This window comes from Mustela nivalis (genome assembly GCF_964662115.1).
Source record: "Mustela nivalis genome assembly, chromosome: 5".
NCBI lineage: Eukaryota > Metazoa > Chordata > Mammalia > Carnivora > Mustelidae > Mustela > Mustela nivalis.
Window position 1 is genome coordinate 120,317,372 of NC_139024.1, and position 134,336 is coordinate 120,451,707.

The window sequence follows — 134,336 nt, forward strand, 5'->3', positions numbered from 1 at the left end:
AGATCTGGAGTGAGTCCAAAAATGTGCATTTCTGAGGAGGCGGTGCGAAGCTGATACTGATGTTCCAGGGACCACACTCTGAAAACCACAGCTCTAACATGCCTCCTCTTAGGACAGGACTGAAAACTCACCAAAGAGCACTACTGTGGCCTAGTGGTAACATCCTCCTCATTGCAGCACACCTGAAACTTTCCTACACCTGCTCCTAAAGTTATTGTTTTTGCCCACGTCTTTGTCTTCTACTGAATTATATGTGTGCTAGAAACTAGACCTCACGGCTACTTCCATTAAAACCTGCCTTCAGGGGCGCCTGGGTGGCTCAGTGGGTTGGAGCCTCTGCCTTCGGCTTGGGTCGTGGTCCCGGACTCCTGGGATCAAGCCCCAAGTCGGGCTCTCTGCTCAGTGGGGAGCCTGCTTCCTCCTCTCTCTCTGCTTGCCTCTCTGCCTACTTGTGGTCTCTGTCTGTCAAATAAATAAATAAATAAATAAATAGACAAAAACCTGCCTTCACTCCACTGCTCACAGGACCCAAATTACTACCTGTTACCAAAGAGGGTTCATCCCACTGCCCCCAGCCCCTCGCAGGCCTTGGTCTTCTAAGACCTGGTAGATATGTCACACCAGGACACTTCTGCAGGACAAATCCCACCTGACAACCAAACACTGACTTCTCAGCTCCTGTGCTACTCAAATTTGGCTGAGTCACCATCTGTCTCACCTGGGGGATGACAATTACTAGTCTCCCTGTGACATCCTCCCTCCAGTCAATGTCTGTGAACCTTTAAACCTGGAACCAAAACCAAACCATGTGCCTCCTCTACCAAAGCCCTTCAATGATTCTGCAGTTGCCCAAGTGATCCTGAGCCCATTAAGAAAGACCCTCCCTGCTCTCTGATCCCCAACTCCTGCTTCTCTCCCCCTCATTCACTCTGCTCAGGCCAACACTCACCTCCTCTGCTCCTTGAACACCGAGGCACACTGCCAGCTTTGTCTGGCTGCTCCTCACTGTGGAGAACCTCTTCCCATGGGATCCAGACAGGCTCTTCCCACCTCTTCCATGTATTTGTTCCCATCTCACTACATACAGTGACCACCTTATGGAGCACTGCTGCCTGCCCACTTGCCATCCTGCAGCCCTGACTGGCCCTCCTGCTCTACGTCCTTGTCCCATGCTCTCTCCACTAACAGACAGAGACTGTACGCGGTTCTGGTACAGGACAGGTACTCACTGTCCCTGCCAGAATGTAAGCTCTGTAAAGAAAGAGACTGTCTGCTTTGTACACAGAGTAGCACCTAACATGTACTCAGTGCTCTATAAATATTTGTGAAATAGAAGTACCAGTAAATCCAGGAAAGAAAAAATAAAGACAATTATTTTCACACTTTTCATAGTGAAATTCACATTTTTTACTTTAGAGACTTAAACTCATTAGAGAACTGTCATGCTCCCATGCCCTTATTTTGCAGTTCTGGGATTCTTCTTATGTGTTTAATTTCAAATAGCAATTGGGGGATCTCCAGAATCTGGGTAGAGCCAGGGACTCCACCAATAGCCATCTGTCCTAATGGAGACAGCAGCAGAGCTCTGGGGGCTCTCACCCACCCCAGGGAGACACAGGGAGGGGGAAGGGACACACTCACCTGCAGAGCCCCCAGCAGGCAGCTGCAAGAGGAGAAGCAGGGAGGGGAGATGGGCAAGCAAGGAGTCCCTGCAGCAATCCTCCATTTCCTCAGAGCTGGGGGGACACAGGGCAGGAGGCAGGTGACACATCCAGAGAAGAAGCAAGGCCAGCCCACAGTTCTGGGCCTCAGAGCAGACAGCATGGCTCAGGGCTGGCAACAGTCCCCAGCAGGAGCACAGCCTTTTCTACTGCTCAGTATGCTGATGGGTGGGGGCCCCACAAACCTGATGCCAAGAAAGCCCTCCTAACCCTTTGGAAACTTCCCAACCTGCTCTGCCCACAGGACCAGACCCTTCCCACCTCAGCACAGAGGCCTCCTCCACATCTGCATGAGTCACAGGACACCACAGATGTCTGGGAACAAAAGGCGTAGACTCAGGGCCCTCCCCATGAAGGACACACCAGCTCCTGTGTGCTGTTCTTCTGCTGCCCCCTTATTATGACCAGAGAATGACTGAGAAGCACGAGAGTCAGACTGCATCCTCCTCAAGGACACTGTGGCTCCCACCACAGGCACGTTGTTCTGGGGTCCTTTGATAGGTGAGTTCACCCTGATTTCAGCTCTTGTCTCCTGCAGCCCTTTTCTGCTCAGGACCAAGGACGTGGACTTGCTCATAGCTGAAGCCAGACAATTCCCCATGAATGGTTAACCCTCATCTTCTCTATCTTTGAGGAGTTTCTGACTCAGGATAAAGGATCCCAGCAGAGCAGTGGGACGCACAGGATAAAATGAGACCTGGTCAGAAAGAAGGGCTCAAACCACTGACCTTGAGGGGGGATGGGGGCAGCCAGTGGTCCTGGGAAGGACAGATTCTGGGGCTGACTGCTAAGGTCTCCTCCACACTCAGCCACCTGCTGTGGGAATCACCTGAGGCAAGTTTCTTGACCTGCTCTGCCCCAAGTCCTATCTGCAATGTGGAGAGAGTAATAAGATCTCATCCCACGGTATAAGAAGTATCCTATGAATTTATGTATGGAGAGTCAGTGCACATTAGAACAGTGCCTCTTCCTAGGAATGCTACAGAAATGTCATTAAGTAAATGAGTAAAGTGGAGTCCCCACTGTAGTTGTCCTGGGTCATCTCAGAGCCTCATTATTATTCACTCCAGCTCCCCAGCCCCACCATGATCTTGTCTACCTCTTCCCAAGCATCTGCTCCCCACTTACCTCTTCTTGTCCAGCAAGTGTCTTCAGAACCCACACACCTGCTTGAAAACCTGGGGCTTCTGGAGCGTCTCTAACTCAGTACTGTGAGACCTCAGCCAGCCCCAAATCTGCTCTCAGAGATTGCACATGCAGTTCACTGCTCAAGCCCCAAAGCCTGCTCCTGCTCCAGGTGCCACAGGCTCCTCTTGTCTGAGAGGCAGCTGGTTCCAGGAGAGTGGAGAAGCACAGCCTGGCACAGGTTGCAGAGGTCTCAGCTGAAATAGGGACCTGGGGCACTCAGCACTCCCAGATAGAAGAATCCTGCGCTGACTCCTTCCACCATTTGAAAGTGAAAGCTTACAAAATGCAACCCTAGCAGACTCTGCCCTGCCCTCTGGACGGTGCACCCTAGTTACCAGGAAGGAAACAGCATGATCATAGCCACAGAAACAGGGCAGGTACAGATACACGGACCCACTTTGCAGGGGGACACAGAGACGGAGACTCCGTAATCCTTTGTTGAACAACTGCCACTCTCCATGTTGGCTAGCTTCTATACCAGAAGTAAGGAGTGTGTGTAGCACAGCCAAGATTAAGAAAGCCCTATGCTTGGGGCTACTTGTACTTTCTGTTCACTACCAAAACTATTCTGTTCATTGGTAAATCCTGTCAGCTGGTGAATGCTATGTGGCGGGAGCCTTTGAAAAGCCCCCAGTGTAGCTGCTTTGCTTTTTATCACCAGGAGGTAATCCAGGTGCTCCCCACAGCGTACCAACAGAGGGGTTAAACCTGAGCATCACAGAATCTTCCAGGACCAGCTATAGGACCCTGGCCCTGCCCCAGCTGATTGGACAGCACCCTGTGGCTTCTTAATACTGTACTATCACACAAGGCTGAGTACACCACTTTTTTTTTTTAAAGGTTTTATTTATTTATTTGACAGACAGATCACAAGTAGGCAGAGAGGCAGGCAGAGGGGCGGGGGTGGGGGCTGGGGGAGCAGGCTCCCTGCTGAGCAGAGATCCCGATTGGGGTTCGATCCCAGGACTCTGGGATCATGACCTGAGCAGAAGGCAGAGGCTTTAACCCACTGGGCCACCCAGGTGCCCCACTGTGTACATCATTCAGCCCCTCCCCGCCAGGCCACAGTGTGCAGCAGGAAAGGCAGATTCCGTGGTCTCTGAAGGAACACTGTGGAGCACTAGGGCTTCCTTTCCAGCCCCTCCCTTCCTGCAGTTCCCCATCTCAGTGAAGGATACCTGGGTTCACCCAGTTATGTCTGCCAGAAACTGGAGGGTCATTCCACCACATACTTCACTTTCCCACACACTTCCACTTTCTGCTGTCAGTGCACCAGAAAGTTCAAGACTTTTCTCTAATCCATATCCATGGCTACCTTCTAGCTCCACACCCATCTCACTTCCCCCCTCACCCAGACACGGTGTCCCTGCTTCCCCATGGACTTCTCCGCCCACCTCCAGCCCCACCCTCTCAAGTTCATTTTCCATCCAAGGTTGTAACCTCTCAAAACATCTTGTATCAGCTCTGCTTCACCCCTTCCAGGGATCCTCCTGCTAAACCTCTTGTCTGTGGCTCCCGGGCCCAGCTTCCTCTCTGACCTCATTCCACTACTCCCAGTGCTCCCTCCTGGCCTGGCATCATTCCTCCAGTTCACGGAGCTTTCCCAGCCTCAGGCCTTCTCACAAGCCCCTGGATGTTCCTGTTCTCTCTCATCCCCCAAACTGGTCACCATTCCAGTCTCACCTAAAGTGACCTCCCTCAGAGGGGCCTTCGTCAACCTGCTCATCCCCATCTGAGCCCCACACCCGTGCTTGTTGGGGTTTAGTGGTGCCCTGTCCTACCCCACAGCCCTGACATGTGATCTTCTGTGGAATGTCCGTGGCATCCACAAAGGGAGGCACTGTGTGCCCTGGTCATGTGTCCAGCACACAGCAAACACTCAGGAAACTTTGCCTGAACTCATGTGCAGAGAAGTCACCTCAGCAGCACGTTGGCTTCTCTGTCCAATTTGGAAAACACTTCAGTCCACTGAGAAACAGGAAGACTCTTAACTCTGGTCTGAACAAATCAGCCCCTGCATAGATACAACAACTCCACGTCTTCTCTGCTCTTTATTTCTTCCTACCTCAAACATATATGCATCCCTGAAACATCACTGGAATAGAACCATCAGACTCAACCGCCTTGTTTGCTCCCTCAAGCCCCTTGAGTGTTCATGTGCTAAGTGACTGGTGTTAAGACACCAGTTTGAGCTAGAGCCTCCCTGGCCCCACTTCTGACAGGTTGTTGTCATTATTGTCTTCATTCTATGGGTGAGGAAACCATTCTCTCAGAGTCCAATCACAATCACACACCCAGCAAAACCTCTGCCAGTCTGCGTTCACTTTCAATTTTTCTGAGTGATCCACTAAATTTTTTTCATGAAGAAATGACTGATGGACCCACAGCTGCATGGGAGTGATTGCTTTATTTCCGAATGTGTGCTCTAAAATCTTAAAAACTCTGGGCAGCAGCGCCTGGGTGGCTCAATTGTTAAGCTTCCAACTCAGCTCAGGTCATGATCTCAGGATCCTTGGAACAAGATCAGTGTTGTACTCCCCACTGGGCGCTGAGTCTGCTTGTCCTTCTCCCTCCCAGTCTACACATTCCAGACTGCCCCGCTCCCCTCCCAAATAAATAAATAAATTTTTTTAAAAAGATTTAATTTTATTATTTATTTGACACAGAGTTCACAAGTAGGCAGAGAGGCAGGCAGAGAGAGAGGGGGAAGCAGGCTCCCTGCTGAGCAGAGAGCCCGATGCGGGACTCAATCCCAGGACCTTGGGACCATGACCTGAGCCAAAGGCAGAAGCTTTAACCCACTGAGCCACCTAGGTACCCCAAATAAATAAACTTTTTAAATGAAATAAAAGATAAAACTCTGGGCAAACCCCAGACATCTAGATATACCTGAACACATCCCCTGCAGTCATCCCCAAAGGTCCATTTCCACTTACACATGGGAATATTGGGGAAATCCATCTTTATTCAAAAATTATGAATGAAAAAGGACCAATATCAGTCTCCAAGTCCTCCCCCCACTGCCACCACCAATCCCTGCCCATGAGGGAGACTCCTCAAGGCCTGAGAATATTAGAGGAATTTTGTGAAAAGTCAGAGGGGAAAAAATCAAATTTATTGAGTACCTAAGTGCCAGAACCTGGCCTACACAATTTGTATTTATGACATTTCATTCTCACACATGGAACAGAGATGAAGGCAGACATGAACCCTGCCATCTAGTAAACTTTCATCCAGGAACTTCCCAGAGAAGGTAGGGCTAGAGCTGCAAGGACAATGCCCTGCACAACTCTACACACCCCAGCCCTCAAGCCCAGCCCAGCCCCCAGCTCCACACAACTCAGCATGAAAGAGGAGCAGAAAGGGGATCTTGGACTCAGCAATGGTCCAGTGTGATATGGCCAGAAAGGTTATTTGCCCTGAATACAGCCCTAGGATCCCATGTTGGAAGGGAAGGGGAAGGAATGACCAAACACAAGGAATATTTTCCTGAAGGACAGAGGAAGGACACCTGGAAACACTGCAGGAGGGACACTAAACAGCAAACTTCACTGCCTCCCCCAGCTCATCAGGTTCATGGTCCAGCTGTTTATCTATAAATACTATTAATTGGCCATGAATGATTTTTCTTGCTATGGTATAGCTGGGGTGCCTGGGTGGCTCAGTGGGTTAAAGCCTCTGCCTTTGGCTCAGGTCATGGTCCCAGGATCCTGGGATCAAGCCCTGCCTCAGGCTCTCTGCTCAACGGGGAGCCTGCTTCCCTTCCTCTCTCTCTCTCTGCCTGCCTCTCTGCCTACTTGTGATCTCTATCAAGTAAAATTAAAAATTAAAAATTTAAAAATTTAAATTACCCTGATGCTAATTGGGTTAATATTATACTTTCTACTTTAACGACCATGTATTACCTCTTACCTTTGGTTGCTTCAAGGGCTTTTGAAACAGTTTCAGATAAATACTGAAGCCATAAGACAATGGCTAATGTAAAAAGAATTGTAATTTTAGGGACTCCTGGGTGACTCAGTTTAAGCGTCCTACTCTTGATTTCGGCTCAGGTCATGATCTCGGGGTCCTGGGACTCTCCATGTTCAGTGTGGAGTCTGCTTGAGACTCTCTCTCCCTCTCTTTCTGCCTCTCCCCTACTCTTGTGTACATGTGCACACTCTCTCTCTCAAATAAATAAATAAATCTTTTAAAAAAAGAACTATAGGGGCACCTGGGTGGCTCAGTGGGTTAAGCCTCTCCCTTCCGCTCAGGTCATAATCTCAGGTTCCTGAGATCAAGTCCCACATCAGGGTCTCTGCTCAACAGGGAGCCTGCTTCCCCACTCCCCCACTCTCGGCCTACTTGTGATCTCTGTGTGTGTGTGTGTCAAATAAATAAATAAAATCTTTTAAAATACATATAAATATAAATAAATAAATAAAATTTTAAAAAGAATTGTAATTTTAAAATGTGATATTTGGTGGAAAGGATTAAACCCCATTTTTAGAAACCTACAATCTGATGAATCTTAATTTATTTTGACATTGTAAGATGAAGGTCCATTGGATTATCCTCTACAGCACAGAAAAGCTTTTTTTTTTTATTTTTATCATTTTTTTAAAATTTTTTATTAACATATAATGTATTATTAGCCCCAGGGGTACAGGTCTGTGGATCACCAGGTTACATACTTCACAGCACTCACCATAGCACATACCCTCCCCAATGTCCATAATCCCACCACTCTCTCCCTACCCCCCACCCCCCAGCAACCTTCAGTTTGTTTTGTGAGATTAAGAGTCTCTTATGGTTTGTCTCCCTCCGGATCCCATCTTGTTTCATTTCTTCCTTCCCTACTCCCCAAACCCCCCATGTTGCCTCTCCACTTCCTCATATTAGGGAGATCATATGATAGTTGTCTTTCTCTGACTTATTTCACTCAGCATAATACCCTCTAGTTCAATCCACGTCATTGCAAATGGCAAGATTTCATTTCTTTTGATGGTTGCATAGTATTCCATTATATATAATATATATAATATATATATTATATATATCACTTCTTCTTTATCCATTCATCTGTTGATGGACATCTAGGTTCTTTCCATAGTTTGGCTATTGTGGACACTGCTGCTATAAACATTTGGGTGCACGTGTCCCTTCAGATAACTATATTTGTATCTTTAGGGTAAATACCCAGTAGTGTGATTGCTGGGTCATAGGGTAGCTCTATTTTCAACTTTTTGAAGAACCTCCATGGTGTTTTCCAGAGTGGTTGTACCAGCCTGCATTCCCACCAACAGTGTAGGAGGGTTCCCCTTTCTCTGCAGTCTTGCCAGCACCTGTCATTTCCTGACTTGTTAATTTTAGCCATTCTGACTGGTGTGAGGTGGTATCTCATTGTGGTTTTGATTTGTATTTCCCTGATACCGAGTGATATGGAGCACTTTTTCATGTCTGTTGACCATATGGATGTCTTCTTTGCAGAAATGTCTGTTCACATCCTCTGCCCACTTCTTGATTGGATTATTGGTTCTTTGGGTGTTGAGTTTGAGAAGTTCTTTATAGATTTTATAGATTTTGGATACCAGCCCTTTACCTGATATGTCATTTGCAAATATCTTCTCCCATTGTGTCAGTTGTATTTTGGTTTTCTTGATGGTTTCCTTTGCTGTACAAAAGCTTTTGATCTTGATGAAATCGCAATAGTTCATTTTTGCCCTTGCTTCCCTTGCCTTTGGTGATGTTTCTAGGAAGAAGTTGATGAGGCTGAGGTCGAAGAGGTTGTTGCCTTTGTTCTCCTCAAGGATTTTGATGGATTCCTTTCTCACATTGAGGTCTTTCATCCATTTGGATTCTATTTTTGTGTGTGGTGTAAGGAAATGGCCCAGTTTCATTTTTCTGCATGTGGCTGTCCAATCTTCCCAGCACCATTTGTTGAACACACTGTCTTTTTTCCATTGGACATTCTTTTCTGCTTTGTCGAACATTAATTGACCATAGAGTTGAGGATCTGTTTCTGGGCTCTCTATTCTGTTCCATTGATCTATGTGTCTGTGTCTGTGCCAGTACCATACCGTCTTGATGATCACAGCTTTGTAATAGAGCTTGAAGTCTGGAATGGTGATGCCACCAACTTTGGCTTTCTTTTTCAACATTCCTCTGGCTATTCCTCTGGCTATTTCTGTTTCCATATAAATTTTAGGATTATTTGTTCCATTTCTTTGAAAAAATGGATGGTATTTTGATAGAGATTGCATTAAACGTGTAGATTGCTTTAGGTAGCATAGACATTTTCACAATATTTTTCTTCCAATCCAGAAGAACGGAACATTTTTCCATTTCTTTGTGTCTTCCTCAATTTCTTTCATGAGTACTTTATAGTTTTTTGAGTACAGATTCTTGGCCTCTTTGGTTAGGTTTATTCCTAGGTATCTTATGGTTTTGGGTGCAACTGTAAATGGGATTGACTCCTTCATTTCTCTTTCTTCTGTCTTGTTGTTGGTGTAAAGAAATGCAACTGATTTCTGTGCATTGATTTTATATCCTGACACTTTACTGAATTCCTGTTCAAGTTCTAGCAGATTTAGAGTGGAGTCTCTTGGGTTTTCCACATATAGTATCATATCATCTGTGAAGAGTGATAGTATGACTTCTTCTTTGCCAATTTGGATGCCTTTAATTTCTTTTTGTTGTCTAACTGTACAGCACAGAAAAGCTTTAAGGGGTATTTTCTGTTTGTTTGGTATCTGGAAAAAAGTGAAAAATAACAGGAAACACACAAACACAGGTACATACACACATGTACACACACATGAGGTGATAGTTTCTGTGTGGACTTGAAAATCTGTCCTTCTAAGTTAAAAATAGAGTTACCCTATGACTCAAGAATTGCACTACTAGGTATTTATGTAAACAATACAAACATAGTGATTCAAAGGGGCACCTGCACCCCCAATATTTATAGGAGCAATGTCCACAATAGCCAAACTAAGGAAAGAGTCCCAATGGCCGACAACAGATGAATGGATAAAGTAGATGTGGTACATAGAGAGAGAGTGGACTATTTCTCAGCCATCAAAAAGAATGAAATCTTCCCATTTACAAGGATGTGAATGGAACTAGAAGACATTATGCTAAGTGATATAAGTCAGTCAGAGTAAGACAAACTACATATGATTTCACTCATATGTGGAATTTAAGCAAGAAAACTGATGAACATAGGGAAAGAGATGGAAAAATAAAATAAGATAAAATCAGAGAGGGAGACAAACCATAAAAGATTCTTAACTCTAGGAAACAAACTGAGGGTTGCTGGAGGGGAGGTGGGAGGGGAATGGGGTAACTGGGCAATGGGCATTAAGTAAGACATATAATATAATGAGCACTGGGTGTTATAAACAACTGATGAATCCCTAAATTCTACCCCTGAAACTAAAATACACTAAAGTTAATTAAATTGATCTTAAATAAAATAAAATAAAATTTTGCCTTTCTCCTCTAACCAGCACGACCCTGGCTAATGGGCTGAGCTCTCCCCTGACAGTCAGCTAAGGACAGGCCAAGGGCTCAGTGGAAATGATCACTATCCTCTGAGCCTGCACATTTGCCCCTCTGGAGAGCACAGCCCCTCCCAGTGGAGACTGTCATCCTATAACTGAAATATCCAACCAACGGTGCCTCAGAAAATTCCTAAGACCTTACACACTCTCAGGAATGGGGCCTGGCCAGGACCACCCAGAGGTCAGCTGCAAAGCCCACCAGGCCAGGGGCACCTGCCCCAGCACCCTCTGAGTGGGCAAGCCAATCTGCTTCCAAAGTCTGAGATTTCAGCAATATGACGAAGCATCACTCCCACCCACGTTCTCTGAGCTCTAGGAAAGCAAAGAGTGACAGCAGGGAGAAAAACATTTTACAGGAATTTTAATAAATTTTGGGCACCTGGTGGCTCTGTTGTTTAAGCATCTGCCTTGAGGCAGAGGTCATGATCTTGGGGTCCTGGGATCAAGTCCTGCATCAGGCTCTCCACTCAGCGGGGAGTCTGCTTCTCTCTCTTCTTCTCACTCTCACGCTCTCTCTCAAATAAATGAATAAAAAAGTCTTTTAAAAAAACAAAATTTTAATAAATTTTCTTACACTCACCAATTAGCAAAAGATAGATAAGAAATTAAAAGGAAAGGAAGCTGAGAGGAAGATGGTATAAGAATGGAAAGAGCAGGGGGAAAAAGAAAGAATAGAAAGAACAGGAAGGAAGAAGGGAGGGAGGCAGGGAGAGGAGAAAAGGAAGGAGCAGCTTCTCTTTGCATTCAGTCCTGATATATCTGGGGACAAGACACAGGTCTGTCCAGAGTGTCTCAAGCAGGTTTCCCAGTCCCTGAGATGTAGTGAATGATTTGCAGAGAGCAAGTGCATGTACTGCGCACATGGGTGACCCATGGAGTGACCTGGAAGAATTTACTCCCTCTTCCAATCCCATGTTGGTCAGGCCCATCCAAGGTGAAGGCTGAAGCAGGTAGTCCAGGCGCGGTGAGGGATGGGGGAGTTGTGAATGCCAAGTTATGGGGAAGGGCCTGGAGAACTGGCAGTTTGGCCTCAGACCTTGAAAGAATCAGAGAGGCCTGGGGGAGAAAAGGCAGGGAAAGCCCTGACCAACCAGGAGAGGCTAATTCTAACAGTCCCCAAGATGCCTGACACCCTGTTCCTCCGTGTCAGAAAACATGTCACCATAAGACATAAGCTGAAGCCCTGGGTCAGGCCCCTGCTCTCTGCTGACCCTCATGTAATATTCAGGCCCACCATTTATCAAGGGCCACTTTATTCTGAACATGAGGAATTTTATTTCAATAAATGTACTCTAGGGGCGCCTGGGCGGCTCAGTGGGTTAAAGCCTCTGCCTTCGGCTCAGGTCATGATCCCAGGGTCCTGGGATGGAGCTCCACATCAGGCTCTCTGCTCAGCAGGGAGCCTACTTCTTCCTCTCTCTTTGCCTGTTTCTCTGCCTACTTGTGATCGCCATCTGTCAAATAAATAAATAATTTTAAATAACTAAATAAATGTACTCTAATCCTCGGAGAAGAACCTTTGTTCATTTTAAAGCTGAGAGACAAGCTGAACAAGAGGGTCACGTGGTTCTGTGACCAAACCCTGGAGGAGCCAGGTCCACCGCAAAGCTCATCTGAGCTCTAAACAGAGAGCAGCAGGCTGGGGCCCAGAAATCAGAGAGGGAAGCAGCAGGACCTAACTGGGAGGCCACCAGACAGGCAGCTGGGAGGGAACCGTCACCCTGAGGCCCTTAGCTCTTTCAAGTTCCATCAGGTTCTGCTGCCCCCTAGTGACCAGAACGCACAACACTGAAGGAGGACTTCCCTCGGGGAGGATAGAGAGATAAAGGGAATGTACTATACAAACAAGGAATCTTAGAAATGTGGATGGAGCACAGGAAACCAGACACAAAAGACCACCCTCTACAGGATACCTGAAAGATGAAGTTAGAGAACAGGCACAGATCTGTGGTGGGAGAAGTAGATGAGTTTCCCTGACACTGGGGGGGCAGTTAGTACAGGAAGACACTAGAGAGTGTCCTGGGGGGTGCGGCCTAATTCATATACTTACTCACTTCCTGAAGTTAGTTTACTCATTTTATTTATTAGCCCTATTTTATTTCTTTATTTTAATTAAATATTATTCATTTTTTAAGAACACAGGAAAGTGCTAGGACAATGTCAGCATCTCTGTGCCACCAAATCCCCAGACATTGGTCTGTCCCACAATGTTCCCCATTGTCACTGTTCCCCTGAAGCCTAATAGGGTGAGGATGCCCCTTCACAGACACCCCTATAAACACACACACACACACACACACACACAACTGCACCTTGTCTTTGCAAAAGGCCCACGCACAGCAGCAGACCTTGGCTCTGCCATTACCCCCAAACCGAAAGCTTTCTTCTCCACCTTCCCCCTCCCTTTTCACCCCTTACTGTGCCCCTAGTGAAAGGTTATAGGACACGATGCCCACACTCACTTGTTCAGTGGGCATTTATTGATAGCCAGCTGCATACATCTGGGGAAGAAAAAGAAAGTCTCTTGCCCCAGACAGTCTCACAACCTGGCCACTGACAGAACACATGGTGAAGTGGAGAAAACCCTCAGCAATATGAGCAAGAAGCAGAGACTGAGATACACTGAAGGCAAGATAAACCTAAGGGAGGCCCTGGGCAGAGATGCGAGAGAAATGCCCTGGGTTTCCAGCCTTGACTCCTCCGGGGGAAACTCCAGATTCCCTGCACAAAGCTGGAAATGGCTGATCCAAATCTGACATCTCTGAGAAGATAGCTTCCTTGCTGAGGAGACACTGACACAGAGTTGGAAACAGAGGTTTAAGGTAGAGGGAGAAGTTGAAGGTGGAATCCCAAGAGCGTGGGTGATGGAAAAGACGCTGAACACTCTGCCCTTCGGTTTCTGGTGAGAAAGCACAGTTGTGAGTGAGGTGAGAGTGTCCTCCACCACATGCAAACTCAGTCCTTATCAGCCCAACTGAGGGCCAGAGTTAGAAGAAGAGAGGTGGACAGGCCCAGAAGAACACAGAATTCCATCGAGAGCTCCGACCAGGGCAGTGAGGGAGCAAGGGAAAATACCCGACCTGCTCTCCTTCCACCAAAGCCTCCCTCTAGTGCCTCCCACAGGCCATACTCAGTGAGAAGCTGCCAGCAAGTCCCCTGTGTCCTCCTTCCCCGTGATCAATCCACAGTGGTCAGTCTCCCCAGTTACAGAGCAGGCAGGGGAAAGTGAGAACGGACGAGAAGAGGGGACAGACAGAAAGCAAAGCAACAAAGGACAAAGGAACCCTGGGGGAGAGGTTAACATGAGAACCCCCACACTGATCCATCTCTACCACAAGCCCTTTCCCAGGTGACCCAGTGATTGCTTCTGCCAGATGGCAACCCTCCCCCAACAAAGATAAGGACACAGTGACCAACCAGTGACAAGTTCAGTGAGTGGGGAATCCAGGTGCACGTAGAGGTGGGAGAGCTAGGGAGGCCTGCTAGGGGGCTCTGGAGTGGAAAAAACACAGCTTTTGATGTCTCCAGACCAAAATTCATAGCCCAGACCGCCCTGTGGGGCCAGCAGAGCCCCTGCCACCACTTCTGCTCCATCCCCTACTGCTGGCTTAGCTTCCTGGGAACAGGTGACCTCCTCAGCTGGGAAGGTGGGGGCCTCCCAGCAGGTGTTAAAGCAGACCTCAGGTCTGGGCTGTATGTAAGTTAACCCCCAGGAGACTTCCCCACACACAACCTCCATCCACTCCTGCCACCACCACCACAGAGACCAGGAAGAATCGCCCTCTTTGTTCTTTACTTTACACTCAAGAGGTAGAGATTTTTAGAGAATTTTGCATAGGAAATGCAAATGGGAACACATGCAGTAGGGACACAGAGAAGAAGGGTTTTCAGTGTACATGGCTCTCAGAAAACCAGTCACAGCTGACCTAGGTGCAAAGCATGGTCCCAGCTAAGGACCACCTCCTCTCCCTAAATCTCTCACCCCAGTGAGCTCTGGGGCTCTTCCTCATGACCCTACTTCACTCTGCAAGTATGTCTCCACCCCCTCAGGACTTTCCTGTCCCATCTGCCTGCTCTGGGAAGCCCAGTGCCTCAGCTCCTGATCCCAGCTCACCTTCCTGCATGTTGCTCTCCTGCTCCCACCCACACTGTCCTCATGACCATCCCCCGTCCCTGCCCTCACTGCCGCCCACACAGGCTAGCTTCTGTGGGCAACAACCATCCTCAATTTCCTTCCACTATGACTCTGAACCTTTTTCTGCCAGTCTATTGTGCTCAGTCCCTCCTCAAACTACTCATTGCTGCCTGGGGTCAGACAGGAGACAGAAAGGAGCACCCAAAATGTCTAGTTCGTGCAATAGGCTTCACCTGTCCACTAACCCTGCTCACCATTTCCCACTCTATCCCTCTACCTGTGAAGTGACACCTTCTCCTTAACTAAAATGGATGAATGGAGTGGCTCCCAGTGATTGTGACAGGCTGCCCCTTCCCAAGGCTGCCTGCCCTCCCTGGCCCTGGGATTTCCCATTTGCTTCCTCCATTTCAGGGCAAGGGTCCTTTCCTGTCCTGGGACTGCACCCAACAGATAACACAGTTCCTCTTCCAAAGGATCAAGCATGGCCACCGGCTTCTGATGAGGTCTATGGTGCACAGACCACATCAGCGCCTCCCCGGAGACAGGGCTCAACCTGCTCCTCTCCTCCCACAGCCAAGAGTTTGGACACGCTCAGTGAGCAGAAACCAGGTGCTCACACATCAATGAGGCTTTTCCCCCAGGGAGCAGGTGACAGGTCACATTCATCAAAAGATATGCTGGGGGACGGGAGTGAGAAGTATTCCAGAAACTTCCTAAAGGCCTCCTTATTTCCCCAGTCCCCCAGGCCACAGAAAGGGAGAGATTTCAGTGCTCAACAGCACCCAAGGAATTCCTATGCCCGGAAGGACAGAATCCAGAGCACCTCTGCCCACATCCAGCCCAGAGCACTTCATTGCAGGCAGGGGAATCACGAGTTTGGAGGTAGACATATTTCTGTTGACTTTCCTGTTAGACATCTTGGTGGGGAGTGGAAGACACAATTGAACATGTGGGTCTTGAGCCCATGGAAAGTTCTGGGCTAGAACCATCCATTGTTTGGCTATAGGGCCATTGATGGTGGTCAGAGCTGAGGGCATGGAGAATAGTTGTCTTCTCCCAGAGCTTCCACAAGGGATGTTTGCACCCCTTCCCTTCACATCCACAGTTCTATTTGTTATAACTGTCTGGGATCTCCCATGTAGGTTAGGAACCTCTAGAGGGCAGAGCATGGGAGGCCAAGATCCTTTAGTACAGACAGATCCTCCAACACCTAAAGCTAGGTTAGTTCCAGAAAACCTGGAAGGAAGAGGAAAAGGAAAGTAGACCAAGGCTAGGCAGCCCTTGCCCCATGACTGTTGTCCTGGGCTGGAGCCCAGGATCCAGAAGAGTCACTCCCAGCTTTGCCATCAACACAGACCATGGACTGGAGAATTTCCTCCAGTCCCAAACACCCAGGGAGGGTGGGTTGTGAGAAGAGCAGAGCAGCCCAGGAAGGTGGCCAGCTGCCAGTCTAACCACCTCTAGCTACTTTCACAACACACTGACCTCTTCACTCCCACACCATGTATCTTGGAACCCTCTGCATCTCCACTGAGTCTGCCCCTTCATCCACCACTAAACAGCCCCTGGGATAGGCCCTAAAAACTGCAGCCAAATACCTGTTGCCTCCACTCTGTGTCATACTCCACCTTTATTACCTCCCTAATTCCGCCCCTCCCCATCATACCTTCAGCCATCCCACTCCCTGCCCACCCAGCCGCTCCCCCTTCCTACTCCAAACCACTCCCAACCCAGGCCCTTGTAAGGGCTTTCTTCTACCACTGACAAAGCACTTCCCCTGAAAATACATCTAAGGGCCCTCTCTCCTCAGCAAGTGTTCTGTAAACTTTGGCAAGACAGGCAGGAAAAAAGGAGAAAGTAAATTCCCAAACCCTTTGGGTCCCTGGGGCTTTGAATTTGGGGATATTTACTAAAGATGGACCAGTTGTTTTGTTTCTATTACTTGTCCTGTCACTCATTCTTATACTTGGTAAGTTTTGGACTTAAATTTCCTCCATATTGTAATAGATTTGCTCCTCAAAGTAGACCCCAATACAAAACTGTTTTGCTCTTCAGGAAAAAATAAATAAATAATTTGTTGTGCTATCTTTAACTTTGGCCTGTTTATGCAATAGTTTCTAAATTTAAAATGGGGGATTTGTGGTGGGGGGGGGCGCCTGGGTGGCTCAAGTGGTTAAGTGCCCAACTCTTTTTTTTTTTTTTTTTTAAGATTTTATTTATTTATTTGACAGAGAGAAATTACAAGTACACTGAGAGGCAGGCAGAGAGAGAGAGAAGGAAGCAGGCTCCCTGCTGAGCAGAGAGCCCGATGCGGGACTCGATCCCAGGACCCTGAGATCATGACCTGAGCCGAAGGCAGCGGCTTAACCCACTGAGCCACCCAGGCGCCCCAAGTGCCCAACTCTTGATCTCAGCTCAGGTCTTGATCTCAGCATCATGAGTTCAAGCCCTGCATTGGGCTCCATGACCAGTATGGAGCCTACTTTAAAAAAAAAAAAAAAAAGGAGGACTTACTTTTTGAATCGGTCCTTGATCATCTATGTCTAGTAAAAATTTTAGTCTATTTTCAGGGTTTAATTGTTGATCTTTCTGGGAAAGGGATAACCCATGATGCTGCACCTCCCAGTTTAAGGTCTTCTAGGACAGTTTCCGACGCTGGCCAAGTACCCATGTATCTCCCTGTCCATCTCCATGCTCCTCATTCAGCACCCACTCACTGACCCTCACCAGCTCCTGGCCTCCACAGCCAAGGTCTGAGGACCCAGGGCCAGTTGTGTGCAGGTGAACGGGTTGCGGGGGTGGGCAGACACAGCTCACTGACTTAGGAAGAACACACCCTATGTTGTGGCAGGAGCCACTCTCAGCCCCTTCCGAATCCCAGCCCTGGGGCAGTGGCCATTTCCTCAGCCCACCACCTCCTCCCAGGTCAGGCTTTTCAGAAGGAACTACTGTGGGCTCTGACATTATGAAAGCATGTCAGCATCATCAGGGTCATCTTCAGAGCCACTGTCCAAAAGTCCCAAGGGCCCTTATCTACATCTTCCATGAATACAGATTAATCACTGACTCCATGTAATGAATTCTCCAGAATATCCAAGATCCCTGTATCGGTCCTTTGTGGGGAGAGGACCAGGGCAGCTAGGAGATGGATGTGGGGGGAAGCAGTCCCTACAAGGAAGGCAATAAGCCTAATTCACAAAACCCCAGGACCCAGGAAATGGAAAGGCTTCTCTGAAGCTGAAGGGAGGTCATTAGAAAATACTGAATGAATTTTAAGTATCCCACACTGTGCTCAGCACCTCCTGTCCTTGCAAGTCACTGTCTCCCCTGCCCATCCCCCACAATTTTTCCTCTTCTCAGACTTCCAGCCCCTTTGACCCTAACAGTAACAGATTCTGCCCCATTTCAACAATATCCCACTTAAATTTCGTGACCCATTGTTATAACTACCTTGCACACTCAATTTCTATTTTCCTCACTGTCTCCATCATACCAGCCTGGAAAAAATTCAGCTCTGCCTAAATTCAACTTCCCACCTACTCCATGCCTGCATCCAAGCAGCCAAGTGATTAGATGGAACTATTCAAACATGCTTATAGAATATTTATAATCACACCCTTCAAGTTGGCTGATAAGAAGACCCAGCATTTTCCTGGCTACTCACACAAACTTTCAAGGCAATTATTTCACATTTTCTTCTTAATCGCATACCCTCCCCCCTCTTCACCTTCAACTGAAAACCAACTCCTTCACCAGAGCACAATAGCCCGGGCCCTCTCATCTACTCAAGGACATTCCTCCAGCAACCCTCCCTCTTCTGCAATGCAAAAGATCACACCCACCAGCGAGCTAATATGGTGTACTTTCCATCTTAAAAAATAAATAAGTAATAACCTTCCCTAGCACCTAAACCGAGGTCTCTTACTACCATTTTCACTAAAAAGAGGCATATGTGGGTGCCTGGATGGCTCAGTGGGTTAAAGCCTCTGCCTTTGGCTCAGGTCATGATCCCAGGGCCCTGGCTCTTTGCTCAGCAGGGAGCCTGCTTCCTCCTCTTTCTCTCTGTCTGTCTCTCTGCTTATTGTGATCTCTGTGAAATAAATAAATAAAATCTTTAAAAAAAAAAAAAAAAAGAGCCATATGTAAGAGATGACCCTGATGACAAGGAGGCCATCAGAGACACTAGAATCTTGTCAACTTGAGACTCACACTGGCCAAATATGGGACAATCTGAGCATCAACAAAAGGATTCACTGCAAGAGATTAAAATATATTAAAATGTCTTTATTCATAGTTATACTAAATAAAAATTCCTGTGTTACTTTTAGAGGATACTAAAGAATGAACTCTATTCTGAAAACGAGAAAATAAACAGCAAAGAAAGGTATTAATCTGCCTTTCCTAAGTATATTGTGCTGAAATAGTAAGTATTTCTTTGTATGAATGAAATAAACAAGGACAGAAGGATAGAACTATAATATCACCACTTTACAACCCCTGTAAAATAATGGGTCTAGACAATGTTCATCAATGGCTGCCAATTAGAATTATATGCCTCCTGATGGAAGGTACCGCCCAACACTACCTATGACACATCCTTCCCAAAAAAAAAAAAAAAAAAAAAAATCCTGAATAATATCAGGTCTTTAAATGTAACTACCTGTTTACATGAAAAAAAAAAAAGTGGAGGAGGCAGACATGATAAATGACTCAGGCATGCAATTAGCAAAACTTAGAATACAGAAAATTCTATAGGAAACAAACCATTTCTTCAACAAATAAAGGACAAGAAAAGTCCTGAAAGTTTAAAAGACAATTAAGCTCTCAGCCTAACCATGAGAAAAACACCAAACAAATTCCAAAAGAAGGGAATCTGACAAAATACCTGATTAAAAATTGTCAAGATAGGGCACCTGGGTGGCTCAGTGGGTTAAAGCCTCTGCCTTCTGACCAGGTCATGATCCCAGGGTCCTGGGATTGAGCCCCACATCGGGCTCTCTGCTCAGCAGGGAACCTGCTTCCCTTCCTCTCTCTCTGCCTACTTGTGATCTGTCAAATAAATAAATTTTTTTTAAAAATTGTCAAGATCATCAAAAACAAGGAAAATTTGAGAAAATGTCACAGCCAAGAAAGACCAAGAATACATGACAAATACATGTAATGTGGTATCTTGGATGGTATCCTGGCACAGGTAAAGAACATTAGATAAACACTGAGTAAGTCCAAAGAAAAAATGAACTTTAATGATAATTTACCAATATTGATTCATAAGTTAGAAGAAATGTACTATAATCACATAAAATATTAGTAATAGGAAGTCACCTAGGTGGCTCAGTTTGTTAAGTATATGACTCTTGATTTCAGCTCAGGTCACAATCCCAGGGTGGTGAGATTAAGCCCCGTGTCCAGCTCTACACTGAGTGTGGAGCCTGCTTGGGATTCTTTCTCTCCCTCTCCCTTTGCCCCTCGCCCCCACCCCATCCCTTCCCCCCACTCACTCCAGGGCTCTCTTTTCTCTCTTAAAAAAAAAAAAAAGGTTAGTAGTAGGAAGCAGCTAGTGCGGGATACATGGAATATACCAACTTCTCAATTTTCTAAAACTAAAACTGTTCTTAAAAATAAAGTGTAGGGCGCAGATTGTGGGGAGCACTGGGTGTTATACACAACCAATGAATCATGGAACACTACATCATAAACTAATGATGTGGGGAACCTGGGTGGTTCAATGGGTTAAAGCCTCTGCCTTCGGCTCAGGTCATGATCCCAGGGTCCTGTGACTGAGCCCCGCATTGGGCTCTCTGCTCAGCAGGGTGTCTACTTCCCTTCCTCTCTCTGCCTGCCTCTCTACCTACTTGTGATCTCTCTCTCTCTCTGTGTCAAATAAATAAATAAATAATCTTAAAAAAAAAAAAAACTATTAAAAAGAAGAAGAAGACTCTAAAAGATGGAGAGAAGGCCGACTGGCTAGGAATGTCAAGACCAAAATAACAACATGATGAGTTCTCTAGGTTTTCTTTTTGCTTCATATACATGAGACTCGGCGCTAGAAAAGCCAGAACCAAGAAACTCTTAACGGGCACATACACACACATGCACAGGCCCAAAAGTCTCTAGCCCAAGAGCGAAGAAAGGGACAGCCTAGCTAGACAGAAAACTTTTAGACAATAACAGCTATACTCCAGCCCAAATATTACAGGGGGAAAAAGAAAAAAAACCTGCCAGCAAAGGTTAAATGGGGAGCCTAGACACTCACATTTACCAACAAGGTGCTCCTCCCTACAGCTGGCATGGTGTCAAAGAAGGCCAAGCGGGAAGCTGGGACTTCCAGCCCTGCCTGCTGGTAACAAGTCCCCTTCCATCACAGTGTCACTGAAAACCTAGTCGGAACAGTAAAAAGGTACTTCACACTCCCCGTCAGGATGTGTCAGCAGAAGTTTCATGGGAGCCCTATGAGATGAGGTTGGGGGAGCCCAACCCCACCTAGCAGTTTTAACATGTCCCCCACAAGTGTCAACGGAGACCAAGTGAGGAATCTGGACTTTGCCCATCTAACAGCAATGAGGCGGCACATCTTTCCCTTACCAGTACAATGTCAGAAGATACCTGTTGAAATAGATTTAACTAAAATCCGGAGTCTTATAACATGATATCTAAAACACCCAGGATACACTTCAAAATCTCTTATCATAATAAGAACCAGGAAAATCTCAAATTGGATAAGAAAAGACAATCAACACTCAAGATGACCTTGATCTTGGAATTATCTGACACATATTTTAAAGAAGGCAAGTTTGGGGTTTTTTTTGAGGTTTTTACATACACTTTTTTTTAAGATTTTATTTATTTATTGGACAGAGGGAGAGAGAGAGATCACAAGTTGGCTGAGCAGCAGGCAGAGAGATGGGGGGAAGCAGGCTCCCCACCCATCAAAGAACCCAATTCGGGGATCCATCTCAGGACCCTGAAATCATGACCTGGGCCGAAGGCAGAGGCTTAACCCACTGAGCCACCCAGGTGCCCCAAGAAGGCAAGTATTTTAAAGTAAGAATTAAAAACGCCTCTAAAAAGATTTATGAACTCTCTTGAAACAAATGAAGAAATAAACAGTCTCAGCAAAAGAAGAGGAGGAGGAGGAAGAAGAGGAGATAAAGAAGAACCAAACAGAAATTTTCAAACTTAAAAATACCATAATCAAAATTTTAAACTTAGTGGATTGGCTTAACAGAAGAAACAGCAGAAGAAAGAATCAGTTAAATTAAAGACAGAAAAATAGAAATTACTCAATCTTGACAACAAACAGAAAACAGACTTAAAAAAAAAAAAAAGCAGAGTTTCAGAGAGGTATAGGACTATAACAAAAGATCTTTCATGTCATCAAAGTCCCAGAAAGAGAGGAGAGAAAAGTTATAGCAGGAAAATATATTCAAAGAAATAATGGCTAAAAGTTCCCAAATTTGGCAAAAGATACAAACCTATGGATCCAACAAGCTGAGTGAATTCCAAAGAGTGTATTTCCATGTATTTATTGGCCATTGGTGTATCTTTGGTGAAATACCTATTCAAATATTTTGCCCATTTTCTATTTCTCATTATTGAGTTATAAATTCTTTATATTCTGGATACAAGTTCCTTTGTGATATATTGCAAATATATGATTTGCAGATATTCTGTTGCTTAACTTTTCATTTTCTTGATGTGCTTTATGGAGCACAAAAATTTTTAATTTTGATAAAGTTCAATTTGTCAAAATTGTAATTTGTTGCTTGTGCATTCAGTATCATGTTGATACCACTGCCTAATCCAAGATCATGATATTTATTCTTAGGGTTTCTTCTAACAGTTTTATAGTTTTAACTCTTACATTTAGGTCTATGATTGATTTTGAGTTAAATCTTGTGTATCGCATGAGGTAAGTGTCCAAATTCACTCTTTTTGCATGTAGAGAACCATTGTCCCAGTACCATTTGGAGAAAAGACTTTTCTTTCTCCCTCTGAACTGTCTGCGCACCTTTGTTTACAATCAATTGACCATAAATCAATTCTATTGCATTGAACTTTATATTTAAACTTATGCTAATACCACACTGCCTTGATTACCATAACTTTAGAGTAACTTGTGAAACTGGGTAGTGTAAATCTTCCACTTTGTTGTTCTTCTTCAGAATCATTTTGGCTATCCTAAGTTCTTCATATTTCCCTATGAATTAAGAGGACTTTTGAGCTGAGGGAGCAAGCCATACAGATAGCTGGGAAAGAAAGCAGTCCGGGCAGTAGGAAGAACAAGTACAAAGGCCCTAAGGTGTGAATATGCCTGTTTAAAGAACAGTTAGGAAGCCAATGTGGCACAGTGGACAGGAAGATGAGGTCAGGGAGGTAAACAAGTCAGGACAGGGAGGGAGTCAATACGTAGGCCCTTGCCTGCCCCATAAGAAATTTGGCTTTACTCTGAGTGCAGGAATGATAGAAGAGTTTTGAGCAGAACAGTGACATGGTCTGACTCATATTTTAACAGACTCACTGTGGTTACTGCATGGAGAAATTACCAAGGAAGCAGTGACAGCAGCAAGCGGGGGAAGTCAGGAGATGCAAGAGATGATGGTGGCTTGGACTGGAGTGCTACCAGTGGGAAGAGAAGAGATGAGAAGTGGTAAGCCAATAGGATTTAAGACAGAGTGGATGTAGAGTATGAGAGAGAGGAGTCAACAATATCTGAACAAGTGAAAGGAAAGGATGGCAAAGGCCAAGTCCATTGGGAGGGAGAAGGTTTAAAGAAGCAGATCACATCAGTTCTGGACATGACCAGGTTGAGGCACTCTTGAGACACTGGAAGTACATGTTTAGGTTCAAGAGAGTGAACTGATCTAGAAACACAAATTTGGAAGTTATAAACACAAAGATAATCTTCAAAGGTGATATTTAAATCTGGTAGGAGCATGAGACTAGATGAGATCACTTAGGGACAGATGAAAAATAGAAGAGGTCCAAGAGATTGCACAATGGATGCTATAGTGGTAAGAAGCTGGGGAGATGAGATGTCACCAGCAGGGAAGCAGAGGGGAGACTGAGGGAACAAAAGCAGCTCCAAGTCTTCTGAACTATAGATTCACAAGTAATCTCTCAGGGTGGGACACTTGTGTATTTCTACATCTACCATGAACTATTGTCTCACCTGTGTTTGGTCCCGTTATCAAGGCCCAGCTTAGAGATGGATCCTCTTAAGGCCAAAAGTCTGTAGGACTAAAGTGTGAATGATAGGCAAGCTTATGCTCTTCTGAGATATACGATGTAAGAAAAGTCAGTTGTGTAAAACAAACCTCTATTTGATGGGCTATTGTAAGGAATGAGGTCATTTTATACCAGAAAGAACTTTCTTTGTCTTCTGGGATGGAGAAACAAGCTCTTAAGGAAGCATCAATCCTCTTCTGGTCCATAAGATCCTAGAGGCCAGGAGAGTGTCTGGGGCCCAAGCACAGCTCATAATACCTTTAGCGGGTGCATACTACCTTCCTTAGGCAGGGATTAGGCCAGAAGTGGGCCGTGCACCTTGCTGAACACTGTCTTTAAACTCAGGTTCTCCCCTGTCATGCCCCCTGCTTCCCCTTCCACTATCCCTGTCCCTGTTACCATTTCCTCTTCTCTCAAGCTGCAGCCTAGTCCCCCAGCCTCCTTTCTCACAAAAGGGGTAGGGTCAGGAACATGAAGAAATGGAGAGTTGTTTTTTGCCACTCAGGTCTTCATAGTTCCATGAGGAACCTAGTGTCCTTATTTTCCTTCCCCTTCTCACAAACACCAAATCCCACCCCTACCCACCAGTCAGCAAACCAGAAGGTGGCAAAAGCAGGGACTTGGGACGCCTGGGTGGCTCAGTTGGTTAAGCGGCTGCCTTCGGCTCAGGTCATGATCCCAGCGTTCTGGGATCGAGTCCCACATCGGGTTCCTTGCTCGGCAGGGAGCCTGCTTCTCCCTCTGCCTCTAGCCTGCCACTCTGTCTGCCTGTGCTTGCGCTCTGTATCTCTCTCTCTCTCTAACAAATAAATAAAATCTTTAAAAAAAAAAAAGCAGGGACTTTTCACACTAGGTTTTTTCTGCCCAGGACTCCATCCCCACACTACCACCAATTAAGAAAAATGATAGGAAAGTGACAATGACATGAATAGGACAGAAACGTGGACAGGAAACTCATGAAAAAAACAAGAATAGTCACTCAACAGAAGAAAACAATTTTAGCCCTGCAACAAAGTGCAATTTAAAATAACAATGAGACACCATTTCACCTGGCAGAGAGGTAAGTATTTGGATCCCCAGGGCTGGAAACACTAAGGGCATGTGTAGACACTACTTGTCCACGTGCAGTCCTGTCTGCTTTCTGGAGACTGGCTCAGTAACACTTAGATACCAAAATCTTGTGAAATAAGTCTGTCCTTTGACCTTTTGAATCAGTGGTTTCACTTCCAGGTATTCAGCCTAAGGAAATAATTTAGACAATCATGCAAATATGTTCAGGAATCTTTATTGCAGCATATAGTGGGGTTTTTTAGCATCTAGGAGTTTTAAGGTTTGGGATCCTCCTAAATGCCCCCACAATGGTAAAGTGGTTTCAGTGAACTAGGGGTCATCAAATAGTGGGATACTGGCTGACCATTAAGACTGATGTTAGCCCATGTGTCTTCCAGTGGGCTGCACGGAGGATACAGCCTCACTTCGGTGGTATTCCTGGCAGAAACAACAGACATACCTAAATTTAGGAATAGTCTACAAAATAACTGACCTGTCTTCTTCAAAATGTTAATATAATGAAAGGCAAGGAATTGTGCCTATATTAAAGGATGCGGAAAAGATATAACTAAATGCAAGACATGATCCTGAACCAAGAAAAAAAATTCATTACTGAGGACATTATGGGGCAATTGGAACGTTTGGGATATGGACAGTAGATTGTAGCATTGAGTCTATTTAAGTTTCCTGATTTTGATAGTTGTACTGTGGTTATGTAAAACATGTTGTTGTTCTTAAGATATTCACATCCATGTGTTTATGAGTAAAGAAATACCTTGGGTACAGCTTACTCTCAAATGGCTAAGGAAAAAAAAAAAATCCTGTATTTAGGGAAATAATGTCAAGCAACTGTGGTCATGATGTTGATGGGTGATTCTGAGTTTTTCTGAGAATATAATTCTCAGAATATGTAATATAATTCTAAGAATAATATAATTTTGACAATTATATTCTTGCTCTTTCTCTGTGAGCTTTAAATGATTTTTAAATAAAAAGGTTTTTAAGAAAAAGAAGGTACTCTGGGCACACCAGGCTGCAGCCTTGGGCACCCCAGTGCTGGGGGCTGTGCATGGCTGTGGATGACACCGCCTGTCGCCCAGACTCTCCATTTTCAGTGCTACTAAAGGAACTCAGTGTGTGGTTGACCCCAAAGCTGTCCTGAGTTGACTCACAAAGGTAGGATGAGTCAAGGCAATGAATTTTCTTTTGTCATTTTATTTACTACAATTTTGAATTCAAAATCTGACATTCCTGGGGCACTGTGTGGCTCAGTTAGTTAAGCGTATGACTCTTGATTTTGGCTCAGGTAATGATCTCAGAGTCGTGAGATTCAACCCCACATGGGGCTCCACACTCACCTCAGAGTCTGCTTAAGATTCTCTCTCTCCCTTTCCCTCTGCCCCTACCCCCCCCACACACTCTTTCTCAAAATAAATAACTAAAATCTTAAAAGAAAAAAATGACATTCTTTGCATCCCAGGGATCTCTGTGGTAGAGGGAGGGAAGGGGAAGCTACCCAAATGTAGTGTTTGTTGTGGATAATCCAGACTGCAGATTTTCGTATAAACAACGTTCATTTATCGTTGATGATGCTCTTACACGTTCTCCGGCAAAGGCAGGTTGAGATTTCCCCCAGAACCAGCCCAGCATCTTGCCTATTCCCCAAAAGGAGAAAACTAAGTCCCCAGCAAGGGCCAAGGTAAGGACAAGAAAGTACCTTGGGTTCCCTCCACCAAGGTTAGTGGTTTCAACTTACGGAAAGTTGCAGATTGTCCAGGAAGCACAGATACGGACCTGGAAGAGATGTCCCAGCACCTCACACCTCTGTTTTCCGGTCCTGACCCTCCCAAGGCAAAGGGCAGCCACCTTGCCATTCTCATCTCTAGAAAGGGGAGGCCACACAATAAGATTCAGTCCCAGCACCACCCCCAGCCCAGTGCTCCCCTCCTATCACCTGCCCTCCAGCCCACAGTCCCACTACTCCCTCTCCCCGGGGTTGTCAGGGACAGAAGGCCCCTCCCTCATCCTCCTCAATGTTCCTCCCCCTCCCCCTTCCATCACTAGGGTGTCCAGGACATTGTGTGACTCAGGAAACAGCTCAGACGAGAGGCTTGCAGCAGGCAGAGGAGGAGGAAGGGGCCGTGGGAGCAGAGGAGGTAGCTCCGGCCACAGTGAGGGCTCTCAGGGTCCTTGCCTGAGAGGGCGGCCAAGGGCTCGGGGTCTGAGCTGGTGCTCTGGAATGCAGCCACCTTCACTGCTGCTGCTGTTGCTGTGTCACTCAGTCGTCAAGACCAGAGGTGAGGCATGGGGCAGGGGAAGTGAAGGGACCCATCTTCCTTAAGAGGCAGTCGGTGGGTTGGGGGCAGAGGGCCAAGCCCCGTGCTTTTGAGGGGACACTGGATGGAGGAGAGTTTCACACAGGGAGGGAGGACTCTGCCCCTGGAGTTGCACAAGTGACAGCGATGGTGACTATCAAGGGAATGGGTGGGAAGGTGCCTGCCCCCAGGGAAAACCCAGCTGGCCTTGGAGCCGGGAGACAGCAGGCCCTCACAATCGCATTTAGGAGGTGAAGAGGGGAAAAAAACGGACCACCTGCTAAGGGGAGGCTGCGACAAGAAAGCAGGAGATGGAGACACAGGAAGGTCAAGGGCTGACCGAGTCCGTTTCCCGGTCCAGCTGTCCCCACCCCCCCGGATGGCTCAATGCTGGGCCCTTCCGGGAGGAAATCCCTTCAACGTCTCAGCCATTCACCTTCCTGGAGTCCCTTGGGCCCCCGTCCTGAGCCCGGCTGTCCTGCTTCCCAGGGATGGAGCCTGAGGCTGGACTTGGGAGGCTGGAGAATAAACAGGAAAGGGGGTGGGGATTAAGAGCTGAAAGAATCTAGAGGCCTGGGGGTGGGAGGGGCTGGGGCTGGAGCACCACGTGAGGACCAGGAACAGAGCGGGTGGTGGTTGTGGGTACGTGTGTGGAGCTAGTGCAGGTAGGTCCCTCCAAAGCAGCTAGAGGAGGAAACAGGGAGCACAAATCTCCCTTCTCAAGCCATCCTCATCTCCATCCCTAGTGCTGCACTGTGGGGACTCCCCAGAGCCTTGTGCCAACGGAGGCACCTGCCTGAACTTATCTCAGGGACAAGGGACCTGCCAGTGAGTGTGCCCCCTGGGAGAGGGAGACTGGGGGTGGGGTGGGGGCGGCGCAGGGCGGAGGGAGGACTGGGAAGGAAGGAGAAAGGGAGGTGGTGAAGGCTCTGAAGGGAAAGGAAAGCAGAGGAGGGAGGTAGGCAAGAAGGCAAAGAGACCCGATGACATGAGTCTTCTTCTCCCCCTTCCCCGCCCTCAGATGTGCCCCTGGCTTCTTGGGTGAGACCTGCCAGTTTCCTGACCCCTGCCTGGATGCCCAGCTCTGCCAGAATGGGGGCAGCTGCCAAGCCCTGCTTCCCACCCTCCCAGGCTCCCCCAGCCTTCCCTCTCCCCTGGCCCCCAGCTTCTCCTGCACCTGTCTCTCTGGCTTCACTGGCCAGAGGTGCCAGGCCCAACTCAAGGACCCCTGTTCTTCCTTCTGTTCCAAAATGGGCCGCTGCCACATCCAGGCCTCAGGCCGCCCACAGTGCTTCTGCCTGCCTGGATGGACAGGTGAGCACTGCAGGGGTGAGGGAGAGGGGACAGGCAGGAGCAGGGGCTGGGAAAGATAGAACGGGAGTCTGAGCGACAGGGAGCCCTTCTGAAGCCTGTGAGAATCAAGAAGCTACTCTTGCTGACCGTTTACCAGACACTGACCTTCACCAGCCCAGTGGTACCAATGGTTAAAATGTTGAAACATTTCCAAACCCGTCAGTGAATGGTTACTGCCATAGCCCCCTTATTGTACCACCCTAACCCTTCTCCTGGCCCCTCCACCCAGCAGCTGGAGGGTTTTTGCCCAGCACAAGGTGGGGGAAGGGGGAACCTCCAGGATTCTGCCTGATAGACATCTGAATGGCCTCTCTCTGAGAAGTGGGAGCCCGTGATAGCACCTGGAAAAATGTGCTGGTGGAAGGGATCTGGCCCAGAGAGAGGAATGGGTGTCAACCCTGGGAAGAGGGGTGCAGCCCTGGGGCAAGGTGAGGGACCCCGGGCGGCAGGGTGTGCTAGCCTGAGGAAGCAGTCGGGAGTGCAGAACAGCGGAGAGCCCCTGGAGAGGAAGGCCCCTCTGACCTACAAGGATGGAGGGGACTGGACGACTGGATAGGGTAGTGGAGGCCACAGGGGTAGGAAAGTATGCTGTGAGCAGTGGACTAGAAACCAGGCTTCTCACACTTGGCCATGCTCAGCCCCTAAACATCCCAGAGAGGCTGATTTAGTGGGTCAGGAGTGGGTCCAGGCATGGAGATTTTTTAACTGCCCAGGTAATTCTGAGGAATTGGGGGTGAGAGGCCAGGCTGTGTGACAAGCACCATCAGTGTTAACTTGCCAGGCCCCGTGCTCTGAGCAGGGGCTCTGGGCAGCCATTCTCACCAAGGAAGTGTGTGCCCTTGAACTAGCTCTCTATGTCCTTGGTTGTCTGCTGATGTCCACATACAGTTGTTGAGAAGAGGACGGGGGCCATGCTCAGGCGGGGCTGACTTAGCTCAGTGCCAGCCACCCCCTGGCCATTGCCCCTGTGCCAGCAGCTGAGGGGGGCTCTCCTTATCATCTGGAACACTGTACCCACCCAAAGATTAGGGAATCCAGAGGAGAGCGGCCAGAGAACTGCCCGAGGGTGCACAGCCAGCAGTGGGAAGGGGTGGGGGGCAGCAAAATGCTAAGTCTGCTGGGAGTTCTCACCTCCCCACCAAGGAAAGGTGACCCAGAGTTTCTCTGGCAGGGCCAATCAGCCATACTCCCACCAACTACATGTCATATTTTCCAGAATGGCGAGGGGTGGTGGAGCAGGGCAAAGCGGGTATGGGAGGAAACGGAAAGAAACATGAAAATCAGCCACAGAGAGAAGCCAGCCTGAGAGCTGCATTCTCTCAGATGAGCTGGGATTTGTGTAGTGCTACTGACAGCTGTCTCTGTCCTCTGGCTCAGGTGAGCAGTGTCAGCTTCAGGACTTCTGCTCTGCCAACCCCTGCATCAATGGAGGGGTGTGTCTGGCCACACACCCCCAGATCCAGTGCCTCTGCCCACCCGGCTTCGAGGGCCATGCCTGCCAACACGATATCAATGAGTGTTTCCTGGACCCGGGACCTTGCCCCAAGGGCACTTCCTGCCATAACACGCTGGGATCTTTCTGGTGTCTCTGCCCCACTGGGCGAGAGGATCCACACTGTGACCTTCAGCCAGGACCCTGCCCCTCTAGTGGCTGCTCCAATGGGGGCACCTGTCAGCTGTTTCCAGGAAGAGACTCTACCTTCCATCTCTGCCTCTGCCCCCAAGGTGTGTCCTAACCCGCAGCCCCTCTCCCTGAGTAAGGAGGGCACCTTCCCTCAGCTAATCTCATGACCCTGTCAGGTTTCACAGGCCCGGACTGTGAGGAGAACTCAGATGACTGTGCTGGCCACCAGTGTCAGAATGGGGGCACTTGCCAGGATGGGCTGGGCACCTACAGCTGCCTCTGCCCAGAGGCCTGGACAGGTGAGTCATGTAAGCCAAGTCCAGAGCACCTGCGACCCAGGTGGTCAGCCCCTGGCCTTCCCTCCTCGCAGGGCTCCCAGCTCCAGCTTTTGTCCCCTTCCCACCCAACCCTGCAGGTTGGGATTGCTCTGAAGATGTGGACGAATGTGAGGCTCCTGGTCCCCCTCGCTGCAGAAATGGTGGTACGTGCCAGAACTCGGCTGGCAGCTTCCACTGCGTGTGTGTGAGCGGCTGGGGAGGCACAGGCTGTGAAGAGAACCTAGATGACTGTATTGCTGCCACCTGTGCCCCAGGATCCACCTGCATTGACCGCGTGGGCTCCTTCTCCTGCCTCTGCCCACCCGGACGCACAGGTGTGACAGCGGGCCCAGGGAGGGGGTGGTAGAGACGGCAAGTAAGAGAGGCACCAAAAGGACAGCTGGGGGCTTTGAGCGGCCCTGGAGAGCCCCACAGCCACCCTGCCCTCCAGGACTCCTGTGCCACATGGAGGACATGTGCCTGAGCCAGCCGTGCCATGGGGAAGCCCAGTGCAGCACCAATCCCCTGACGGGCTCCACACTCTGCCTATGTCAGCCCGGCTACTCAGGGCCCACCTGCCACCAGGATCTGGATGAGTGTCAGATGGGTAAGGCACCCCCGCCCACTTCAGAGCCTCTCTGAGCCCCCAAGCAGCCTCAGCAAATTGTTTTTCAAGTGAAAAACACAATCATCTCTTTTTTCCTGATTTTGCCCAGATTTGGCATCTCTTCCCTACATAGTATTCTCACCAATGCTCCGCCCTCCAGACCTCATTTAGTCCCTCTGTGTCTTAAAGACACTGGCTCTCTCTCTAAACAGGCCCACATGCCTTCCCTGGCAGTCTGGCCTCCTTGCCTTTCCATCCCGGGCCCTTCCGGACTCCTGACTCTTCTCTCCTCCCAGCCCAGCAAGGCCCCAGTCCCTGCGAACACGGCGGCTCTTGCCTCAACACCCCTGGCTCCTTTGACTGCCTCTGTCCCCCTGGCTACACGGGCTCCCGCTGCGAAGCTGATCACAACGAGTGCCTGTCCCAGCCCTGCCACCCCGGCAGCACCTGCCTGGACCTGCTCGCCACCTTTCACTGTCTCTGCCCACCAGGTATGAGATGCATGGAGCCTTGGGTATAGAATCAGGGGACTAATCCTGAACCCCCCAGTCATGACTCCTGCAGAATACAAACGGCCCCAGGCTAGCCAGGCTGTTACCAAAGAATGCTTCTCATCTCCCCACCCCAGATAAACGCTCTGGGATACCCGAGGCTCCTAGGAGAAGGGCTGCCACAGATGATAGCGAGCTTCACGCCGCTCAAGTCTGGGTGAGGGAAGAGCATTCATTTCATAGTCATTGTAAAGTGCACAGCATGGTCCACTATACACAGAAGCTGCTCAAAAAAGAGCAGAACAGCAGCCTCTGCTCATGCCAACTCATAATGTTCCTCCTAATCAGAGAAACTCTCCCCTGTAGAGGCCCTTGAAATCCCAAAGGGCCTGTGTGCTTGGATTTGGTACAACAGAAAAAAAGGTGCCACAGGAAATTCTCCTCAGGGACATATAGCCAATACCAGGAAGCTGAATGAAACCAGAAAAATACTAGCTTACTTCATGCCAGGAACCACCTGAGCATCTTACATGCCTTTTGTCATCTTTGCAACAATCCTATGAGGTCAGCATTATTGCTGTGCCCATTCTATAAATGAATAAACTGAGGCACAGAGAGGGTAAGTGAGTTGTCCAGCTAGTAAGTGGCAGGGCCGGGATTCAAACCCACGGCTTCTGTAGATTTAACCACTACACAAAACAGCCTTTCTCAGCGGAGCAGCATCCAAAGTCAAAAGCAGAGAAAACCATCTAGCAATCCAAGGGACAGGGATAGATGCCGAGGATCTTCACAAGCAGACTCCCCAGGCAAGAAGTGGGAGGCAGCTGAGGACTGGAGGCCCATCCAGTTTCAGTTTAGGGTGAGACTGTGGATACCAGGAGAAGTGCGAAGATACAGGACAAATATGGGACAAATAAACTCCCCAAATGCCCTTCAAATACCTGCCTTGGGGATTCCTGGTCTCCCTGGCACAGAGGCCCACTTGGGTAGAACAAGAGGCTTGAAGCTCCTCTAAGTAGATGCCCATTTGTCTCACTTGTACCTTGAGAACCTTCAGGCTCATTAGTCCAGCCGGGTGAGCCCACCTTCTGTGCAGAGAGTGGCCCCAATAGGTACTTCTTGCTGCCCCCATAGATCCCAGCAAGTGCCCCACTCCCTGAGCTTTCTCATCTGGAGAGGGCAGAGCTACACAGCAGAGCAGCAGGACCGCAGGTTCATCTCCCCAGCCCGCAGGCAGAGCATACCCTGGGAGGGGCTGCCTGATGGGGACACATGCTGGTTCTAGAACCCAGGCCTCCTGGGCAGAAGGGGTGAGTGTCCAGGCGGGGCTGACCTGGCTGAGCCTCATCCCGCACCACACCTCCATGTCCTCAGGCTTAGAAGGGCAGCTCTGTGAGGTAGAGACAGACGAGTGTGCCTCAGCTCCATGCCTGAACCAGGCCGACTGCCACGACCTGCTCAACGGCTTCCGGTGTGAATGCCTGCCCGGTGAGTGCCAATCCCACTCCAGCCCTCTGCCCCACCCTGAACCACAGTGCAGGCCCTGCGATCACCCCAAGCCTCTTGAAGCTCACTCTGGCCTGGCCAAGGAGGCCCCCATTTCTCCAGCTCCTCTGCCCCCAAAACTCTTTTACGTTCCCCAGGTCTTCCCTGTATACTCACCCATCTTCATCTCTGTCCTGCCAAATCACCCAAACTACCCTTTCCAGCCCTCCTCCAGAGTCCTCTGTGTGCTCTCTCTGCTCATGGGGATCCAGGGCTGGTCCTGGTACCGCTCACCCTGGACGCAGGGAACATTGCCCTGGCCTTCCTCTTCCAGCTTCATCAGACCCCTCTGTTCCCTGCTCTCATGATAATGGATGTTTATTGAATATTTACTCCAGGCCAGGCACTTGGCTGTCTACTTTTCAGACATTCTTCATTTAATCCTTTCAATGACACCATGAGGTTCCCTTTTACAGAGGAGGAAACCGGAACCTAGAGAGCTCGAGTAGCTTGCCCAAAGTCACACAGATAGCGGGTGGCTGAGCATCATTCCCTTGTCATCTCCACCTGCCCAGGTGTCTTCTCTGGGAAGCCCTCCAGGTTCACCTTTCCTGGTGAGGGGAAGGGCTAGGACTTGCATTTATGCTTTTCACACAATATATTTTTAGCCTTGATACAAATATCCAATTATGGCTTATTTACATGAAGAATGAACTTACCAAGTTACTCTCTGTTATTTTATCAAACTCAAATCAGTATTTGAGAAGCCCCGAAATTTGTGCCTCATTATATAATGAAACATGTAGACGAACCCCCAAACCAAGCCATCTGAAACAAGAACCTTTCCATTGCCATTTGTAGCAGTTATTTCTACATATGTAAAGAGAAGACTCTAAGTATTAACTCTAAATTTCTTATTTAAATCCATGAAATCATACCTGTACAGCTTAGTCAGAAATTTTTGTAACAAACTGCCTAATGAATCTAGAGAAAATCACTAAAAAGGAAGGAAGGAAAGAAGGGAGGGAGGAAGGAAGGGAGGGAGGGAAAGAAGAAAAACATGACAACCTTTGCCATCTCTCCGCACTCACTCCCTGCCCCACCAGGATTCACTGGGTCCCAGTGTGAGGAGGACATCAATGAGTGTGGGAGCTCTCCCTGTGCCAATGGGGGGCAGTGCCAGGACCAGCCCGGATCCTTCCGTTGCGAGTGTCTCCCAGGTAAACCAGGGCTCAAACACTGGAGGGGAGAGTGGGGCAAAGGACAGACTTCTGGTCAGGCTCCTTACCCTCCTGCTGTGCCACAGGCTTTGAAGGCCCGCGCTGTGAGGCAGAGGTGGACGAGTGCCTGAGTGGCCCATGCCCCGCTGGAACCAGCTGCCTGGATCTCCCCGGAGCCTTCTTTTGCCTCTGCCCCTCTGGCTTCACAGGTCAGCCAGGGAGGCATTAGAAAGGACTGGCAGGAGAACTGAGCCCATATGGGGTGGGGCAGAGGTCACAACTGGGCATTCGAGGGCTGGGACGTGAGAAGAGAAGGCAACAGGAACCCCTTGGAGTTATTCCATGCGCAACCTGCACAATTGTACGACCTGGGGCTGACGGCAGGTGTCATCCTTAGGGCACATGCTGGGCCCAATTATGAATCATGTGTGATTAGGGTTCCACAGGAAGCCATTCATTTGCTTATTTAGCAAAAACATATTAAGTGTCTCCTCTGCCAGACACAGACACAAGCACAGTAAGAGAGTTGCTCTCCTCAACTGGCTTTAAATCTAGAGCAGAGAGACCACGAAGTCCTGTTGGTTATGGCCCAAAGGTGCTCTGGGAGAGGACTGCACAGGATTCTATAGGAGCACAAAGGACCAGCCGACCAGACTAGAGATAAGAGGGCTTCATGGAGGAGGTGATGGCTGAGCTGAATTTTGAAGAATAAGTAGGAGTTTGTCATGATAGAGTGATTGCATGTTTTAGCTGCAGGTTAACTGCATGCACAAAGGTATGGAAGGAAAACTGAGCAGCTCAGCAGTTACAGGAAAATCATGTCACACAGGGCCCTGTGTGTCATTCTGAAGAAGTTAGACTGTATCCTGAGGCAATAGGGAGCCACTGAAGGACAGCTTCATGGGGTGTGAGCAAGTCATACATAAGAAGTGGCTTTGGCCCCATCAAGGACATGGAGGGACTCTGTTTTCTCCCATCTCCCCACTGCAGGTCATGTCTGTGAGGTTCCCGTGTGTGTCCCCAACCTGTGCCAGCCCACAAGAAAGTGCCAGGATCGGGAGGACAAGGCCCAATGCCTGTGCCCTGACGGGAATCCTGGCTGTGCTCCCATTGAGGGCAACTGCACCTGCCACCATGGGCACTGCCACAGGTAACCTTCCAGGCCTCCCTGCGCCGTCCCCCTGTCCTTCTCAGCGAGGGCAGAGCACAGCCAGTGAGCAGGGAGCCTGCAGGAAATGACAGAGAGAGAAGATGGAGATGGCAAAGTGCTGAGCTCATTGCCAATTTGAGGGCATAACTAGTGAGTGATGTCCCATGGGGGCAGAAGTCATAAATCATGGGGGGAACCAAAGGCTAGGGGGTCAGAGCAGAAAGAAAAGCATTAGATCCCAGGCCCAATTCATCATACATTAGACAAATACTGAGCATCTGCTATGTGTGGGTACTTTTCTAGGGACTGGGGAAACCGCACAGAACAAAAGAGATAATGTGTCTGTTCTTTTTTTTTTTTTTTAAGATTTTTATTTATTTATTTGACAGAGAGAGAGCACAAGCAGAGGAGCAGCAGAGGGAGAGGGAGAAGCAGGCTTCCTGACCCTGAGCTCCTGAGCAGGCTCCTAGGCAGGGAACCCGATACAGGGCTCGATCTCAGAACCCTGGGATTATGACCCAAGCCAAAGGCAATGCTTAACCGACTGAGCCACCCAGGTGCCCCAACACTTCTGCTCTCATGGAGCTTTCCTTCTAATTAGGAAAGAGAGACAATAAACAGTTACAGGAAAAATGTAGTATATGGAAAGGGGACGATGCTGAGAGCAGAGCCACTGAAGAAAGGGGCCAGAGTCTCAGGGCAAAAAAAAAAAAAAAAAAGAAGAGGTCCTAGGGGTTTGACCATTGAGGGAGGGGATGAAGTGAAAAAACACCAGAAGAAGAAAACCCTCCATTTTCTTTTCATGACCAGATCCTCATGTGTGTGTGACGTGGGCTGGACAGGACCAGAATGTGAAGCAGAGCTGGGGGGCTGCATATCCATGCCCTGTGCCCATGGGGGGACCTGTCAGCCCCAGCCCTCTGGCTACAACTGTACCTGCCCCCCAGGCTACACAGGTGAGGCCCGCCCTAAGCCACAGACATTCTGGGCTGGCCACCCTCTAATCAAGGTCAAGACCAGTAGAGACATGTCCCAAGACTCTGGGTCTGGGTCACCACCCAGGAGAACGGGGCACAGGCTGTAGGGAACACAGGTGATGTGCAAGAGGCAGTAAGAAAAGACAAAAGGTTGGATGGGAGAAAATAGGGATGGGGACGAGGAAAAGGAAGGGGAGGGGAGTGGAGGAAGACAAGAGAGAAGAGGATTCCCTCTCTCAGACCCTACTCACTTCCCTCAGGACCTACCTGCAGTGAGGAGGTGACAGCTTGTCATTCAGGGCCTTGCCTCAATGGTGGCTCCTGTAGCCCCAGGCCGGGGGGCTATTCCTGCACCTGCCCTCTGAGCCACACTGGGCCACGTTGCCAGACCAGCACTGACCACTGTGCCTCTGGTGAGTGCCCACCGCATCCTCCAGCTGGGCCACAGGAGGATAGAGGAACTGGTCTGGGTGGGTGTGTTACATATGAAAACAAATTAACTGGGTGCCATGATGGGGTGCTGTTTTGATGGGGACAGGAGGGAGGGCGTGTGTGTCCTGTGTGTGGTGTGACTAAGGCTACAGGTCAGGTTACAGGCAAGGAACCCAAACCCTCACAGCCTCCTCTCTCCAGCCCCGTGCCTCAATGGGGGTACCTGTGTGAACAGGCCTGGCACCCTCTCCTGCCTCTGTGCTACGGGCTTCCAGGGTCCACATTGTGAGGAAAGGACCCGTCCCAGCTGCGCCGACAAGTGAGCAAAGACCCCCAAGAGGAAGGGAGGGGGCCCCCTCAGCCTTCCCACCCTTCCTCTCCATCTCCTCTGGGGCTCCAGACTGCCTTGAATTCCATATCGCAGATCCTTTCACTCTGCTTCCCTTTCTGGTTCCCCATCTCACCATCACGTCCCACCCTCTCTCCCCTTTGATTGCCCGGACTTCCTCCCACTGTGCCCTGTGTCCATCCTGTTCCAGCCCCTGTAGGAACAGGGCAACCTGCCAAGATGGCCCCCAGGGCCCCCACTGCCTCTGCTCCCCTGGCTACACAGGAGGCAGCTGCCAGGTGAGCGGTGCTGAGCCAAGATGCTGAGGAGGGTAGTGGCTGGAAGGCTCTGGTGGAAGGGTCTCTGGGACTAAAAGACAGAGCAGGGAGCTGGGGAGAGGTATCCACAGGTCTGGAATCTGGGAGTGGAGTGAGGTTTGCATGGAATAGAAAGAATGAAAGGATTTCTGATGCCAGGGATGCTCTGGGATGTGGGTATGAGAGGAAACCAGGGTGGGAGGGGGGCTATCACCGGGCCCCAGACCATTCAGGAGAGAGTCTCAGAAGTAAGGATTTTGAGGAGCTAGCTGAAAACCTTCTCTGGGTCTACACACATGATATTCTGTCCTGACTCTTGCTCCCTCCCAAACCTCAGAGTCTGATGGACTTATGTGCCCTGAAGCCCTGTCCACATAATTCCCACTGCCTCCAGACTGGGCCCTCCTTCCAGTGCTTGTGCCTCCAAGGATGGACCGGCCCTCTCTGCAACCTGCCACTATCCTGTCAGAAGGCTGCTCTGAGCCAAGGTACTGACCCAAGGACCAAGGGGGAACAGATGAAGAGAGTAAGGGTGTCCCCTCTACCTGATCCCTGATGGCATCCACACACAACATTTGTCCAAAACAACCAACTGAGAGTCAAAGTAACACAAACCAAACACTATTACTGATGCTACAGCTCTTGAGGCAGCCTACCTCCACTTAGCTTCTATCCCCATGCTCAACACAACTCAAGCAACACCAACCCGTCCAGCCAACAAGACCCCAGCTTAACACAACCCCTGGGACATAGCTCACTGCGAAGCAACCCAACTCTGTCATGACCAATCATAACTCACCTAGAGTGGACCACACTTCACTTAACTCAACGGCTGCTTCCCACTCACTAGGGGCCAAGCCCCTTGTAAAAGAACATACCCCTCATTCATATGAGGCTTACTATGAACAGAACTCAAGCAGGAGCCTCTTGTGGGCTTAAAGGATAGAAATCACAGTGAGGGAACATGAGAGGATGCAAATTCAGGAGACAGACTTAGCCCATTAGTTAACCCCCCTCCCAAAGTTTCCTTTGAGTTCTTTCTTCCTTGAGACTTGTTTTAAACTAAGAATACAGTTGCTTATAATGATCTAAAAAGCTTAACAGGAGGTATCTCTCCCCATTCTGGCACAACAGGCAGGAGGGGGATCTTGATGTTATAACCTTTTTAGCACCAGAAGTTACTGACTCCTCTGGCTCCAAGTGGCCTCCCCCCACCCCAGGAACGTCAGTGATCCCCAAAAGCCTCTCTGCTCTAGGTCTGGGGCCCCTGAGAAACTTTCCTCCCCACTTAGCTACATCCATCCCTGTTTGCCTCTCTCCTCAGGCACAGAAGTGTCTTCCCTGTGCCAGAATGGAGGCGTCTGCCTTGACAGAGGCTCCTCCTACTTCTGCCGCTGCCCTCCCGGATTCCAAGGCAGCATATGCCAGGACAGGGTGGACCCATGTGAATCCAGGCCCTGCCAGCATGGGGCCACCTGCATAGCCCAGCCCAGCGGCTATCTATGCCAGGTGAGCAGGCCTAGAGGAGAATGGGGAGGGGAGACAAGGGCGGGCTGCACATGGGAAAAGCCGCTGGGCAGGGCACTAATGCATTCATCTGCTTTTCCTTTCTTTACCCCACACAGCCAACGTACCCCCAAATCATGTCCTTTTGGCTCCTAAATCTTTATCAACTCTGGCCTTCCTCCTTCACCCTTTGTCCCACTGCCTCCGTCAAGGCCTCTGCTGCAGGCTACCTGGGCACCTGGAGCTCCCTGTCCCTGCCCTAGAGGCTCAGCCTTTACTCCACCACCAGGTGCTCTGTTGAAAATGTTAAGCTGGCCTGTCACTCCTCCACTTAAACCCCTTCAGTGGCTGCCCACCTCTTTGACAGTGAAGTCCGAGGCCCTGGTGACCGGCCTGCCACCCAGGTTTCATCTCACCCCACCCCCACCCTCCTGCTCTCTGCTCCAGCAGCTGCTGGCTTCCCTGCACACCCCGTTTACTGGCTCTTCCATGCTCTTCCCCACCCCTCTTCCACTGATGGTGCCCAAGAGGTACCTTCCTCAGGAAAATCTCCCTAACTTCTCTCCAGACTGAGTTTGGGCCTCTCTTTGGTGGTTCCAGTCACTGAGCAGCAGAGACAAAGCTGGGACTCAAGTCGGAGCAGCCTAATGCCTGTACTCCAAACTCCCAGCTTTGGGGGCGCCTGAGTGACTTAGTCAGTTAGGCATCTGTCCTTGATTTCAGCACAGGTCATGATCTCAGGGTCATAAAATCCAGCCCTGCATTGGGCTCCAGGCTGGGTATGGAACCAGTTTAAGATTCTCTCCCTCTTCTTCTGTGCCACACACACACACACACACACACACACACCAAAAAAAAAAAAAAAAAAAAAAAGAGGGGTACCTGGGTGGCTCAGTCGTTAGGTATCTGCCTTTAGGCTTGGGTCATGATCTCAGGGTCCTGGGATCAAGCCCTGCATCAGGCCCCCTGCTTGTGTTCCCTCTCTCTGTCATCTCTGTCAAATAAATAGATAAAATCTTAAAAAAAAAAAAAAAAAAAAGAACCCTGACTTTGAATAAAAGACATGATGCAGATCCCCTAAACATTTTCTTTGACTTTTTAAATTTTTTATTCAAACACACATGAAAGCAATGTACTAATTAGTAGTGAACAGCCCTGCACCCATGACTCAGCTTTACCTCCCATTTCCTGAGACTCCTTCTCTCAGACATCCCCAAAACACCCCACTCACCTGCTTCTCTCAACCCTCTGGCCACTCCCCAGATTCTCTGTTAACTCCCTCTTTTCTCCACCTTTCGGAAGCCTTGCTGGTACTGTGTTCTTACATGCTCTCCTTGCTCTTGCAAGAACTCAGCCCATGGTACAGAACCTCAGCAATGACCTTGCTCCTACTAGCAGAATGGCATGAAGCAAGTCCCAAATGCTTAAGGGCACTGGTTGGACATCACAGACTTGCACTGAATCCCAGCTCTGCCACCAGTTAGAAGTGTGACGTGTGCAAGTCACTCAGCATTTCCAGGCATCAGTTGCCTTTTCTGTAAAGTGAGAATCAAATGAGATAAAACATCTGCAGGGTTTGGGGGAGAGTTTTGTGAGGTTATGTATAGAAACCATGTAATAAATTCTCTCTCTCTCTTCTGGTTGAATGAGAATTTAACAGAAGTGGGGAGGAGTTCTAATTCTCTTCATATTCCTAGTCCTTAAAACAATGCCCAGCACAAAGTCTGAACTCAATAAATGCTGAACTCAATAAATTAATCAACAAAGGATGCCTGGGTGGCTGAGTCATTAAGCATTAAGCGTTAAGCGTTTACCTTCAACTCAGGTCACGATCCCAGGTTCCTGGGATTGAGCCCTGCACTGGACTCCTTGCTTGCCCTGGAGGGGGTGGGGGGTTAGGGGGCCAGGGATGGGGGCTGCTTCTCCATCCCCCACTCCCTCTGCTTGTGTTCCCTCTCTGGCTGTTTCTGTCAAATAAATAAAATATTTTTTTAAAAAATGATAAAGCATGACAGAGCCTGGTGGAGGTGTGGTGGGGGAAGGAGGTCTTACCAAAAATGGACCTATTGCTTAGTGGCAGTGGATCCTAAGATGCTTTGGGACTGCTGGAGGGGCTAAGTTGCAAGCCATTGAACGAAGGTGTGTCATGGAGTTGAGACAGAAGGGTTGGGCTACACAGGGCTGCGATTGACAATAAACTGAATGATGCTTTGAACTGGAAGGTGGGGAGAAGGCTGGGCAGATGATCTTGAGCTGGGTCCCCTGTAGTGCTGGGATGGGTGGTACGACTGCTTCCCTGTCTGACCCTCTTTGCCTACAGTGTGCCCCAGGCTACAGTGGACAGAACTGCTCAAAGGAATCCAACGCTTGTCAATCCCAGCCCTGTCACAACCATGGGACCTGCACCCCCAAAGCTGGAGGCTTCTACTGCACCTGCCCTCCAGGCTTTGTGGGGCTGCGCTGTGAGGGGGACGTAGACGAGTGTCTGGACCGGCCCTGCCACCCCACAGGCACAGCAGCCTGCCACTCTCTGGCCAATGCCTTCTTCTGTCAGTGTCTGCCTGGATACACGGGTGAGGCCTGGGAGGGTGTGTGCAGGCACACCTGGGGCACAGCTGAGCTCCCAATCCCCACCCACAAGGCAACCTAGTCATTGTGTTTATCCCCCTGCCTCCACACTACACCCTAGAGACTATGCCCAGGATTCCCCTGCCTGAGCAGGTAGGGCTGGGTTAATTCCCAGGAATGAGCTAGGGGGGAGGCAGTGACAGAAGCAGAGTGTGACATCTGATCCCACCCCATCACAGGCCAGTGGTGTGAAGTGGAGACAGACCCCTGTCAGAGCCAGCCCTGCTCCCATGGAGGGTCCTGTGAGACTATAGTAGGACCACCCCTGGGTTTCACCTGCCACTGCCCCCAGGTGAGTGAACGCAAAGCTGTCTTCTCTGTTGCCCCCAACACTGATGCAAGGTGAGAATGCCTGAACTGGGATCCTAGAGGGGAGCCCAGGGAGCACCAGAGGTCTATTACTGTGAAAGCTAGCACATGTTACAGTGGTAAATTATTCAGAACCAATTCAGGGGGAAAGGTAGGATCAGGTGGTAGCATGAATGGAATTTTCAGAAATCACAGGCACTGCCTAACACAAGACCCCAAAGTCAAGCTGGGTGAGACCTTGGATAAGTTCTTTTACGTGTGTGTGTGTGTGTGTGTGTGTGTGTGTGTGTGTTTATGGACTTCAGATGCATGAAATCAGGTTAATTGTAAGCCTTGGTTCATGATACACTAACATCATTGATTTGTGCATGTCTTTCTTTGATTTCTTCTTATAACATAAAACCCATAAACCAATAAACGATAACTCACATGTGCTTATGTCTTCCTCTATCCCATTCCCCTTCCAGAGAAGGAAAAGTATATAACCCTATGTACAGGGATAAAGATATTAATTACTACCACTCTCTAGGTGGTTAGTCTCCTAGGTTGTTGCACACAGCTGTGGTTCATCCATTTTCACCACTGCGCAATATGTCATTGTGTGAAAGTACCACGGACCATGGTTTCAACATCTATAAAATGATGAACTTGATGTTCTCTGAGGCCCCTTCCAGATATGAGACTATAAGACCCACTGAGAATCTGCTTGTCTGGGGGAGGGTTGAAAGAATAATAAAGGGCCTCCCCCAATATCTCTCTCCTCTTCACAGGGTTTTGAGGGCCCCACCTGCAGCCACAGAGCCCCCTCCTGTGGCCTCCATCACTGTCACCATGGTGGCCTGTGTCTGCCCTCCCCCAAGCCTGGCTTCCCACCCCGCTGTGCCTGCCTCAGTGGCTATGGGGGCCCTGACTGCCTGACCCCTCCGGCTCCTCATGGCTGTGGCCCTCCTTCTCCATGCCTACACAACGGCAGTTGCTCAGAGATCCCTGGACTTGGGACCCCAGGCTTCCGATGCTCCTGCCCTCCCAGCTCCCCAGGGCCCCGGTGTCAGAGGCCTGGAGCAAAGGAATGTGAGGGCAGAGGTGGAGATGGGGCCTGTGACGCTGGCTGCAGCGGCCCTGAAGGAAATTGGGATGGGGGAGACTGCTCTCTGGGGGTCCCGGACCCCTGGAAGGGCTGCCCTTCCCACTCCCAGTGTTGGCTTCTCTTCCGGGATGGGCAGTGCCACCCGCAGTGTGACTCTGCTGAGTGTTTGTTTGATGGCTACGACTGTGAGACTCCTCCGGCCTGCACGTGAGCCTGAAACCCTGACTTGGGGGTGAGGTGTGGAGGAGGGCAGAGTGAGGCAGGAGGAAGGACATAGATGCCTCTGGGTTGCCGTGTGACTACAGCCTCAAGCTCCGGGGAGTTTCCCCCCTAATAACCGTTGCTAAGTAGCGGTAGAAGACACTGGGTTCCAGTCCAAGGGAGTAGGGCAGCATCAATATTTAACATGGGGACCAGGAAGGAGGGCACCACCTCTGTCTGGCCTCCTCTCAGAGTTGTGGAACCTCTGACCTCAAGCCTCTTTCTCTGTGCCCATTGCCATGGAATATCTACCCTAGCAACCAGCACCCCTGGTTGGGCCTTGGACTCTCCTTCAGGGAGACAGGAGTGCTTGGGAGGGTAGGGAGAGGAGACAGTCTTAGGAGACAAGGGTGTGACAGACATTAGAGGGTCTGGACTACCTGCCATCCAGGACCTGACTAAGCCCGTTGCTCCGGAGCTCTCCCCACTTAGCAATCAGTACCTAGAGGCAGTGGAATATCAGACATCTCTCTGGAATGAAAAAGGGGGTCGGGTTTCTTTGGGAATCCTGAGTCCCCCTCTCCTCACCCCACAGTCCAGCCTATGACCAGTACTGCCACGATCACTTCCACAATGGGCACTGCGAGAAAGGCTGCAACACTGCAGAATGTGGCTGGGATGGAGGTGACTGCAGGCCTAAAGATGGGGATTCAGAATGGGGGCCCTCCCTGGCCCTGTTGGTGGTGCTGAGCCCCCCAGCCCTGGACCAGCAGCTGCTTGCCCTGGCCCGGGTGCTATCCCTGACTCTGAGAGTGGGGCTCTGGGTAAGGAAGGATAGTGATGGCAAGGACATGGTGTACCCCTATCCTGGGCCCCAGGCCGAAGAGGAGCTGGGAGGAACCCTGGACATCTCCCATCAGGAGAGAGCAACCCTTCACACACAGCCTGTGGGCAAGGAGACTGACTCTCTCAGCACTGGGTAAGAAGGTAGGGCCAGGGGAGCGGTGCGCCAGACACCAGCTTTTTAGTGGGTGGAGGGAAGGGAGCCAGGGACCAACACAGGGGTCTCTGGGGCACCTCCCCTACAGGTTTGTGGTGGTGATGGGTGTGGATTTGTCCCGCTGTGGCCCTGACCACCCTGCATCCCGCTGTCCCTGGGATCCTGGGCTCCTGCTCCGCTTCCTCGCCGCCATGGCGGCAGTGGGGGCCCTGGAGCACCTGCTGCCAGGACCCCTACTGGCTGCCCATCCTCGTGCTGGCACCGGTAGGTGACCCCCATCATCTCCCCTGACATTGCTCCCGACCCACTTCCAGCAATGGAGGCCAAATGACACAGGATTGCAGGGACCACAGATGGTAGGTGTAGAGACTGACCCTTGTGAACCTCATTCTCTAACTGGATCTCCTCATGGCCCCTTTGCTCTTCAGTCTCCTTCCTCATTTCCCTAAGTACTTTATCCTAACCTTTATCATCTGGTCCATCCTCTACTAAGTGCAATCATCCCTCTGTCAAACAGCTCACAGTACAGGAAAGAATCATAGCCCATACAGCACTTCCTACAGGCCGGGCCTTGCTCTAAGGGCTTTTATAGTATCAACTCATTTAATCCTCCCAACAACACCATAAGGCAGGTACTATTATGATTCCCTTTTCCACTTTGCATGAGGAAACTGATGAAAGAAGTTACTGCACTTGCCCAGAGGTCTCACAGTTAGTACCCAGCCTCACGAGAAATGGTCTCTTTTTGTGACTGTCTCTCTCCCGCCAGCACCACCCACCAACCAGCTTCCCTGGCCTGTGCTGTGCTCACCCGCGGCCGGGGTGCTTCTCCTGGCCCTTGGGGCTCTTCTGGTTCTTCAGCTCATCCGGAGGCGGCGCCGAGAGCATGGGGCCCTCTGGCTGCCCCCTGGATTCATTCGAAGGCCTCGAACTCAGCCGGCTCACCGCAGACGCCGGCCTCCCCTGGGTGAAGACAGCATTGGCCTCAAGTAAGAGTGAGGAGGAAAGGGGCTCAGGGAGGGAACCCTTTCCTGTGGAGACATTTATGATCAGAATTTGATGACAGAGGAAGGGGAGACGGGGAGGAAGGCTGCTGGAAGTCCTGGGGACCCTGAAGGTCGTCTACCCAAACACCCCCTTCCAGGGCACTGAAGCCAGAGGCAGAAGTTGATGAGGATGGAGTTGTGATGTGCTCAGGCCCCGAGGAAGGAGAGGAGGTGGGCCACGTGATAGTACTGGGGCAGGAATGGTCCTGAGGTAATGGCAGAGTTGAAGGGAAGAGTCAGCCTTCCTTCACTGATCCTTGTTCTGATCCCCAAGGCTGAAGAAACGGCCTCACCCTCCAAGTGCCAGCTCTGGCCTCTGAGCAGTGACTGTCAGGAGCTCCCCCAGGCAGCCATGCTGACTCCTCCCCAGGAATCAGAGATGGATGTCCCTGACGTGGACACACGTGGACCTGGTATGTGAGTTAACCCAGACCAAGAAAAGAAAAATTCCCGTTGACTCTTTTAGAATCAGAAAGTATTTTGATATTAGAATGGAGAAAATTAAGCTTAGAGTTAGTGCCTTAGAATAGTGATTCTTAAAGTGTGGTCCCAGGACAGAAGAATCAGGCATCATCAGGGCAATTGTTAGAAATACAAATAGAGGGCGCCTGGGTGGCTCAGTGGGTTGAGCCGCTGCCTTCGGCTCGGGTCATGATCTCGGGGTCCTGGGATCGAGCCTCGCGTCGGGCTCTCTGCTCGGCAGGGAGCCTGCTTCCTCCTCTCTCTCTCTGCCTGCCTCTATGCCTACTTGTGATCTCTGTCTGTCAAATAAATAAATAAAATCTTAAAAAAAAAAAAAAAGAAAAAAAAAAAAGAAAAAGAAATACAAATAGAAATACAAATTCTCAGGCTCCACTCCAGAGCTACTGACTCAGAAATCCTCAGTCTGCTGTCTTACTGCTTTACAGACTCCTGTCAATCACTGAGGTACACATTAGGTGAGTGAGAGGAAACCAGAACACTTGTTCATAGCTGAGGGTTTTTTCTTTTTTAAAAGGAATTTACTCACTGTAATACTAAGGACTGTGTATTTTAACCAGCCCTCCAGTCCGATCCAGACTCAAGTTTGAGAACCACTGCCTGGAAAGTCTAAGAATTAAGGCACACCGGCTCCCTTTACAGACAAGGAAACCGAAGCACAGAAAAAAGTAATAAAGTCATGACTAAAGACACACAAAATCAAGAGCCAGAGCTGGGCTTCCTGACACCTCAGGCTATGATTCTCCCCGAACCACCATGTTCTCCTCCTGCAGTCCCATCCTTTTGACTAACTTGTCTCCCATTCTTCATGTCTCCCACCCACAGATGGGGTAACACCCCTGATGTCGGCAGTTTGCTGTGGGGGAGTGGAGTCCAGGACCTTCCAGGGAGCATGGTTGGGAAGCCCTGAGCCCTGGGAACCCCTGTTAGGTGGAGGGGCCTGTCCCCAGGCTCACACTGTGGGCACTGGGGAGACACCCCTGCACCTGGCTGCCCGATTTTCCCGGCCAATGGCTGCCCGCCGCCTCCTTGAGGCTGGAGCCAACCCCAACCAACCAGATCGAGCAGGGCGCACCCCTCTGCACACTGCTGTGGCTGCTGATGCTCGGGAGGTTTGCCAGGTCAGTGCACACTGGGGTCGCTAAAGGGAACAAGGGGCAAGGCAAAAGCATCCCCTAGGGTTTGGCAGAGAGGAAGGTGATGTGAGATTGGGGGTCTGAAAGAGAAACAACAGATGGCCAAATATGGATTGGGATCTGGTTAAGAGTGTGAGGGGCCTGAGCGAGCAGTCCAGGACAAACAGGGTTCACTGGCCCTCTCTGGACCCCCAGCTCCTACTCCGCAGCAGACAGACTGCAGTGGATGCACGGACAGAGGACGGGACCACAGCCCTGATGCTGGCCGCCAGGCTGGCAGTGGAGGACCTGGTTGAAGAACTGATCGCAGCCCAAGCAGATGTGGGGGCCAGAGATAAATGGGGTACGGATCTGGAGAGGTTGGTGCTGTGCTGTGGAGAAGTGGCACAGATGGAGTGTGAGATAAGATGCAAAAAAAGGAAACAGCAGAGAGACCAACTGCAGACGGGGATCCCCTCCCACCTAGCCATGAGGGTGGTAAATGTGCAGTGCGACGTCAGTATGGAATCCTACCCCTGTCATCCTCAACAACATACCCACACTGCCCTAGCCCACTGGAAACTAGGCTGAGGAAGGAGTGTCTGTGAGAAGGGGGAGAGGTCTAGTGGGGGTAGGTCTCCCGGTCCCACCGAGCCCAGAACAATGCCCCATTGTCCCTCCCGCGCGCCGGTGACGTTAAGAGAAGCAGGGCTTCCTGCCGGCCGGCGGTCACCCGGGTAACGCTTCCGCCTTTGAGGTAACCCCCGCGGGCCCAAATAAGTCCTTCCCCCAAAACCAGAATCCGTGGGAAACAGGAACCCAGGCGTCTGTTTCCCAGCCTCGGAGTATCAACCACCCACGTCGTCCCCTAGGAAAAACCGCGCTGCACTGGGCCGCCGCCGTGAACAACGCCCGGGCCGCCCGCTCCCTTCTCCAGGCCGGAGCCGACAAAGACGCCCAGGACAGCAGGGTTAGACCAGGAGCGGGATCTACTAAAACAAAGCAAAACAGGGCGTGGGAAAGGCGGAAAGCGCGGGAAGCCACCCGACCTGAAGGGGGAAGGGCCGGTGCCCAAGTGGGTGGAGTCCGGAAGGACCACTCTGTGGGCGTGGTCCCCCTGACCTCGCCCCCTGGCGGTTTCCTCTGGCACAGGAGCAGACGCCGCTGTTCCTCGCGGCCCGAGAAGGGGCGGTGGAAGTGGCCCAGCTGCTGCTTGGGCTGGGAGCGGCCCGAGGACTGCGGGACCAGGCCGGGCTAGCGCCGGGGGACATCGCCCGACAGCGCAATCACTGGGATCTGCTGACGCTGCTGGAGGGGGCGGGGTCACTGGAGGCGCGTCACAAAACCACGCCGGGCCGCGGGGCGGGCCCCTTCCCGCGCTCGCGGACAGCGTCCGGCAGCTTGCCCCCGCGGGGGGGCGGGGCCCCATCGCGCTGCCGGACTCTGTCGGCCGGAGCACCCCCGCGCGGGGTCGGAGCATGTCTGCAGGCCCAGACTTTGTCCGTAGAATGGGCGGCGCGCGGGGGCGGAGCCTACTCGCATTGCCAGGGTCTTTCGAAAGGAGGAGCTGGAGGAAGCCTGCGCCCCGGAGCCCGTAGGTTTTCTGCAGGCATGCGCGGGCCTCGGCCCAACCCTACAATAGTGCAAGGAAGATCCGGGGTCGCTTCCGGAAGCGGGGGTGGGGCCTCGGCTGATGACTGGCCCTGCGATTGGGTTACCCTAGGGCCCTGCGGCCCCACCTCCAACACTCCCATTCCGCCTCTTTGCCTTACGCCGTCCCCGGAGCGGGGATCCCCTCAAGTTGCCTGGGGTCCCCCAACCCACCAAGTAATACCTTTAAGCGCGGAAAGCGAGGGTCAAGAGTAGGACGCTACATGACAGGGAGGGATTCTAAAAATGGGCACCCATTCTGGGACAATCCGGAAAGACTCCAGATTTTAAGATCCCGGAGCCCCAAAAGTGAGGGGTCATGAGTATGCTGTCCTTTCCCAGATGAGTGTATGCCCACTCCGTCTTCCACGTGGAGAAGCTGCAGCCCTAGAAAAAGGGTTTGGGGTGCTGGAATGACGGGGGCCTGGCCCTTCTCCCAGGGCATAAGGGTGAGGGGCTACCCAAGGGTGGAGTGGAACTGGGGATGTACCTCTGAACTGGAACCAGTAACTGCAGACATATAAGATGTAAGATGTTCTTTCCTGTATATTGTATCCAAAGGAAGCCTCTTATCACCCATCACACCCACCACCTACAAATGGCTGACAAATATTTATTGAGTGCCCACTATGTGCCAGGCACTGTGTAGGTGCTGAAGTGGGGGGCCAACGCCACTCCAGCTGATGATTCCTTGCACTCTCACCACTTGCCTTTGCGGGGATGAGGCGCCATTCTTCTCACCTCTATCTCTATTTGAGAACCTTTAACCTGTCACCCCATAATAAAGCTTATTTGAAATGTTAACCCTTTTTTTTGGAAGAGTTGAGTGGGATGGGAAAAAATATTAAATGACTGCATAATGTTTTCAGAATGTTGTGCCCCAAGATCAAAGTCATCCCTTTGGATGGAGGCTTTTAGTACAGTTCAAGAGCAAGAATAAGTAGATTTGGGGGTATTATGTTAATTTAGAGTATCATCTGAAAGCAGGAATCTCTCATAGCCCAGGGAGAAACCAGACACACAAACATACACACACTAAACCATGCATATCCTTTGTCCTCTTCCAAAGGCATTTAGTTATTCCTAAAAGCATCAAGTTGGAGAGAGCACCTCAAACGTTATCCACCTTTCAGGAACATGGTTATACCTCTTTAATGGTGATGGGCCTGAGACATGGAAGCATGAGGCATTTTGAAAGCTAATAGTAGGGTGCCTGGCTGGTTCAGTCATTAAGCAACTGCCTTCAGCTTGGGTCATGATCCTAGGGTCCTGGGATCGATTGGGCCCCAACACCTTTCTCCCCCCACTCCTCGCCATTCTGCTTCCTTCTCACGGGAAGCCTGTTTCTCCCTCTCCCACTCCCATGCTTGTGTTTCCTCCCTGGCTGTATCTCTCTCTGTCAAATAACTAAGTAAAGTATTTTTTTAAAAAAAGCTAATAGTGACTACCGTTTATTGAGCATTCACTATATGCCAAATTCTTTTATCACATTTAATCCTCACATCAATTCTACAAGGCAGGTGCTATTAAAACTCCATTTTACTCTTTGAGAAACTGAGGCACAGAGATTTTATTTGCCCAAGGTCGCAAGGCATTAAATGGTAGAACCCGATCTCATCACATTTCATGCTCTAAGCCACTCAGCTGTAAACATAATAGGGCAGGTTGCCATTTAGAGGTACTAAAATATCCCTACCCTGCTCCTACCCTGGTGCCAAGCAGCCTGACCAGCACTGAGACCACACCAGGGAGGTGGTTGTCTCCCTTTTCCATTTCTGTATCCTTCATTCATGAGTAGAGGAAAGTTACCCCTGACCCTCATCTCACATTTGGTACATATCTTGTACCCTGAATAGACTGTAAGCACCTGGAGGGCAGAGATAACTATTCAACACACATTCGTCAAATAGGTACTGTGGTGTTAAAGTCACTCCTAGAGGTATATGTTTGAGGGCCCAACATCCCTGGGCCTGAGTCCTCTGCTTCCCACTGGAACCATGCCCCTCCCAGTCCCCATAAGTCTTTGGGAAGTTGGGACACAGGGGAGGGTCAAAGCCTCTATCGGGGTCCTCTTAGGAAAGGGGCCTGGGGGCGGGAGGGGGGTTTCTGAGGAGTAAAACCACTTCCTGTGTAGCTAGTTCCTGTGTTGACAGAAAGAGCTGAAGGGGAGGAGGGGAGTAGAGAGAACAGAGCCTGGGGTTGGGGGGTCAACTGAGACCCAAGATGAAAAGGCCAAGAGTCCTTCCCCATCATGAACACCCTCCACTACTGCAGCTGGAGGAGCTTTTCCCAGTCTCTGTGCTCCCCTGGGGCAAGAGAGGTCGAGCAAGCAGTTTGGGTGGGAAAAGAGAACTGGAGGAAGTTGACAGGGATGGGCGGGGCCCGTGGGGGGGGGCTGACCAGGAACCCAGCTTCCTGCTCAGTACCCAGGCATCCAGCCCCTGGCTCACCCCCACCCCTTCCAGCCCCCACTCCCCTCAGGAACCTAGGGTTCCAGCCCTCCTCCCAAATCCCAGCTACCCTTCCCCCTTCAGTTTCTCCCCCTCAGGGGATGGAGGCCGAGAGACCCCAGGAAGAAGAGGAAGATGACCAGGTGAGCTGCGCACCGGGTTGGGGAGGCTGACACTGGGAGAAAGGGAGGTGAGAGGACCTGGGACAGCAACGTAGTGACAGGGGTTTCAGGGGACTTAGAAGGGTTTGAACAAACTGAGGCAGGAACAGAGAGACACAGAGAGAAGAGATGGGCTGTTGGCCTAGCCCCCTGCCCACCACACCCAGGCTTGATTGGACCGGGTGTTTCTCAGCATCAGGGACCCCATCAGGATGAGCATGACTGGCCCCCTATGAACACCAGCACTCGGCCTTGGCGATCTGCTCCTCCGTCCCCTCCTCCTTCAGGGACCCGTCACACAGGTACCCTCATCCGACCCGGGAGCTCCCTGACCTTGATGCCCACATCCTTCCTGATCCCATTACCAAGGCCCACTCCATCCTGGGCCCTCTCCCCACCTCCTCCTGACTCCCCATTACAGCCCCTCAGCTCTGACCCCAAGTGCCTAAACACCTTGCACCACCAAAGCTCCTGTCTGCCAATTTCTCTGGGTCTCTGAACCCTACCTCTCCTTTTCCCAGCCCTGGGGCCCCGCTCCGCCTCCCTGCTCTCCCTACAGACTGAGCTCCTTCTGGATTTGGTGGCAGAGGCCCAGTCCCGCCGCCTAGAGGAGCAGAGAGCCACTTTCCACATCCCGCAGAATCCCCTAAACAGAGCCCCAGCCACACACCGGCCTCTTGAGGACAGAGAACAGCTCTACAGCACTATCCTCAGTCACCAGGTGAGACACCTACCCAAAAGGCAAGATCCACGGTTCCTGGTCTCTTGGTCCTCCCTCTCCCTAGCATCTGCCCCCTTGCCTAGCCTAGTCCCCACCATGCCCATCACAGGTATCCCCTATACCCCTTCCACCAGCCTTGGCTCCTTTCAAGGCCTGTTCCTCTTAAAACCTCACCAACACCCTCCCTCCCCTCCACTCCTCCAGTGCCAGCGGATGGAAGCCCAGCGGTCAGAGCCTCCCCTACCCCCAGGGGGACAGGAGCTCCTGGAGTTGCTGCTGAGAGTTCAGGGTGGGGGTCGAATGGAGGAGCAAAGGTCCCGGCCCCCAACACATACCTGCTGAGATTTGAGCCACCCCACCAGCCACTCCGCACTCTGGGGCTCAAAGCTGGCCAGCCCTCAACTACTGTGTGGCAGGGACACCAGAGACTGGAGGACCCAGGAGAAATCTCAATATTCATCACCCTCATCCACCTTTCCTGGGAATGGAGGGGGTGAAAGTCCTCAAAACCTGAGCATAGTCAAAGTAGGATGGTCATTTAACTCCCTCCCCTAGTGTGTGGGAGCTTGAAGCAATGAAGGAATCCCAGCCACTGAGGGACACCCTACCCCCTCCCCTGATCACAAGGAGTGGTTCTAAGTCCTGAGTTGTGGAGACATCCCCAGGGGGCAGAATCTGAGGGCTCAGGCCTCCCTATCTCCCAAGAAAAGGCAAATCTTCCAAGGTTAGGGCCTGACAGACAGTCCCACCCTCCTTCTCAGTAAGAAGACAGAGAGGGCACTGTAAAGAGACCATTCTCCCACCCACCACCAGCACCCCCAGCCCCAGGATGCGGGGTCTACAGGCTGTGAATGGACACTTAGTACTCCGCCCCCTGCCTCCCCACGGCTGCTCTGAGTCTGATGTTTTGGTTGTATGAATAAATGTAATTCTCCCAACTGAAGAAGACTGGTGTTTGGGGCTGCGGTGGGGAGGGAGGGGCAGTGGGGGGGCGGGGGAGAGGAAGGTGAGGCCGGAGGCCGCCTCTCTCCCTAGTCTGGCGAGAGGCCAGCTCCCCTCCCTGGCTGGTTAATTACTGGCTCATTAAGCAGCGGCTGGAGACCTCCCTAATTATACTCCCCCCACCCCCCTCTCCTGGTTTTAATTAAGTAGAACAGGGAGGGGAATCATTAGGACAAGAAATATGAACTGAGCTGTCTGTGAACCCAGGCATTCTAGCGGCCAGAGGCCACAAAACCTAGATCCCTGATTCGGAACCCAGGCGGCGGTCCCCTAGCCCCAACAAGCCCCGCTTTCCAGACCGACGACTTGCAGCCCGGTTGCCTTCGCATATTTTCCCCGTAGGTCCAGTCTCCTCCCCTCGCCCCCTCTTCCCTCTCCCCTCCTCCACTCGGTCCCAGTTCCTCTGCTTCTGTGTGTCTCTCTCCGCCCCCAGCTCCTCCCTGTTCCTCCTCTCTTCTCCCCTCCTCTTCCTCCCCGGCTCCCCTCCCCCAGCCTCCCTCCCTCGCTCCCCCTCTCCTCCCTCCTCCCTCTCTCTCTCACACACACCCCCGCTTGGGCCTCCTCTCTCTCCGGCTCCATTTTCTCCGCCGCCGGGGGCCGGGGTCTCCTGTGGGGGGCCCAGCGGTACCCCAGGTCTCCCTTCAGGCCGGGGGTGAACCTCCGAGGGAGCCGGGAGGGGAGAAACGGGTGGGGTTGGGGCGGAGGGAGCAGCGGCCCCACCGAGTTTGGGGGGGGGGAGTAACCAGGCGGGGGAGGGCGGAGCAGGGAGGGGGCCTCAGGGCCCCCCCCCAACTATGGACGAGCGGCTGCTGGGGCCGCCCCCTCCAGGCGGGGGCCGGGGGGGCCTGGGATTGGTGGGTGGGGAGCCTGGGGGCCCTGGCGAGCCTCCCGGCGGCGGAGACCCCGGTGGGGGTAACGGGGGGGTCCCGGGAGGCCGAGGGAAGCAAGACATCGGGGACATTCTGCAGCAGATAATGACCATCACCGACCAGAGCCTGGATGAGGCCCAGGCCAAGTGAGTGCCCCCACCCCGGGACCCTACACAGACCCAGCAGAAGCCCCATTCACAAGCTCTGAATCTTTTGGGAATCCCCACCCCCACCCCCCCACTCCAGGACCCTCTCCAGGATCCTACAGCTCTCTTCTCTCCTTACTCCTGTTAGTCCTGAGATAAGCCATCCCTCTCAAACCTCCCTTCACCACCAGACCCTGAAACCTTCAAAGAGGGGAGCCCAGGGTGGTCTCACTGCCCACCCACCCCCCACCTCTCACTGACCCCTGTACCGCCCTGGAACATCCTTCTACCTCCAGAACCCTGCCCTGGCTTTGAGACTAAGAAACTGCTATGCTGTCTGTGTTCCTAACTCTCCACCCAGCCCACCCCCATCTTCTCCAGACCTGGGTCCATCCCAGAGCTCCTACCACTCCTCTCCACCACTTGCCCACCCTCCCAAGGGTCCTCATCCAACCCTTAGCCCTTGCTCAGCCAGACACTAGGAGCATCAGAGCCTCCTGCCTTGGTCAGTCCCAGGACCCCCCATACGCATCTGTATTGAAATCCCCAGCCCCGTCTCTGGCACCTCAAACTCTGACTCTTCTCACAGTCTCCATCTCCTTTCATCTGAAATCTACCTAGTCACTCTCAAGTTGGCAGTCACCCCAAAATTTCCCTTTGTCCCCTTCTAGGCCCATTTCCCATAGCCCCGTGTGTGCTTGTGGTGCCTTTATCTTGCTGCCTGCACCTTCCCCCCCATCTTCCTAAAGCCAAATTCCCCACATCTCCACATTCCAGGAGCTGTCTCCCCGCTCAACTCCGTCATGTCCCCACCCCCACCTTCTACCTCCCTTCTTGTTCCCAGGCTCCCCCTCACCCTCATGGTACCCCCATCCCGCCCCACCTCTGTTCTTGTAGCTTCTCAACTATTCTTTCCCTTTCCCCCCAAGGAAACACGCCCTTAACTGCCACCGCATGAAGCCTGCTCTCTTTAGTGTCTTGTGCGAAATCAAGGAGAAAACCGGTATGTGAGTCCCCCTCTGATTCCTCACCTCTGGGGACTGAACTCTGTCCTTTAGAGGGCTCAGGCCGAGTTTGACATTTCGGGGCACTGAGGACAGTAGGGGTTAGGGAAGTTGCTAAGGGAAAATGGGGAGGGAACCAAAGCCTAGAAACGTGGGTCTCCAGGAGACACCAGGAGGGCTACGAGCTGGCTGTGGGTTCCCTGGGTCCTTAAGTTCACTCGCCTGCATGCTAGGCCTCAGCATTCGAAGCTCCCAAGAGGAGGAGCCGGTGGACCCACAGCTGATGCGCCTGGACAACATGCTTCTGGCAGAGGGTGTGGCTGGGCCTGAGAAAGGGGGGGGCTCTGCTGCAGCAGCTGCAGCCGCCGCAGCCTCGGGGGGCGGCGTGTCCCCTGACAACTCCATCGAACACTCCGACTATCGTAGCAAACTTGCCCAAATCCGCCACATCTACCACTCGGAGCTGGAGAAGTATGAGCAGGTGAGGAGACCAAGCTGGTGTGGGTGAGAGGACAGGGCATCCCAAAACCAGAGGTCCCCTCCTCACAGCCCCTGGCGCCCACTGCAGGCATGTAACGAGTTCACGACGCACGTCATGAACCTGCTGAGGGAACAGAGCCGCACGCGGCCTGTGGCTCCCAAGGAGATGGAGCGCATGGTGAGCATCATCCACCGAAAGTTCAGTGCCATCCAGATGCAGCTCAAGCAGAGCACCTGTGAGGCTGTCATGATCCTGCGTTCCCGCTTCTTGGATGCCAGGTGGGGCTCCTTCCCCCCACTTTTCCCAGCCTCAGGGCCATTGGCTCACACACAACACGGTGCTTCATGGCAGCGGCGCCCTCTAGAGTGGTGCAAGACAGACGCCCTGCTGGGAGAGCAGCCGCCTCACCACCATTCTCCTTCTTCTGTAGACGCAAACGCCGCAACTTCAGCAAACAGGCCACTGAGGTCCTCAACGAGTACTTCTACTCCCACCTGAGTAACCCGTATCCTAGTGAGGAGGCTAAGGAGGAGCTTGCCAAGAAGTGTGGGATCACTGTTTCTCAGGTATGGGGTGGGACTCAGGGCCATGATGTGGTGTTCAGGTTAAAAGCTCTCTGATCAACTGACTGAGGCCGTTACGGGGGGCGGAGGGTTGTGGGGGGAAGGTCTGCACCTGACCCTCCTTTCTGCTCCATGCCTCACAGGTCTCCAACTGGTTTGGCAACAAGCGGATCCGCTATAAGAAAAATATTGGAAAGTTCCAAGAGGAGGCCAACATCTATGCCGTCAAGACTGCCGTGTCAGTCACCCAGGGGGGCCACAGCCGCACCAGCTCCCCGACACCCCCTTCCTCTGCAGGTGGACCCCGCTGCCATCCTGGCTGGTTCTCTTGCACACTTCCGGCCTTTGTTCCCACTTCCTATCTAGACAGGATCCCAGCAGAGAGGGGGCCTTTTGGGATGAGAGGGAACTAGCTGAGATGGGGTGGAGATGTCAGGGGACAAAGGCCAGTCCAGCAAAGTAACTGTCTTCCAGCAAGTGGCCAGGGAGGGAGGGGGAGGCTCAGACACAGCCTGCCCCTGAGTGTTGCTGTGTCTTAGGGATAAGTTGTGTATAGCAGCACACTCCCAGAACTAGTTCAGAGGGCTTTTTGGAAACACAGGACTGTGGTGAGTCTCAGGCTCTGTTAGACTCTTCCCTAATACCCTCTCTGCTCCCTTAAGGCTCTGGCGGCTCTTTCAATCTCTCAGGATCTGGAGACATGTTTCTGGGGATGCCCGGGCTCAACGGAGATTCCTATTCTGCTTCCCAGGTCAGGTGGCCCGTCTCCCCTCGACCAGGGCTTGCCCAAACTCGGTTTCCTGCTCTCCAGGGTATGAGACTCCTCACCATGTCCTGCCCTTCTTTGCTGCCTGCAGGTGGAATCACTCCGACACTCAATGGGGCCAGGGGGCTACGGGGATAACCTTGGGGGAGGCCAGATGTACAGCCCTCGGGAAATGAGGGTGAGTGAACACCTGACGCTCCCTTTGTCCACCTCTCACCTGGACAGGATGGCTTTCCTCTGGCCGTGTTGTCTCCCACACTGGATTTCCCTGCCCTAACCTCTCTCTTTTTCTAGGCAAATGGTGGCTGGCAGGAGGCTGTAACCCCATCCTCAGTGACATCTCCGACAGAGGGACCAGGGAGCGTTCACTCTGACACTTCCAACTGATCTTGCCCCTTAGGGCCACAGGGGTGGGGGCTCACAAGGCGACTCTTGAAGAGGACGCAGGCATCCAGAGGACAAACCCCAGACACAGGAGAAGCACAAGACAGAGAAGGGCAAATGGGGTCATCCCTTCCCTGACCAGACTCTCCAGTGCTGGGGGTACTGACTACATGGCAGGGAAAATGGGGTCCCCTAAGGGGAAAGTGGGGTCTCAACCCCTTTTTTCCTTTGTCTTTCTTCTCTCCCTTTCTCTCACACATACACCACACACTCAGAATTCTGTTGTTCAGATTGCTTTCCCTTTGCTCTACCTGCCATACTATATTTCATTTCTGTATCTTTCTCTGGGCTCCCCCACTCTTCCCTCCTCTACCCGACTTAACCTGCTCTGGGATCTGTGGAGAAGCCAGCCCTGCCTGACCAGAGATGCCAAAACTGGGGACACTCCTGGACAGAGGATATGGGCCATGAACTCTGTGCCTCCCCACCCCTGCCCCTCCAGATGGCTTTATTACCTCATACGCAGCTCATCTTAAACCAATAGAATCGCTCGGTGGACGAGAGTGTCTGACTCAGATATCTACCTCGGAGGGAGTTTCTGCTACTTTAGGGAATTGTTGACTGGGCTTTGGGGTTTTGTTTTTGTTTTGTTTTGTTTTGTTTCTTAAAGGAAAGAAACGAAACCCTGGGATCCATCTGTACTATCTGAATTTTTTGTTTTGTTATTGGTTCTTAATTTTTAGTTTGGGGAAGTAGATGTTTTTATAAATATATTGGTTTTGTTTTTGTTTTAATTTCTTACTTCCCCACGTTAGGGGTGATAGCCGAAGGGGTCGTAAGAGAAAGGGGAACAAATAGAACTTGTAAAGAGGCCCACCTGGCTCCAGTCCCATCCATCAGAAAGTATGCTTAGCAGGGCCCCAAGCCTGCCCCCCTAAAATGACTTAGGTATTTTTGCTTGTATGATCACTTAAGTGTTCTTTGCTTATGCAGGCAGCTCTCTGCTGCATTTGATGTGGAGGTAGTCAGGGGCTTGTTCTGCTGACCTATCCCCTTCTCCCCCCACATACAAACACGGCACCCCTGGGCAGGGCTGGACTCAGTAGTTTTGAGGAAGAGCCACCTTCCCCTGTGAGTGACACGTCTTTAAATCTTTTTAAACTACTCTTTGCAGACTGGAGGGGAAAGAATGGGGAAGGGGTTATTGCCAAATATGGTGAATGTGGGTTGGGGTACCTGTATGTGTATCTCCCTCAACTTCCCCAGAAATGAGGCATTTTTTTTTCTCAGTTCAAAATCAAGAGGGTGGGGAGAGAGAAGAGGGAGATTACAAAAAGCCAAGTATGGGGGAAAGTAAAATCACCCATGTCCTATTCTTGGCCAAAAACCTACCAGCTGAGCCCCTCAAACATCCTCAGGATTTTACAAGACTGTCCTAGTGAGGAAACCTCTCCTGTCTAAGATCCAGGCAGGACTGGAAGGGAGCAGATTGGATGGGTGTATGATGGGTGGTGGGCAGGATGAATGGGTTGGGGGCAGTTCTCTCCTCACTTGTAAACTTGTAGTTTCACAGAAAAGGAAAAAAAAAACACGCAGTTTTAAATAAAGAAATTTCTTTTTTCCCTGGGTTTAGTTGAGCATTATTTTCAAAAACATAAGAAACCCCAGAACAAAATCTGTCTCTCATAAAACCCCACACAGGTGTTTCCCCCGACTCCTCCCAGCCTTCCCCTCGCCACCCAGGTCCCACGGTTCACCTTCAACCCTCCCCAAGGGCAACAGCCAGGCCTGAACCCTGTCGTCCAGCAACCTTACCTAAGCCATATGGGCTCCAGTTCATCCACCAGGCAAGCCCTCAGTAGACAGAGTTGGGGTCCTGAGTAATGAGAAATTCTAGGAGGTACACCCCCCCCTCCCACCGTGGATATGGCTGTGCCTGGAGACCGGCAGTGCCTAAGGGTGGGGTGATCATTGTTTCTCCTCCTACCTGAAGGACTCTTGTCCAAGCAGCATGAATTCCTAGCATTCCCTGTGGCGGGACAGGACGGGAAGATGGGGGTAGAGGAGAGGGTGCAAGCCCCACCTAGGGCGGTGGCCACAGCAGTGAGGGGCAGACAGAGCCAGGAGCCTGGGAAGGAAGCAGGATGGCAGCAGGGGCAGCAGCAGGAGCCTGGATGCTGGTCCTCAGTCTGTGGGGTGAGCCATTCCCCCCCCCACACCAATCCTCCCCGTAGAAAGCATTTCATCCCACTCCCCAAATCTGCCCAGAACTTTGTGGAACCTGGCATTGCTTTTCAAGCTCCCTCACCCATCTTAACCTCCCCTAGTTTTGTTAGCCTCTCCCTTCCTTCCTACCCCTCCACCATTGTACTGTCTCCCAGGGGCAGTAGTAGGCGATCGAAACATCACGGCCCGGATTGGGAAGCCACTGGTGCTGAACTGTAGGGGAGCCCCCAAGAAACCACCCCAACAGCTAGAATGGAAACTGGTAAGCAGGTCTCCTGCCACAGTTTCCCTGCTTCCAGAGACCAGGAATGATTCCCTTCCCCACCTCCCTGTCTCATGAGTCCTTTCCCAAAGGACTCGCACTGTTCAGGCCCCTCTCCTCTGTCCTCAGAACACAGGTCGCACAGAAGCTTGGAAGGTCCTGTCTCCCGAGGGAGACTCCTGGGATAGCGTGGCTCGAGTGCTCCCCAATGGTTCCCTCCTCCTGCCAGCAGTAGGGATCCAGGATGAGGGGACTTTCCGGTGTCAGGCAACAAGCAGGAATGGAAAGGAGATGAGGTCCGCCTACCAAGTCCGAGTCTACCGTAAGAGTTCCAGGACCTTCTCCATGGCCCACCTCTCATCTAAGGAAAAGCCTTTAACCCCAGCCCTTGATTCCTTGGCCCTGGTGTGGGAGAACCTGTGACTTCAGCTGCCCTAGATCCTACACCCGCGTGTGAGTCTTCAAAGCTGCAGCCTCTGACTGAAATTTTCCTTCCTTCAGAGATTCCTGGGAAGCCAGAAATTGTCTCTCCTGCCTCTGAACTCATGCCTGGTGTACCCAATAAGGTAGCAGAAGGTGGGGGGGGGGGGGAGTAGAAAGCAGTCCTAAGAAGAGGAAGGGGAGTGTAAGTTCTGTGTGTGTGTGTGTGTGTGTGTGTGTGTGTGTTGTGTGTAGTCTCTTATTTTCAAAGATAATGAAGGTCACTCTTTCCCCAGGTGGGGACATGTGTGTCCGAGGGGGGCTATCCTGCAGGGACTCTTAATTGGCATTCAGACGGGAAACTCCTCATACCTGATGGCAAAGGTAAGTCCCAAAGTCTCCCCTCCCAGCTGCTTTCTTTCTGATCCCTCTCCCACACCCACCCTGGGATATCTTGCCTTACCCTCCCCTCCCTGCACAGGAGTGTCTGTGCTGGAAGAGACCACGAGACACCCTCAGACAGGGCTTTTCACACTCCAGTCGGCGCTGATGGTGACCCCAGCCTGGGGAGGAGCTCCCCACCTCACCTTCTCCTGTAGCTTCAGCCCTGGACTTCCCCGGCGTCGAGCCCTACACACAGCCTCCATCCAGCTCAGAGTCTGGGGTGAGTAGAGACCCTCAGGGAAGAGGAAAGCCCATGGCCACTAGGACCACACAGGTATAACTCTCAACTTCATGCCCTCTGCCCCAGAGCCTGTGCCTCCAGAGGTCCGAGTGATGATACAGCCAGAAGGTGGAAAACTAGTTCGTGGTGGTACTGTGACCCTGACCTGTGAAACCCCTGCCCAGTCCTCCCTTCAGATCCACTGGATCAAGGATGTGAGTGACTTGGGGAGGGGGCTGGGAAGTAGAGAGACACATCACTGGCAATGAGAATAGGAGGCTCACGGAGAGGCTGGCAAGGAGTTGGGAAAGACAACCGAGTACTTGAGGATGTAAAGACAAAGACAGAAGTATGGGATGTGTGGAGATTTTATAAGTCTCTGTCCCCCTTCCACCCCCAGGGCATACCCCTGCACCTTGCCCCCAGCCCTGTGCTGCTTCTCAGTGATGTGGAGTTTGACGATGAGGGAAGCTACAGCTGTGTGGCCACCTATCCCAGCCATGGGCCCCAGGAAAGCCCGGCTATCCGTGTCGTCATAGGTGAGAAAAACCTCTCTCCGAACCCCAGGGATCCTGGGGCTGGGTTAAGGGACAGTGCAGATACCAGTTCCCTAGCCCAACCTGGCACTGTCTCCAAGAACCACACCACTCCTCCTTGGTTCACCCACATCCAGGCCTCCTCTGCCCCACCCAAACTCTCCTGAGAGAGCAGCCCAGCTGTTCCCTCTCTCCTCTCAAGAAAGGGGAAGACTCAATCAGGGCTCCCACTAATAGCCTTCTCTCAAATTTAGACCTTCCCTTCTAAATTGCTCTGACTTTGCCTTTCAGAAGCAGAGGAGGAGCCCATCGCAGGTGAGGGGTTGGAAGCAGAGGGCCCCAACGGGACTTGGGGATGGGTGGTCAACAAGAAAGGAATGGTGAGTGGTGGGGGCCCTCACTTCTCCCCATCTCTCTACAGGCTCTGTGGAAGGGCAGGGACTGGGAACTGTAGCCCTGGCCCTGGGGATCCTGGGAGGCCTGGGGGTCGCTGCCCTGCTCATTGGGGCCATCATGTGGCGAAGACAGCGACCCCGAAGAGAGGAAAGGTGAGTGAGAAAGCCAAACAGCTCAGACTTAGGACCACCAGGCAGCAAGGAGGGGTGTGGGGGCATGAATGACGGAGCGCTAGAAACCATGTGCAGAATTCTCCCCAATCCCCCTCCCCAGGAAGGCCCCAGAAAACCAGGAGGAGGAGGAGGAGCGCGCAGAGCTGAATCAGTCAGAGGAGCCAGAGGCAGCTGAGAGCGGTGCAGCCGGGCCCTGAGGGGTGACAGCTAGACCCCATCTGTCAGCCCCCTTTTCTCCCCCCGCCCCCAGCTGCTCTGTCCTGGCCTCAGAGCACTTTCCCCTATATAACCTGTACCCCACCTCACCAAACTTGCTTCCACAACCAGAGCCTCCCATAGTGATAAGTAAACACCTTGCCTATTTGCTCTCGTGCACATGTCTGTCTGTGTGTGTGTGAGACAGTGAGTGTGTGTGAGACACCCTCACCCCCTGAATCCTTGAGAGTCTTGAAGAAGAGGGGCTCACCCTCACACCTCCCCATACCACACAGATATTTACTCAGTTGGGGATAAGATGCTCCTGTCCTGGAAGGAAGGAGGAAAGGACAAAAGTGGGCAGAGCTCCCATCAATAGATCTCACCTTGTTTATTGAATTTATAATAAAGGAGGTAGTGAGGGGAAGAAAGCACTTAGAGGCAGAAACCATATTAGACAATAGGGAGAGAAAAATTAAGTTAAATCAACAGGGGGAAGGTAGGGGAGAGTCAGAGGGAGCCTTGTTCATCTTTCAACATCAAATCAGTAAAAGTGGGGGAAAGCAAAGGATCAGGAGAGAGAAGAAACAGACATCCTCTTCTGTCTGTCCTCCTGTCCCAGAGGTGGGAGTTATGATGCTACTCAGTGAGTTCAAAGCAGAAGGTTCTCCCATACTCTGCACAGATGTCACTCCTCCTACCCACAGCCTCCTAAAAAGTAGCCGTGGCCTTAGCCAATAGAAAGGGAGGAGCTGGGGAAGGAGGGGCCAGGAGTAAGGAAAGGTCAGCAAGGACCCCCAATACTGATTCTCCTCTGGCTGGAGGTGGGCAGGAAGGAGACAAAGCTCAAATACTGAGCAGCCAGAAAAAGAAGAAGATGGCGAGAAACAGGAAGAGGGAGTCCTGCCAGCTGGAGGCCGGGTGACCCTGTCCCAGATCCACACCTGTAGGAGAGAGGAAAGCTGTGGAAGAAGCATCCACTCCTAGGTTGGGAAGGGGCCTGAGCTGAGGGAAGGCTCTTACCTGTACCCCGATGGAATGGCTCATGAGAGTTGAAGACGGTGGTGAAAAAGCCAAAAGGAAAAGCACCAACACCAAATGAGAAGTGAAAGCCCCCGGTATCTCCAAATGACTGGAATCCCTACAGGAGGTGGACAAAGTCAGAGGAGAACTGGGCAGGTCTTTGGCAGGGAAGTAACACAATTAGACAAGACTCACCCCTCTGCTTTCCGGGGCTGGTCGCTGGCCCTGGGGGCGGGGTGGAGTTTTCAATCTGAAGGACAGGAGAGGGGTTAGCAATGAGAAACCATCTCTTCCCTTCCACACCCCACTCCCAGGGCAGAAGCCCTCCATCTTCCCTCAGTAACACCCCCTCTCTCTCACCTGGGGTCCTGGGACTTCTGGCTCCCTCGCCCATAAAGAGGAACAACCTTTTCTCTGCTGATCCCAGCTTTACACACTGGGCACTCCTGCCGCTCTGGCCGCGTCTCCAGCCACTGAGGGAGAAAATGAAGTGGTTTCCAGTTCACAGCAGGGTCTTTCAACTCCTCAGACCTCCCCATTTCCCTCTTCATCTCCTCTGAGTACGCACCTGATGAAGACAGGGCCAACTGGATGGGGGGAAAAAAAGAAGGTCAAACTAGCTACAGAAAAGACAGACACAGACCCAACCTCACAAGAGTCTGATCTCACCCCCTCTTCCCAGGTATTCCCTGTTTCTTTTCCTTTTCTTTACAATTTCTACCATGCCAGCTAGTCTGGCTTTCCTGCTTCTCTGATTTCTCTGATCTTACAACATGTAAAGTAATATCCATCCTCAACATGCTCAACCCTCTCCTCTCCCCCTACACACACACACACACACACACACACACACACACACACACGCATGCACTCACGCACCCATCTCCTCCTCCCTTCTCTGCCTTTTGACTTAAGTTTTCAGGTCTCTTCAAACAAGGCTTTCCAGATCTCCTCTTTCAGCCCCCAGCCCCATCCTTGTCCCTATCACTCCCAAACAATTTTTTCCTCTCTTCTAGGCTCAATAATGTCCCCATTTCCACCATCCTTTAACTTCTTAGGATTGCCCCTTCAGTGCCCTTGTTCTCGGGTTTGTCATACCACTCCCTATCAACATCTCGCCTGAATGTGATCCCACATTCCCTAGGTGTCCCCTACCCACCCCTAATCTTTGAGTCTAATCTATTAACAGCTTACAACTCTGTACAGCTTAGACCTCTCACATTCTCGGGTCTCACCTGTTACAGATGTGCTGTGACGCCCACCCCGCCCCAAATCCTCTTAACACACCATACATACCCCCCAGCTCCTAGTTCCTATGACTCTCCGTCCCACGAGTCTCCTCTGTACAGATATGACTCTCTGGCCCACACAGACCCAAAGAGACCTAAGTCCCCTCCTCGGGCCTCACCGATGTGAATGTGCCCTCCGATTATCTGTATAATTGTATGCCACCCCGCCCACAACCCCACCCCCCGAGTAAGGAGGTGAGCCCTTCTTTTCTCCCCCTCCCGGATCCTCACCAGTACAGGTGGCCACACACACTGACCACAGCTTCCCGAGCAGTCTCCAAACATATATTACATTCGAAGGTCGCGCCCGCCCCGCCCCGCTCGCGGTTTGGCCCTTCGGGGCCCCCGTCCTCATCCTCTGCTGCTGCCATGGCCAGTTCTGTTTCGCCTTCACGTACCCCTTAATCCCCCAAAAACACACACACACGCCCCAACAACGAGAAACCGCCTCCAACCCACGGTCGTTGGGCGGGCTCCAAACACTCCAAGCACTATTGGCTTGAGTGACTGACAATCACACAGTTCAAAAGAAAGGATTGGTCCAAAGTGTAGGGGCGAGGTTTGCGCCGTCCTGCCCTTGCACAATGCTCATTGGCTAATACAGTCTCAGTCAGTGTGCAACGCGAACGGATTGGTAACAATTCGACACGTGCCGTCGCACGACCAGGGGGAGCTTTATTCGTCTGATTAGCTGCCAATCATAACCAAAGACCAAAAGCAATTGGTTCGGGGCTACACAGGCCTCGCCTACTCTAAGTTGCCTTTCTTTCCTTCACGTCCCCTTTCAGAGAATGTCTGGAATCCTATTGGACTTTGGAGTGTAGGGCTCCAGAGCACTTGATTGGCTGGAACTCGACGGAAAATGGTGGTTAGGTAAAATGCGCGTGCGTAGCAGCCGGCGGGAAGGGGTGGCCCAATCCCGTGATGGTTGAGCCTTCTCTGGTCCCACCCCCTTCTCCTCTATCTTGTCGCCATGGTGACTGCTCTACGATTGGCGGGGTTTAGGGTTCAAAGGCCTTGGCTCGGCCTCATCCGGGTCCTCCGGCTGTGGTCTCTCTAGGCTGATTGGTCAGTTTCTTTCACCCCTGATTGGCCGAGATCGGGAAAGACGGCGAAAAGCTCGGCGGGAGACCAAATGCTCGGGTCGCAAGGTTCAAAATGGCTCCGGCCTCCTTCGGAGGTGACGTAGAGAGCAGAACTTGTGTTCGCCCCTCCCTTTTAGTGAAGAAGGGAGCAGAACGGGGATCAGCTCGTTTGGAGGGTGCGAGCATCGATCTGGGGCGCTGGTGTTAACCCATCTCCTTCGGCTGGAGGACTCAGCCCGCTCCTCCTTAGGTGATTTGCAGAACAGAACTAAGGGCCCACACCTTTCTAATGTGACACAGTATGACAGAGTTGATCCCGACTGCTTTTTAAATCTTAAAAGCAGATAAAGGTCTAGCTCCACCCCTTTGCGAGTAGGGGCCGAAGGGGCGAGGCCCGCCCCTTTTTGGGCGACCGCGGCCGAGTGGGGTTAGGCCCGCCCCTTCCGTCCTGTAATGTGTCCCCCAGAACTGGGGTCTTTCTCCTGGGTTGGACCCCCGGAACTTGGGAATGCCAGAGCTTGGCCTTTTTGTACGAGTTTGGGCCTTTTCTGCAGTCAGTAACCCTCACTGTGGCCCAAGGAGCGGAACTAGATAACAGTCTTCCCACTACCAGTGTTTTTTACATCTATCTCAGGGTGTGTACACTGAAGCAGGGCGAAGCTGTGTCTGGCAGCGGGGACAGAGGCTGAGGGCAGTTCCACACCCAGATACAAGGTCCCACGTGACTCAAGTGAGGCAAGGTGAGAGGCTGGGAGTTTCCTAGAGGAGAGGCGGGAGGTGAAGGTACAGGATGCCTGTATGGGTTTAGGAGAAGAGTTACTGAGAAAGAGGTGGAAACCAAGGAGAGGAGTAATGGAATGAATGATCCTGGTAAAGGGATAATGGAAGTATGGGGAAGAGATCAGGGGCTGAAAAGGGAAGAGATACAGGAGTACACAATTAAGGAGGCATGCTCCTCCCAGAGTAATCTAGCGTTCTTTCTCATTTTTTTTTAAGCAACCTAATGCCCAGTTTCTATTGGAAAAGATGCGCCTAGATTCTATGTTGGGGAGAAGGGCTGTCTCAGCTTCAGTGACTAAGGAGACCGATAGGAAGGAACTAGAAAAGCAAAAGTACTGAGGGTAAAGAGCGTGGGAAGTACAGGGGCAGGGAGAGGGCCTGAGAGTATCCCTTCTCTTTAAAGACCGGAGAGAGGGTTGAAGGAGTGAGCTGGACTGAGGGGAGATGGGGACGGCGGGAGGAGGGCAAAAGTCAGAGACCAGCCAGAGGGCCAGGGAGATGGAGCCGTGGAGAGAAGACGACAGGTGGAGAACTCAGTGACTGGCATATAGTAGGTGCTTGAAAATACCTGGAGTTGAGTGGGGGGGGGGGGGGCAAGAAAGAGGTTTTTGGAGAACAGTTGGAGTTGGAGGGAATAAACAGCGGATAAGGGAGTTAAGGAGAATGAAAGAAACCAAGTGAAATTTCCAGGAAGAGGAGAGCTGATGAAGAAGGAATGGGCCAAAGAAGGAATACAGCACCAAAGGACACACAAGCCATAAGTGCTGAAAGGGAGTTGGAGGAAAAAAAAGATGCAGCTGGAGCCAGAGAGCAGGCCAGAGACGGAGGCCGAGCCCAGCCGAGCTCTCGCAGGGCGGAGCTACCAAGAGGAGACTGGCCGATGCGGGGAGGAGACGCCTGGGTCCCTGGGAGGCGATTGGCAAAACGGGCCGCCCGTCACCGCCCCCTACTTCCTGGCCAGCCCCGGAAACCAGCAGGCGTTGGGGAGGGGTGGGGGGGGGGATAGCGGCAACAGCAGCCCCAGCCCTCAGAGAGACAGCAGGAAGGGAGGGAGGGAGGGAGCTGGGGGGACAACCCCCCCACCATTCCTACCGCAATGGGCCCAGCCTCCCACTCTCACCTCCCCTCCATCGGCCGGGGCTAGGACACCCCCAAATCCTGTGGCCCCCTTGGCACCGACACCCCGACCGAGGCAGAGACACAGCCACCCGCCACCACCGCTGCCGCAGCCTGGCTGGGGAGGGGGCCAGCCCCCCGGGCCCCCCACCCCACTGAGGTGGGGGCGGGAAAGGGATGGGAGGAAGCGGGAGGAGGGTGCTGAGAGGGACTTGGAGGAGGGGATGGGGGAGAGATTGGGTCTGGGAGGCGGACTGGGGAGAGGGTTGCTGGGGAAAGGAGAGGGTCCCCGAGAGGGAGGAGACCCGGTGACCCTGTGAATCTGGGATGGGGGTGTGGATAGAGAGTCCTGAAGAGGGAATTCCTGACATCTTCCCCAATTCCTTTTCCTGCCCTTTGGCCCCACGTGACTCTTAGGGGGCTGTGGCCGGGAGAAGGAGGTTTATTTCCCTCCTTCCCCCAGCAGAATTTGCTTCCTAGGAATGCCCTCAGACACCTCTGTTTCCATCTAGGCACAGGACTTTCTCAGTGGCCATCCACACTGGGCTAGATCCTTACTGACACACAGATGCTTTGTGGGGGGCCATGTTTTCTACATGGAGTCTGTGCCTTTGACATGTTTAATGGCTTATGTGCAGCTAGCTTCTCCCTATACTATCCATGGTTTGTGGAGAAACAATGTGTTATTTTCCATCAGAATTGCCCATTCTCCTCTTATGTCCATGTCTCATGTCCAGTCTTGACATTGTTCAGGTGTGTGAGTTTTTGTATATTGCCATTATGTGGTTTCATGTTTCTTGCACATTTTATGCTTTTGCATGTTTACTTCTGCATGTAAAGATCAAGCCTTGTTTTGGTTCATATTTCGTATATTATGTCCATGATGCTGTCGTATGCGATAACCCTCATGTGTGGGATCCTGTGGTTTAGTGAACTAGTATACACTCCTGTTGTGATCAGGTTGGCCTGTTTGCTGCTTGTGTTTTCCTAGTCAGAGTACACACGACATCTATGCGTGATCCTTTACTTATTTATCATACTTACGCTGATGTGACATGTCCACAGCATCTGTGCTTTTGGTTATACATACTACATAAATTTCATAATTTTATTGGCAGTATATTTTTGTGAGTCATATATATGCACATTAACCCATTTGGCACTCCGTGGTGCTTATTAATCTTGGATATTTCTGCTCCGGAGAGGGTCACTTAATGTCATGTATTAGAGAAAAAGGCGACAAGCCTACATGTCCCCAGAAAACCATCCCCAGATGCCTTACCTTGCTGACCTTCCTGGCCTGTGTCTCTTCACATACATTCTCTCTCCAGTGGCTATGGACAGTCTGTCTTCATGGAGCTCAATGCATCCCACGGAGTCAGCCCTGCTGTGCACATTATCTGTTCCCCACTCTTTTTGCACAGTTGGCATCTTTTTGATGACAGCAGCATCTCTCCCCTGTGGCATGTTAATCCTCATGCTGTATGTTTCTCTTCTGTATGAGATGGGATGCTCCATCTTGATTGTTGGTACTTTCCCTTCAATGTGATGGTATATTGTATGTGCATATTTCAGAATAGGTTATGGTTAGGCTTCTTATGTTCATTGTTTTCTTGGTGACTTATCTTTTCACAGTTAATAGTTCTCGAGAGTGTAGCTATCTGATTCCTGATCATCTCTGTCATTAATTATGGCTGTGTGGGTGTGCACTCAGCATTATAATCTGTTCCACAGATGTTTATTGAGCCACCTCTCTGACTCCTCCTGTCCGGGTTTTGGGAGTGCCTACCCTCAAGCTGCTTACAGACTGGGAAAGGAACAGAAATGCCAGTGAGCAGTTACATACACAGTGGTGTCAAAATCAGTGGTTCTCAGACGTGTGTGTGCACCAGACTCACTTGGAGGGCTTGTTAAAATACAGATTGTTGGGCCCAATGCCCAGAATTTCTGATTCGGGAGATCTGGGATGAGGTCCAAAAATCCGTGTGTCTCTACACTTTGAGATCCAGTGATCAAGATAAAAGTGTAATGAAAACTTAGGCCAGGTGGGGTTCAAGAAGGCTTACAAAGTGTGATGCTGAGCTGTGTGAGGCAAGTGAAGAAGCGGAAGGGCATTCCAGCCAATGGAGCAGCCTGTTCACAGCACAGAAGCATGGAGGATTGTGGTGTGTCTGAGGAACTAGAGTTGAAATGAAAAAGGCCTTTGTGGGGGTGTGGCCGAAAATGGAAAGAGAAGTCAACTTGCCTAAAGGGCCTGTAAACAAGACAGGGAAATGCTCAGATTTGTGTCACAGGAGGATCCCTGATTGCCATGTGGATGACAAATTGGAAAAGCAGAGTTAGGATCCTGTTGCAAATACTCCACAGGAGAAATACTGGACCAGACTTAACAGGGGCAGCGGGATAGAACAGCTCAGAGCCTACAGCTGTAGAGTTGGCAGATTTTCCTGTTTTTCTAGGGTCTATTAGCCTTCACTGATTGGCAATGGACTTACCTTTGAACATAGACTTTCTTGTCATTGGAAGGGAGTGCCTGTAGTCTTGCTGGGAGTGACAGGTTAACACCATTTCGTGATTTCTGACCCTGCCCCCAACAGTGGGGCAGAGTGGAGGAAGGAGGAAGAGCCTAGAAGGCAGGTTCTGTGTGCCTGCCTACACCTCTTCCTCCTGAACTCTGTCCTCTCCCAGAGAAGGTGATATGATGTGTCTTTTACTCTCTGCCCTCCTTTTTTTTCCCCCACTTAGTCAGGACTTAAATATTGTATCTGCCTGACCAGGTTGCCTGCAGTGTCCCAGGAAGAGGGGGGAAGAGGGCAGAAGGATTTGTTTGCCTGACTGTGGAGGGAGGATTAATAGATGGTAGCTACTCCTGGTATGTCCATGGGTTTATCTGGGAATGGGAAGGGGGGATGGGGGAGGCTGCCTTAGCGGAGAGGGGATTTTCTAGTTATGCATTTACTACATTCCTTCATTTGTTACTGGGCGTGACTTGAAGTTAGCCTTCTGGTGTGAGCGGGTCAGTCTTTGTGTTTGCATTAGTGACAGAGCCTTTATGCTTGCCAGTGCGCTCTTGAGAATGTCTGTGGGTGTTTTGTCCCTTAACCGTATCTGCTGTGTGTACACCTATGTGTGTACATACGAGCAGCAGCGTAACTGTGTTGGGAATACAAGCTGCTTGGGTTTAAACTAGGAAGTGCTTCTTAGGAGCCGTATCATCTCAGGTAAGGTATTTAACCTCTCCTATAAAATGTAAATTGTGTGGTTCATATTTAAGGGTTTAACGTAGTCTGTAGTTCAGTGCTAATCCAACAGAGAAATATAATGCAAGCAACATGTAATTTTTAATTTTCTGGTAGATACATGAAAAAAGGGAAAAAGTAACAAGGGGAATTTAATTTTAATAGTATGTTCTACTGAACCCAGTATTCTGAAAGGTTAAAATTTCAAAGTGTAATCACTACAAAAGATTATTATGGGATATTTTACATTGATTTTTATTCAAAGTCTTTGAAATCTAATGTATATTTTACACTTCCAGCACATCTCAGTTCAAACGAGGCTATTTCAAGTGCTCAGCAGCCGTATGTGGCTGGTGGCTACCCTATCAGTTAGCCCTAAAACCTTACCAACTACAGGTGTTAGTTACTGCTGTTATTAATGTCCTCTTATCATATATCTGAGTTGTGGATGTCCATGTCTCATGTCTCTTGTCCTTGTGAATATTTCTGGAGCCTTCCAGGAGAGGGGTGGGAGAGCAGTCTTGAGCTCCTGTCCTCCCCACCCCCATCGTAGAGCGGCTTCCCTCCGCAGGTTTTGATTGGAGCCCTGACCCCATCCTATGTCTCTGGCCTTTGTCCTCATAGCTCCCCAAACCCTGCCTTCTGTGCCCTACACGCCTCACTCCCCTCCAGGACCAGGCCCACTGTCCCTTGCCCTGTCCCCTGCAGGTGGCCAGAATGGAGCTGTGGCCGGGGGTATGGACTGTGCTGCTGCTGCTGCTCCTGCTGCTGCTCTTCCTGCTGCCCGCCCTGTGGTTCTGCAGCCCCAGTGCCAAATACTTCTTCAAGATGGCCTTCTACAATGGCTGGATTCTCTTCCTGGCTGTTCTCGCCATCCCTGTGTGTGCTGTGCGAGGACGCAACGTTGAGAACATGAAGTGAGGGCCAGGGGATTTGGGGTGATGAGAGAACCTAAGAGTGAGAAGTGAGCAGTGGATGGGGAGGATGTTGGGTGTGTAGGGAAAGCAGAGAGCGCCCAGGGACAGGGAAGGGGAGAACACTGCAAAGATGCCCTGAAAGACAGTGGGTGGGATGGGGGAACTGAGTGAGGCATGCAGACGGGTATCAGTGGTTCCTGCTAGAACCCCTTGCCATGACCCCACAGGATCTTGCGCCTGATGCTGCTCCACATCAAATACCTGTATGGGATCCGAGTGGAGGTGCGTGGGGCTCACCACTTCCCTCCCTCACAGCCCTACGTCGTGGTCTCCAACCACCAGAGCTCACTCGACCTGCTTGGTGAGATCCTTCTCAGGGCACACCTCCCCCAGCCATGCCCTTCCTCCTTCCCCAGAATCTCCTCCTCTAGGGGTCCTCACCTCCCCTGCATCTGAACTTTGCCCCCTGGCTCCCTTCTCCCCTTACCCCCCCCCCCCCCCCCCCCCCCCCCCCCCGCACAAACAGGCTAATATATGTTTAATCACCTCTTCCTCCACTCAGGTCTTCCTGGCCCCTCCCCTCAGTCTCCTTTTCCCTTTATCTCCAGTCCTTAGTAGCTGAGACCTGCTTTCCATGACACTTTGCCTCCTTTGGCCTTCACCCTTCACCTTTTACCCTAGGGATGATGGAGGTACTGCCAGGCCGCTGTGTGCCCATTGCCAAGCGTGAGCTGCTGTGGGCTGGCTCTGCTGGGCTGGCATGCTGGCTGGCAGGAGTCATCTTCATTGACCGGAAGCGCACAGGGGATGCCATCAGTGTCATGTCTGAAGTTGCCCAGACCCTGCTCACCCAGGATGTGAGTCCCCCTGTGGAAAAGGAGGGCCGGGGGCATTGTGGAGCAGAGCAGTTGTAAATAAGCTGAGACGCAGGGCCATGGGGCCTCAGAGGTCTCATTACAGCGTCACAACCATATTCTGACCCCTCTGTGTATGTCTTCTTAACCCTCTATCTTCCCCAGGTGCGGGTCTGGGTTTTTCCTGAGGGCACAAGAAACCACAATGGCTCCATGCTGCCCTTCAAACGTGGCGCCTTCCACCTTGCAGTCCAAGCCCAGGTAATTACTACTTCCCCTTCTGCTATGGAGCCCCCAGCTTTCACCATCCCTTTCTTTGTTGGCAGTGGCTTGTCATGGGGCTTTGAAAGGAACTGTGGGCTGTCTGCTTTTCCCTTTCCCCAGGTTCCCATTGTCCCCATAGTCATGTCCTCCTATCAAGACTTCTATTGCAAGAAGGAGCGCCGCTTCACTTCGGGTGAGGGCCCTGAGTAGACGTGGGGCTGGGGGTGGCCAGAAGGACCATGGATGAGAGAGGCTAGAAGGGTGTCCCCACCAGGGAGGAAGATGGGTTAGTGTCAGAACTGAGATGCCCAAAGGATCATCCAGTGTGACCACACATCAACCAATAAATATTTAAGCACCCACCATACCCTGCTACGTGGGTAACACTTGGTCCCTCCTAGAGGGGCTGTTACTGTCCAGTGGGAGAAATAGGCCTGTGTGTGCGAGGCTGTAGTAACACTTGGCAGTAAAGGCTAAACTGAGACAATGGGGGCTGAAAGGGTGCTGTTGAGGTGTCTGGACCCCAGGGGGTTGGAAAAGGCTTTGTGCAGGAGGGTCTCAGAGCACCAAGTAGCTGGCAAGCAGAGGGGCAGTTGTCCAGGGTAGGGAGAACTGAACTGAAAAGTTGGGGAGGGAGTAGCAAGAGAGCTCAGAAACTGTGCCCCACCTGTGGGCAAAGGCCTAGGTATACAGGCCATGATGGTGCTCACCCCCTCCCAGGGCGATGTCAGGTACGGGTGCTGCCCCCAGTGCCTACAGAAGGGCTGACACCAGACGACGTCCCAGCTCTGGCTGACAGAGTCCGACACTCCATGCTCACCGTTTTCCGGGAAATCTCCACTGATGGCCGGGGCGGTGGTGACTATCTGAAGAAGTCTGGAGGGGTGGGCGAGGCCCAGCTCTGAACTCCCCTCCCATCTCCCCCCACCTTGCTCCCACACCTACCAGCCCACTGTGCCCTGAAGCAGGGCCAAGCCCTCTTCCTTGTTTCTCCTCTCCCCACTGTTCCCCTCTTTGGAATCTTCAACTTCTGAAGTGAATGTGGATACAGCACCACTCCTTGCCCCTTCCCAGCTCCCCACTCCCATATACTCTCCTGCCTTGGTGCATTCTCCACTCTGACCCCCCACCCACCTCCTGTGCCATTTTGTCTGCGGGATGGTTGCCTCCCCATCTCTAGTGGCTCACCTACACGAGGGTGTGAACACACCATCCTTTCCCCAGTGGACATTTTTCCTTTGTGATCTTCTCTCCCTCTCCACCCCACATTGGCCAGTGGACTCATCCATTCTGTTGACCAGTACCCTCCCACAGGTCCACAGATTCAGTGGACTTCTCCATTTGTGTGGACTCCTCACACTGTGGCTGGAAGCAATGCCTGGAACATTCCTGGCTTATCCTGGGAACACTCTTCAGCACCCTCACACTCCCTCCCATGGAGCCTCCTGTCAGTGGAGGCTGGACTTTTCTCACATAGAGGCCTCATCCTGCCCATACCCAGGTGCCCAGGGGTGAGCCTACTCCTAGATGCCAGTTTGGTCTCCACATTTCTGCTTCCCCCTGTCCCTGTGGTACGGTTCTTTAGTGGTCCTGGCCCCAATCCAGTCCCCCGCAGCCCTGCTGTACCATTCTAACCACACACAAGGGAAGAGGCAGACATCAGGTGCTGCATTCACTTCTGCTCCCTGGGGAGTTGGGGAAAGGAACTGAACCCTGGCTGGAGGGGCTGGGAGGGCTTTTAATTTATTTCTCTTTCTTTTGAGGCTTTCCCTCTCTGAGCCAGTTTTCATTTCCTCCCGTGGCATTAACCACTCCTGCCTCCCACCCCAGACCTGTGCCCACAAACTGGAGAGGTGGGCTGGGAGCAAAAGGAGAGGGCGGGACCCAGTTTTGCGTGGTTGGTTTTTATTAATTATCTGGATAACAGCAAGAAACCGAGAATAAAGACTGAGAGAGAGAGAGATCTGGGCACTTTCTGGCTGCATTTGTGAAGGCATTAAAGTGGTTCTCACCCAAGCAACCTTACCCCAGCCAGAAGACTCGGGTGGGCCCAAGGCATCCATCATCCCCCACTTCCTCAGCTCTGGAAGTTTCCATCACTCACTGCTCCTTAGTGGCAGATAACCTTATCTGCACTTCCCCACCTGGCCATCCCAGATGATTAGTGGGGCCAGTTTCTGTATAAATTAGGGGACCCGGGCTCTGGAGAGGTTCCTTTTCAGCCGTCTGAGGCCTGGGCCCAGGCTGTTGTCCTCACAGGAGCCTGATGAATGACAAGGAAGCAAGCAGACACACTGGCTGCAGACTTCTGGGGCTGCCAGGGCACTGGAGAGACTCTCATCCAACAATAAGTCATTTGGGGACAGGGTACCAAAAAGGGTCAAGTATGGCTATCTAGGGACAGTGTGGGGAGACTTAAGTGTTGGGAAAGGGCTTGGGGAAAAGAGAAGGTTGAACTACAGAAAGGTATCTGGGACAGCTGGGGGCATCTACTGGCTGATGGGGGTTCAAGCAGAGAGGGGCAGGAGGACTCACAGGCGCCCAGCCTCTCCTCCAGCAGCAGCACCTGGTCACTCAGAGACTCTATCCTGTCACTGCGGCCCCACAGCTCTGCCACCTTTTCCGGCTGTAGCTCTTCAGGGGGCATGGGCAGCACAGCCCGGACCCAGGCCCCCGCCTGACCAGCCCACTACAAAGGAAGGGACACCTCAAGTGTTGGGGGCGGGGTGGGGTGCACCCTGCTGGGAGGGCCTGGCCCACACCACCACTCACCTGCTCCAGCTGCTCCAGGCGCCCTCGCAGCGCCCGAATCTCCTGCCTCAAGTCATGCTTGTCATGTTCAGCTTCCCGAACTGAAAATAAACAGTGTCACCTACAGCCCAGTTGAGCCTGGGCCCTTGCTGCCACCTCTACTCCCACTCACCTGCCACGCTGAGGATGCTGGCACCGGTTGGCGGCTCCAGGACACCCTCTGCGCAAGTGCGCCGGTCCTGCCCCAGCACCAGACCTTGGGGACAGCCGCAGGTGAAGCTGCCTGCCGTGTTCACACAGTGGTGCGAGCAGAGGGTGATGCCAGTCCTACATTCATCCACGTCTAGTTAAGGGAAAGAGAGGGCTAAAGGATGGGGGCAAGCTGGCGCCTTGAGGGTGGTGAGGTCCTGACACCACTGGGGGGTGGGGGTGGGGATGGGGAGGGACCACTCACCCACATGACAGTGCTTCCCACCCCAGCCTGGGGCGCACTCGCACTGCTCTGGCCTGACACAGATGCCTCGGTTCAGACAGGGCTTGGCGCAGATGGCTGTGGGTGCAGAAGGGTGGTTCAAAACAGGACAGCCCACCTCTCCAGCCCCCCAGCTCGCTCCGTCCCCAGGCCTGGGAATACCCAGTCTCACCTTCGTCACAGGTGAGCGCCCCTGGATGTCGCTTCTTCCAGCCCTGGCAGCACACAATGTGGGTCTGCTGTACCTCTCTCCTCACCTCCCTCCATGCCACTTGGTATGTGGTCCTAGAACACAGGCCTGGCTCTGAACATTGGTTTATGGGCTTTGGTCTGGGTTCCTGAAGTTCCGGAAAAACCAGCAGGGTCCAGGCTCCCCAGCCCTCACCTGTAGGTGCTGCAGATGCGCCGTCCATTGCACACAGTGAGGTAGGGCTTATATACTGGCTGGCTGTAGGACTCGTTGTAGTGGAGGGGGACCACCAGCATCTGCTTGGAGCAGACCCCCTGACTGCACCCAGGCCAGGGAAGGTGAGAATACTGAGTGGGCCAGGCCCTAGGGGGCCAGGAATCCCACTCTCCTCAAGACTCCACTGAGCACCCCCCTCCAGAGGACTGCCTCACCCCCCGCTTCTCCCCTTCTAAATGTCACTGTTTTGCCCCCTGTTGAAGTGCCACCACCACCACCACCACCACCCCCCCGCTGTTGAAGTGCCACTCGCAAGTTTCCTGAAGACCTTACACCTGCCCTGTGCCATCTGTCATCACCTCTCTTTGAGGGATCCGCCCTTGGCCCCCTGGGCTGACATCAGTAGCAGGAGGAATGACAGTCCGCCGAAGACAGTGTACAGCTCATTCCTGGACCCCATGGTTCTCCTTGACTCCAAACTGCAGGCTGTGGGCAAGAAGAGGTTAATGGAGGCACTTTCCCTCTCCTATAAGCGCTCCAGCTCCAGCCCCTCCGGGAGTAGAGAGCAGACTGCCGGTGCCCTCTAAGGGAGTCAGCACATTCATCTGTACATACTTGCACTAGCCATCAGGATTGTCACTTTTAACATGACCCCTTCGTTCAGCACACCTGGTCCCCGAAGCATCATGCAAGGGTACACCCCGACACACTCCCTCCACCCCCTCTACACTACAGTTAACTCTCCCCGAGGACCCTCCTATCTGTAACAGGTCCTCTTGTACATTTTTCTATCTTCGAAGCCTCAGAGAGGCACCATTACATCCTCTCACCCTGTACCCAAAACCAGGCACCTAGAAATTGCACCTTAAATACATCCCTACTACCTCCCACACCATCATCCCTCACACAACACTCCCCAACTCACACTCATTCTAAGGCTATTCCCCATTACAATCTCCCCACCTGTCTTTCCCACTCTCCCGGAGACTTCAAGCAGACCAGCCTCAGCAGCAGCAGCTCAGACTGGTGGGCGGGTTAGGCAGGCTGGGAAGGAGAGGAGGGGCCAGGCCAGACAGAATGCTCCCATTCTTGCCCCCTCCCACAAGCCTTCAGAGTTCCTGCTTCATCTGCTCAGTGGTATCCAAGTCCCACTACCCTCACCACCATCCCAGCAAAGGGGCCCCTAGAAGTAAATTTCCAACCCTTTGAGACCTTATTTCTAGACTTCCCAAATCAGCAGAGGGTACTGGCTCTGTACCACCACCAGTACCTCTGGTCCTTGCCACATCCTTCAACCCAACACAGACTTGGGGAGAACTGAGGGGGCAGGGAGAGAGAACGGGCAGAGAAAAGCATGGTCAGGTCATGGGAGAAGAGGCAAGAACAGCTGAAGAAAGAAAGGAGGGCAAGTCATTACAAAAGGCCAAGAGGGGGTGGACAGCCCAGGGCACTAAGGGGAAATTGCCTCCCCTTTCTTGATGACATTTGTTAGGGCCTGGGGGGGGGGAGCAGAATTGAGTCAGCCACCGCCCCCCATGCAAGACTAGACAGGGCCCTATTGTCGCCACCAAAATTCCTTCTTTCAAGGAAGAGGCGGCTCATTGTCCAGCCCCTCACCCAACTGTGGCCTACAAAGGTCAAAAAGGGGCGCAACAAATGCCCACCCTGACCCTTAGCTCCCTTGTCTAGCCTGGGGGTGGCAGGCGCATTCCACCCATGAGGCTGGGGCACAAACCACTGGAGCTCTGGGCTCAGCCCCCCAAGCTTAGGCTGGGACAGGAAGAGAATTGTCCTCTGCAGGAAAGAACCCACAGAGAATCAGGAACCCACACAGAATGGGCATTTAGAGAGCGGAAACACCAAGGGGAGTCCCACCCCAGACCAGGCATCCGGGCACCCAGACCTCAGGCCCTCCATCCCCACCCTCCTTGGGGAGCCAGATCCCCCTTACCTGGAAATGAGCCAAGCCACACTGAGGAAATGGAACTTTATTTCCATTAATACAGGGTTAACACCCACTCAATGGTAGCTAAAAGAGGGGCTGGGGCCTCAAAGAAACTAGGCTCCCGGGGGTACCCCAACACTGAACGTAGGGACTGGGGGATCCCCAAACCTGAGATGGGCCTCACAGGCCATAGATATTCCCCAACACTGACATTTCAAGAACAGAACTGTCCCCATAGGGGAGCCTCAGAACCCCACTCTCATGGGTAGTCCTTCCTGGGAGTTGGGAGAGCTGAGGAAAAGGGAACATGGGGAGAAGAGAAGCTAAAAATGACCTGAGTGGCCTAGAAGGAGACCCCTGTAGTGGGCAGGGGCTGGGTTCTCCTTCGGTAACAGCCAGAGACGGAGGGTCGGCGGTGGCAGCAGCAACAACAGCAGGAGCAGCCACAAGTTAAAAACCTGGTTTCTCTCTTCCCAACCTTGGGCTTGGGAAGCTGAGAGAGCACGGAGCAAACCCCAGACATGAGCTGGGGGAACACCAGGATTTGTCATGTACAGAGAAGAGGAGGAAGGGGTCGTGGGAGCCCTGGTTGGTGCGGGCAGTGTGGGAACAATGGGGTGGTCCCAGGCACATCAGAGCCTGACATTTGCCTTCCAAGGCCACCTCTTGGTTTCTGGGCTGGGGAGTTCCCGGGGCATCTCTGAGGACATCCTCAGGAGAGCCAGGGTTCAATGCAGGTCTCATAAAGCGTACGGTTGGAGTGCCAGGCCGTGTGGGCGATCCCAGCCATCGGACACCTTACTATGGCTCCCCGGGCCAAGAGTGTCTTCAACCCAAAAGAATCCCGCAGATAAACCTTCAAGGTGGGCAAAGGGTCACAGCAGACAGACAGATGAAGAAACAAAATGAGTTCCTGCTGGTGTCCTGGGTCCCCTCTCCCCACAGGGTGAACCCTTCCGCACTCAGGGGTCGGTGGGCAGGGAGGGCTACAGACTGAGGTGGGACAGAGCATGAAGAAAGGGGACACAATCCCGGGGGCTCACCGGTTGCTCCTCCATCTCCAAGACCGTCTCATTGGCGTCATAGAAACCAAAGAAGCTACAAAGAGATTGAGGGTGGGCAGAGGAGGTTATTAGGAATGCTGGAGAAAATCAAGGTAGGCTAGGGGACTTCAGGAACTCATGGCCACAAGACACTCAAAATACTTAACTGGGTATCATGTGCCTCACGAGGTGATACACTGAAACTATAGCAAGGCTTCTGCAGAGTCCCATCAAAAATGTGTGACCTGAACCTACTCCTGAGGAAACAGCCAACAAACCCTGAGGGACATTCTACAAAATGTCTGGACCACACTCCTCAAAAATTTCGATGTCAGAGACAAAGACTGAGGAAGTAGTCCAGAAAAAAAAAAAAAAGAGAGAGACTAAAGAGCTCTGCAAGTAAATGCGACTTGTGATCCCAGGATGGATCTTGCAATGAATCCCCCCCCCCAATAAGGACAACTGGAAAATACCTGAATCAGGTCTATAGAGTAGCCTAGCCATGTTAAGTTCCTGACTTTGATCACGGTATTGTGGCTACATAAGGAATGTCCTGTGCATAGCAGACAGACAGACATACTGCAGTGTTAGGGATAAAGAGACCTCATGTCTACAACCTATTCTCAAACAGTTCACAAACATAACTATACCCTGTATCTGTATAGAGAACAGAGGAGGGCAGAAACATGGTAAAATGTTAACATTTAGAAAATCTAAATGAAGAATACATTAATATTGCTTTTGTAATACTTTATTAACTTATTAAGTATGAAATGATTCCCAAATATAAAGAATAAAAAGGTCTTAAGATTCTCAGAAGCAGTATTTAACTGGCATGGGCCGTGAAAGGGCACTGGCCATGACAAACAAAGGATGATAGTATTTAAAGTCCAATAGTTTACAGGAGCAAAGAGAGGCCACTCGCCTGGTTCTAGAGCACCAACAAAGGCTTCCAAGTGAGGACTCTCCCTTAGGGAAGGCTGTTCCCTAGGCAAATGAAGAGCAGGAGCCAAGGTACAGAAGTGAGGCCCAGCTGGGTGCTGTGGGGAGCTGGGCTGGAGGCCGAGAGGCCATGCTGAGTTGGGCTGGAGGCCAGGAGGCCATATATTTCACCAGGTGTAGGAGAACAGCAGGGGCACACAGACCTGGGTTTGAACTCCAGCTCTGCCGCACACTCCCAAGCATGTGTGGCTGAGCGTATTATTCTCTTTGTCCCATATAAGAATACTTCCTTTGCAGAGAGGAAGTGAAACCCCGTGGTTAGATCAGATAGCCTGACTTCACAAGTTACTGACTCTATGAGGATTAAATAAGGTTTATTTGAGAAGTACTTGGAATAGTGCCTTGACATGTAAAACATGCCATGTAATTGTGAACTATTACTATCTTCACAGGGTTGTGGAGGTAAAATGAGAAAAAACAAATCCCATCCCATGGGAGTCCCATGACTCCTTCACTTAAAACCCTCCAAGGCCTTCCCATATCACTCAAAATAAAAAGTCAAGGGCCATGGTTGCCAAGAGCTGGGGCGGGGGGTGGGGGAAAGCAGGGATGGGGAGTTCATGTTTAATGGCTATGGAGTTACAGTTTGGGGAAAAAAAAAGTTTTAGAGATGGATGGTGGTGATGGTTACACAAGAATGTCAATGTGCTTAATGCCACTGAAGTGTACTTAAAACAGTAACTTTTATGTTCTGTATATTTTAGGGGGGAAAAAAATCAAGGCCTGACTGCCCTACAAAGGCTGAACATCACTGGATCCCTACTGCCCCTTTCATCTCCTCTCCCGCCCTCCCCAGCTCCCTGCACTCTAACCACATGACCTCCTTATTCCTCACACCTGCCCCAGGACCTCTATAGATGCTACTCCTTTCCCTGAGTCATCCCCCCTCCCCACACACCACCACCAGATTTTTCCACAGCTCCTTCCTTCACTTCAAGTTTCTACTCAAATTGCAACTCTTCCAGGACCTGTCTGGCCATCATCTGACACAGGCTCCAGTTATCGTCTAATCCCTTCCCCTGCCTTGTCTTATTACCACCTGACATTTACATTTATTACATTTCCTATACTACCAGATCGTAAGCTACGTAATAGCAGGGACTTCTCTCTCATTTACCCCTGCATCCCAGTGGCCCAGAACAGTGCCTGGGCATACATACAGTGCTCAATACATATTCATTAAGGACTAAGTAGCTTACGTGACATTTTAGATCACTCATGATGGGCAAGAGGTCCATACATAGCACAATGGAGCCCCAGATTTTCCTGAGATACAGGATGGAGGGGACAGGGCTGAAGGCTATTACAGAAGTCCAGATATGTAAAACAGGTGGGAGAAAACATAAAATGGCATGGAACTATACACATCCTACCAATGACAACTTCCTGGTTTTGATACTGCGCTAGAGTTATATAAGATGCAATCGTGGGGGGAACCGGGCGAAGGATACATACCCAGGACCTCTCTACACTATCTTTGCAGCTTTCTATGAATCTGCAATTATCTGAAAGCTAAAAGTTTTTACAAGGCAAGGGTTTAGGGATAGAGAGGAAGCATAGTCTGGAGGACGTAGCAACTGGCTGGATACAAGTTGAGGGATGATGATTCCCCGTTTTGGTCTCCAGTGACAAGATATGTGGAGGGTGAGACATGCAGGCCTGAGATAAATATTACTGGGGGCTGGGGGATGTCCTTAGCCAATCTTCAGGCCACACAGTCCCTTATTACCTAGACTGCCAGGGGGTAATAACACCATCATCAGGACCCCCAATCAGCACCAGGCGGCCCACACGAAGAAAGTTCTTCCTCCATGCTGAAGAGTGGGAAGAAAAGAGCTTGCATCAGTCACAGGGGTCAGGCCCTGTTGGAGAGGCAAACATAGGGGGTCAGAGGGGCAGAAAACGGGACCCAGGTAGGAGCCTAGGGTCTCACCAGTGGCATTGGGATGATCTCTTTCCCCATTAATCAGGGCCAGGAAGCTGCTGGCATTGAGGTATAAGTCATCATGGTGGGGGTCTAGGTACAAAGAGCAGTTAGAAAGACAGTCAGAGAAGCAGGGAAAAGAGGCAAGACCAGATGCTGAAAGGCCAATCAGGGGACTACAATGATAGACAAGGTGACTACTAAGAGTAGCAATAATAGTAATTGTGAACAAGAGAGCAAACACCTTTATCCAGCACCTAGGATGCCAGGTACTGTTCAAAGTATATTACGTATATTACATGTTAATTTCTTTAATCTTTACAACCCCCTATAGGGTAGATATTATATTAATATTTTACAGATACAGAAAACAGTCACAACCAAATATTTACTATCTGGCCCTTTAGAGAAAAAATTTACTGACCCCTGCCCCAGACTAACTCTGAAGCAGTAAGGTAATACACAGAAAGTGTTCTCAATAGCGCCTAGTCACACAGTTATCTTCAGCATCGCTGAAGTTATCTTCAGCATTACTGTTGGTTATGGTACAAGGGGGAGCAGCAGACCCTACCCCCCCAGGGTGCCCCTCCAGTTTGGCATCCCCTATTCACCGTGCCAGTAGTTGCAGATGGAGAATTCTTGGCCCCAGGGGCTGTAGCAGATCCGGTAGAGGTTAGACCTCATGGAGGTAGGGAAGAGCCACTTCAAATAGTCCGTATCTGGCAAGAGAACAGCAGAATCCAGTGGCCCCAAACTTCTGTGTCCCCAAAACTCATAGCCCTCTCAGGAGCCCACCATCCCCACTCACCTCCATACTGTCCCATTTGTGGAGAGGAGAGAGAGATGAAAGAATCCACGTTGTGCTCCTCCATGACGGACAGCAGTGCCCGGCACACCAGGCCCCCTGGAGGCAGAATGCCACGAGGCTGGGACTTAGGTACAGCCAGGTCAACAGCCTCCCCACATGCCACTGCCCCCAGCGTGTCCATAAGAAGAGTGAAGCCCAGAGAAAGCAGGCACACCTTGTAGCAAAAAGTTGTATGTCGTGAGAGTAACAGAGCCAGAATTAGATTTCTGGGTCTCCCAACTCTACCTGTAGGGTGCTTTTTACTCTTTCCTTATCCCTTATGTCCAAGAACCATGGGTAATGGCAAAAGGGGGCAGCAGCATGGGGAGCCTCCCTCCCACTGAGGACACAGAGATAAGACCCAGGTGCTGAGGGAAGTCAGAAAAGTAGGGCTCTGGCTAGGAACAACCAGGTTCAGAAAAGGGGACACCAGGAAGTGTCCCTCAGGTAAGGATCAAGCCTCAGATAGGGCTTAGAAGTTGGGAGGGGGAGTGCACCTACCCTGCGAATAGCAGATGAGATGCACCCCTTCAGGGGCCTCTGCCATGATGGGGGCCACAGCCTCTCCAAACCCTTGCACCTGTTCCCACAAGGGTCGCAAGCTCTCTCTTCCATCGAAGAGATCGAGCACAGTCACCACAGTCCCAGGGTGTGTCTGTGGGAAGGGGGCAATGCTGCAACAGGGGATGGACTATGAAGCCCCTCCACACCGCCCCCTGGCCAGCGTCCACATGCCTATGGCGCCCTGCAATGAGAACCAGAGATCTCGTCCTCCGACTCTCCCAACGCCAGCACCAGCTCCTCTAGGAACTGAGCAGGCCCGGAAGCGCAGGCTTTCAGTTCCCCATTCTCCTTCCCCCGTCACTACAGTCGCCTCCAGCGCCCCACAACCGAGTGTCCCTTGCCAGACCTCGTTGATGTATTCCAGCAGGTGGCGGAAGCTGTATGAGCTGTCAAAGAGCCCGTGTACCACGATGACCGGTTTGTAGGAAGCGCGATGGGGCGCAGGGGCTGCTGGCAGCAGCAGCGGCGGCAGGAACGGCAACAGGAGCAGGATCCCCGCCGGGGGGAGCCGCAGCCCTCTGAGGCCCAGCATGCTCCCGCCTGAGAATGGGGCGATGAGGGCCTGTGAGAGAGATGACAACACGCTCTCCCCTCGGAGCAGACGCCCGGCCATCAAGATCCCCCCCAACCGTGCTCACACTAGGTTCAGGTCACAAAATAGCCTACTTTGAACTTACTTCAGGACTGTAGGGAAACACACCCCCCTACACGCACCGACGCACACCCGAAACCCCGCCCCCAATTCAGCCGGAACTCAGTCCCTGGGCCCAGGGTCTTCCTAACGCATCATGCCAGCCATGCACGACCCTGGCTTTTGCAAGACCCCTGAGCAGCAGCGCAGGCTCCTGGAGAATGCAAGCTCCCACCTGGCCTACGTCCGTGAGCCTGGCTCCGCCTGCTGTTTACTTCTCCCTAGACTGGAACCCGCGGGGGGGTGGGGATGAGGGGAAGGGTGTAAGGACAGCGCGCGCTGGGGAATGACGGATGGGAGAGGGGAGGCTGCTAGGGGTCGCGCTTCGCCGTCACGTCCGGGGCTTTCCCTGGCAACCGTGTCGGCGTCCCCTGAAACGCAAGCCCGGACCGGAGGGGCAATGGAACATTCCACTGCATTCCGGGAGCGGGGGATGAAGTAGGCAGACCGATCCATTTAGGCCGGTGGGGAGAGGAAGAAGCGGCAAACATATCCTGGGAATCTAGAGAAGGCCGGTCCAGGCCCTGCTGCACCAGCGAGCCGAGGGTCCGATTTCTTGCCCTTGATTCGCCCCACTTCCCAATTCAGGCGTCCTGCTCCGCTGCGGAACATGAAATTCTCCCTCCCCCGGGGTGGGGGTGCGGGAGAGGGCGCTGGGGAACAGACTGGGGAAAGGCAGTCCTCCGCATTTCGACCTACGCCGGATCCGGGCTGAAGCCAGCCCAGGCGGACCCCTCCCCACCCCTACCCGCCAGCCGCCGGCCCCAGGTCAGCGCCTTACAACTGTTCATTATGAAGTGCGTGTAGTGCCCTTGTCTTCAGGGACGCGAAGAGTCCTCGAGGCCCCTCGAGCTAAAAGTGCTGGCTGACCCAGTTTCTCCCGGCCTACTCAACTCCGCTCCCGGTATACGACCCACCTCCAAGGGGCGGAGGGCCCCTGGGGCAGCGCTGACTCACGCTAGCGTGGTTCCCATGTCTTTCAACTTGAGGGACCCCCCCCCCCCCGTCTGCCCCTGGCTGGGAGCTCTAGTGGGCGGCTTGCGACGCAGACCCTCGCACCGCATCCGGACTTCCACGCTCCAGGTGTCCTGCACCTCCGCCCGCGACCCCTTCCCGATACCTAGGTGGGCTTTTACTTAGCATTTAAAAGCGTTCCCCTTCAGGAAAAAGGATTTCGAAGCTTGTCTGAGTCCCTCCCTCTAGTCACAAGGTCTTTGCAAGTCTAAAGTTTCTCAATAAAACTGACGTGTGCCGAGAGGTGTGTGATGTGAGGACGGGGTGGCGGTAGGGGGTCAGGAGCTCACGCGAACGCGAACGCGAAACTAGAACGACCAGTTCGGGGCCCTGACCTAAATGTCAGGAGCCTGGGACTGGTCCAAGCGAGGGCTTCAGCTCTGTAGCCTCGGCTTGGACGCGGAGGGGAAGGACACAGCCGGAGAAGGCGACTGCCTCAGTGGGGGGATGGGGAATACTAATCTGAAGGTGGAGGCAGGGGAGGGTTAATGATTCCCCGACTGTGCTTTTGCAAAAAGCCCAAGTCCTATAAATCCCGGTAGACTGCCTACCTTCACCTTCCCTCTCCTTGTAAGCGCTCACAAGATACAATGAAGAAATAAAAGCCCGCAATTACAGCTGTGCTCCAACCTCCCCCCACCCCCCACCACATACACTCCTATCGATTCAGGAGGTGGCTTTGCGTCTTGGCAGGGGTGGTGGGTGGGTGGGATCTGAACACTGATGTGCCCAGAAACTCTAAGAAGCCCAATTATCGAAGAGGGAAAGGGAAACCAAACACATACTCCCAAAATGGAGTTGCCAGAAATGAGCTGATCCACCCCCTCCTCCCAAAGTGCTGAGCTCCTTCACTCTGGAGAAAAAGGTGTCTCTGCATCCCCCCAGCTTCCTCTCTGTCTGCCAACCCTCAGTCCCCCAGCCACAGGCCCAGCGGCTGCTGAACCACTGTAGACCGAAGCCCCCCACTTTACCTGCAGTTCACCCCAGGCCATAACCCTGGGAACTCTTCAAGCCATCGCAGGTCTCAACTCTGCAGTTCTCTCTCATATACAATTACCTTTCCTAAAGTGGGGGAAAGTAGAGCTAAGGATTTGGAGGAAGATCCTGAGAATTTGTGGGGACTCTGAGGGAAGCTGAGGAGGGGGGCCCCTGACTAGGGTGAACGAGATCCGGTGGGGACTGGGGTACTGAATCCACTGAGCACCTGCTCACTTCCTCCCACAATATAATCACTACAGCCAGTCTTAGATGGGAAGACTCTAGAGAATTCTCCCTCCCTCCTTCCTTCCCTTAGTCCCACCCGCCTCGCCTGGTCTTGCTTGCCTCCCGGTTTCCATGACAACTCCAAGGGAGCCCAAACTGGGGGCTTGAATACCAGGGTGAGAGGAGGAGAGACAGAGTGAGGGTACCTCAGAAACTGTCCCCCTCCCTCTTCTCGGTCCCTTTAAGCTCCCCCCCCCCTCTCTCTCCGCCCCCCGCCGCTGTCTTCATCTCTCCATCTCTGTGCCGCTGCCGGCTGCGCAATCTGCACACTGAGACTCCGACGCCAGCCAGGGACCCCACTCCCGCTACAGGGACCCTGTCCCAGTGAGACCACAGGCATGTCATCGGAAAAGTCAGGTAAAAAACAACAAAACCTGCCCTTTCCACCATCTCCAGACTCTTCCCCCCCACCATCCTTGGCCCCAACCCTCTACCTCCCTTACCCCTGGGGGGGGGGGTATTCTGTTTCATTCCCCTTCTGTCCAGCTCTCAACCACCATCCCCCTTCTCCTTCTATATCCCTCCCTTCTCTTTCTTTCCTCCCTCCAATCTCAGCCTTGTCCCCTTGCCAACATGGAAAGGGGACAGGTTGAAAGGGTGAGGGAAGTAGAAGAGTGGCCTAGCATCAGCTAGGTACTGCAGGGACAACAGTATTGGGAGTGACAGATGGACAGATGACACTGGCTTGCATGGGGACATGCAGTGGAGATATATAAAGATATGATCAGATAGAGGTTGTTAGGGGAGTAAAACCCAGAAGACCCTTCTTTATCTGCCCTAAAAGAGGTACTGGAATTCCCAGAGGCTAGGCCCCCTTCCCCAGGGCAAAAAGGCAGAGTGGAATATGTCATCCTCCATGTGTTTATACAACTGTTGAATTAAGCACATGTTAACACTGTGTTGCATGTCTACACATGTGCACACACAGGACTAGCTCAGATGGGCAAGTCGGAGGCAGCCATAGCTTTGCTGGCAAGTGAAAGCTCTGGGCACATTACTGAAGACAGAGAAGAGTGGAGGAGAGTTGCGACCTCAAAATCAGATTGAAAAAAGGAAGGGGGGAGGGTAGATGGCCTAGATCCAATCCCTTTCCTGCCCCAAGACCAAGAGATGCCTTCTCACCCATCTCCTCTGTCTCTCCCATTATCTTTCTCCATCCCTGGCCCTCTGTGTCTCCCCCTTATCCCCTTCCTTATCTTTTCTTTGCCTGTCTTGCCTCTGTCCCATACCCTCTCCTCCGATCACCACCCCCAGGCCTCTCAGACTCAGTCCCTCACACCTCTCCACCACCCTATAATGCTCCCCAGCCCCCAGCCGAACCCCCCGCCCCACCCCCACAGGCAGCCCCCTCCTCTCACCACCACCACCACCACCACTACCACCAGTCCGGGACTGCCACCCTCCCGCGCTTAGGGGCAGGCGGCCTGGCTTCTTCCGCGGCCACTGGTCAGCGCGGTCCCTCATCTTCCGCCACTCTGCCGCGGCCACCACACCACGCCCCGCCCGGCCCGGCCGCTGGGGCGCCCCCACCCGGCTGCGCTACCTTGCCCCGCATGCCACCCGACCCTTACCTGCAGGAGACTCGCTTCGAGGGCCCACTGCCCCCGCCGCCGCCAGCCGCCGCCGCTCCGCCTCCGCCGGCGCCCTCTCATACTGCCCAGGCTCCGGGCTTCGTGGTGCCCACGCACACGGGGGCGGTAGGCACGCTGCCACTGGGGGGCTACGTAGCCCCTGGCTACCCCTTACAGCTGCAGCCTTGCACTGCCTATGTGCCGGTCTACCCGGTGGGCACGGTGAGTACAGGGTGGACAGGGGCCCGGGAGGAAGGTGTGGGGACACATTGCGGGGTAGGGGTGGGGGCTGGTGGGATAGAGAAACAGAGCCAGGGGACGGGGCAGGTTCCTAAGACAAGCCCTAGAGAGAGGAAGGACTGAGGAAAGCCTTGGGAATGTGTGTGTGGTGTATGTGGGTTGCAGGTGGGGGCGGGGGGGTGGGTGTCTGGCAGTCAGTTGGGGTCAGAGATCAGGGTCTGGGAAGGGGAACGGAGCACAGAAGTCCAGAGGAGGTTCAAAAGAGTGAAAGGAGAGAGGGGGAGAAGAAATGGAATCCCAGGACCAAGGAGGAGAAGGGAAAAGAAACCTGGAACTGACTGATTAAGGAAGGCCAGGCAGATATTTGGGGAGAAGAAACAAGGTCTGGAGTGAGCCAAGACAGCACTGGTATGGCCATTCCTTATGGGGAGGGAATGTGGAGACCACTAAGAACATAGGGCAATCACAGCAATGACGAAAAAAGGAGTCTACAAGGAATTTATGGGTGTCATGGAAGGGTAGTGGATGATAAGTTCTTTTGAGAATCAACGTCCAAGAATGGTGCTTTAAAAACCACTCTGCCAGACGCAGAATGTTGGTGGGCTGGGAGAGGATGGGAATGACGTCCTGTCCTCTCCCTGCAACCTTCCTTCCACAGCCCTATGCAGGCGGTACCCCGGGGGGAACAGGAGTAACCTCCACGCTCCCCCCGCCGCCCCAGGGCCCAGGGTTGGCCCTGCTGGAGCCGAGGCGCCCGCCGCACGACTACATGCCCATCGCGGTGCTGACCACCATCTGCTGCTTCTGGCCTACGGGCATCATCGCCATCTTCAAGGCAGTGCAGGTGGAAGGGGAGTCGAGGGCGGCATCTGGGAAAGACAGCCTCACTCGGGTTTTCCTATTCTAACGGAGTGCGGGATGTTCAGGGGAGCATCTCAGAAGGAACAGCGGCTCTGATCCTCTTCCTTCCGCCCTTCCCCCGCAGGTACGCACGGCCTTGGCCCGCGGAGACATGGTGTCTGCCGAGATCGCTTCACGCGAGGCCCGGAACTTCTCCTTCATCTCCCTGGCGGTGGGCATTGCAGCCATGGTGCTCTGTACTATCCTCACCGTAGTCATCATCATCGCCGCGCAGCACCACGAGAACTACTGGGATCCGTAAGGGCTCACCCGGCCCGGCCCCACCCTGCGCCCCTCAACTTCCCGAGCGCGTTCTGCAGCCACGCCGCGGATCCAGTGGGTGCCCCGCACACCTGCGGATCCAGTGGGTGCCCCGCACACCTGCCTCTGGGGCCACCAAATTTCGATACAACCTAAACTCGGCCTCCACGGAACTTCTCGCCTTGAGGGCACGCTCCGAATCCAGTTCCTCAGGAACCCCGGAAAAAAACCCACCCCCAGAAATGCCACTTCCCGGGATCCCCGCCAGATGCCCGGCCCTCAGTCACTCCAGTCCCCCGCCTCTAAATGCAGCGCCCCCAGCCGAGCTCCCTCGGTCTCCGCTCCCCAGCCGGAGACAGGTTCCCAAAGCCCCGCCTCCTCTATAGGCTCCGCCCCGGATCTGACAAAACCCCGCCTCCAGGTCGGCAGGCTCCGCCTTCTTTTCCGTCCCCGCGGGGTGATTCAGTCCAGTGATTGGTTTGTGGCGCTAGGTCTCCCGGACAGACTGACAGACTCTTCCCCTTCTCCCCGCGCAGGGGGCCTAGCCCGGGGTAGCCACGCCCTCACGCTTTCTCATCTTTTCGTAGTACAGTTTTGTCTCCTCCACCCCGGTCTCTTGCTATTTTCTTGCTAATCCCAGCACCTCTACTTTTGGTATTTTTGGAATGAGATTTGGGAGGTTCCCAGTTTAGGACCTTTCACCCCGGGATGACGAAAGTTCCCGTTCTCTGTAAATATTCCCTTCCACCTATCCCAACCAGTGGGCAGCTGGGCAGAAGGTAACCCAGGGTACATACTTCGTACTTCCCAACGTCAGGAGGAGCCAGTCTGCTCCCCGCTCCCCTTGGCAGTCCCCACGTTGTTCTGATTTGTGTGTGAGTGTGTGTGTGAATTTCTGAAAGAATATTAAAGAGACTAAGTGGATTTATCACCCGCACTTCCGAAGACTGCAGCCTTGCAAAGGCCCTCCTCTTTTGTTTGCCCCTTTTACATCCCCTTAGCTTCCCTTCCAAGGGAAAGAAAGATAAAAGAAAACTGATAGAGACAAAAGTGGACAATGTTCAGAGTGGACAATGTCCACAAACATTCAGATCAGAGCAGAGCCCCAGGGAGGAGGTCACTAGGCTCTCAAAGACACCGGAAAGGCACAAATGTGGGGGCTGGGGGCAGGGGGACATCTCCTTAGGAATCCCACCAGGGTGATCTGGTATGAGGTCCATTCTTGGTGGGGATTTCTTTCCCTAGCATATATTTTCCACTTCCTACTAGACAGGGCTTAGAGCTTTGAAGAGAGAGGATTTACAAGTAGACCCAACTATCTCTCCCCACAACTCCAGGAAATCAGGAGAACAGGACAGACTATTCTGAAGAAGTTGGTCAGGGATTGGTTGACAGGGAAAACATGCCAAATGCCTACAGCTGTTCCTGCCTTCAGGCCAGAGGGTGGCAAACAGCCTGGATTGGAGCCCTGCATGGTTTGTTGTACCTGTATAGGCGAAGGGAACAGAGTGCTATGGGAGGAGGTTATCCAATATTACTGACTGTGTGACTTAAAAGCAACAGAAATTTATTTCTCACAGTTCTGAAGGCTGCAAGTCTGAGCATAGCATAGTTGGGTGAGGGCCCTCTTCTGAGTTACAGACTTGTCATTGTATCCTTACTTGTTGGAAGGGGCAAGAGAGCGCTATAGGGTTTCTTTTATAAGAACACTAATCCTGTTCATGAAAGCGCCACCCTCTTGATCCAAGCACCTCCCAAAGACCCCACCTCCTAATACCATCAACTTGTGCAGTATGATTTCAACATGCAAGTTTTGGAGGGACCACAAACATTCAGATCAGAGCAGAGCCCCAGGGAGGAGGTCGCTAGGCTCTCAAAGTCCAGCTGGACCTAGTTGCCCTCTCCCACCCTGAGGTCAACCAGGAGGCCTCTGGTGGGGGTGGGGCAGTGCATAAACAGTGGACTTGATATCTTCAGCTGTACACCTGCGGCCCAGAGTTCTATGCTGAATTCATGCATTCATACAACGTGTGTCTGCAGGATGCCACAAGATATCTGCTAAAACAACGGATGTGAACACTGACCTCACGGGGTTTATGATCTAGAAGGAAAGCCATGTGTTGAGACAGGAGACACGGAGGAGGATGGGATGGAGTATGGAAGTCATGGGCTCTCCTTTGGACTTTTCAGATTTTATGTTTTGCTCACCAAACAGCTTGAAAAAAGAATTCTTTGCACATTGTTTCCACTTCCTCACCACCTACTCACTACCCCCCTTAAATAAGTATTGTCAGGGATGTGTCTCTGTCTCTCTTTCATACCCACTATTTCTTCACCCTTTTAAAAAAAATTTTAAAGCTTTAAAATGTGCTCTCATTCCCTACTCTACTCAAACCGCTCTCTCATATGTACCCAATGACCAGAAGTTATCAGGAACCCAAATCAGCGGTATTTGCCTAGTATATGCACACTGCCTCTCTGAACCCTCCTATGTCTGTCCCTTTACCCTAGATTCTCCACTCCCCTGATTTAGGGACATGTAATCCCCCCACCAACTTCCACATATATTTCTAATCATCCCTTCACCTCTCCTTTTTTTCTCCTCCCTTCCCCTAAATGTCCATCTCCAGATTTTTTCTTTTTCTGAAATCTTCCTCTGAAAATCCCATCTGCTCCAAATTCAGATATCATTTCTAACTAAATGTTTCTCTGCTATAGACAGAACAATTGTATTCTCCCCCCAAATTCATATGTTGAAATCTAATCCTTATATGATGGTGAGGACTTTGAGAGGTGATTAGGTCATGAGGACAGACCCTCACAAATGGGATTAGTGTCCTTATAAAAGAGACCCCGGAGAGTTCTCTTCCCCCTTCTACCACATAAGGACACAGTGAGAAGACAACCTTATTTGTACCAGAGGGGGCTCTCATCTTTTTCTTTTTTTTTTTTTTTAATTTATTTGACAGAGATCACAAGTAGGCAGAGAGGCAGGCAGAGGGAGAGGAAGGAAAGTAGGCTCCCTGCTGAGCAGAGAGCCCGATTCGGGGCTCCATCCCAGGACCCTGGGATCATGACCTGAGCCGAAAGCAGAGGCTTTAACCCACTGAGCCACCCAGGTGCCCGAGGGGGCTCTCATCTTATACCAAATCTGCCAGCACCTGGATCTTGGACTTCCCATTCTCCAGAACTGTGAGAAATTTCTATTTATAAGTCACGCAGTTTATGGTATTTTGTTACAGTCGTCTGTGTTGACTGAGACATTCTCCAACCTATATTCATGCAGGCACTCTTTCAGTGCCAGGGCAATACGGCCACAGGGACCATGCTGCTTGCTGAAACTCTAAATTCAAATTGTTTCAAACAAAATGATGAAACGCCACGGAAAACCTGTTTTCCTGTTTCCTGTTAACGGCACCATTTCCCTATCCCCTTATCTGAAAACTTGATGCTTCCTCCGTCTCCCTCCCGCCTTTACTTTCGGTGGGCTGTGAACCCAAATCAATTCCATCATCGTAATATCTTTTGAATCTGTAACTTTTCCTCAGCCCTTGTTGGAAAAAATGACCTCATCTAGGATTGCTGCAACAGCGCCTCTAAAAAAATCTCCCTATTTCTTACCTCTCGTAGCTCCCAGTCTCCTTCAACAGTGCTATCCCTAAACACATTTCTTTTATAATTCCGCTGCTCAAAAGCCCTTCAAGATTCCCTATTGCTTACTCAATTATTTATAAAACTGTAATCTGGCCTTCAACCACTTCCATAATTTAAAAACATCCAGCCTTCTCCCTTCAACCTAATCTCTAACCAAACTGAATTACTCATCATTCCCACCCCCAGGTCCTTGCCCAGCTGTTCTCAAATCTTAGACCTCTTTCTCTAAACTCTGTCTCTTACAAACCAAACTGTTGGCTGCTTGTCATGTGTTTCAGACCATATCTGAGCTGGTGCTCATGATGTTCTCCTCCTTCACGTCTGCATCTCCATTTGGCCAAATTTTACCTATCCTTCAGGGCTCAGATCAATTCACCCCCTGACTCAAGCCAGAAGGGATTTCTCTCCTATGGGTTGGACTGAAGCAGGGGTTTCTAAACAGAGCTCCAGACATTCCCTGGAGCACTGATTCTTACCCCCGGCTCTACATTAGAGTCATCTGGGAGCATTTAAAAATCCCAAAGCCCAGGACACATCCCGAACCAATTAAATCACAGTCTCTCAGGCATTAGTATTTTTTTAGCCATCCCCAGGTAATTCCAAAAGACAGTTAAGGTTGGGAATTACAGGCTTAGAGGCAGTTGAGGGACCACAAAGGGAGAAGGGGGAAGCCCAAAAGGTATGGCTTCAACTAGAGCAACTTTCTTTAATAGAAAGGTATGCAGGTCTAACACCCATACATTGTTTACTTTATCTGCATTTTCCCATCTCTTCCCACCTGATATCTTGATGTACTACATGTTTTACTTTGAGAGCTGCTTGAAGGCAGGAGCCAAATTTGGCTTATCTCTGGTTTTTAGTTCCTCCTCAGGTAAAACATCTTGTACCCATCTTTGAACTCAATTGAATGGAAAAGAATTAGGCAGAGGAAGAAATGAATCACAATGGCTTCTTCCAAATCATTTCCCCCAGCCTCCTGGAGTGAAGTGAAGGTATATTCCTTTGAGTGTGGAGTGAAGTGAAGGCATATTCCAATTTGATTCTCCACCCACTTTACCTCAATTCCCTCCCTGCATGGTGCCCTTGGCTCTTGCACCACAATGGACAGAGATTCCCTGGCCCCTTCTAACATCTACTTGGGAGATTTAATTCCCCCATGATTTGATTCTGGGTCATCATTCCCCCTCATTCATTGAAAATTTAGTGCCTAGGTTACTGCCTCCCTCTCTATTCATTATTTTTGGTGGCTTTGATATCCCTGTAGATCACCAACTAGCATACTGGTCAGTTCCTGGCCTTCCTCACTTCCACTGAGGTTTTCCCCCACTCCCCACTGTCATACCTTCAACTTGGTTACCATCAATAACTGCCACCTCTCCCAAATCTGTTCAGTCTTTGCATGTTACCTTTCCGGGCTAGATCCTCCGCAGCTCCTCCATTCAACACCCTATTCCAAAAATTCCTCAATCCCACCCAGATCTTCCATCCATCAACTCTCTCACTCCTCACTGATATTTGATCCCCTCAATTCTTCATTCCCCTCAGTACACAGTGTAGATCCCAAGGTTCAAAACTATCATTACGTCTCAGCCCTTGTCCTTATATTCTTGGCCTCTCTCCTTCAGACACATTTGAGTCCCGTTTCAATCCAACTCTGTCTGTTCCACACCTGCACCCAACAGCTAAATATGTCTGAGGCAAAACACACAGTCATATTGTCTGGTCTCACTTCCTTTCAGCCCTCAGTATGGCCTGCTCACGTTATCCCAGGCAGTTCACATTCCCCAAATCTGAGACCACAGTTTCACAAAATGATGACCTTTCTTCCTATTCAGTGACAAAATAGAAATTTTCAGGAGAGCTTCCTCCTGGTTTCACTCCCAAATCTACTAGGCCACCTGCGTCTCAGCTGTATTTATTGTCTTCTCCTTGTTACTGCAAGAGAAGCTGACCTGCCCCCAGACTCCATCTCATCTGTGTAATGGGATCCTGTCCCTTCTTACCTCTCAGAAACAGAACTTTTTTTTTTTTAAAGATTTTATTTATTTATTTGAAAGAGAGACAGTGAGAGAGAACATGAGCAAGGAGAAGGTCAGAGGGAGAAGCAGACTTCCCATGAAGCTGGGAGCCTGATGTGGGACTCGATCCCAGGACTCCAGGATCATGACCTGAGCTGAAGGCAGTCGTCCAACCAACTGAGCCACCCAGGCGCCCTCAGAAACAGAACTTTTGAAATTAACTCCTCTCTCTCCTGCACAGTTTTCCCCCTTTAATGAAACATCCCCACCATTATACAAAGATGTACGAAAATATAGTTCCTCTCTGAGAAGAGAAAAAAAAAACCCTTATTTTCTATTCACCTGTGCAGTGAAAGCACAACATTCAGAAGATTGGATACTGGGGCCCCTGGGTGGCTCAGTTGTTAAGTGTCTGCCTTCAGCTCAGGTCATGATCCCAGGGAGCTGAGGTCCAGCCCCACATTGGGCTCCCCGCTCGGCAGGAGGCCTGCTTCTCCCTCTCCCTCTGCTGTTTCCCTGCTTGTGTTCCCTCTCTCAATGTGTCTCTCTCTGTCAAATAAATAAATAAAATCTTTAAAAAAAAAAAAAAAAAGAATGGATACCCCTTGGCAGGAAAGGAATTGCAATCCGAGGGGAATATACACAGGAAACTTTAACAATAACAGGAAATTTTTTTTCTTTTCTTTTAAGATTTTATTTATTTATTTGACAGGCAGAGAACACAAGTAGGCAGAGAAGTAGGCAGGGTAGGGGGCGGGGAGGGCTGCTGAGCAGAGAGCCCGATGTGGGGCTTGATCCCAGGACCCTGGGATCATGACCCAAGCTGAAGGCAGAGGCTTTAACCCACTGAGCCACCCAGGCACCCCTCTTTTCTTTTCTTTCTTTTTTTTTTTAGATTTATTTATTTATTTTAGACAGAGAATCTCCAGCAGACTTCTGCTGAGCAAAAAGCATGACACACGGCTTGCTCCTAGGACCCTGAAATCATGACCTGAGCAGAAATCAAGAGTCACATGCTTAACTGAGTCAGCCACTCAGGCACCCCAGGATGACTTTATTTCTTAAGCTGCATGATGTTCCTTAAATTACTTTGTAATATATATGCACCAAGATTGAGAAACTTGGGCTAGACCATCTACAACTTTTGACACAGTTGAATGCTCCTTCCTCCTTGAAATGCTTTCTTCACTTAAATACTCTTTCTGGATCCAACTAAAGAAAGTATTATATTCCCTAGTTCCTTATTTGCTGCTCCTTCTGTCTTCTTTGACAGCTCCTACTTCTCTTCCAGACTCCCACATATTAGATGGCCTATGGACTCTTCCCTTGATCCTCTCCCTAACCCAAGCTCCTATGCTACCATTGTCCCCTGACTAGCCCCTTAAATGGATTTTCTCTTTCCATTTGTGACTGATACAGTCCTTCCTCCATGCAGAAATCAGAATGATCTTTTAAATTACCAGATGATATCGCTCATCTTGCTCAAACCTTCTGATGGCTACCATGTATACACTTAGAACAAAATCTAAAATACTTACATTGACCTATGAAGCCTACCTGACCATGTTCTTCCCTACCTCTTTGACTTCATCTCCTCCCACCTTTTCCCTTGCTCCACCCACTCTGGCCTCCTTGCTGTTTTCTTAGATGCTATAAATTTAACATAAAAGTCCTATTCCCTCCTACCTCAGGGCCTTTGCACTCCTGTTTTTCTCTTCCTGGACACTCTTCCTCCAATTGTCTGCACGCCTGTTCCTTTACATCATTTGTGTCTTTGCACAAATATCACCACCACAAGGAGGCTTTCCCCTCATCACTTGATTAAAAACAGCACGGTGCCCGATATTGTGGTCATAATGTATGGTCATGACTCAGTAAAGAGCAGCTCTCATCATTAAATGTTTCACTGTGGAAAAGCCTGCCTTTCACAGCTTCATCCTGCCTCAAAACACTGCTCATAAAGGATATGCAAGCAAAATGCTTTGGGAGCAAAGAGGAGGGAGGAACAATTTTGATATAAATCCCAGAACAACTAAAACCACAGAAACCACCAAAGCTATACAGAAGGGAAAATTTATTTAGCCTTTGGAAAGCTAGAGTTTTTGTCTCTCATGCTGATGATAAATGGCAGAGAGTAAGTGCAGCATATGGTTCCATGTGGTGAGTATGGAATGCAGGGGAATGTGCGGGTATAAAAAATTCCAACCAGCTTGATGCCTGGTGACAGGACAGCCTGCATGGAGTATTGAAATAGTCTGGGAAAGCTGAGATTGACAACCCAGAGATGAATATTACTGAATGCAAAGTGGCTTTCACTTCCGTATCCCTCCTGCATTGTATTGCTTCCCTCACCTGCAATAAATCCTTTCAATCTTTGCAGATCAAAACTATGGCCATACTCCAAAGCTCAAACCTCTGGACTCCTTTTCAGATCACATCCCAGTTGGGAATAACTTCCCCAACACTTATCACTTTCACCTTTGCATCTGGAGCTTTTGTTAACTATGACACCTTACTCTTTATTAGACTGCTGGTGGGGATCTCTGTATATATCTCCATTTTTCTTATTTATTTATTTATCATTATTTTAATTAACATATAATGTATTATTGGTTTCAAAGGTACAGGTCTGTGATTCATCAGCCTTATATAATACCAAGTGGTCATTACAGCACATGCCCTCCTTAACTTCCATCACCCTGTTACCCCCTCCTTCCCCCTCCTCCCCTTCAGCAACCCTCAGTTGGTTTCCCATGATTAAGAGTCTTTTATGGTTTATTTCCCTCTCTGGATTTATCTTGTTTTATTTTTTTCCTCTCTCTCCGGATGATCCTCTATTTTCTTTCTTAAATTCCACATATCAGTGAGATCATATAATTGTCTCTCTCTGATTGACTTATTTTGCTTAACATAATACCCTCTAGTTCCATCCACATCATTGCAAATGGCAAGATTTCAATTTTTGATGGCTGCATAATATTCCTCTGTGTGTGTGTGTGTGTGTGTGTGTGTGTGTGTGTACGACATCGTCCTTATCCATTCATCTGTTGATGGACTTCTGAGCTCTTTCTATAGTTTGGCTATTGTGGGCATTGCTGCTATGAACACTGGGGTGCAGGTGCCCCTTCAGATCATTACATTTGTGTGTTTTTTAAAAATTTTTTGGAAAGATTTTATTTGAGAGAAAGAGGCAGGGATACTGACAGAGCATGAGCAGGGAGAAGAGGGAGATGGAGACTCCCCGCTGAATGGGGAGCCAGATATGGGGCTCAATCCCAGAACCCCAGGACCATGACCTGAACTGAAGGCACTCACTTAATTGACTGAGCCAGCCAGGCACCTCTTCATTTGTGTCTTGTAAATATCCAGTAGTGCAATTGCTGGGTCATAGGGTAGCTCTATTTTCAACTTTTTGTATCTCCATGTTTCACTGATAAATTCTGAGTACTCAATAAAGATTAGTGAATGAATAAGAATCTTACTTTACCCATTTAAAGGACAGGTGTCACATGCTTTGTGTGTGTAGAGACAAGAAGTAACAACCACCAGCTCACAAATTATCTTGCACCAGGTCCTAAACCTCTTCTCAATTTGTGCCATCAGGTTAGATCTTTGATAAAGGCAAAACAATGCCCCCATAGAGCAGACACAGACCCATAACAAACTGATGGTTGCCAGAGGGGAGGGGGCCAGGAGATGGGCAAAGCTTATGAAGGACAGCAGGGCATACAAGCATCCGGTTATGGAATGAATAAGTCACAGGGATAAAAGGTACACTGTAGGAGATATGGTCAGTCTTATTTTAATAGTTGTATGAGAGACAGATGGTCTCTACACTTGTGGTGAGCATGGCATAGCATTTAGACCTGTCCAACCATTACATCATATACCTGAAACTAATGTAACATTGTGTGTCATCTATACTTCAATTAAAAAACCCACACACAAAATGCCCTTTTTGGATAGGGCAAGGAAAGTAGCAGAATATGGCCAGATCCTCTGAGCCATCTTGGAAGTAGGTGACTCAGAAAGAAGGATGGATGGATGGAAATGACTCCAGGTGAGATTTTAAAACATTTATAGGCAAATTCTTAGAAACTTGTCAAATATGGGGATTTGCCTCAGAATGATCAACAGCATTAAATGCCTCCTACAATGACTTGGATGAAGGGAGAATTGTTCCTGCATAGGGTTTATTGTCCATTTTCACATAGGGTTTATTGTCCATAATCACATAGCAGAGACAGTGACACCCACCCCCAAGTCCTTCCATTATCCCAGATGTCTCTTTGACTTTGACTTTCTTAACACAGAGTCTTCCTTAATCACATTCCCTTTCCAGAGGTTCCTGTGTGTTGCTCCCCACCCCTCATCCCTCTCACCTGAGGCAGGGGAAATGTCTTAAACAAGCACAGGGTTAAGTCCTGTCCCAAAGCATCCATAGAATTAGGTGTTGGAGAGGCTTTGTCCTTGCAACACCAAGAGAAGAGAGAGAACAGAGGTCACTAGTATTGGGAGGTTGGGATTGAATCTAGTCACTTGGATAAGAAGGTTCCCTAACTCTAACCCTAACCCTAATCTCCTTCCCTCAAGGCTGCTCTTCTTCCACTTCATTCTCAAATCTTTAGGGGAAAGAGAAAGGAAACATTGCTCCTTCCTCACTCCCCCATCCAAGGTTCTACCCTAACAGGTAAGCAAATTTTCACTTGTCATCCTCTTTTTATGTCCTCCTCAGATCCCATGTTCTCTACTCAGGCCTGGGAATATAATCCTCCTAGCTTGCTTCCCTGCTTCTTCCTGATTCCTCGGTGACTATCCCTAAAGAGCTGAGCCCCAGCAGAATGAGGCTCAAGGGGCAGGGAACCAGAAGAGAGCAGGCAGTGAGTCAGTTAATATTTATGCAGCAACACTTTTGTTTTGTTTTGTTTTTTAATTTTTAAATAAACATATAATGTATTATTAGCCCCAGGGGTGCAGGTCTGTGAATCACCAGGTTTACACACTTCACAGCACTGATCATAGCACATACCCTCCCCAATGTCCATAACTCCAACCCCCTCTCTAGAACCCCCTCCTCCCAGCAATCCTCAGTTTGTTTTGTGAGATTAAGAGTCTCTTATGGTTTGTCTCCCTCCCGATCCCATCTTGTTTCATTTATTCTTTTCCTAACCCCCAATCTCCCCACGTTGCATCTCCACTTCCTCATAGCAGGGAGATCATACAATAGTTGTCTTTCACCGATTATTTCACTAGGCATAATACCCTCTAGTTCCATCCACATCGTCGCAAATGGCAGGATTCCATTTCTTTTGATGGCTGCATAGTATTCCATTGTATATATATACCACATCTTCTTTATCCATTCATCTGTTTATGGACATCTAGGTTCTTTCCATAGTTTGGCTATTGTGAACATTGTATGCAGCAACACTTTGTGGAAGAACCAATTCCCTGCCCTATTTCTGAGTCTCCATATCTTGGTCCCTTCCTGTTTCTCAATTTGAAACCTGGGGTAATCTAAAAATCTATGGATTTCTCCTCTGATGAGTCTGAGTCCTCTTTCACAAAACCTAAAACCTAAACTCTGTGTTTTCATTGTGATGAAATTCAAATTTTATTTATTTAAAAAATAAAAACATTTTCATTTTGGGTGGTTTGGATTACTTTTTTTAGGAGTTTATGTGCTTATGTTTGTATGTGTTTTTATAGTCAGGTGACAAGTGATCACCTGAAGAGACACAGTCAACCACTTAATTTAGTGGTTTTCAGTACGGGGTCTATATAGAACTGAGATTCAATTCTAACTCATTCTTTGAATAGTAGCAAAAATGTCTCACCCCCAAGGAATATCCCTTAATCCTTCATCCACTCTCATAGCATCTCAGGCTTCTTCATGCCACCGTAATTAGTATTTCCTTGACCAGACTCGAAGTTTCCTGAGAGCAGGGACTGTGTCAGTCTCATTCCTCTATGTATTCCCACTTCCTAGCATGCTGCCTGGAACAGAGCAGGTCCTCAATAAGTATTTGTTGAATGAATGAATGAGATGACACAAACGAAACTGAGAAAAGGCCTCTGCCCTGCAGAGTCTTTTGGAACTGAAGCATACACACAAAAAATAAGAGAACATTACAAAGCACAGAGTACAGTAACAGAGTTAACAGAGTACAGATTCTTCTCATTGAGAGAAGCTGAACTTTGAAGGGTCATCAGAGTGGCCCTCTCAGTTAAGGCACACCATACAAATTAGCAAACTTTGTCCAGGGATTAGGGTCCAATCAAAGATTTTGTGACTCATTCTAGATGTCCTGCCTTTTCAAAAAATCCTTGAAATGGAAAGGGGAAAGGGGAGGGAAAAAAGGTAGATTAATTTTCCATAGGAGATCAGGGATTATAAGAATCACAGTATTTAGCCATAAGGGAAGAGGTAGTAGTGTGGACTAAGGTTATTCTGACACAGAAACTAGAAATAAAACTTGAGGAAAAGTCTAGGTTAGTGACTTGAGTCTCAGTACAAAACAGGAAGAGGGCTATTTTGACATAATTCTGTTTGTACTGATGAAACCTCCTCCCCTTCCAGCTGTCCTGACATGGTCCTTGTAGTCTGGGGCACAATGGCAGGTAATTAGAGAGCCAACTGAAGAAGGAGCCAAAGTGATGTACTAAGAACATTATTCTCATTTCCTGAAGAGCTCAGCCTATGCTGGGAGCTAGTCAAGCAAGGCTGAATCACAAAAGGGACCTACATCTTTTAGAGGAGTAGAAGGACCAGTTTTCCACTGACACACCTAGAGGGGCAGGTTTTACCAGTTATATATGTAAAATATAGTACAAACTGAAGGGGCACAGAGCAAAGGTGACAAGAATGGGATGAGTTATTCTAGAATCATACTATTCAAAGTGTCGTCCGTGGATCAGCAGCACCACCATCCAAGAGCTTGTTAGAAATGCAGAATCAGCACAAATGAACTATTGGGACTTCATCAAGGTAAAAAGGTTGTGCACAGCAAAGGAAACTGTCAACAAAACTAAGAGGCAACCTACAGAATGGGAAAAGATATTTGCAAATGTCCTATCGGATAAAGGGCTAGTATCCAAAATCCATAAAGAACTTACCAAACTCTACAACCAGAAAACAATCAGTCAAGAAATGGGCAGAGGACATGACCAGACATTTCTCTAAAGGAGACAAACAAATGGCCCACAGACACATGAAAAAAATCCTCAACATCTCTTGGCATCAGGGAAGTACAAATCAAATGAGATGCCATATCACACCAGTCAGAATGGCTGAAGTTAATAACTCAGGTTAGCAAGCTTGTGGAGAAAGGGAAACCCTCTTACACTGTTGGTGGGAATGCAAACTAGTGCACCCACTCTGGAAAACAGTATGGAGATTCCTTAAAAAGTTGAAAACAGATCTACCCTAGAACCAGCAATTGCACTACTAAGTATTTATCTAAAGGACACAAACATAGTGATTCAAAGGGGCACTCGCACCCCAATGTTTATAGCAGCAATGTCCACAATAGCCAAACTATGGAAAGATCCCAGATGTGTACTGACAAATGAATGTATAAAGAAATTACACACACACACACACACACACACACACACACACAATGGAATACTACTCAGACAGCAAAAGGAACAAAATCTTGTCATTTGAAATAACGTGGATGAAACTAGAGGGTATTGTGTTAAGCCAAATAAGTCATTCAGAAAAAGACAATTATCATATGAATTCACTCATGTGGAATTTAAAAAAACAGAACAGACTAATATAGGGAAAGGGAAGGAAAACTAAAATAAGATGAAAACAGAGAGGGAGGCAATTATGAGACACTCTTAACTGTAGGAAACAAACTGAGGAGGAGAGCTGGAGGAGAGGGAGTGGGAGGAGGGGGTAATTGGGTGATGGGCATTAAGGAGGGCAAGTGATGTAATAAGCACTGGGTATTATATGCAACTGATGGATCACTAAATTCTACCCTTGAAACTGGTAATACAGTAAATGTTGGCTAACTTGAACTTAAATAAAGAATTTTAAAAAGGTTTTGAGTAAAAGAGCATCTCTTGAGAAGTACAAAAGTTTGGAAAAATAGGGCAGACAAAACTCAAAGTCAAGAAGAGCTAAGGTGGGGCGCCTGGGTGGCTCAGTGGTTTGGGCTGCTGCCTTTGGCTCGGGTCATGATCTCAGGGTCCTGGGATCGAGCCCCGCATCGGGCTCCCTGCTCCGCAGGAAGCCTGCTTCCCTCTCTCTCTCTCTCTCTCTGCCTGCCTCTCTGCCTACTTGTGATCTCCGTCTTTCAAATAAATAAATAAAATCTTTAAAAAAAAAAAAAAAGAAAAGAAGAGCTAAGGAAACATGATTAAATGGCATGTGGTATCCTGGGTGGGATCCTGGGACATAAAAAGGTCATTGGACAGAAAGTAAGAAATCTGAATAAAGTAGACTTTAGAGAAGGGAGGGAGGGAGGAAGGAAGGGAAGGAGGGAGGGAGGCAGGGAGGGAGGGAATGCAAAATTATAGACCCCACTCCAGACTTCCTAAATCAGAACCTGAGATTTAAATTTCCCCAGGTGATATGAATGCACATAAAAGTTTGAAAAGCACTAAGACTTCCTGAGGAAAGTCTTGAGAGCCAGTGATGAATATGAGGGAACAGGTAAGGAGAAGCTTCAGGGATCCCAGGAGCAGAGGCAGCTGGGGAGAAAGAGGCTTGAGGGTTTCTCTTGCAGCACCCGGGACTGAACCAGCGAAAGAGCAGGCTGGATGGCTCTGGCAGGGAGCCCGGAACACAGGGATAAGGAGTAGCACAGGTGGGCCTGTGGGTCTTCAGAAATAAAGACTGCTACCGCCTCTTTGTTTTCTTGACTGTTTCCTTTGCTCTGCAGAAGGTTTTGATTTTGATGAAGTCCCAAAAGTTCATTTTCGCTTTTGTTTCCTTTGCCTTTGGAGACATATCTTGAAAGAAGTTGCTGTGGCTGATATCGAAGAGATTACTGCCTATGTTCTCCTCTAGGAGTCTGATGGATTCCTGTCTCACGTTGAGGTCCTTTATCCATTTTGAGTTTATCTTTGTGTACGGTGTAAGAGAATGGTCGAGTTTCATTCTTCAACATATAGCTGTCCAGTTTTCCCAGCACCATTTATTGAAGAGACTGTCTTTTTTCCACTGTATATTTTTTTCTGTTTTGTCGAAGATTATTTGACCATAGAGTTGAGGGTCCATATCTGGGCTCTCTACTCCATTCCACTGGTCTATGTATCTGTTTTTATGCCAGTACCATGCTGTCTTGGTGATCACAGCTTTGTAGTAAAGCTTGAAATCAGGTAACATGATGCCCCCCCCCCATTTTATTTTTGTTTTTCAACATTTCCTTAGTGATTCAGGGTCTCTTCTGATTCCATACAAATTTTTGGATTATTTGCTCCAGCTCTTTGAAGAATACCGGTGGAATTTTGATCGGAATAGCATTAAAAGTATAGATTGCTCTAGGCAGTATAGACATTTTAACAATGTTTATTCTTCCGATCCAAGAGCATGGAATGGTCTTCCATCTTTTTGTGTCTTCTTCAATTTCTTTCATGAAATGGGAGAAGATATTTGCAAATGACAGTACAGACAAAAGGTTGATATCCAGGATCTATAAAGAACTTCTCAAACTGAACACACACAAAACAGACAATCATATCAAAAAATGGGCAGAATATATGGACAGACACTTCTCCAGTGAAGACATACAAATGGCTATCAGACACATGAAAAAATGTTCATCATCACTAGCCATCAGGGAGATTCAAATTAAAACCACATTGAGATATCACCTTACACCAGTTCGAATGGCCAAAATTAGCAAGACAGGAAACAACATGTGTTGGAGGGGATGTGGAGAAAGGGGAACCCTCTTCCACTGTTGGTGGGAATGCAAGTTGGTGCATCCTCTTTGGAGAACAGTGTGGAGATTCCTCAAGAAATTAAAAATAGAACTTCCCTATGACCCTGCCATTGTACTACTGGGTATTTACCCCAAAGATACAGATGTCCTGAAAAGAAGGGCCATCTGTACCCCAATGTTTATAGCAGCAATAGCCCCGGTCGCCAAAATGTGGAAAGAACCAAGATGCCCTTCAACGGACGAATGGATAAGGAAGATGTGGTCCATATACACTATGGAGTATTATGCCTCCATCAGAAAGGACGAATACCCAACTTTTGTAGCAACATGGACGGGACTGGAAGAGATTATGCTGAGTGAAATAAGTCAAACAGAGAATCAATTATCATATGGTTTCACTTATTTGTGGAGCATAACAAATAGCATGGAGGACACGGGGAGATAGAGAGGAGAAGGGAGTTGGGGGAAGTTGGAAGGGGAGGTGAACCACGAGACACTATGGACTCTGAAAAACAATCTGAGGGTTTTGAAGGGGCGGGGCGGGGGGGTGGGTGGTCGGGGTACCAGGTGGTGGGTATTATAGAGGGCACGGATTGCATGGAGCACTGGGTGTGGTACAAAAACAATGAATACTGTTATGCTGAAAATAAATTAAAAAAAAAAAAAAAAAAAGACTGCTACCGCTATCATTCGCCACCAGCTCCGCCATCCGCTCACTCGCCCTCATGAACCCCAATCCCATTCATTCCAGGACTTCTCCAGACTTTTAGTCTCAATAACCTGGCCGGTCGGACCCCGCCTAGCTCGGTTTGATTCGGCCAGGATCGGTTACTAAGGCCTAGAGCTTCCCCGTTGCGGGGAGGAGGGGTGGCGACTGGGTGGGGGGGAAGTGATGTCAAGTCCAGAAGGCGGGCCAACCAGCCCTCTCCATCCTCCGGATTGGCTGACAGGAATTTGATTAGATTCGCAGCCTGGCGGGCTACTGCGTTAGCTGTCATTGTCCCCAGATGCCCCTCGGCCGTCCTCTCTGCCTGGGGCAAGACTCTGAGGACTGTACTTAGGAAGCACTTAGCTTCGGAAGGAGAGGTGATTCGAATGGTCCATCTATTGCCACCAGGCTAGGAGTTTTGACTGCCCAGGTATTTTTTGACTCGATCCGGTTCCCGTAGTTGGGGCGGCTACCCGAGCCGCAGGGATTTGTGGAATTTATAGTTCTGGATTAGGTCTGGATTAGTTCGTGGGTGGGCGGAGAAGGCTCGAGCCCGACAGAGATTTTTGGAGGAAAAAAAAAAAAAAAAAAAAAGACTGAGGACTGGGGACCTGGGTCCCAGAAGGACGGGAGAGGAAGAAGAGGGAATCTAAATAAGAATACGGCTATTAGCATTGTTTTGGTTTTCTTTTCAGGCGCTGATCTGAAACTGATCTTCCCATTCGGCCAAACCTGTTCACCCCGGGTGGAAAGGACCAGGCAGCCAAATGGAGACGCCACCAGTCAATCCAATGGGAGAGAAGGACACCTCACGACCCCAACAACAATGGGAAAAGAAACCCCAGGAAAACCTTGATTCAACTACTCAGATTAGCCAGCAGCCCCAAGACCCTCCTACTGAAATCCTTGAGCTGAGAGTGAGCCAAAATCCAGCCAGCCAAATTCTAAAGAAACCTCAAGGGACTGAAAAACTGGCAGCTGGACTTCAAGGAGACTCTGCTAAATCTTATGGATCAACCAGTGAGATACCAGAGCCCCTTCAAGCTTCCGATCTCTGGTACTGCCCCGATGGGAGCTTTGTTAAGAAGATCTTAATCCGTGGCCATGGCTTGGACAAACCCAAGCTAGGCTCCTGCTGCCGGGTACTGGCTTTTGGGTTTCCTTTTGGGTCAGGCCTGCCAGAGGGCTGGACAGAAATAACTGTGGGATTGGGCCCGTGGAGGGAGGGGACTTGGGGGGAACTCATAGAGAAATGCTTGGAGTCCATGTGTCAAGGTGAGGAGGCAGAGCTTCAGCTCTCTGAGCACTCTGAATCTCCTTTCAGGCTCACCCTGGCCTCCTTCACTCAGGGCAGGGACTCCTGGGAGCTGGATGCCAGTGAGAAGGAAGCCCTGGCCAGGGAAGAACGTGCAAGGGGCACAGAATTATTTCGAGCTGGGAACCCTGAAGGGGCTGCCAGATGCTATGGACGGGCTCTTCGGCTGCTGCTGACTTTACCTCCACCTGGCCCTCCAGAACGAACTGTTCTTCATGCCAACCTGGCCGCCTGTCAGTTATTGCTAGGGCAGCCCCAGCTGGCAGCCCAGAGCTGTGACCGAGCACTGGAGCGGGAGCCTGACCATTTAAAGGCCTTGTACCGAAGAGGGGTTGCCCAGGCTGCCCTTGGGAACCTTGAAAAAGCAACTGCTGACCTCAGGAAGGTGCTGGAGGTAGACCCAAAAAACCGGGCAGCCCAGGAAGAGCTGGGAAAGGTGATCATTCAGGGGAAAAAACAAGATGCAGGTCTGGCTCAGGGTCTGCGCAAGATGTTTGGCTGATTAAAAGTTAAATTTTAAAAGAGACAGGAACCTGTGAATTGTGGTTTATGCTGTGAGATTTTGAGGACCCAGATGGAGGGTTTCAGCCCATGTCCCATTCCCAGCTTTTGCCTTCCTAGGGAGGTAGCAGTGGTTTCAGTGCACCTCTTTCACTTCTTCACCAATAAAAAAAACCATATGATCACGTGTGCTACTTTGGGGCGGGGGAGGGCGCTTATCCATATCCGAAGATAATGCAAGATCCATAAACGACTAAAGTTAGGACTGACTAGGGAGATGGCGGGCCTTTAAATCCCGGGAACTACACCTCCCAGGCTTTTTCACTGGCTTCCGTTCGGCGCATGCGCAAACTCTACGGCCCGGTTGAGTGTGACAGCTCCCCTCCTGCCGCGCTCCTATTGGCCGGGCCTGTCCAGCCTCCGCATGTACTCAGCACGCAGGTCTCTTACTGGTCGGTAGAGCTTCCGGGACGACCCCCCTTTTTTTTTAGAGTCAACCCATTAGTTGGTGATGGGGAGAGGCGGGCCTTGGGAACAGTCTCATGGTTGGGGGGCGGGCGCGAAAGATGGCGGAACTGATGCTCCTCAGCGAGATTGCGGACCCAACACGTTTTTTCACGGACAACTTGCTGAGCCCGGAGGACTGGGGTCTGCGTAGTGAGGCCTCGGGGAGGGAGGAGGGCTGTGGCATGCTGTGCTCCTGAGGCACGCAGGGAGGAAGCGGAGGTCCATGGAAGAAGGCTGGGCAAATACTGAATCCATTACCCGAAGGAGGGCGGAGCAGAGGGCCGCGTTGTGCTTTCCGGGGATGCGGGAGTTGGGGAAGACCTCTACTCCCCGCGGAAACGTCGAGTTGTTCCGGGGTGGGGGAAGGAGGGGCTGAAGTTCTCCGGCTGTATCACGTTTCAAGTGGGCTGGCTGTAGGTCTGGCTGAGCCGAGCCAATGAGGGATGGGCCCAGGGCTGTGTGTGGATCTGTAGGCTGGGCCGACGGACGACCCCCTTGACGCTTTGCGTTGCAGACAGCACCTTGTACACTGGCCTGGATGATGTGGCCGAGGAGCAGACGCAGCTCTTCCGCTGCCCAGAGCAGGATGTCCCGGTATTGCTACCCCAGTCTTGTCTTAGACCTTTGGCGGGTGGTAGTTGCCCTGAAGCCAGGACTCAGCCCCAGACCAGAGATTATGGAGCTGTTAAATTCTTCACATTCTTGCTGTCTAATGCCCTCCTTTATTCAGTTTGGCAGCAGCTCCCTGGATGTGGGGATGGATGTCAGTCCCCCTGAGCCACCTTGGGACCCCCTGCCTATCTTCCCAGGTAAGATGTCCTTTCTGAGGGGCGCCTGGGTGGCTCAATTGGTTGAATGTCTACCTTTGGCTCAGGTCATGATCGTTAGGGTCCTGGGATCCAGCCTGCATCGGGCACCCTGCTCAGCGGGGAGTCCACTTCTTCCTCTGCCCCACCCCCATTCTCTCTCTCTCTCAAATAAACAATTGGAATCTATATCTATATCTGTATCTGTATCTATATCTATCTCCTTTGTGATTCCCTCATCCTTCCAAAACCCTCTTTCCACTGTTCCACAGGAACTACAGAACTCCCTGTATCCTTATATCTTCTCTTCATAAGTGCCTGTGCACTCGTCTCTCCTTCAGTCCTTTATGTGTTCTTTCCCCTTTGCCCCAGATGAGGGGATCCTGGACACTTTTTGGACATTAGACACTTTTTGGACTACTCGGGCTCTGCTTCCTGATGATTCCCTAACCCTTTTCTTCCAGATCTTCAGGTGAAGTCTGAGCCATCTTCCCCCTGCTCCTCTTCCTCCCTCAGTTCTGAATCATCCCATCTTTCCACAGAGCCCTCCAGCCAGGTGAGAGCCATCTCCTTCCTTCTACTGTTTGTGACAGGGACTGTGTTCCATTCCCTTCACACATAGATGCTGAGAAATTTTGTGTGCTATAGGTCATGGAGTAGTTGTGGTGCCTTTGAATTTCTTTAGTATCCTCCTTTTATGTGTGTCTCTGCTATGGTTGTCTAAAAAAAAACAAGGAGTCTTTTAATATACAGAGATAGGTGGCAGCCGTGGTAGGGCTGGGAAGAAGACAGCTGTTGACTGCTGAGAATTCTAGAATTGCTCTTGCCCAAGTTGTCCATCTAAGGCAATATTTAAAATCATGGGACTTCATCAACTCTCCCAGGAATAAAGTAGGAAGAGAAAATGAGGGGCCTGAGACAGCTTTGGGAGATACTTAGTACCATTCAAACCAGAATGTCAAATAATTAGTAAGCTCTAAAGCTTTTGTTCTTGCTCTTGCTCTCAACACCTTCCCTTGTTTTTTTTCTTTTCTGTGCCACCGTTCCCGTCCCCCCCCCCCCCATTCACCTCCCACTCTCACCTAGGCCTCTGGTGTAGTGGAGGTGCTGGTTGTGAAGACAGAGTCCTTGGCGCCCCCACTCTGCCTCCTAGGAGATGATCCAACATCCCCGTTTGAAACCGTCCAGATCAATGTGGGTCCCACCTCTGATGACCCCTCAGGTAATAAGAGTCTGCCACCACCCCCAGGCTTTACTAAGGCAGAGTATGTGTGTGTTTAGATGGGGGAAGGAATGCAGACAACAAGACAGGGAAGAAAAGGTAGGGAGGGGAAATGGCAGATGACCAGGAAAGAGGCCAGGAAGGGGAGGGAGAATTTTAGGAAACCACAGGAAAGGCAACCCTGAAGAGATGGGGATGTTTTTTCTTTCTTTTTCTCATCCCTAGTATCTTGTTGTATGGCTTAACTTCCTATTGCCTTGCATTTAAAAACAACAACAACAACGAAACTAATGGAGTTTAGGGCATATTTATTATTTTTCCCCCAATGTTTTATTAGAAAATTTTTCAAACATATAGAAGAACTGAAATACCATATACCCAACTCCTAGATTCTATAATTAATGTTCTTTGTGCTATTTTTGAGTGTTGCCAAGTTTATTTCCTCTTACATGTTTATACAGTAAGCCTTTACTGAGCACCTACTCCATACCATGTATACTAGACGGTGCCAGGGATGCAAAGATGAAAAGGTTGTGAGTGCCACTATGACCCGAGAATCCTGGAGTGTGATGGGAGGAGAAAGATGTGCACCATTTACTGAAGGTGTGGGAATTCCAGGATAGACATCACAGGATGCCACAAAAGCTCAGAAGAGGGGCAGCTCACCTGATGGGGGCTGGATCAGGGATGTGCTCCTGGAAGAAGGGTTTCCTGAGCCAAGTTTTGAAGGACTTAAAGAGATTAGCCAGAAGATGAATGGATGAATGTGGAGGTGGGCGTGTGTGTCTAGGGAACTTACATCTCTTCAGACTGGATGTGAGGAGGGAGTGGGAAATGGCAAGAAGTTGCAGAGGCTACAGGGCCTGGGGGCACCCTGCTAAGGGACTCTTAGCTTTTATTCTGTGGGCATGTGGGAACCTCTGAAGAGTCAATCTGGAGAGCAATGTGATTAGGATGACTCTGGTGGCAGAGTAGAGAGAGTGGATTGTGGAGAGGCAGGACCTGATGCAGTTATTTGAGGCTATTTGGATGTCAAAAGGAGGCAGAAAGAATGAGGTAGAATGGATGAATTGCAGTGACTTCCTGCATAGTATTTGTGGGGCAGAAATGCGGACTTAGCTGTTGTCAGCACAGGGTCTCGTGATGGTTTCTGGAGCCCAGGAAGGAGAAGGCAGGGTCCTGGATAAAGAGATGGGAAGGGAGCCAGCAGATCAGCAGCCCATGGTTCTTCCTCCTTAGGGATTGCATGCCTAGGGCCAGCTTTATTTTCTGGTACAAGGAGAAATCCTTAATCTTAATCCTCTTCTCCTTCAGCGTTTATCTGATATCCAAAATTTTGTCTCATCCTGACCCCCCACAGATGTCCAGACCAAGGTAGAACCTGTCTCTCCATCTTCCTCCATCAACTCTGAGGCTTCCCTGCTCTCAGCAGAGTCCCCCAACCAGGTGAGCATCAGCTTTTCTTTCTCCTTCCACACACTTCAGTGAGTTCCTTCCGACTCTCAGAAGTATGAAAGCATTCTCTTTTTCAGCTCCTTCTCCTTGACACTCTTCCTGACTCACATATCTTCTGGAATGCCCAACACAGGCTTTTATAGGAGAGGAGGTACTGGAAGTGAAGACAGAGTCACCGTCCCCTCAAGGCTGTCTCCTGCAGGATGTCCTGGGCCCCCCATTTGGAGGTGTCCAGATCAGCATGGGCCCACCCTCTGATGGCTCCTTAGGTAATGGGGCCTCCTGACACCTTGGGATCCCTGGCAAGAAGCTTCACGTCCTGACATTCCTTCCTTCCTTCCCCTTCCTTCAGGCAAAGCCCTGCCCACCCGGAAGCCACCCCTGCAGCCCAAACCTGTGGTGATAACCACCGTCCCGATGCCACCCAGAGCTGTGCCTCCCAGCACCACCATCCTTTTGCAGCCCCTTGTCCAGCCGCCGCCAGGTACTAAAGAAGTCAAGGAGGTGCTGGGCTGAATTTCTTGGGGAGCTTGCAGCCACTGAGGCTCCCAATCCATGAGTGCTCAGGTGCAGGTGTGAGCACAAGAACTCCACTTTGCTCTACAGCTCTCACCTCTTGTTCACTTGCCCCAGTCTCCCCAGTTGTCCTCATCCAAGGTGCTCTTCGGGTCCAGCCTGAGGGGCCGACACCCCCTGCTCCAAGGCCTGAGAGGAAGAGCATTGTTCCAGCTCCTATGCCTGGGAACTCCTGCCCACCAGAAGTGGATGTAAGTACTGGGGAGGAGACGGGTAAGGCTAGCTAATGGGAAGGGAGGAGGGAAGTCTATTGGGGGCGAGAAAATTGTGGAATGAGGAGGGAACAGAAAGAGTGAGGAAGCAAACTCATAAAATGATCCTGAAGGTCAAGTGGATCCCAGTTCATACATGAGTGTCAGCATCAACTCTATGTAGTTTTAGGATCCTTAGTTTTGCTGTCACTGTAGATGGAGAAATGGGAATGGTGTCCGTAAAATCTAAGGCAGGGGAGTCATACTGTGTTATGATTGTGGCAGTAGTTGGTAGAGGGAGGCTGTTTCCTAGGGAAAAACCAGGTAAAGTGTTCTTTAATTATATTAAAGTTAAGCTGTGGGCCTTTAAAAAGGAGAACTAGGAGAAAGGAGGATCCTCCCCATCCAAGGAAAGGAACTGAATTTCCACCAGGAACCAGGATGGAGGAAGTTCTTCCTATAGTCTGACTTCTCTCAGCTCTTGAGGACCAGGAGCATGGAGTGGTTGAGAAAAAGGCTCTTTCTGGAAATGTTTTAGCAGAGAGGAACAACCCCTCTCTGGCTGTGTAGGTAGAGGACCGGAAGGCAGGAGAGTGGCCAGCGTCAACAGTGGGGTCGGGATGCATAGTTCCCCTCTCCTGCCCATCTGGCCCTCTCGGTACCCTAGGCAAAGCTGCTGAAGCGGCAGCAGCGAATGATCAAGAACCGGGAGTCCGCCTGCCAGTCCAGGAGGAAGAAGAAAGAGTATCTGCAGGGGTTGGAGGCTCGGTTGCAGGCCGTGCTGGCTGACAACCAGCAGCTCCGCCGGGAGAACGCTGCCCTCCGGCGGCGGCTGGAGGCCCTGTTGGCTGAGGTGAGCTGCTCTGTTCCGGGAGGCTAGTGGGAATACCCGCTCCTCTGGGAAGACTTACCCTCTCTCTCGGCCCTTTCTCTGCACCTTAGAACAGCGAGCTCAAGTTGGGGTCTGGAAACAGAAAGGTGGTCTGCATCATGGTCTTCCTTCTCTTCATTGCCTTCAACTTTGGACCTGTCAGGTGAGACCTTCCTTGCCCCCAAGAAGCTTCAGGGTGGAGCCCACCCTCCCCGCTGCCTTCCTGGTACAGTGCCTTTCATCGCACTTATGCACAGACGACACTGGTGTCCTCAGCACCAACGGTGCGTCCGGCCAGTCCCTTCTCTCTCCCATCATTTCTCTCAAATCGTGTGTCCTCACCTGGAGCCAATGGTGCTGATAAGATTCACAAAAATAGTCCCTTTGAAGTGCTTACCAAGTTCCTCGGGCTTCCTGGCTTTCTGAGGTACTGATGGTTCACCTTCCCATCTCACACATGAGGGGATTCACTCTTATAGAATAGACTGGAGCCCAAACGGACTGTCTGCAGAGCCCAGGATCTTAAGCAGCCCCTCCATCCAGCCGGAACTCCTCAGACCCTGTCTGTCCTTCCTTATCCCCAGCATCAGTGAGCCTCCTACGGCTCCTATCTCTCCTCGGATGAGCAGAGAGGAGCCTCAGCCCCGGAGACACTTGCTGGAGTTCTCAATGCAAGAGCCAGTTCAGGGAGTTGAACCCCTCCAGGGTTCTTCCCTGGGCCCTGAGGAGACCCAGCCTAGCGCTCCAGGCCGGCCAAGTTTCAGGTGAGGAGAGGGCCCTGTCTTTGGGCAGTGCTGAGGGTATCTTTTCCCCAAAAGTCACTTTCTTTTTGAGGGGAGCCAGAGTTCTCTTACCATCATGGCCGATTCTGCTGGTGGAAGGGTACAGCCTCCAGTCATCGCCCCCTTCCTCCCTCACTCCAGAAACCTGACAGCCTTCCCCGGGGGTGCCAAGGAACTGCTGCTGAGAGACCTGGACCAGCTCTTCCTCTCCTCTGATTGCCGGCATTTCAACCGAACCGAGTCCCTGAGGTGTGGGGGATTCCTGGCAGGGGCCCCTCTGCGGGCGGCCTGACCGGTTTGAGTGCTGAAGCACCAGCCCTCTCTGCCCTCCCTTCCCTCTGCTGTGTGCAGGCAGGGACAGTGGGAGCCTTGTCCCTCCTCTGCTTCCCTAGGCTTGCTGATGAGCTGAGCGGCTGGGTCCAGCGCCACCAGAGAGGCCGGCGGAAGATTCCCCAGAGAGCCCAAGAGAGACAGGTAGGAAGGGCTAGGGCTGGCTCAAGGAAGGCCCACTGGAAGACTAAATGTCCTAGGGATTTTTGTGGAGGCTTAAGGGATCATCTGGGTAAGTTGAGGGGTGGGTGCAAGGTGGCATCAGCTTCCAGGGGCCGTCTCTCTTTCCCTTTTGCCTTCACCCTCTTCACATTCTTAGATACTTCTCCTTCCAGAAGTCTCAGCTGCGGAAGTCACCTCCAGTTAAGGCAGTCCCCACCCAACCTCCTGGGCCCCCAGAGAGGTGAGTTGATGGGGGTGCTTGTCTGTCACTAAGGGAGGTTTCACTCGAGAGATCTAAACTCCCAGAATCTGTCCTGTGTCCATCATCATTGCCACCAGTGGCGTTATGCCTTCCTCATCCCCTGGGGTCTCCTATCTTTTTCTCTCCTCTTCTCCCGCCTTCCCCAGCGGGACCTGGGCATTAGGCTGGGCTCCTCCCAAATGCTTGTTCCCCACCTGGCTAGGGATTCTGCGGGCCAGCTGCAGCTGTATCGCCACCCAGACCGTTCACAGCCAGAGTTCCTGGACGCCATTGACCGACGAGAAGACACATTTTATGTTGTGTCCTTCCGAAGGGTGAGTGACTCCTTGCCCCCTCCCTGTCTCCCTGGGTTCTCTAGCAGTCTGTCTTCAGGCGGAGGCTCTAGAGTAGGCCTGGGGAGCCTGTCCATGTCTCTTCCTCCAGCCTCCCAGCCTGACCCCTTTGTTTTCCAGGACCACTTGCTGCTCCCTGCCATCAGCCACAACAAGACCTCTCGGCCCAAGATGTCCCTGGTGATGCCTGCCATGGCTCCCAATGGTAATTCTCTCCGTGCTGGGTCTGGAGAGGGGCTCTGAAACTGAAGAAGGGAAGGTTCTCATAGACCCAACAATGAGGAGTTTAGGGGGAAATGGAGGGAGTGGGCTGTTCCAAAAAGAGAATAGACTCCTGGATGAGAAGAAGCAGGAAATGGATGGAGAGAAAAACAGAGCTCGGGAGACATGGGAGGAAGACAAGGGTGCAGGCTGTCCCCTGGAGGGCCCGCGAGTAGGTGTGGGCAGAGGGGATAGGCTGGGAACTGCCAGATTCTCACCTCCTGTTTTCACTTGATGTCCTCTCCCCTGTGACCTCCGTCATATGTGTTCTCTGTCACTCCTCAATGTCATTTTCTTTTCCTGCCCCTCTCCTCTCCCTGTGCCAACTCTATCCCTACCTCTCATTGACCTCCTGCTGCGGATCTGCCTCCTCACCATTGCCCCTCCCTCCCTGTCCCCCTCTACTTTTCTCCTCTGTTTGCCCTCCCTCCTTCTCACAGAGACCCTGTCAGGCCGGGGGGCCCCAGGGGACTATGAGGAGATGATGCAGATCGAGTGTGAGGTCATGGACACGAGGGTGATTCACATCAAGACCTCCACGGTGCCCCCCTCGCTCCGAAAACAGCCAGCTTCCACCCCAGGCAATTCCACAGGTGGCCCCTTGCCAGCTTCTGCAGCCGGCCAGGCCCATCAGGCCTCCCACCAGCCTCTCTACCTCAGTCACCCCTGACCCTCTGCAACTCACACTGACTTAGAGCTGGGGGGTGGTGGGAGGTGGGGGCAACCAAGTGGGGTTTTCCAAGTTCTCTGATCCCTGGGCTTGGGGCAATTGGTAAAGGAAAGACAGGGTGTGGGGTTAAGCACTTATTTGGAGACGAGTGGGTTCACCTCTCTTCTTACCCCCTTTTAGGAATATAGGGCTCCTCTCATTTCTCTGAACCCCTAAGTCCTGCTTCTCTGTTTGAGGGTATTGAGTAAGATGAAGTTTGGGGTGGGTGGCCGCCTACACACTCTTTATTCTTTTGTTTCTCTATTTTGGGGAGGGTGGTAGAGGTGGGAATTAAGTCCCCAGGAGGGACGAGGGACATTTTACTATTTGGAGCTAGTCACTGGGAGTAAAGGAGGGGTGGTGGTGGGAGATCAGGTTTATGTATATGTACTATCTTCTTTTTTATTATTAAATAAACAACTTGGAGGGAGTTGAAGGATTGGTGGCTGCCTTATTGGCTCATGACAGAGAATTTGGGGAAACTGGCTTCCCTAGGGCCAGTGTATCAGAGAACCAAGCACTGAAGACATAGCTGGCTCTGGGGTGGGGGCGGGGATGGGATCCCAGACCTCATGTCATCCCCTTGTCCCCGCCCCTACAACTCTGGGGTATGTCTGTGTCTAATGGGGGGATGAGGGTGGGATGTCTCATGGCGTGACAGCCCCGAGGATACAGATCCCTGGAATGTGTCTGAGTAAACAGGAAGGACAGAGGGCCCTACGCCCTTTGGGGTGAGCAGCCTCCCTGGGTCCCCTGCATTCTAGCAGGTTCTCTCTCCTTCCCCTTGATTTCCAGGACAAGCTGCTTGAACAAACAGCAGAGCTGCGGCCAGAGGGCTATAAGCCAGAAAGGAGGGGCCACAGTGGAGAAGGGGGTGATGTTTGGAGGGAAGCGGGCATGTTGAAGAGCATCTTCTCGGCCCTAAATTGGAGGACACTGAGACTTGAGAGTCCTGTTGAAAGAATAGGATGAGAACGGATCCAGCAGGAAAGGCTGTGTTTCTGATTAGGAGGAAGGGGGACAGGACAGAGGGTGAGGGGCCAAACCTTACTCCACTTTGGGGGGATCCCGTCAGCGGCTCCTGTCCAGCAGTGCCTCAGGCCTGGCTCTGCAGGAGTGTCCTGGGTCAGCTAGAGGGTGTGGGTTGGGCCTGGGCTCAGTGCCCAGATGACTGGACAGGGGCCGCCCGGGCCACAAGCCCAGGCCTGAAGGAGGAGGGGAGAACCTCACGTGTCCAGCCAAGCTCCCCCACTCCCCATTACTGTGTTTGGGGTGAAAACAGACTGAGTAACTATGGCAACCTGGAACTAGGGCTCCCAGGAACTAGGCCTCTCCTCCCTCTGGAGCACGGCTCTGGCTTCTGGGCCTTCCTGTCTCCATGTCCCTTGAGCCTCATGGAAGCAGTGAGCGCAAGGCCAAGGACTGGGGAGGCAAATCACCTGAGCTGGATTCCCTGCTTTACCTTTCATTAGTAGATGTCCTTGATGTGTAACTCAAACACCCTGGGTCTGAGATTCCTCACCAGTAGCATCAAATACTCCTGCATTCTTCTCGGGGTGGGTATGGGGGTGAAAGAGGTCCACAGTGCCTGGTTCATGAAAGGCACACCTGTCCCTTGTCCCTTCCACCTGTCTACATTGCCCTTTTCTCCTCTTCTCCACTCTTACCCAGCTGGCTGCATCACTGCCCCACCTTGCTTTCACTCCTCCTGTCTCGATGGCAGTGCAGGGAAGTGCCTGAGGGCCGTCTCTGGCTGGGGGCCCTGCGGTGGGGCGTGCTGTATGCCCCCCCACCCCAGTGACAAGGGACCACTGGCACTGATGTGAACTGGCAGTCGACTGTTGGCTGAGTTAGTGGAATGGGGGAAGGCGTGGGAGGGGCATGGGGCCAGGGGGTGCGAGGTGGGAGGGTGAAGGCAGGTCAGCGTCTGGCGGCTGCATTCAGCCCATGCAGATCCCAGGCCACAGCCCTATCCAAGGCCACCAGCCCCCATCAGTTTGTGGCCATGGTCACTCCTGCACCTCCTGTTGTCCCCTCCTGTCCTGGGCCCACTCTGTCTTTCTGTTGAGCTGCTTTCCTGCCTCAGGATCTGGTCTTTTGTTCCTCTTACCACTCCTAACCCATAGACCTATCACCTCTCCCACTTGGCTCTAGATTCCTCTCCCACTTCTCTTTGCCCTCCTTCTGGCCAGGAGTCCTCACCTTGTCTTTTAGACTCCTGTTTGTTCCTCCCTCCTTTTGTGTTTTGCCCTTCCTCCCCACTGCTTCACTCTCTTTTCCATTTATTTTTTCTTGTTCTTCTCATCTCCTGCTGTTGACCCTGTGCTCAACTCCTCCCACTTAATGCCACCCCCTCCCCAGTTCCCTTTGCACTCCTTTGTCCACATTCCTGGTCCAGGACTTCCTCTCTTCTCCCCCGCTTCGGCCCTCTCCCTCTCCCTCCTTCTTCCCCACTCCAATCGCCTGTCCTCTTCCCAGCTGTGGGGGCCAGGACTGAAGAGCCTAATGTTTGCCTCATCGTTCTGCTATGGCTTCTGGATACAGCACATCTGGATTCCGGAGCCCAGATGTGTGGTTGCCACAGCGACCTCCGTCCCTCTGGTAAATATAGGCGCCCACCCGCCCCAGAGCAGAGAACAAAACAATTGTGTGACTTTCTTTTGTCACGAGATAGCAATGTCCTCCCTCCTCCCTTCTCCCCACACCCGTCTCCAGGCAAAGGAAGTCTGAAGGGTCCAAACCCTTCCTTATGTGGCTCTGTTGCCCCCTTTCCAGTTCTAGCCTCTTGGTCCTCTCCCATCTCTCATCTCAGGCTGTCTTTTCTCTCCGAGTCCCCCCGCCCCACCATCTCCTTGGTAGTGGAATGTTGAGTCCCCCAGCTTAGACTTGGTGATTTCTTCTTACTTAATCTGCATAATAACTGGATACAGAAAAATGTTTTAAAGAGCCAGATCTTCTACCCTTCCTTCTCAAACAAGTTCTCCGAGGATCCCCTTCATTCGTTTCTGCCCTAAGTCTTCAATCTTTCCAAGGCTGTTCCTGGGGGAGGAGAGAGTATAGGCTTTGGAATCAGAAAGCCTGGGTTGAGGCCCACCTTCTCACCACCACTAGCAAAGTCCCTTGGACAGGTCACCTGATATCTGTGATCCCCCATTTTCTCAGCCACAAAGTGGGATTAATCACATGCCTGCTCTCTGTTGGAAAGTGTTTTGTCAACGGAAGCCCAGTACAACTGTTTTCTCTCTTCCCCCGCTCTGGGACTGCTCCCTTGGATCACAGCCCCGGCCTCTCCTTGTTCCTTCTCTTTTCCTTCAGGTCCTTGCCCTTAATTGCCCTCATTCTTCTTTCTGTTCCTTCCCTTCTCCTTGTCTTTCCCTTTCCTTCCCATCTATACCTTTTATCCTGGATCCTCCTGAGGTGAGGAAAGGAACAAGGAGGTTCATTCAAGGATGGAAGCCCAGAGCTGAAGACAGCTGGACTGAGGATTCTGAGACCAGCCAGAGCACGTGGACAGCTGTCAGCAACCCCGACCTATCTACCCATCACCTGAAACACCTCAGTGAAGGCCACCGGCTCTGCCCACTAGGCCTCCTGCCTCCACACCTGGGGCTCCTTCCAGACTCCCTTTCTGCATCCTTCTCACCCAGTCCTCTCACAGTTCGATAGTGATAAGCATTTATTAGACACCTGTGCTAGGTCTGGTGATTTCCTGACAAGATGCAAACATATGTAAGATGGGAGCTTCTCCAAGAGCCTAAATCAAGGGGCTGAATCAAATTTTAGACAATGATGACCTCGGAACCTCAAATTATGTCTGTTAAGCTTCCAGTGGCTTTCTCAAGTGCCTTGTAACCTTGTAAATGTTTGCAATCCCACTCTCTTCTCTGAGAGTCTGTTATCCCTTCTGTCCCTTGCTGTGGACTTCCAAAACACCCCATGGCCATCCTTAGAGCTCTCACATCTCCAGGGTCCCCTGGCCACTCTGTGGGCCAAGTGTATTTATGGCGGCCATACTTAGTAAATAATAAAACCAAGATTAAGGCATAGGGCAAACAACAGATATGACTGTGGGACAGAATTACTGAAATCTAGGGATTTAAGATGAAATACATCCTATGTGCAGTCTGCTCTCCCTAAGAGATGCTGTTTCAGACCCTCCGTCACCCTTTCATGTGCTTTCCCCTCCCCACCCCCACTCCCACCCCCGCCCCCCAGGATCAGAGGGAAGTTGTTACCTACTCCAGGCCCTGGGGGCTTTGGGCCAAGGCAGAGGAAGGAAGCTGAGCCCAGTTCCATCCAAGATGCTGACTTCATCCTCCCCAACAAAGCCAGGAAAAAAACAGCCACACGCACACCCAGACACACGGGGACACCCACGCGAGAGTCTATGCAAGCCTTTGCCCTCAGCCTCAGGTTGCTAACTGGGCGCATGGCTGCCACACGCTGTGCCAGTGTGCCCTGACCCCGGAACAACATGGCCCTGCAAGCAGGGGGATCCAGTCTGGGGCACAGACACCTGTATCCACTCCCGTGGCAGACTCAGACTCAGTTTCCTTTATATCCCTTTCCCCATCACGTATGACGGGGCCAAGCCCTTTCCCGATGGTAAGGTTTGTAGCAGGGTAGCAAGGACTCTCCTCATGATACCTAGGGTGGGGATGCCTCAACCTGGGTATTTCCCTTCTGTGGCAAAAGTCTCTTCAGCCCCTGGTCAGGGTAGTGAGCAACCGGGGGAAATGGGGCCATAGAAACAGCCAGCGTCCTTACATGTTGGTGTGCCTGCTGCCCTGTCCTCTGGTGTCAGTCTTCTTGTCTCTGCCTGAGGTCAAAGTGCTTTCTTCCTCCAGCCCCTAAATCTCCTTCCCCCTGCTGCTCCCCTGCAGGTCCCAGACATTAACCCTGTTCCTCTGACTTCACCCTGCCATTCATATCCCCACCCCCATATCTGCCTCTCACCTCTAGCGCTCTCCATCCCTAAGCCTCTCTCCTAAACCTCCTTCCTAACTTTCCGGCTTCCCTTCCCTGTCTCCCCTGAACCCCAACTTCCTTCCCAAGTCTTGTATATCCTGGTGTTCAGCAAAGCCCTCGTCTAGCCAGTACCCAAGCCTCATCTGCCATTTCTCTGGAATTTGCTGAGGTGCGACAATGAAAAGGGGGCAGTGATCCCAAGCTGAGAACCAGCAGTGGACTGAGCAGAACAGATGCCAAAAGGCAGTGCCTCTCAATGGGGACAGGGCAAGTAGAAATAGAAGAGAGAAGACTCAGGTGGGAACAATGGGACCAGGCAGGGATAGGTGGGGACAAGGAGTTCCAGAGAAGGCCAACTGCTGGGGAGGGATTTGGGCTTGGGAAGGAGGTTTCTTTCCCACCCCATCCCCCACTCTCTGCTCCGCATTGCTAGGAGAGTATGGCAGGAAGAGAAAGAGCGGGTGCTGGGCAACAGGCAGGTGGGGCAAGATCCAAGCTGGAGCAAAGTAGTGGGAGAGGAAGTGCCAGGGAAGGAGGAGGGAGAGGGGTTGGCCATGGGCAAGGAGAACTTGGTGAGAGAGCAGGAGCATCAGGTAGGGAAACGGTGAGGGGAAAAGAGAAATGGCATAAGGATGGGGGATGTCAAGTTGGGCAAACATTGGGACGGGAGGAAGAGTACAAATGGGACAGGGAAAGGATGTGGGAGGTAGGACCAGGGATTGGGGGGCAAGACGAAGGTATTGTGGGACTCAGTGATCCCAGACAGGGAGGGGAGGAGGGGTGGCATGCGATGACGTTGGGAGGGCCTGGCAGGGACTAGAGGGGTGGGAGGACCTGCCCTATCTCCGCTCCCCTCCCTGACCTCATGCTGGTCCTCCCCTTCTCCTCCCCCTGCTCACTGCAGGCTCCCTCCTTCTTGCTGTCGCTGCTGAGATCGACAGTTGGGTCGCAGCTCAGTGAGCCCCTGCTGCAGGAAACAAGCAAGGGGACCTCCAGGGAGCTCAGGCTGCCGAGGCACGGTAGCCCTGCCCTATCTTGAGGACTCCCTTCCCAAGGTCAGGAACAGGGCAGGTGCAGAGGCACTGCAGTCGCCTGTTGCCCAGGTAAGGAACATAGCTCTGGGAAGAACAAGGGAAGAGCTGGGAGCAACGGGGTCTCTATCCTATCCCTACCCTAGAGGTGTAGCCGGAGAGCTCAGCTCGCAGGAGAGCCTCACAGAGCAGACTTTCTGTTAGGACAGAGGAAATGGGACCTCGAAATAGGGACTAGACTCCCTGCGGAGGGTGTGTCTGGAGAGATGGGTCAGCGTGTGGTGTGTGTGGGGGAAACGGGTGTGGGCACGTGGAGTGGGGGCTGTGGGTGCCAGGGTTTGGACAGGATCAGTGGGTGGCAGCAGGGTGGAGGTGGTTATCAGGAGGTAGGACTCAGCCGTGGTCAGACTTGGTGGGGGGGGCAGGCTAGAGGCTGAGCTAGGGGACAGCTGAAGCTCAGGAGGAAAGTGCTGGTGGAACCCCAAGTGCTCTGGTTGGAGCGGCTGAGCTAGAGCTCCAGGAAGGTGCCAGAGGGAGCCTCTCAGCATGTGGGTTGCAGGGTCTGGGAGGGAGGTCTGGGGGTCTTAAGCCTTTAGGAAATGTTGAAATGGAGCAGAGTCAGGATTCCCAGGTCTGGGAAGGGCACAGAGCCTGCGGGGAAGATCCGAAAACTTGTTCTTGGCTGAGAGCTCTGCACCCATGACTCACGGTTCAGTGGGGTTGGGCTGACTGAGAGATGCCTCCAGGGGCACAGGGGCTCCGTCTTCCTTCCGTCCCGGTTCCAGGCTCTCCCTGCTTCTGTCCGTCTAGCCCCCCCCCCCACGCCCCACTACACGTGACACGCCCTGGGTGGGGTGGGCGGGCCCCTTATCTCGCCTGGAAAGAATTTAATGGCTTGGAAACAACTGGAAATGGAACTGAGAGGAACTACTGGGAAGCAAGTCGGAAACACCACAGCTGCCGGCTGTCCGCTGTCCGCTTCCAGACCCCGCCCCCCACATCCCTGGCTCCCTCCTCCCCCCTCCTCTCTCTCTCTCCCTGCCTCCAATCCCTTGGGGACCTGGCACCTCAGTTCCTCAAACTCCTTTCCCTTTGAGTCCTGGTCACCCAGTGCAGCACCAGAACCTGCCTTGCTGTCCCTCATTGCCCCCTTAACTCTTCCACTGGGGGCCCAGAAATCCTTTCTCTTACTTTTTCTATTCCTCTGGCCCATTAGTTCCCCAGAATAAGGGACATCTGGATCCCCCAAATCTCTCATTCTTGGCACCTTCTTACCTCCTGGTTCCAGCCCAATATGTGGAACTCTCCCTCATCTCCCTCCTTTCTCTCATGGTCCTGGAATCCTTCTACTTTCACCCCTCATGTGGCAGGAGGGGCAGAGGGAGGCAGAGGGGTGGGGCCCAAATCCCCCATCTCTAGAACATCCCTCATGGAAGCCAGCCCTTCTCCACACCTCTTGGGACCAACAGTCCCTGATGAGCGAAGTGTCAAAGTTGGCCACCACATGAATACCAGGCAAGCTGAGTCACAGCTGGGATGATGCCCCCACCTCTGCCAGCCCTCCAAGTGTGGGGACAATGCCAAGGGTGTGCGGCCTCATCCCCCCTCCCCACCACAGAAAGGAGCCCCAGACAGCCATAGGGGGGTGATAAGGGGGAGATACAAGAGATATCCAAGTTCTTTCCTTTCCTAGTGCTGAGAGAAAAGGGGAATTCTTCCAAGAGTTGGAAGTGCGAAGCTGGAGGGGTGGCTGTGACAGAGCAGGAGAGAGGATGGGGAGGGAGACGCTGGGTCATGAACTATGGAGGCTACTCCTCTCCTCTCAGAATTGCCTCACTACTTTCCCAGTCCTCTCCTTCCTGTTACAAAGACTCTCTTCCCCTCTGCCCCAGCCTCGGGTAAGATGCAGGATCCAATGGCTGGGGTGGGTTCCAGACAACTCGCAAAGACCCCCGGGGCTGTGGGGCACCAGGAATCTCCTGCTTCCCCCTGGGGAAGGGCTTCCTCTTTGGTTCTCCTCACTCCACCTATGTTCTCTGACTCACACACTGCCCTCTGAGAACCATGAGAAATTGACTTTCTTAGGCATCACCCAATGAATGTGTGTGGAGGAAACACGAAGAGGAGATTGTGTGTGTGTGTCCATGCGTGCGCACCTCCGCACACACGTGTGCCTGCAAAATGCAGGCTAATTTGGATGGATGTGTGTATCTGTGTACCAGTGTGTTCATATTTGTATTTGTGGATGAGCACACACTTGGGTGTACTTGTATATGTCCGTGTATTTGTGTGTGCACACACCCCTTGGTTTGCATGGCCTTAGACAAAGTGTGAAAGTTTTTGAGGGTACCTCAGAACTCACCTTGTACCCAAGGCTACACTCCAAGCTCACAGGCTGAGGGGCCCAGGGCTTCTCCGGCCCTGCCTGCCAGACCTTTCTCCCTGGGCTTCTCCGGCCTCTTAATGCAGAAATGCTCTTTCCCTGGCATCCAGCTTTCCTTCCGTCTCTTCTGGGCTGGTAGCTGTGTGAAGGATGGCTGGTCGCCCTGAAACTCTTTTTTCCCAGACTCGGAAGAGAAGTTTCAGAGTAGCAAGCCAGGAAGTGTGTGTGTGTGTGTGTGTGTGTGTGTGTGTGTGTGTTAGGCATCCTCCCTTCTCTCCTCACCAGTCAGTGTTTTCACACTTGCCCTGCCTTCCTCTCTCTGCCTCTCTGGTCCCAAAGAACTGGGCAACCACCCACACCTCTGTTTAGCCCTTCACCCCAACTGAACCCTCCACATTCCACTGCTCACCACAGCCCCCTGTCCTGGCTCACCCTGAACACGTTTCTAACCCTGGTCTCCCTGTGCTCTCCAATCCTTGCCCCAAGGGGTCCCACGAACAAACACAGCTGGGCACCAGTCCCCAGATCAAGAAATAGGATATTCTTAGCACCTCAGAATTGCCCTGCCCTGCCCTGCCCCTGCTGTCACTACTCCTCCAGGAGCACCACACTTCTGACTTGTGACGGTACAGATTAGCGTAGTTTCTCCTCAAATTTCATATACATAGAATTTTTAAAAAAGATTTTGTTTATTTCAGGGAGGGAGAGAAAGAGAGCAAGCATGAGTGGGAGAGGGGGAGAGGTTCCCTGCTGAGTAGGGAACCAGACACGGGGCTCAATTCCAGGGCCCCAGGATTATGACTGGAGCCGAAAGCAGACACTGAACCTACTGAGCCACCCTGGTGCCCCCGTGTACATAGAATTTTACAGCATGTTCTCCTTTGTGTCTGGCCTCTTCTGCTCAACCCCTTATTGGTGAGATCCATCCCTGTTACTACAAAGTTGTGGTTTGTTCCCATTGCCTTATTTTATTTTGCTGTATGAATAAGCCACACTTCATTTCATCTATTCCACTGATGTGAGATATTTGGGTGGTTCCCAGACTGGGGCTATTAAGAGTAGTACTGCTATGGTGGGTATATTGCTGAGGGTGGGATGGGTGGATCCGAGTGTTAGCATATAGCTCTGGTAAATTTGGGGGGATCATGCTCAACACTTTTCCAAAGTGCTTGTTCTATCTGGCCCTGCCAGAATCCACACCTGGCCTTCTCTCTAGCCTGGCTTCTGCCTGAGCTGCTGTTTCTGTCCAACTTCCTGTCCCAGACACTGTCCGTGGTCCTAGCCCTGACCTTGGTCCTGTTATTTCCAGCCCTGATGCTATTCCTCAGCTTAAATTAAACTTTTCATTCACTCATATGGTCAGTATTTATCAAGCACCTAATACATGCTAGATGCAAGGATATGACAGCCAATAAAAAAATCGAGTGCTATGCTTGCCCTCATGGACCTTACAGTCAAGTGCATAAGATTGAGTATGGACAAGAAAGCATTAAAATAATCCCACCAATAAATATATAAGTATAAATTGTTATACATGCTACAGGTGGGAGTTATGTGACTCTTTTAAAAATCAGTCCTGTTACAGGACTCTTTGATATAACATGTTGGGGGACCTGGGCAGGAAAGGTTCCCTGAAGAAGCAATGTGAGGCTGAGATAGAAGAGGAGGTCATGAGGAAAGGGAAGAGCACTTCACACAGAGGGAGCACCATATACAAAAGCCTAGGATTGGGAAGGGCATGAGAGATGTAAGGTCCATGGGACTGGAGTGGAGAGAGGGAAGGAAGTATTGTGGGAGATGGGGTGGGAGAGGTCAGCAGGGGCCAGATGATGTAGGACTGTTTGTCAGTGTTTGAAGGGGATTTAGAAGGGAGACACTGGAGAGTTTTTAGGGGGAGTGGGACATCCTAGTTGCCTTTATGAGAATGTCAGGGGCAAGAGTAGAAGCAGAGGGACAAGCTAGGAGGCAAATGCAGTTGTGAAGCAAAAGCTAGGTGATGGCTTGAATTCTAACTCAAAGAGAGAAAGAGAAATAGGGAAATTAAAGAGATGTTTATGAGAAAGTAAGGGAAATATCACAAAATATGGTGGCATTGATGGGGGTTAGGTTCCTAGGTTGTAATGCTGGATGAATGGTGGGGCCGTGAGCTGCAGTGGAGAACACAGTGGAGGAGGGAAGGGATACAGGAAGGGTGGCCATGAGTTCATTTTCAGGTATGCTGAATTTGAGGTGCCCAAGAAGAGTTGCCAAGTAGGTAGTTGTATACATCACTTGGAGTTAAGAGGAGATGACCAGGCTAGTTTATAAATTGGGATATAGTTTGGAGATTAAAATCCTGGATCTGGGTGAAAGCACCTAGGTGAGTGACTAGAAAAGTAGGTCTTGACTTTAGCTGCACATAACAATCACCTGGGGTGTTTTTAAAAAATACTGGGTAAAATTCAGTGCTTCCATTACTCTAGGCACATTTCAGGTGTTTGAGATCCACATAGCCCTCCTCCTGGCTACTACACTGACAGCCGAATAGAAAAGGCTGTGAAATGGAAGATGTAGTCAGCGGTATCCAGCGATTTTTGAGACATGTTAAGGAAGATGAAGACAAATGTCTCTCAGATTTTGTGACACTGAAATCTTTGGGCAAGCTTAGGGAGAGCTGTCTGATAGGTTGAAAGGAGTTGGGGAAGCCATATGAGAGAGCACTGAGGTAAGCATGGGATGGGATATGGGGAATTGAAACAGTGAGTACAGATAAATCTTTGACAACTGAAGCCATGAAGTAGAGGAAGGAAATATGTGCTGGCTGGAGGGAGTATGAGATTAGGGAAGATTTTGGTTGTTGCTGTTCAGAGAGAAAGCAAGAGAGAGAGCATGAGCACGTGTGTATGCATGAGGGAGGGGGAAAGGGCAGAGGGAGAGAGAGAATCTCCAGCAGACCCAAAGCAGGCCTCGATCTCACAACCCTGAGATCATGATCTGAACTGAAATCAGGAGCTGGATGCCTAACTGACTGAGCCACCAGGTGCCCTGTTGTTGTTGTTTTTTAAGATAATACTTTCATATTATGAAATACACAAATCTAAAGTGTATAGCTCAATTAATCTTTGAATATGTATACATCTGTTTAACCACCACCCAGATCAAAGTGCAAAATATTTCTAGTGATCCTGTCTTCTTTTTTTAAAAAGAGTTCATTGTTTATGCACCACACCCAGAGCTCCAATACGTGCCCACCACCAGGCTTACCCAACCTCCCACCCCCCACACCCCCAAAACCCTCAGATTGTTTTTCAGAGTCCATGGTCTCTCATGGTTCTTCTCCCCCTCCAATTTCCCCCAACTCCCTTCTCCTCTTGCCTGTCTTGTTTTCGTTTGTTGTTTTGTTTTGCAGGGGATTCTTATTTTAGATTTTAATCCTCTCTCTCACTCTCAGTCAATATCTGTCTCTATCTCTCTCTCCCAACCCCACTACCTCCCAGAATTTCTCATACATCTTATCCCAGGTATGACTTGTATTCTTATTCTCTAAGTGGTGTCTCTAGATGACCAGAAGTGATCAATTCAATGAGTCCTAATGTATCCATCTCTTTTTTATGGTTAAGTTTTGTGTAAAATCTTTCATGGTTAAATTTTATGTGGTTAGGTTTTAAGAAATATTTGCTTACTCTAAGGTTGTAAAAATTTCTCCTATTTTTCTTCTATATGATTGTTCTGAAAGGTATTGCTTGGCCTTTCATAACTAGGTCCATTAGATTAACTTCAAATCAATTTCTATATGTGGACATAAGGTAGGAATAATTTTTTTTTTCATTTGGATCTTTCCTCATTTATCAAAAAGAGCATCTGTTTTCTTTTCTTTTCTTTTTTTTTCTAGTTTTATAGTTAAGTTGTTTTTTTATAATTTCATTAACAGATAATGTATTATTTGCTTCAGGGGTACAGGTCTGCGAATCATCAGTCTTAACACAATTCACATCACTCACCATAGCACATACCCTCCCCAATGTCCCTAACCCAGCCACCCTTCCCCTCCCACCCCCCACCCCTCCAGCAACCCTCAGTTTGTTTCCTGAGATTAAGAGTCTCTCATGGTTTGTCTCCCTCCCTGGTCCCATCTTGTTTCATTTTTTCCCTCCCTACCCCCCACAACACCCCATCCTCCCTCTCAAATTTCTCATATCAGAGAGATCATATGATAATTGTTTTTCTCTGATTGACTTATTTCGCTTAGCATAATATCCTCTAGTTCCATCCACATTGTTGCAAGCATCCATTCTCTTTTTAGTTGCAGTGCCACCTTTGTCATTTTATTAGATGACCACACATGTGTGGGTCTATATCTGGACACTATTCTGTTCTATTTATCTATCCTTGCACCTTTATCAGTTTCTATATTTGGTAATGTAAGCACTGAGGAAGAAGGATTTTCCCAAACAACAGGAGATACTTGAGCTCCTATAAAAGCTGACAGAAGGATTTAGTGGAGAGTGAGGGATTGAATAAAAGAAAGAGAGGGGATAGTCTTCACCTAAGAAGCTAGTAGGAGCTGGATGGCAGGTGCTTGTGGAAGGATTGGCCTTGTACACTCATTTGCTAATCCGTTTAACAAAAAGGTGTTGGGCAGCCCCTGTGTGTCAGACACGGACATACAGCAGTGCCAGGATAGACGAGGTCCCTGTTGTCACATTGGTGGTGGGAGAAAGAGAATAGACAAGGACCCACAGGAACAGGTGATTCATGCAACAATAAATGCCATGAAGAACATGGGCAGGATACTGCCACAGAGTAATGGAAGCCCATTCCCACATGGCACCAGGGAAGGTCTTGGGATGTAAGAAATGTGAGGTCACATTTAAACCAAGATGGAGCCAGTCATGAAAAGCATCCCAGACAGAACATACAGCTAAAAGGCTTAGAATGATGTAAGCTTGTAATATCTGTAGAACAAACAGTGTGGATGGAAAAATACAAACAAAAAAGTGGGAGGGGGGCAGGGAGCTGGGTAATCAAATAGCATCAGAAAGCAAGGTAGAGACCAAATTGGCCCAAGGAGGCTTTCCCTTAAGTTTGGGCTGAATGTGGAGTTTCCCATGCATAGGAGTTGATAGATTAGTCATGGGTGATGGAACTGTGGGTGTGTATATTGGGGGAGGTGGGGAGCTATCTTGTCTCCTTCTCTGTAAAGCTGCTCACATGTGCCCTCTCTCCCTGCAGCCTCCTGAGTGATGCCAGCCCAATGGTTCCTAATATCCAGACTGGTCCTCTTGGTACTGCTGGGCACAGTCAGAGCAGGCCCTTTCTCTCCACGGTCCAATGTGACACTCCCAGCCCCCCGGCCTCCTCCCCAGCCGGGGGGCCGCACAGTGGAGCCCGTTGGGGGAAGCCCCTCTTCTCGGCTTTATGAACACACCGTGGAAGGAGGGGAGAAGCAGGTGGTTTTTACCCACCGCATCAACCTGCCGCCTTCAGCCGGTTGTGGTTGTCCCCCGGGCACGGAGCCCCCAGTTCCTGCTTCAGAGGTACAGGCCTTGAAGGTCCGGCTAGAGATCCTGGAGGAGCTGGTGAAGGGGCTCAAGGAACAGTGCGCTGGGGGATGTTGTCCCGCTGCAGCCCAGGCTGGCACAGGTGGGTAGATGAGGGGAGAGGACACCAAAAAAGAGGAAGGTGGGGAAGTGGTTCAGGTTTAGGTGGGCATCACTTGTCCATAAAAGACCTTGGTATGAATTAGAAATAGCATCTCTTCTTTCCCTTTGGGGGTGGAGAGTGCAGCCCCCAAACTCAGAGAGAGAAGTCACTAGGCTCTGTGTCAGCACTTTCCTCCCCTGTCCCCAAGCATATGATAGGGCCTTGGGAGGCCACATATATTGACTAGAAGTACCTGGAAACAAAGATGACCTTATGAAATGAGCCCCGCCTTCCTGGAGGGGCTCATGCAGGGGAGCACCGCATGGGCTTCTTCCCCCTCCCCAGAGAGACTGAATCCTGCCTCTCCCTCTTACTCCAGGCCAGACAGATGTCCGCAGCCTCTGCAGTCTCCATGGCGTGTTTGACCTGAGCCGCTGTGCCTGCTCCTGCGAGTCAGGCTGGGGTGGGCCCACCTGCTCAGACCCCACAGGCGCTGGGGTGCCCCCCTCCACCCCACCCTCAGTCTCCGGGTCCTGCCCAGATGACTGCAACGATCAGGGTCGCTGTGTCCGCGGGCGCTGCGTGTGCTTCCCTGGTTACAGCGGCCCCAGCTGTGGCTGGCCCTCGTGCCCCGGGGACTGCAACGGCCGTGGGCGCTGCGTGCAAGGAGTATGCGTGTGCCGTGCTGGCTTCTCCGGGGACGACTGCAGCCAGCGCTCCTGCCCCCGGGGCTGCAGCCAGAGGGGGCGCTGCGAGGACGGGCGCTGCGTGTGCGACCCCGGCTACGCTGGCGAAGACTGTGGGAAGAGGAGCTGCCCCCGAGGCTGCAGCCAGAGGGGGCGCTGCGAGAACGGACGCTGCGTGTGCGACCCCGGCTATACTGGCGACGACTGCGGGGTGAGGAGCTGCCCACGGGGCTGCAGCCAGAGGGGGCGCTGCGAGGACGGGCGCTGCGTGTGCGACCCCGGCTACACCGGCGACGACTGCGGCTCGCGGAGCTGCCTGTGGGACTGTGGCGAGGGCGGGCGCTGCGTGGACGGCCGCTGCGTGTGCTGGCCCGGGTACGCGGGCGAGGACTGCAGCACCCGGACGTGCCCGCGGGACTGCCGGGGCCGCGGGCGCTGCGAGGACGGCGAGTGCATCTGCGACGCAGGGTACAGCGGGGACGACTGTGGAGTGCGCAGCTGCCCAGGCGACTGCAACCAAAGGGGCCGCTGCGAGGACGGCCGCTGCGTGTGCTGGCCGGGGTACACGGGGCCCGACTGCGGCTCGCGCGCCTGCCCCCGTGACTGTCGGGGCCGCGGGCGCTGCGAGAACGGCGTCTGCGTGTGCAACGCGGGCTATAGCGGCGAGGACTGCGGCGTGCGCAGCTGTCCCGGGGACTGTCGCGGCCGGGGCCGTTGCGAGAGTGGCCGCTGCGTGTGTTGGCCCGGGTACACAGGTCGGGACTGCGGCACGCGCGCCTGCCCTGGCGACTGTCGTGGGCGCGGGCGCTGCGTGGACGGCCGCTGCGTGTGCAACCCCGGCTTCGCGGGCGAGGACTGCGGGAGCCGTCGGTGCCCTGGGGACTGCCGCGGGCGGGGCCGCTGCGAGGATGGCGTGTGCGTGTGCAACGCGGGCTACGAGGGAGAGGACTGTGGCGTGCGCAGCTGCCCAGGAGGTTGCCACGGCCGCGGCCAGTGCCACGACGGGCGCTGCGTGTGTGACGATGACTACTCGGGAGAGGACTGCAGCATAAGGCGGTGCCCGCGCGACTGCAGTCAGCATGGCGTGTGCCAGGACGGCGTGTGCACCTGCTGGGAAGGTTATGCCGGCGAGGACTGCGGCCTCCGTACCTGCCCCTCCAACTGCCACCAGCGCGGCCGCTGTGAGGACGGGCGCTGCGTGTGCAACTCAGGCTACACCGGCCCCTCCTGCGCTACCCGCACCTGCCCAGCGGATTGCCGGGGCCGCGGGCGCTGCGTGCAGGGAGTGTGCGTGTGCCACGTGGGCTATAGCGGCGAGGATTGTGGGCAGGAAGAACCTCCCGCCAGCACCTGCCCTGGGGGCTGTGGGCCCCGGGAACTGTGCCGCGCTGGCCAGTGTGTATGCGTGGAGGGCTTTCGAGGACCTGACTGCGCCATTCAGATGTGCCCTGGGGACTGCCGTGGCAGGGGAGAGTGTCGTGAGGGCAGCTGCATCTGTCAAGAAGGTTATGCAGGGGAGGACTGCGGAGAAGGTGAGCAAGCAGCCTTTCCCAGTACCCTGGGAACCAGAGCCAGTGGGAAGGCCTGAGCCTGAGGCTTAGGAGCCCAGGCACCCGGAGGAAGAGGGAAGGAGGTGAATTATTGAGCAGTGGGGTGGAGGGGGAGGGATGTTTGTGTGGAGGTGGGCAGTCCAAGTAGCCAGAGAGCCGGTGTCCACTAGGGGCGGCAGAACCCCGGGGGCGCACCAGCAGGCAGGCCCTGCTTCAGATCTCTGATGAGCAGCTTGGGGGCTCCTTTAGTTGCTTTTCCAAAGATTCTGTGTTTCTGGAGATGGTGGTTGAGGTGGGGAGGTGAAGGAGACCACAAGGCCTGTTCAGGCCTCTGCCAGTTTTGCATCACCTCCAGAGAGGAGCAGGAACTGGGATCAATCTTGCAGTATGGTCTGAGTACTGGGGCCTCCCATGGTAGGGTTGGGGGATGGGGGCTGCCTTGGGCTAACCACATCTCGGTATCTCATTCTCCTGAACAGAGGTTCCAGCCATTGAGGGCATGAGGATGCATCTCCTAGAGGAGACAACAGTTCGGACAGAGTGGACCAGGGCTCCTGGCACTGTGGATGCCTATGAAATTCAGTTCATTCCCACGGTGAGAGCTAAGCTGCAGGAAGTTGGGTGGGCCAGACTCAGAGGGGAGAGAGTGCTCACCTCAAGCCAGAAGTTCTGGGTAGTCAGTGGCCGAGTCCAGACTGGCTAGACTCCTGAAGCTGCTGTGAAGGCCTCCTCATCCCACCCCACACTTGGTCCAGAAGGCCTGTGCAGCATCATTTCACGGCTGCTGGAATGACCTCTGGTGACCATGAGCTCTGTCCTTCCTGAGACTGTCCAGTCTGCTGCTGGTCATCACTGGTAGTTCTTTCTACCATCTAGAGCTGCCCCATTCTACATCTGTCCATTGGCCCTAGGTGGGCCCCCACCAGCGTCAGAATGTTGCCTTTGCTTTCCCCCACAGCTTCCGCCACAGGCTTTCAGGTATTTGGAGACATCGGCCATCTCCACACTCTTTGTTCTCTCCAGACCAACTCCCCTGCTCTCTTCACCCCTTTTCCCTAAGGCTTTGTTCTCTGAATTCTTCACATCCTGGGTTCCCTCCTCTAATGCCTCATGCTTTTTGCATTTGCCTCCAAAATGTGAGGGCAGACAGTCCAGTAGTTCTCCTGGCTAACTCGGAAGAGCCTGGCAGTTTTCTCAGAGTTGATGTGTATTAACTTGTGGTCACAAAAACTGTGAACTGTTTTGATCATATTTATTTTTTTAAGTGACTTTTATTATAAAAGTCATGTAGGCTCAGTATAGACACTGTAGAAAATATAAATGAGGAACAGAGAAAGAAAGAAAAAAATGACATTGGACTGTGTACACTTTTGTAGCCTAAATATAGGCCTTTACATGTGGCTCTGTTCAGTGTTATCTCTTTTGGTTTAGGCCAAGCTGTCTAGGCTGTTGCAATAATTTAAGTCTGTGAACTGGTTCTCCTGCCTCTATGTCATCAGTGCACTGCAAAGCATTCACTGTGTCTCCTTCCAAATTGCTTTTAAAATATTTGGGAGCACCCAAAGGACAAAGCCTTGTGGCCTTTCACTAGAGGCCCCCTTTTATGCAGATTGGGCTTTTATGATATGTTTGGCCTCCTAGTTCCCAATCATATGACATTTCTACTGTCTAACTCATGTTTTCTTGAATCTTCACACAAACATCACGGCTGATCTCCAAAACTCTGGAAGAATGAATAACTCTCAGGGCCTAAACCCTAGGAGGGCTCTAGGACAGAAGGAACAGCTCAGAGGTGCTGGCTGCCATCCCCACGCTAACTGGCCTGGTCATGCCAACTCTTCTTATTAGAGCCCCAAGACCAGACCCCTACTATGCTCTGTCTCTCCTCACTGGCTGGGAGAAGCAGAGGCAGAAGTCCCTACTTTGCAGCACAACCAATAGAGCTTGGGTTTTTTCCTTCTGTTAAAAAAAAGTTGTTTTTTGTTATAAAAATAATTTAATCACAAGACAAGAATTTGGCAACTAGTGAAAAAAACAAATAATTCTTGGCTGCTTCACACTAAAACAAGCACTGTTAACATTTTTAAGTGTTTCTCCCACTCTATTCTTCTGTGTGTATATTATTGACATAGTTCTGATCTTGAGAGGTT

At 51.2% G+C, this 134,336-nt stretch overlaps 13 protein-coding genes across 38 annotated transcripts in view; 9 read left to right on the forward strand and 4 right to left on the reverse strand.

Annotated features, from left to right (window-relative positions):
• LOC309865777 (butyrophilin-like protein 1) overlaps positions 1-3,196 on the reverse strand; it is a 14,777-nt gene extending 11,581 nt beyond the window's left edge. For 2 of the 6 annotated variants that reach the window (XM_082732583.1, XM_082732582.1), the window contains exons 1-2: positions 2,888-3,196; positions 1,642-1,736 (exon numbers count right to left, since the gene is read on the reverse strand). In XM_082732583.1, the coding sequence (XP_082588709.1) occupies positions 1,642-1,726 (85 nt within the window). In that variant the 5' untranslated portion in view covers positions 1,727-1,736; positions 2,888-3,196. Of the gene's footprint in view, positions 1-949; positions 1,166-1,641; positions 1,737-2,887 lie in introns of those variants that run through there. The other 4 variants (XM_082732585.1, XM_082732584.1, XM_082732581.1 and 1 more) reach the window with 2 other exon arrangements.
• A 23,736-nt stretch (positions 3,197-26,932) lies between these two features.
• Positions 26,933-49,305, forward strand: NOTCH4 (notch receptor 4). Its single transcript, XM_082732548.1, has 30 exons — positions 26,933-27,160; positions 27,925-28,006; positions 28,200-28,492; positions 29,909-30,256; positions 30,332-30,454; positions 30,571-30,807; positions 30,924-31,079; positions 31,376-31,570; positions 32,945-33,058; positions 34,162-34,275; positions 34,362-34,484; positions 35,266-35,425; positions 36,236-36,381; positions 36,663-36,815; positions 37,036-37,153; positions 37,374-37,461; positions 37,817-37,967; positions 38,804-38,988; positions 41,306-41,558; positions 41,793-41,905; positions 42,693-43,216; positions 43,806-44,189; positions 44,299-44,474; positions 44,980-45,199; positions 45,355-45,427; positions 45,531-45,669; positions 46,562-46,857; positions 47,068-47,215; positions 47,724-47,821; positions 48,004-49,305. The coding sequence occupies exons 1-30, from the start codon at positions 27,103-27,105 to the stop codon at positions 48,715-48,717; spliced, it is 5,982 nt and encodes a 1,993-aa protein (XP_082588674.1). The 5' UTR covers positions 26,933-27,102; the 3' UTR covers positions 48,718-49,305.
• Positions 49,306-50,642: 1,337 nt separating this feature from the next.
• On the forward strand, positions 50,643-52,771 carry GPSM3 (G protein signaling modulator 3). The gene is made up of 4 exons (XM_082732661.1): positions 50,643-51,094; positions 51,306-51,414; positions 51,634-51,833; positions 52,038-52,771. Exons 1-4 carry the CDS (start codon positions 50,753-50,755, stop codon positions 52,173-52,175), a joined length of 789 nt encoding a protein of 262 aa, XP_082588787.1. The 5' UTR covers positions 50,643-50,752; the 3' UTR covers positions 52,176-52,771.
• On the forward strand, positions 51,698-58,676 carry PBX2 (PBX homeobox 2). Of its 2 annotated transcripts, none has more exons than XM_082732595.1 (9): positions 51,698-51,833; positions 54,780-54,853; positions 55,088-55,335; positions 55,423-55,613; positions 55,766-55,901; positions 56,042-56,195; positions 56,561-56,649; positions 56,756-56,842; positions 56,959-58,676. In XM_082732595.1, exons 2-9 carry the CDS (start codon positions 54,805-54,807, stop codon positions 57,049-57,051), a joined length of 1,047 nt encoding a protein of 348 aa, XP_082588721.1. In that variant the 5' UTR covers positions 51,698-51,833; positions 54,780-54,804; the 3' UTR covers positions 57,052-58,676. The 2 variants fall into 2 exon arrangements, with proteins under 2 accessions (XP_082588721.1, XP_082588720.1); XM_082732594.1 differs by lacking the exon at positions 51,698-51,833 and adding an exon at positions 53,320-53,850.
• A 427-nt stretch (positions 58,677-59,103) lies between these two features.
• On the forward strand, positions 59,104-62,098 carry AGER (advanced glycosylation end-product specific receptor). Of its 2 annotated transcripts, none has more exons than XM_082732596.1 (11): positions 59,104-59,244; positions 59,430-59,536; positions 59,666-59,858; positions 60,038-60,102; positions 60,253-60,340; positions 60,438-60,620; positions 60,708-60,835; positions 61,021-61,159; positions 61,448-61,471; positions 61,578-61,704; positions 61,801-62,098. In XM_082732596.1, the coding sequence occupies exons 1-11, from the start codon at positions 59,193-59,195 to the stop codon at positions 61,898-61,900; spliced, it is 1,206 nt and encodes a 401-aa protein (XP_082588722.1). In that variant the 5' UTR covers positions 59,104-59,192; the 3' UTR covers positions 61,901-62,098. The 2 variants fall into 2 exon arrangements, with proteins under 2 accessions (XP_082588722.1, XP_082588723.1); XM_082732597.1 differs by having other exon boundaries at positions 59,136-59,244; positions 61,826-62,098.
• A 201-nt stretch (positions 62,099-62,299) lies between these two features.
• RNF5 (ring finger protein 5) lies at positions 62,300-64,706 on the reverse strand. Its single transcript, XM_082732660.1, has 6 exons — positions 64,464-64,706; positions 63,512-63,530; positions 63,304-63,416; positions 63,139-63,193; positions 62,944-63,061; positions 62,300-62,864 (listed from the first exon to the last, which is right to left on the reverse strand). The coding sequence occupies exons 1-6, from the start codon at positions 64,601-64,603 to the stop codon at positions 62,767-62,769; spliced, it is 543 nt and encodes a 180-aa protein (XP_082588786.1). The 5' UTR covers positions 64,604-64,706; the 3' UTR covers positions 62,300-62,766.
• Positions 64,707-65,347: 641 nt separating this feature from the next.
• AGPAT1 (1-acylglycerol-3-phosphate O-acyltransferase 1) lies at positions 65,348-74,450 on the forward strand. 5 transcript variants are annotated; one of them, XM_082732642.1, is made up of 7 exons: positions 65,348-66,057; positions 71,161-71,369; positions 71,597-71,730; positions 72,051-72,226; positions 72,389-72,484; positions 72,608-72,680; positions 73,208-74,450. In XM_082732642.1, the coding sequence occupies exons 2-7, from the start codon at positions 71,170-71,172 to the stop codon at positions 73,390-73,392; spliced, it is 864 nt and encodes a 287-aa protein (XP_082588768.1). In that variant the 5' UTR covers positions 65,348-66,057; positions 71,161-71,169; the 3' UTR covers positions 73,393-74,450. The 5 variants fall into 5 exon arrangements, with proteins under 5 accessions (XP_082588768.1, XP_082588769.1, XP_082588767.1 ...); XM_082732643.1 differs by lacking the exon at positions 65,348-66,057 and adding an exon at positions 66,084-66,647; XM_082732641.1 differs by lacking the exon at positions 65,348-66,057 and adding an exon at positions 67,063-67,373.
• On the reverse strand, positions 74,376-81,918 carry EGFL8 (EGF like domain multiple 8). Of its 3 annotated transcripts, XM_082732625.1 has the most exons (10): positions 81,836-81,918; positions 79,105-79,159; positions 76,476-76,602; positions 76,096-76,218; positions 75,883-75,995; positions 75,693-75,788; positions 75,411-75,581; positions 75,260-75,339; positions 75,023-75,176; positions 74,376-74,750 (listed from the first exon to the last, which is right to left on the reverse strand). In XM_082732625.1, exons 3-10 carry the CDS (start codon positions 76,574-76,576, stop codon positions 74,674-74,676), a joined length of 915 nt encoding a protein of 304 aa, XP_082588751.1. In that variant the 5' UTR covers positions 76,577-76,602; positions 79,105-79,159; positions 81,836-81,918; the 3' UTR covers positions 74,376-74,673. The 3 variants fall into 3 exon arrangements, with proteins under 3 accessions (XP_082588751.1, XP_082588752.1, XP_082588753.1); XM_082732626.1 differs by lacking the exons at positions 79,105-79,159; positions 81,836-81,918 and adding an exon at positions 77,080-77,964; XM_082732627.1 differs by lacking the exons at positions 74,376-74,750; positions 79,105-79,159; positions 81,836-81,918 and having other exon boundaries at positions 74,757-75,176; positions 75,883-76,008; positions 76,476-76,599.
• PPT2 (palmitoyl-protein thioesterase 2) lies at positions 78,090-86,203 on the reverse strand. 3 transcript variants are annotated; one of them, XM_082732609.1, is made up of 9 exons: positions 86,118-86,203; positions 83,788-84,003; positions 83,379-83,532; positions 82,839-82,934; positions 82,642-82,749; positions 82,040-82,123; positions 81,836-81,920; positions 79,105-79,159; positions 78,090-78,917 (listed from the first exon to the last, which is right to left on the reverse strand). In XM_082732609.1, the coding sequence occupies exons 1-9, from the start codon at positions 86,136-86,138 to the stop codon at positions 78,774-78,776; spliced, it is 963 nt and encodes a 320-aa protein (XP_082588735.1). In that variant the 5' UTR covers positions 86,139-86,203; the 3' UTR covers positions 78,090-78,773. The 3 variants fall into 3 exon arrangements, with proteins under 3 accessions (XP_082588735.1, XP_082588736.1, XP_082588734.1); XM_082732610.1 differs by lacking the exon at positions 86,118-86,203 and adding an exon at positions 84,914-85,374 and having other exon boundaries at positions 83,788-83,981; XM_082732608.1 differs by lacking the exon at positions 86,118-86,203 and having other exon boundaries at positions 83,788-84,111.
• Positions 86,204-86,617: 414 nt separating this feature from the next.
• On the forward strand, positions 86,618-89,467 carry PRRT1 (proline rich transmembrane protein 1). The gene is made up of 4 exons (XM_082732624.1): positions 86,618-86,766; positions 87,664-88,202; positions 88,879-89,064; positions 89,206-89,467. The coding sequence occupies exons 1-4, from the start codon at positions 86,748-86,750 to the stop codon at positions 89,380-89,382; spliced, it is 921 nt and encodes a 306-aa protein (XP_082588750.1). The 5' UTR covers positions 86,618-86,747; the 3' UTR covers positions 89,383-89,467.
• Positions 89,468-105,961: 16,494 nt separating this feature from the next.
• Positions 105,962-107,659, forward strand: FKBPL (FKBP prolyl isomerase like). The gene is made up of 2 exons (XM_082732664.1): positions 105,962-106,094; positions 106,360-107,659. Exon 2 carries the CDS (start codon positions 106,432-106,434, stop codon positions 107,479-107,481), a length of 1,050 nt encoding a protein of 349 aa, XP_082588790.1. The 5' UTR covers positions 105,962-106,094; positions 106,360-106,431; the 3' UTR covers positions 107,482-107,659.
• A 279-nt stretch (positions 107,660-107,938) lies between these two features.
• Positions 107,939-116,382, forward strand: ATF6B (activating transcription factor 6 beta). The gene is made up of 18 exons (XM_082732678.1): positions 107,939-108,128; positions 108,502-108,581; positions 108,718-108,796; positions 109,258-109,349; positions 109,880-110,015; positions 111,376-111,461; positions 111,604-111,739; positions 111,823-111,954; positions 112,104-112,237; positions 112,905-113,090; positions 113,180-113,271; positions 113,693-113,872; positions 114,032-114,139; positions 114,283-114,364; positions 114,556-114,623; positions 114,847-114,958; positions 115,097-115,181; positions 115,678-116,382. The coding sequence occupies exons 1-18, from the start codon at positions 108,023-108,025 to the stop codon at positions 115,905-115,907; spliced, it is 2,124 nt and encodes a 707-aa protein (XP_082588804.1). The 5' UTR covers positions 107,939-108,022; the 3' UTR covers positions 115,908-116,382.
• A 5,471-nt stretch (positions 116,383-121,853) lies between these two features.
• The window catches only part of TNXB (tenascin XB), a 54,649-nt gene continuing 42,166 nt past the window's right edge, over positions 121,854-134,336 (forward strand). For all 11 annotated transcript variants that reach the window (XM_082732665.1, XM_082732668.1, XM_082732671.1 and 8 more), the window contains exons 1-4: positions 121,854-122,017; positions 129,540-129,950; positions 130,330-132,168; positions 132,666-132,781. In XM_082732665.1, the coding sequence (XP_082588791.1) occupies positions 129,551-129,950; positions 130,330-132,168; positions 132,666-132,781 (2,355 nt within the window). In that variant the 5' untranslated portion in view covers positions 121,854-122,017; positions 129,540-129,550. The remainder of the gene's footprint in view (positions 122,018-129,539; positions 129,951-130,329; positions 132,169-132,665; positions 132,782-134,336) is intronic.

What these genes read in the sequence shown, in the direction of transcription:
- NOTCH4 (XM_082732548.1), top strand. Translation starts at nt 27,103, where the DNA reads ATGCAGCCACCTTCACTGCTGCTGCTGTTGCTGTGTCACTCAGTCGTC. An exon ending in TCTGGATGAGTGTCAGATGG is followed by an intron (nt 31,080 to 31,375) that starts GTAAGGCACCCC and finishes CTCTCCTCCCAG; the next exon opens with CCCAGCAAGGCCCCAGTCCC. An exon ending in GGGGGCCAGAGATAAATGGG is followed by an intron (nt 47,216 to 47,723) that starts GTACGGATCTGG and finishes GTCGTCCCCTAG; the next exon opens with GAAAAACCGCGCTGCACTGG.
- GPSM3 (XM_082732661.1), top strand. Translation starts at nt 50,753, where the DNA reads ATGAACACCCTCCACTACTGCAGCTGGAGGAGCTTTTCCCAGTCTCTG. An exon ending in AAGAAGAGGAAGATGACCAG is followed by an intron (nt 51,095 to 51,305) that starts GTGAGCTGCGCA and finishes GGTGTTTCTCAG; the next exon opens with CATCAGGGACCCCATCAGGA. An exon ending in TTCAGGGACCCGTCACACAG is followed by an intron (nt 51,415 to 51,633) that starts GTACCCTCATCC and finishes TCCTTTTCCCAG; the next exon opens with CCCTGGGGCCCCGCTCCGCC.
- PBX2 (XM_082732594.1), top strand. Translation starts at nt 53,630, where the DNA reads ATGGACGAGCGGCTGCTGGGGCCGCCCCCTCCAGGCGGGGGCCGGGGG. An exon ending in CTGGATGAGGCCCAGGCCAA is followed by an intron (nt 53,851 to 54,779) that starts GTGAGTGCCCCC and finishes TTTCCCCCCAAG; the next exon opens with GAAACACGCCCTTAACTGCC. An exon ending in CGAAATCAAGGAGAAAACCG is followed by an intron (nt 54,854 to 55,087) that starts GTATGTGAGTCC and finishes CCTGCATGCTAG; the next exon opens with GCCTCAGCATTCGAAGCTCC.
- AGER (XM_082732596.1), top strand. Translation starts at nt 59,193, where the DNA reads ATGGCAGCAGGGGCAGCAGCAGGAGCCTGGATGCTGGTCCTCAGTCTG. An exon ending in TGCCTGGTGTACCCAATAAG is followed by an intron (nt 60,103 to 60,252) that starts GTAGCAGAAGGT and finishes CTCTTTCCCCAG; the next exon opens with GTGGGGACATGTGTGTCCGA. An exon ending in CATCCAGCTCAGAGTCTGGG is followed by an intron (nt 60,621 to 60,707) that starts GTGAGTAGAGAC and finishes CCTCTGCCCCAG; the next exon opens with AGCCTGTGCCTCCAGAGGTC.
- RNF5 (XM_082732660.1), bottom strand. Translation starts at nt 64,603, where the DNA reads ATGGCAGCAGCAGAGGATGAGGACGGGGGCCCCGAAGGGCCAAACCGC. An exon ending in CAGAAGTCCCAGGACCCCAG is followed by an intron (nt 63,194 to 63,303) that starts GTGAGAGAGAGG and finishes CCTGTCCTTCAG; the next exon opens with ATTGAAAACTCCACCCCGCC. An exon ending in CAGCCCCGGAAAGCAGAGGG is followed by an intron (nt 63,062 to 63,138) that starts GTGAGTCTTGTC and finishes CACCTCCTGTAG; the next exon opens with GGATTCCAGTCATTTGGAGA.
- AGPAT1 (XM_082732642.1), top strand. Translation starts at nt 71,170, where the DNA reads ATGGAGCTGTGGCCGGGGGTATGGACTGTGCTGCTGCTGCTGCTCCTG. An exon ending in GAGCTCACTCGACCTGCTTG is followed by an intron (nt 71,731 to 72,050) that starts GTGAGATCCTTC and finishes CTTTTACCCTAG; the next exon opens with GGATGATGGAGGTACTGCCA. An exon ending in ACCTTGCAGTCCAAGCCCAG is followed by an intron (nt 72,485 to 72,607) that starts GTAATTACTACT and finishes CCCTTTCCCCAG; the next exon opens with GTTCCCATTGTCCCCATAGT.
- EGFL8 (XM_082732625.1), bottom strand. Translation starts at nt 76,576, where the DNA reads ATGGGGTCCAGGAATGAGCTGTACACTGTCTTCGGCGGACTGTCATTC. An exon ending in GGCGCTCACCTGTGACGAAG is followed by an intron (nt 75,789 to 75,882) that starts GTGAGACTGGGT and finishes CTGCACCCACAG; the next exon opens with CCATCTGCGCCAAGCCCTGT. An exon ending in GGAGGAGAGGCTGGGCGCCT is followed by an intron (nt 74,751 to 75,022) that starts GTGAGTCCTCCT and finishes GTCATTCATCAG; the next exon opens with GCTCCTGTGAGGACAACAGC.
- PPT2 (XM_082732608.1), bottom strand. Translation starts at nt 84,054, where the DNA reads ATGGCCGGGCGTCTGCTCCGAGGGGAGAGCGTGTTGTCATCTCTCTCA. An exon ending in TCTCATCTGCTATTCGCAGG is followed by an intron (nt 82,935 to 83,378) that starts GTAGGTGCACTC and finishes TTCTGCCTCCAG; the next exon opens with GGGGCCTGGTGTGCCGGGCA. An exon ending in ATTACCCCCTGGCAGTCTAG is followed by an intron (nt 79,160 to 81,835) that starts GTAATAAGGGAC and finishes ATCTCTTTGTAG; the next exon opens with CTTCTTTGGTTTCTATGACG.
- PRRT1 (XM_082732624.1), top strand. An exon ending in CGGTCTACCCGGTGGGCACG is followed by an intron (nt 88,203 to 88,878) that starts GTGAGTACAGGG and finishes TTCCTTCCACAG; the next exon opens with CCCTATGCAGGCGGTACCCC. An exon ending in CCATCTTCAAGGCAGTGCAG is followed by an intron (nt 89,065 to 89,205) that starts GTGGAAGGGGAG and finishes CTTCCCCCGCAG; the next exon opens with GTACGCACGGCCTTGGCCCG.
- FKBPL (XM_082732664.1), top strand. Translation starts at nt 106,432, where the DNA reads ATGGAGACGCCACCAGTCAATCCAATGGGAGAGAAGGACACCTCACGA.
- ATF6B (XM_082732678.1), top strand. Translation starts at nt 108,023, where the DNA reads ATGGTTGGGGGGCGGGCGCGAAAGATGGCGGAACTGATGCTCCTCAGC. An exon ending in CCCCCTGCCTATCTTCCCAG is followed by an intron (nt 108,797 to 109,257) that starts GTAAGATGTCCT and finishes CTTTTCTTCCAG; the next exon opens with ATCTTCAGGTGAAGTCTGAG. An exon ending in CACCTCTGATGACCCCTCAG is followed by an intron (nt 110,016 to 111,375) that starts GTAATAAGAGTC and finishes GACCCCCCACAG; the next exon opens with ATGTCCAGACCAAGGTAGAA.